A 144,179-nucleotide genomic window follows, 5' to 3' on the forward strand; every position below is an offset into this window, starting at 1 on the left:
CTTAAAACTTCTTTTTCATGCCCCTGTGTATGGAGCCAAGATTGTCATACTTCTGAGAAATGGGAATATTCTGAGAAATGCTATCTTGGACTTGGTATATACATAAGTCCGATCTTTTGGCCATTTAGTCTTCATATTTCAGGACATGTGTTAGTGGGTTCTGACACTTGAAATGATTACTGATTTGGTGACACAGCAACTAAAAATGTACATAATATTTCTGTGCACTAACACATGGCAATTCATTTACAAGCCAAGAGCCTACTTAAGTCGCTGTAAGTGTAGAAAGTCATAGTTGTATAAATTCCACACTTCTATGCAAAGAGACATGATAGGTCACTCACAAACCAAGCATCTATCTGAAGCCATTACTTCAATATAGGTAACACATTAAAGGTTCTGATGTATCTCTCAGGGTAATTCTAAGACATGAGATTTGAACCTTACAAAAGCAAAAAAAAAAAAAAAATGACATAATCGCTAGCAGCGTGGTTAACTGAATGAAATGAAAAACAAGAAACACATGATACAATGTAAAGCTGTAGTGCTATACCAATGGTCTATTTTTGGGTGTAGGGGCAATAAGCTGTGGGAGCCTGATTTCAGTCAAATGCTTCTCATGGAACAAGTCATTCACACTGAAGTGTGATCTCCCTGCACATCACTACTTCAAGCCTCTAGACTCTGGTTTCTGGTATTTTTGTATTATATGTAAGGAAGACCAGCTTTCTCAATGCTTGCATAGGGGTAAAACATATGCCACTGGCCAACACTTGCTTCCTTCATTTTTAATATTGGCTATAATGGAAGTGGACAAAAGAATTATTGCTGCAATATCTGCATATTTTAAAACCAGCAAACTCAGGTTCGACACAGAAGATAATCCAGGAATCTGAGATTCTGAGAAAGAGAAAGAATAAGCCTTTCCAGTGGTACATTGAGGATACAATCCAAATATATTATTAATAAACGAGTGGAAGTGTACACTGAAGAACATTTGATCTTAACAGGGCTGCCTGTAGCTGACAAAGTCCTCATTTGACATTGACAATACTTTAAATCTGATCTTCATAAATAAGCATATATAGCAGAAGTGAGTGTTTCTGAAAAAGAGCTAATTTCTCTTGTCTGGAGAGTGAAGAGGTGGATGGTGGAAGTATTGTAAGAATTAAGGATTAACAAGTCATATACTAGCATATAATTAAAGAAGCACAGTTTAATTTATCTATATATAAATATATGCACACAGCACAGGCACACGTGTGCGTCTGTATGCATATATACATACCATCCTGCTCTTGTCTACCATATTGTACTAAGAGACAAAATCTGCATTTATTGCTGCATTTGCTTAGAGAGTGCAACTCACAGGCCTTTTAACTCCATTCCCATTTAGCATGGCAAAACACCTAAAAATCTCCTGCTTTACATCTTATTCAAATGGAAGAACTAACTTACAAGAATTTTTTGTTCCAAAGATATAGAAAACTTTGTACATTATACCAATACTCAAAAGAGGTAGAAACACTGAACTTTTAAGCTATAAGCATATCACAATACCCCCGTCACTCTCTAAAGCAGTAGAAAGATTTATCCATCATCAAACCCTAAACTTTCTGCTACAGGAACAGTTACTCTACCCATCACAACAAGCCTTCCATTCCTAGCACAACACTGAAACCATTTTAATACATTTTTCCAGAGACAGTGAATCAAAGCAGAAATGTTGACAAACTCTTCCCTTCCATTTGTTGGACCTCTCATAGGCATTTCATACTGGATAGCACCCTCGTCCCAAGAATTTCTTACAAGTGCTAAGCAGCATTGTCATTTAATGGTTTTCTAGGTACCTTAACAGCTGTACACAGTCTACCTAATGGCAAGAATCCTAATCTACTCAACTGCCAGTACAAACAGGTGTGCTACAGGGGTTCAATACTTGGGCCCCTCTTATTTAATATATTCATAAATGTCATGCACAAAGCAGCCAAACATGTAACAATTCTGCAATATGCTGAAAACATTTGTTTGCTCAGCCCAGTACTACCCCATCTCCAAGCAGTCACCCAGTCCTCTTTCAGCTTTATTGAGATCTGGCTAGAACAATCTCAACTAATTTTACATTCCACAGAAAAAATAAAATAATCACATTTACTTCCACCAAATATCACTGCACTAATATTGTCTCATCTAACAACACCAAAATAGAACAAGTCAGCAAGTCATGCATACCAATTTACTGGTAACATCACATCTGATAAAGTTCAATTTGATCAACACATCAATGGTGTCCAAAAAAAACACTGCAAATTAGGGATACTTTACAAAACCAGGCCACACCTCACTGACCACAGCAGGAAGGTCACTGCACCATCATTCATACTTCCAAGACTGCAGGATGCATGCATGCATCTACAGTTTTTACTTCAAGCTACAGTAATGAACATGCTTGCACAATGCTATAATAAAATAAATGAATTTACACACAGTCTTGCAAAACAAACCCATTACTGTAGTCCCATATAAAAGGTGAACTGGCTGGAACTACCGCACCATATATCATATCCACAACACATAAAATACTACACCATCCCTCAAACAGCCCAACTATCAGCAATGCAAAAAAAATAGTACAGACCTGAGGAGAACCTTCGATCAAATGGTAAGTATCCAAGAGAATCCCAAAAATGCAGTAGCTGACATGCAGACTTCTTTATCAGTAAGCATAGCTAAATTATGGGACATCATGTTCTTCACTGTCAGACAAATTACCGACCTCCTTGTTTTAAAGACCAATCTCAAACTACATCTAAATCATACTAGAATATGTAAATGTTCTGAATTTCCAAGATAAAAATGCCTAGCTAGTCAAGATTTCCTCTTCTTACTTATTAAACTTTTTCTTAACAACTGGCTTTTTATGGCTTACCAAAGTGAATTTATTGCAGTGCTCCCATGAGAAAACTATATTTTATTGATTTCTTATCAGCTTTACCTATCAGAATGGCTATAGACACGTCACATTACTTTAACACCCACATTTTGATACAATGTACTACAGAGTAATGCTGTTACATTCATATTCATAATTCCCTACTTCAGTGATATTCTGTAAAGTACACCAATACCACCTTTTAGAAATCACTGCAGTTTATAACATTGTGTGATATTTTCTATTTATTCCATTTTAATGAATTCCATTATGTTTTTTACATCTTTCTTTAAAGCTAGTTTAGACTTTCTAATATTATACAACTATTATTTCTTGGAACATTTCTAACTGGTCCTCCATTGAAAATGGGCAATGTACCCCCTTGGGCTTCCCTGGCAAACAAAAGCAAATAAACGACTAAATAAAAAACATAAATAAGCACGTTTTTCAAATAAGTATTTTATTTTCACTTCAATCAGATATCTTAGTACTGATTACCTAGGAAAAGCAACATTTTAAAATTCTATTAACAATGGAAGATCCTTAGTCATGTTTGCAGGACCAAAGACAGTGTTCTTTAGGCTCAAACTGAAAATAATACATCTACAGTTATGAAAGAAGGGATGCAAACATTTGGCATCAATGGACAGATTTTTGGATAGTCGAGTTCAACTCAGCCAGACTGAATTCCAGACTCTCTGCTTTCCATATAAAATCACTGCTGGTGAGGTTTCTAAGAACGCATCATAAATGATTCCTTTTGATTTTTTCCTTTGTGTTTACAATGCCATTAAGTTAGTTTATATAAGCTCATGATGGGAGCAGGAGGGTTTGCCGTCCTGCTAAACTAAATTTTTTGTGTTTTTTCATTGAGACAAGTGTAGTGACAAATGTTTTTATCTGGTTTTAACCTTGCCCAGGTGTAACTCAATAAGTCATAGCATAATCATGATGGAAAGTTTAAAACTTAAACCCATAGGGTGGAACTACACGTCCATAGACTCTCTAATCAAAAGAAACAATTGCTGGCCATCAGCAGAAATGTCCACTTAATCACTATAAAAGGGATTTGACTCGGTCTACCCTCTTCTCTGTCCCTTCCATTTTCCCTTTACAATTTCCCCCGAGATCAGTTTGTCACTTTCCAAAATGATGCATACTACTTCCATGAGTTTTGAAAGTATTCCTGGATGTCTGCTGAGAAGTGTAAATTACCAACTAGCAAAATCCCTCCGTCACCTCTTGACTTGAGTGTATTCATGGTTCTGTTACCAATTGTAGAGAATGATAGTCATGGTTCCCCTGCATAAAGATCATACCTCTACTGACCCTGAGAATTACAAATTTGTTAGTCTCTCTAGTACTATTTGCGAGGTTATGGGCATGGTGCCCCTGCATAAAGATCATACCTCTACTGATCCTGAGAATTACAAATTTGTTAGTCTCTCTAGTACTATTTGCGAGGTTATGGACATGGTGCCCCTGCATAATGATCATACCTCTACTGACCCTGAGAATTACAAAGTTGTTAGTCTCTCTAGTACTATTTATAAGGTTATGGAATGTATTGTAGCTCAACTAATAAACAATCATATAACTGACCTTACATCCTTGGATACACACCAGTACAGTTTTGTAAAATACAGGATATGGCTGTTTAACCGAATTGACTTTTTTGAAAGGGTCATTGAGGCCATGGCTAAGGGGTATGCAGTCCACACTGCTTTTCTGGGTCTTGCCAAGGCCTTTAAACTACCCTCCATGCTAGAATTATTGACGTTCTCTCCAATCTCAACATTAACCCATACATATTTCACTGGATGTGTAAATGGCTGTCTGACAGAACCCACACCATTAAGATCACAGGATATTAGCTCTACACAGGTATTCCATAGATCTCTGTTTTGGTCCCAGTACTCTTTTGTACATATTTCTCTGACATAAAAGCTGATATCAAGGGATGATGGCTAACCAGCTTTACTTATGACTGCAAACTTGGGGTGGATATCAAATCCCAATCTGATGCTCAAATTCTGCAACAAGGGCTGGAACAAACAAAGTTTTGGTGTATTAATCATGGATTACAATCAACACCAATAAATGCAGCTTAGTTTTGTTTCATAAATCTACCTCTTTAATATAGATAACACTTCACTTATATTTGACACGGCCATCAGGGTGTTGGACACTATGTTGATAACACACCTTCAACTGGTCACTATGTCTCTGTGATGGCTATCACACATGACTTATACTTCCTGGTATCTTCTCAGGCTCCAAAGGAGTTGTAGTTCCATTTTATTCATCTCATCACACATGACTTATACTTCCTGGTATCTTCTCAGGCTCCAAGGGAGTTGTAGTTCCATTTTATTCATCACATCACACATGACTTATACTTCCTGGTATCTTCTCAGGCTCCAAGGGAGTTGTAGTTCCATTTTATTCATCTCTTATTATTCCCATCATTAAATATAATGCACCTTGATAAGTACCTAATCTTGTTTGAGAGACTTTAATGTTCCCTCACCAAAAAGATCTCAGATCTTCAGACTCCTGAAGGATATCTCTGCTTGCCTTTTCATGCCACATATGGCCCAGCACTCTTTGAACTCCTTTTAACTAAATAGAGCCAGTGGTAAAGCAAACACCCAGTTTAGAGACTTAAACCTACAGTTCCACATCAACATCACCAAATGGCATGACAGATACCTCACCAAATGTAACCCTGATTTCTGGAATAGCCTGCTCTGTATAATCAAACAGAGCACTTCCCCCACAACCTTTCAAACCATTCTGGGTGGCTAAATGGATGATGGCAAATTTTCAATGAAGATATTTGGAGAAGGTCTGTTCTCATTGCGGATTTGTCAAAAAAGTCTACTTAATGGAAGATATTGTTAGTCTCCAAGCAGTATGAGGTGATGTATCCAGGCTTCTCAATCGTACTCTTGCCCATAAGCTTAGTGAGAACCTATAACCAGATAGGCGATCCTTACTATTAGTGCATCATTGTTGATTTCCTTAACTTCCTGACTGCTCCTTTCTGCAGTTATCTTTGTCTTCTCTCTCTTACTTAACACTTTTGTTACTCATTAATAAAACATTTTGAATAGCAGTCTGTAATGATGTACTTTGGGGACTGTTTATGGTTTATTTTGCACTGCTTTGTTGTATCTATAAGAATTAATTTTGGGCAGCATTAATATAGCACACAATGATACGATTTTTTCTGTGTACATTTATACATGCAAGTGAATGAGCAATTGCACATGGCATAGGGAATAGTTTATGTGAATAAGTTTAAATCATGGAGATTTCAGCATTCTTTCAAAAGACTAGAAGATGGGGACACTATTCCTGTTGCACAACTATTGATTTAGGAAGAAGTCTGATATGTAAATGTCTGTTAGTCTGACTAAATCTTGTGGATAATTGTGGACCTGAAGTCCTTTTTATTGGAAACATTGCTAGCCTTCTTGAATGCTGATTCTTTTGTAGATGGATAACTGCATCAACAGCAAAGGTTCTGTTTGACCAGCTTGATCCATTAGGTCTCCATTAGGTCACTAATGAGGTAAGCAAATGGAACGTCTTGGACATATTGCAACTGAGCTTGATAATTTATCTCACAGAAGGTTGGTAGAGAAGTTGATGGCATGAAGACATGGACAGGAAACGGACTAAGAACAAGCACAGGGTGACAGCTAGGAAGGTGAGAACTATCGAGAGATAAAGCAGTCAGCCAGTAAACTATCACAGGCTTCACTAAGGGGAGTGGTCTTCTTAGATATTATGCTTGGCGTAGAGAGGAGGATCAGTCTTGACACTATAATTGAGACAATAGCCAGAGGTTGGAAGGTCCATCTCCATTGGAACTAATGTGCTATACAAGGTGTAAAATAGGAGGTAATTGAAGTTTAATATAAAAAACAAACAAACATTATACATTCCACAAAAAAGAATCCAAGGAAATGAGCACAATGGCAGAGGATGATGCTAGGGAGGGGCACACGCAGAAAAAAAAGATCTAGGGTACAGTCATTCCTAGGATCAATTGTACCACCAACTGTGAAAGAAAAGTCAGGAAATAAAAATAATGCCATAAAGATAGCTGAGAGAGTGGGCTGAAGGCATGATGACCACTTCTGGAGGACTGGTGTTAGTTCTGGTAGTTATACATGGAAAAAAACAAACCAGTCTAGTCTAAGAAAAAAAAGTTATCTTAAAGGCAAAGGAGCTGGAGACCATGGGTATGATGAAAGGCTCAATATGTTTAGTTTAGGCATTCTACAAGCTGGACAGGCTGGACGATAAGACACTAATGCACTGCACTGTCTATGTACAGTGGGGCGAGATTGGGGTTGAAAGGAAAGGACAGGGGATGATCAGAAAGAAGTTGGGTGACAATTTAAGGCATGTTTAAGTAAATACTGTTTCAGAGTTAAGTGGTTTGACCCTAGAAATTATTGCTAGATATCCTGAGAAAAGGTGTACTTAAGGTACATGATATCAACATTGCTTCAGAAAAGGGTGAGCTATCATCATTCAGAACTTAACTAAAAATTCTTCCTTGTATATCTTTTTTGTGATTTCATCAGTAAAGGTAACATATTTGGGCACATCTACTATTTGCATTTAGTGGAAAATTTAGAATTTTACATTCCGCCATCTTAAATATGGAATGGAGAGTGACAGGTACCTCTGAAGTGTGAAAATTAAGAGTTAACATTTAGAGAAAGGGATTACAATAGTAAAGCTCCCTATATGAAGAGCTGTTTGGGGGGGGGGGGGCAGCCATGACAGACAAATGAATAATGAGAACTTGTATGTATAAGTATGCTTGAATAGTTGGTCTTTTTAACCCAGTTGCTGTAATTCAGTTTTATTAACTGAATTCCACTAAGGATTTCTAGAACTTTCTAAGTGCCCTTCATGCACACTGGGTTGTTTTCATTGGCACTTTATGAATTCTTGTGTGTCAGTCATGGGACACTGTAGTCACCCAGAGTGACAATGTCAGTAAGTAATTGATACCATTCTGTTTTATCTTGAGCTGCGTTATCAGACTTTCAGGTAAGTAATTGATACCATTCTGTTTTATCTTGAGCTGCGTTATCAGACTTTCGGGTAAGTAATCGATACCATTGTGTTTTATCTTCAGCTGTGTTATCAGACTTTTGGGGTTTCCTCCTTCTTCTTCATTGTTGGTCTTGGGGGGCATTCCAGTGTGATAATTTCTTCTTCATTTTCAGCAATCCATTATTTTCTATGTTTCTGGTGATACTCATATTATAATGTTTACAGATTTTCCATTGTATTAGTCTTACCAAATTGTTATGGCTTCTAAATGAACATTTATTTGAGTGTTTTGGTTGTCTGCTTGCATGTAATTTGTTACCTACTTTCCATCTGTCAAAGAGTTGTTATTTACAACCCAATAGTCCTATGTTTAGGAGGGGGTCTGTTTTCTTCCCATTCAAATTAAATAACATGTTTATCATATAATGATTGTGAAGGAATATTTACATCAAAATTCTACTCAGATTTAAAATCAGAATGCAGTTTTCCCTTCATAATGAGAGACAAAGAAAGAGAGAGAGAGAGAGAGAGAGACATATATATATATATATATATATATATATATATATATATATATATATATAGAGAGAGAGAGAGAGGACAAATTTCTTATATTCAGTTCATGCTAACAGTCTTGGAAAATGTAAGGGATTTATACAATATTTAGTGGGTTGTAGTGGAAAGAATTTCAGCTATCTCTTATGAAACAGTAGAAGCAAACCTTGCAAGACAATATATTTATGGTTTCTAATTTCTGTACATATGGAAGGAAAAATGCAAAAATCAGTGAACAATTTAATGCATTTGTTCTGTTGGAGGGCATTTTATGGGTCCTAGATAAAAAAAAAACTCTGTTTATAATACAAAGGTATCAGCTGATATAGTAAGGAATGACCATTTCAGGCTGATATGTATGTTTGATTGACAGAGGGATGCAAGACAGGCAAAGATGACTGACATTTTAATTTAATGGACAGTTTAGGGAAGAACATTTTAATAGTGTTAATACAAATAGGATGCCACAAAATATAGACATATCTGTATCTGTCTCTCTCTTTAGCTAGCTAGCTAATCTGTTTTCTGTCTTTATGTATGACTGTCATTCTTTCTTTATGTCTGTCAGTTTATTGGTTTATGTGTCTATCTTTCAGTCGGCTGTGTAACTATTGTTATTCTCTATGATTTGTCTCTCGATCTACCTTTTTCTGTCTTTCTGACTATATAGTTATCTCTCTGTCAGTTGATATAAGAGCTTTTTTGTTTTGCTTAGAAAGCTCTTTTTAATGTATATGAATTTCACAACAGAAGCTTCGTGTGTCTTGACACGACTTCCTCAGGTTATAAACCTGCATTCTTCATCTGACCTGTACTCACCAAAACTCCAGATAAACTCCATATTAAAGGTTATTTCCATACCTGTAGTTTGCTTGTAAACACATTTGCAACACATATTGCTGTCATCACTAGCCTGTGTCACCAGCATGGTTCAATTCATAGTTTCTAGAAAAAATACATCAAATATTTTTGCGCTACCATTTCCCATAAAGTTTAAGCACATGTTTGAAACTATTCAGTATGAACAAAAGCAGAAGGAAACTACTTATGTCTGGCAACCAAAGGTCTTGTAAAATGATTTCCTTTATACATAAAAGTATTTTTTTAGATGACAATGCTTCCTGGCATGTTAGTCCTTGGACTGGACTTGTTACATACGCAAATGTTTGCTTAATCCACAAAAAATTAATGGAAATATTGCTACTTCAGTAACACATTTTTTTTGATCAGATTGAATGCTTACGTTTCATATTCCTTCAGTAATGATTCTTATCAGCAACGTGACCAGATGTACATTGCATTAGTTTACAATTTTTTTTTTATATTTTTGATTGTCCAAATAAAATTCAAATGGTTATTTCCATGAATATCATTCCCAGTTATCCAAACATCTTAACAGAAAAACCTGAGTCTTTGTCAAATATTTACAATCTTCCTCATACTAAGTGTAATCCATGCAGTAAAGAAGGGATGGGATCACAGCAGTGAGGATTTTCCCACCAGGGCAATTACTCTAAAATGCAAAGCAGATGGTGTAGCTCCAGAGAAATTTCAGTTTAAGATTTTTTTATTCTTTTGTCGCCAGGGTCTTTTCAGGGGAGATCTAAGGTGGTTGTTATACTACTAGGGGAAATTTGGCCAAAGCATTGGGTAACTTCCCTCACTCTCTTTGGTAGGTGGTGTGGGATCTTTTACATTCACCTGAGCTACCAACAACTTAAGCACCTAGGAACTCAGTTTAACATCTCATCCAAAGTCAGGAGTGGAACACCTCCTTTATGCTACACTGCGGTGCCCACAAGCAGTCTTCCTGATGGAGGAACAGAAACCACAGCTTTCTGACCATAGGTGAGTGCATCACCTGTTGTACCACTAACACTGACAAAGACCCACAGATCCAAAATGATTCTGTTTGGCGGATCTGTATGCAGCTCTAGGTTGCTGCTGGAATCTACTTTTTTAAATTTCTACAACACTTTTTGGGTTTCTAGTACCATGATGGGAATTGACCCCATTCCCAAGTCAAAGTATGATTCAAGTTCATGAAATTAGTATTGTTTCAATCTTTTATGTTAGCTAGAAGTGCTCTTTGCAGCACCTGCAGTGTGCCCAGAACTGACTCCATGTATCAGTAACATTTAGAACTGTAAATTCTTTTTTATGAGACCCATTGTTCATCCTACTACTGTTGGAACTGTCTGGGTATACTTCTTTTCCATTGCCATCATTTCTGCCTGCAAATCCTGTTACTTTATGACTTTGTGTCTCTCTGAACATAATACACTGTAATCACTGGGTGTAGCAATTTCAATGATCAATGCTACTTTTGCCTTCTTTTTCTGGATTACTGTATCTGTTTTTTTTTCACATTTAGTTTTTGAACTGTTGCTAATGGGTAATCCCATCTATAATGGGTAATCCCATGTGCTATAAACGTCATCGTTTTCTATAATGGTTTGTGGGTCATGCTTCCAGTGCCTCTCAGCCACTTCAGTGTTGTAATGTTTGCACAATCTCCAGTGCAACAGTCTTGTCACATTATTATGCCTTTCAGTGTCCACCTGTACACCTGTGTGTCATTTATGATGAGGATATACAGCAGGACATCGTCTAGTTCACAAAAACTTTCTGGAACTTTGCAGTAAAAATTATACCTGTAATATGAATTATTCATTCAGTAGCCTGTAATGCACCAGCTCGTGTGAACTTTTTCTAGGCACATCTCTGGAATACTTAATGTCAACAGATGTGGCATTATCACAGAGCTGTAAGAAGCATGTGACAGGGAAGATGGCAGCCACAAATGTCAACTTGTAGGGGATGCCAATGAGAATATGCTACCCTAAGATAGAAAAGCACAGACAGTTAACAAGTTGCCATTAACTGAACATGATCATTATTAGTTAATAACAGCTTGCAAATTGTCAAACTGTCCCATTCTTTCAAAGATGACAATGAGTTATTAGGTTGCAACATAATAAACATATTATTATAAACTTTCCAACCTGATATGCTTAATGACAGCACAGAAAGTTTTTTTAAAAAAATCTGCTTTTTTATGTAATAACTAAATAGCTTGTTGTGGTCTTTACCAAAGCAGAACAGCTGGCAAGCTGCCATTAAGTCATCATGACTGGTTGTAGACAGCATGGGGCACCAAGTGGGTGTGTTGCCCAGGGCACCAAACTGCCATGCTACATATGTGATTCAGCAAAGAACTCTGTTCCTGTCTGTCATTGTTCTGACCGCAAAGACACCTTTTCACCTATTCCTGCATACCATTTTAATGACATTTGTATAGCCTTATAGTAAAAATAAAAAAATAAATAAAACTCTTTCATTCTTTTCTACTCTGTTCCACTTTCAAAGTAAATGTTACTTCTACTATATCCAGTGTAGCTTTTAGTTAATTGTCAGTGAAACTGGTACAGGTGTTGATACATATAGGAATTAAAAGCAATGAATAATACTTGCTGTTCATTTATTCAGATTAAAGTTACATTATATTTCAGTCAGCGAGTACAACCAAGTTGCTATGTGGTCAAGAAATGGATTGAAAGAATTCACATTGAGAACAGGTTTAAAAGGAGAATTTCTTCAGTCCCTAATGTATTACTAATTAAAAAAATGTGTCAGAACAAGCTATTCTAATCACAGCTCTCAACAATATTTTCTAAGAATTAAACACAAAGCCACAAATAATCAGGGGCAAAGGATCCATATCAGGGACCCTTTCTAAATATTTGCAATACTGAATTAGAAATAAGATGGCTTGAATTGGCATGCATTTTTCTTGAAGCAAAGTAAGTGTGCAGCTACAGTAATGCCAATTCTTTGTTAAATAAAATCTTTGTTTCATCATAAAATATTAACAATAAACTGTTATATTGGTCAAGATATACACAATGTCATCCTTTTAGAAATGTGGATGCAACATCTGGAGCCAATATTAGCTGAAAGCTATGTGCGTGACACATCACTTTGTGGCAAACTTCATTTGTGGTTGCAGTTTTTGTGGTGGTATGAAGTAAGTTAAAGCTTTTAAACCTGTATGCCAATTTGCATTGCAGTACTGAGGTGACTGCTATCCATGTGGCAACATGAGCTTCATTGATATCAGCTATAACAAGCGCTTATTTGTGCCCGAACTTTGGAACATAATCAGCACCCTTCATGCAATACAAAAAATGAAATTTCCTTGAAACTATATTTTAACTAAATTACTTTTGCTTAATTTTCTGCATTGAGCTGCTTGTTTTCTTTGTTCTATGAATTAATCTTTCTCAGTGTAACTTTTGTGGTAGTAGCAGCTTTGAAGGATAGAAGCGTAGTATCTGCATACAGAAAAGAAATGGGAAGAGAGGTGTGAAGGGGGGAGCAACCATGTGAGTATTAGTGAAAAACTGAAACTCTTTGACGTTAAGTTGCTCAAAGTAAAGAAGCTCCAGTTGAAGCTTAACTATTTTGATAAATGCCTGAAAGATAACATAGTGCCAAAAGGCTTGAGATACTGGCAGTTCCCAACAGGCTTGATTCCTGGGTCATTGTTTTACAAGGAACTAATTGACTTATTTAACAACCAGGGGCTGGATTTACTTAGGCGTATGTCTAAGCATTACCAGTTGCAGATAAGTTCTTTGGCAGGAGAAGTTATGGAATTAGAAATGGATATCAAGTCGGATGCGGTATTCGTCCGTTACCGATTTGATTATGACCGTATCTTTACTAGCATAGCACAACAGCTGGAGAGGCTTAAGTCCACAAAGATTAAGAAACTCCAAAGGGACCTAAAAACCTATGCCGAAGGGAAAGCTTTTCCTGAACCTCCATCTTCCCAGGTCTCTCCAGAAATGTATAATAAATATAACCAGAGGTCAAGTACGAATAAAACCACTAACTTTGATGGACAAGACCAGCAGGAGTCTGAAACTAATGCACTTGGTGGTCAATATGGCACCCGTAGTGCTAATTTTATTAACACAAACTGGTGTGGGGAATGTGCAAGATGTAATTGATGACAGAAGTGAGAATAATTTTTACAATAATCAACCACAACAGTTTCAAAAAAACTTCCAGGGGGGAGGGGAGAAAATGGAACTCGAACTCAATGCAGTCCAGGAGGGTGTACAACACACGTAGCAACAAGAGATCTTAGGTTCAGAAGTGGACAACCCAGCAGTCCAGGAGGGTGTACAACACACGCAGCAACAAGAGATCTTAGGGTCAGAAGTGGACAACCCAGCAGTGACAGAAGCAGTTCATCAATGTAGGACAATTGTTGATAAAAAAGGTGATTTTAAAGTGTTTAATTACACTGAGTATCCCATTGACAAACAGTTAGTGGAACTTTTTGCAAAAGGAGTGACATTTGTACCTATGAACAAAAGTAACTTATCTGAGTTATTGATTGATTTTAGATTGTTTACTAGAAAATTTAATTTAACAGTCCTGTTGGGTAACTCTGCTTACAACAATCAAGAACTAAGAGTTGCAAGCACTTTTAACCCCCCTGTTAATCCCTTAGTAGGTATGTTCGAACTGTTGTGTGAACTTGAACTTAGAAAGTTGGTTTGTTACAGTAGGAAAAGTGTTTGTAACCCTAATATTTCACCTGAAGAAATGCAGTTGTTTTCCAATTTTAGGAGCCTTCCTATTCGCATTATGCAACCAGATAAAGGGGGTGGGCTGGTTGTCATGGACATACTACATTATAATAACAAAATGAATCAGTTATTAGAGAAGAACACCTATGTAGAGGTCAGTTTAAATGAAATGAATATAGCTTATAACAGGATTAGAATGTTTATTAATGATTTATTTATAGACGGTTTAACTGACATTAACCTTAACCACTACTTGTCCATGCCAGCACCTAGGATTCCCTTACTTTTTGGGGTTCCCAAGATCCACAAGGGGACCTCCGATCCACCAATGCACCCACTAGTGGACGCCAGGCAATCCATCACCTACCCATGTGCTAAAGTAGTGGATTCCATCCTCAAGAAATTTGTCAGTAAGGAGCCACATATTTGTCGGTACTCATGGTCCTTTCTGGAGGAAATCAATTCTTTGATGTATAAAAAGGAAAACAATTCTTTAACTGTGGATGTATGCAACCTCTAGTTATCCATTCCCCAGGATATAGGTACAGAATGGGTATTGGAATTAATTAGGTCTAGAGGAGCCACAGAAAATGAGTTGTGTCTCACTAAGGACCTACTGGGGATCATCTTGAAAAACAATTATATCCTGTTTAATGACAAATTTTACTTGCAAAGGGTAGGAGTGGCAATGGGGTCCCCTTGTGGAGCTAGTTTTGTGAATTTGGTTATGGCCTTTTAGGAAACAAATTATTTATTTACCAGTCAATGGATGAAAAACATTGTTTTTTATACCAGATTCCTGGATGATATTTTTATGATTATTGATGGTGATACGACCTTAGCTACCAATATTGTTGATTTCTTCAACAGTTTGGTTGAATTTTTAAGGTTCACCAAGGATTATCAGGAACTTTTGGTCCATTATTTGGTTGTTGAACTTTCAAAAAACATCCAGGAATCTAAATATACTGCAAAGATCTATAGCAAGAGTACTTATTCAAACTCTTTCTTGCATTTCTCCAGTGCACACTCATTACAACAGAAAAAAATCTGTTGTTAAAAGACAATTGGGTAGAGCAGCCCGGATGGTTTCTGGTGAAGCTGATTTCCAACAGGAATGTTTAAATCTTAGGAATATGTTCCTTAATAGAGGTTACCCTTCTAAATTGTTGGTAGGCATTATTGACGAAGTCCAGTTAAAAAGGTTCCAAGGTGTATATAAGCCTATTCTGAACAATTGTTCTATAAATGAACCACATAGTATAGGCACCTTGGTGCTTCCCCCTATAAATGTGGTTGATGAACAAGGGGAAGGGAGGAACCCTCAGCACAGGACTTTTTCAATTTCCTTTATTTTTACATTCAGTTCGGAGGCCGTGGAGATTAGGTCAATAGTTAAAAAATACTGGCATCTCTTCTCAGTGGATAAGGAGATTTTTGCTAAATTGGGGGGGATCTCCGATTATTACATATAGGAAGGGACAGAACTTAAAGAAGTTGATGGAAACTACCATGAAACCATCCAATAGGCATGTGGGAATGTATAGGTGTGATGCATGTAGATATTGCAATTACATTGAAACAGGTAACAAATTTCGAGTAAGAAACTACAATTATTACACTAAGGGTAGGTTTAACTGTAATTCTAGATCAGTGGTGTACCTTGCACAGTGCAATGCCTGCCCAGCTTTCTACATTGGTAAGACCAACCGTTGACTGAGTGACAGGATTTATGAGCATATTTATGCTATTAGTAAACAAAAAATGGATAATGCTCTAGCTAGGCACTGTAAGGATAGCCACGGTCATGGTTTTAAGTTTAGAGTTATAGCACAGGTAACTACACATGAGAATGTGAGGTACTTAGACAGTAACATAGTTAAGTTACATCTTGAAGAACATGAGTTGAAATGGCAGTTGCTACTCAACTCTTGTGCCCCCCCCCAGGTATCAATGAAATTTATTCTTTAGCAAGTATATTAAAATTGAAAAGTTTACTAAGGTAATTTTCTATGTAATTCTGTTGGATAGTTGGTTATTTATTGATAAAGTATTATTATGAAATAACGAAGTTATGAATTAATTTTACATATTATGTTTTTTATAAATTATGCTTTTATAATTATGGTATAATAATCAAGTTTGGGTTGGGTGTCAGTATTATTCATCATTATACATATATACATATTTATTTTTTGTAAATGTAATAATTTTCTATCAACTGTGTGACAATGTTTTAAAATTATTGAAGTTTTTAGGTTTATTTTGGTTTGGTTAGTAACAAATAATGTATTCGTAAAGTGCAACTTTAAATGAGTGTTGTGACTCACTTGTGGGTAATTAATCAATTAACTTTTTATGTTATAGAGTGGATTTTAGCTGGGCTGACTGTTCTTGTTTTATATCTGAAGAAGTGTGGATATTCCCCAAACGAAAAGTGCTTAATTTTACTTGCCTTGTCATTAAAGTGAATAAGAACGTATTTTTATTTTATTCTTTACCGAGCTGAGTGGAGTTCTGGTGCCTGTTCATAGTGTTTTTCTCTTAGTTTGTTGTTCGTTTGCCTGTTTTTATCTGACACAAAGGGATGCCTGTTGATCAACAGTAAAACCGGTAATTACCAAGGAATTCGGTATGGTTGAGGGGTATGCAGTAAACTCATGCCAGACAGAGATACACAAGGACACTTAGTCTCCTTTTAAGCAACAGCCAGAAGAGCTTAAAAAGTATAATTTAAGCATGCCAGGTCATTGACCCCGTCCTGCTGGGTTATGTCAAACAAAGAATAAAGAGCAAAGCTTTTCTACTCAAAGACTGAATTGCTTTTGTAGAATTGGTTTCTGTAAAGAAATAATACATGAATGGCCTAAGATTCTTATCTAAGTAATTGATACTTTCCAAGGCCTTACAACTGCAGTACTTTGGTTTTGCTCATAATATTCCATTTTCAGCTAATTTGATAATAGTGTCATAGATTCATAGGTTTTTATAGGCCAGGGCGGTGCAGTGGTGCAGCGGTTAGCCTTGTCATCTTACAGCAACAGGTTCTTTGGTTCGATTCTCCACTGGGGTGCCTTCTCTGTGCAGTCTGCGTGTCCCCTCCCTGAGTTTGCGTGGGTTCCCTCCAGGTGATCTGGTTTCCTCCCACATTGCAAAGAAATGCATCAGGAGTGTTTGCCCCCGGGCCTCCACTGAAAATGGGCTTTGTCCCAGTCAGACTTTCCCAATAAGCAAATGTTAAATAAACAAATAATTACCAAGCTTACAACCTAAAGAGACTATCAAGAAGCTAAGCCACATCAGGCAGTACTGATGGGAAACTAGCAGTCCCCCCCATTAATTAGAATTCTTCATATATTCCTGGTGAAAATTTGTAATCACCCATCCAACCATTCAGGTTGATTTTAAGGGGTGCTAAGGAAGGACTCTGTTTGATAGGTAAGAGCAGCCTATTCCAGAAACAGGGAATACTTTGGGCATATCTGCCACACCATCTGGCCTTGTTGATGTGATAGTGTAGATTTTGATCTTTAGAACAAGTGCTTGTTTACCACTTGCTTTATTTAGGTGAACACATTTAAAGAGTGCTGGATAATTCATAACATGGAAAGCTAAGCAGAGATCACCCTTCAGAGGTCTGTATGACACTGTTTTGAGTGACAAGAGTCTATCAGAGTATTTAAGGGTACTAAGACCTGAAATCTTTTTGATGAGGAAGCATTAAGGTTTCTCAATAAAGATAACATGCTTAATTATTTTATTATAAGATTTGATAACCAGGTAGGTGCCTTATCCTGGGACCCTGTTCATGCAAGAACTGTGAATGGAGGCATAAAGGTGTGATATTAACAGAGAAAGTTATATTTGTAGAAATGTTTAAAGAATGTAAACATATAGGCAGAATGCCATGAAATTTAGAAACAGAAGCAAGAAGATAAAACATTATAAGCCCTTTCATATGGGATCATTTAAATATATTTGCTATAGTGTAAAATATTATGTTTGATCAATATTTAAAATTTAGCAGAGTGTAAAGAAATTTGGTAGATCAGACAGGTGTTAGAGTGAGATGAAAGGCATGCTAATCATCACAACGGAAACAGATTAAAGTCAAAAGTCATAATATACCTGCAGGAAAGTGATGACATGACCGTGGGGACCAGTTTGACTTTGAAAAGTATACTAGGAGAGTAATGAGACATAAATTATTAATGATTGATTATTACTAAATATTATTGAAGCAATGCAGAGAAAGGGCAGTATGTAAGAACAGAATGGAGAGATGGAAGGAAGGTGTGTATGTGTGTGTGGGGGTGTAGAAGCATTTCCACTGTGCAGTTCTGAAGAGAGTCACTGATGGCTGATTCCTTATATCTGATGAAAAAATGTTGCATATACCAGGTGCAAGCTTGTATTTTTTTGTTATTTGGGGGGGGGGCTAAGTTGATGTAACATAGTGGACGGAGCAGTGGTGCAGCAGTAGTACTGTCACCTCACAGTAAGAGGTTCTCTGGTTCGATTCTTGGCTGGGGTGCCTTCTGTGTGGAGTCTGCATGTCTTCCCTGCATTCGTGTGGGTTTCCTCCCACATTAGAAAGGCATGCGTTTGGAGCATTTCTTCCCTAGCCTCCACTGAAAATTGGCTTTGTTCCAAGTCGGACTTTCCCGGTTAACAAATGTTAAATAAATAAATAGTGATCTTGGAGATCTGTATACTTAATCGATAATGATGTATGGAAAGAAAACAGTTCTGCTGAGCGAGGGGGTACAGAATTCAAGGAAAATAAGGGGGCTGTTTCTAAAGACAAGACAGAGCTGTGAAGTTAAGAAAATGGCTGTCATAACTATCAGCATCATATCTCTTAAATTTTGTCATCCAATATAAAGAATCAGCCAACACCGTCTCTCTTAAAAAATGCCCCACTTACTTAACTAATAGAATCATGACAATGGAAGAAATCTAGACAAGGTAAAAAATAATAGGGTGGGGTCCAAGGCCTAAATCAAGGACAGATTTTAAACATTGAACTTACAAACTTAGAAAGTTTCTAGAATAACAGGTTTTACATTAGCATACATTTCCCAAATGGTATGAAATCTGAAATTCAAATATCTGCCATTATGCATTCACTTCAGTCCTCAATGGTTTACCCCCCCCCCAAAAAAAAAAAAGAAATTCCATGAGAAACAGATGAAAATATGAAGCAAAATTCTGGACATTCTGCAAAAAATATTGATGGCTGAGAGGCACAATGGGCATCGCTGGGCTTTTAAAACTAGTAGATTTTAATAAGAGCATTTTTAAAGACAATAGTATTTTTGTGAATTAGAGTACTACAAGGAAAATGGCAAATTCAAGTCTGGAAATGATCATAGTTTTAAGTATGGGTTTCCTATAATTAGCTTAGGGATACTGGGAGTCTGTATGCCTCTCTTAAATGAATACAGTGATACAGAGGTTTCAACATAGAAAATGAGTGTTAATTAAGGACTGTAATAATGGATGCGTATTTTAGTATGTGCAGCGGTCATTAGGGTATCATAGCTGTTTAGTGATACTAAGTGAAACAAAATGAAAGAGCGCCAGAAAGAAACACTGGTGCCCATAGTCTCATAGTGTTAGTCATGGACAAATTCACTATAACCTTATGGTTCATGAACCATGTATAGACCTCGTGGAACCCTTCCAGAATAATGGCTCAGAGGTCATGAGCACCAAAGGAGGATTTCAGGAAAATGTATTGTTGAGAGATGCTGTAATGGAGAGGTTTAAAAGAGAATCTTGAGGAACTGCAGCAGGAAAAAGTAGTGCAAGAATGGAGCATGTGCAGAACAATTTGATAAATAGCTGGAGGACCAAATATGGAAGCTATCAACAAATCAAAGGGAAGAGACTTTCTGAAAGTGAAGGGAATGGTCTATGTAGGAAAAAGCTTTTCTGAAGCAACTGAAAATGACAGTAGTTAAAAGGACAGTTTTTATATATATATATATATATATATATATATATATATATATATTTTTTTTTTTTAAATAGTATACAGGTAGTATATAGTAGCCATCAACTGTTGCACTGACCACAGAGGTTCCTCACCAGGAAAATCCAGGGCCCCAAACATCTACCCTACACAGACAGGCTAAAGGCCCTGTCCCTCTACTCAGTCTCATACAGACTCCTCAGAGATGACCTCTGTCTGGCATACAATGCAATCTCATACCCCACCTTGATAGGACTGCTGCATATCCGCAAGTCAAGCTCCACTCAAGTAACCCGCACAAGCAACCTCAACCTGGTCTGTGACATCAATAGGACTTGTTGACAGGACAGATTTGTGTCCCAGAGACCCCCTTTCTGTGGAACAGACTCCCTCTCCATGTCAAGCAGAGTGCCTTATTAACCCTTTTTAAGCACAGCCTGGATAACTGGATAGGAAATAGAAAATACACCCCTGGGATTCCATCTGTGTCCCTGCTGGACAGGGGATCGGGTGGTGAGTTGTTGGAACATGGGATAATTTTTAGCTAGGCTTGTAAGGGCCTCAGGGCCAATAGCCTAGTAACTTCCTATGATCCTAAATGGGCCAGAAGCCATACTGAGTGCACACAAGGGCAGCTGATGCAAATTTTTCTGACTCCACTTGAGAAAGGCATGGTAGAGTATTTTAAGGTACAAGCAAATCCCAGACAGCTGCAGATCATTGCAGCCTAGGCCAAAGATGCTGTGTTGTAGTAGTCCATCACTGGGTGACATTTTGGAGAGTAATCTTAGATACTGATATCAAGCCAAGTACCGTTACACCAGTGTGTTTATTTCTTATGTGGCTGTGGATTATGTTGCCAATTGCCCCAAAGTGGCTGTTTGTTCTCATTTGTGGCACAGAAGTTGGCTAATACTGCACTGATAACATTCACATTAGCCGATTATCTCTAAAATACCTGGTGAAGAAGGGTGTCAAAGGCATCACATCATGCTTGGTATTAATTCTGGGAGTAAAGTAAAGGTGATGCATGGCTCAGTAAGACAATATTCTCCCATTGTTTAATTTTGCCTTTATGACCATGGTCAGAATATTTGATTACCACTCTTGGATGGACAAGCACACATACTGATTAGTTCACTGGACATTCTGAAACACTATCATGGGCTTAGTTTATGGAGAATATGATGAGAAGTAAATGTCCCGAAGGGAAAGAGTAGTTAGTTGTGCATTTATATGTGATTAGAAATAAATAACATGGAGCTTTGAATTGGCGGTGTATGTAACCATGATCAGAAAGTAGATAACATGCAGCTTTGAATGGGTGGTGTATGTAACCATACGCACCTACACAGCATTCAGATTCATAGGAGAGCACTAAGCTGACTTTGCTGCTCATTTTAAGCCTAGCCAGTTTCCCTTCAAAGGTGAGAACCATACCCTGTACCCTGTGTCTGTGAGATAAACACCTTAACTGTTAACACCAACTCCTATGTCCAACCTCAGTTTGCCATATGCCTTTATTAGGGAATACTTTGACTTGTCCTGTTACTGTTTAACAGGTGTTTCACCATTTTTTACAGGCGTACAAGAAACGGACTTCTACAGTTTAGCAGTGAAAAATGATCGGAAGCCTATCTGAAATTGGGTCTGGCACCAACAGCCTTGAGACTTTACATGGAGTCTGTAGCAGAATATCAACAACTCACAATTTATGTATAAATGATGCTCTGTTCAGTTTATGAATTCTAATTTTTTTTGTAGAAATCCTTGTTACTTGTAATAAACAGAAATGGAATTTGATAAATAAAATGTTAAAGTTTGGAAGAAGTACAGTTTTTCTCCTCACATGTAACATTTTTCAAATTATGTATAAACAAAAATTGAGAGGGAACAGGAGACCTGCAAAAAAATATGATGGATTGTTTGAATCATCAATCTGATGCAGCATTTACTTGGGAAAAGCAAACAAACAAAGAAATAAAAGCACGCAGTGCACTTTTAAATGCAGGATTTAAAAGAAGGGGAGATATAAAAAAAAACCAGCTACTTCACGTTTACCTAGGTCCATTTTTCATGTTTCCAATACTGTATCTAATGCTTATGCAGCTTCAAATGTTAATAAGGAACTTGAATTGTTAGATATATCACAGAAAGATACACAATTTGCCTGACAGCATTTATTACTGATACCAGCAGCAACATACTCACCTGTTGCTCAAAAACAATGACTACAGCGGCTCCATCTACTTAAAAAACAAAACAAACAACAGCCACATAGAATCAAAACAAATTCAATTAAGCTGTGAAATAATTCATTCACTCTAGTGCCTTGGCAGCAAAGCCTTCAAGGAGTATAACTGAACATTCACATAACACTAAATAAATACATACAGCAATTAATTACTAAACCAATCAAAAACATCAGTTAATTAAATACTTCCAATTAAGTTCAGTATTTAACCCCATAGGACTCAATGTATTATATTTTAAAATAAATATGGCTTCTTTATATAAAACTTTGTCTTTAACAGAAACAAATTCACCCATAGAAACATTAACTTTTTCTAAAATATTTCCCTTAAGAAGTTTAAAGTTACCCAAATGGTAATCTCTGAAGTGTATTACTAGAGGATTATCACATTTATTATTTTTTATGTCTCTAATGTGCTCCTGAAGCCTCACTTAAAACATTCTTTGGCTTTCAGCTATATAAAATTTCTCACAGGAGCAATTAAAGACATAAATAATCCCCTCAACATTACATGAAAAAACTGTTTAATACTAAACTTAACATTATTAATTCTAAAAAAAAAAACTCTGTGGCTGTTTTTTCTTCGTTGGTTGGTGGTTTGCTCCATTTACTCTGATGTATTCTGTATTTTCATGAGGTTTATGGATATGGACTGGCTATGTAATAGTGCTAGCAATGTTCTTATGTATATGGAAACCAGGCAATGACATCTTAATGGCTTCTTTGGAAAAGTAGTCTGACATAACCAAATTCTTACATGGACTATCTAAGCAGTAATGGTTTTGAAATGTAGATTTATGGCCACATATTATCTATTTACAATTTACTTTTTGCTTGTCATGGCTATGAAATTGATCTGGCAAAGCACTCCTTTACTGTAAACCCTTTTACTGGAATTTATTGGTAGCCAGCACTTGCCAATCCAGACATGTGCTACATAATATCTGTTATCTGTAGTTTTTACAAATACATGGGATTTGTAACTACCCTCATGTTTTTGAGAGGGAGGTATTGGATTTAACCAAATTCTTTAGAGCCGTCAAATATCACTCTGTCGTCATACCAAGAAAAAAAAAAACAACGGGGGCTAGAGTCTCCAAAGCAGGAATTTACTGGAATATCGTCACAGACATACAAATAATATTGGGCAAGAATGAGGCTGACAGCCACGTATGTTACCAATAACACTGGCTAAATTTTATGTCAGTTTAGTGCCTAAACATTGCAAGCTGACATTTAAAAAATGCAAGACTCTGGGTCCACAACTGTCTGTGTATAACACTTGTAAAATCAGAAATTTACAACTCTTTTTTGGGACTAAACCACATGGCTACACACACACACACACACACACACACACACACACATATATATATATATATATATATATATATTGGTGTGGTTTGAGTTGATAAAGTCACTATATTTGCACGATTAAAGTTTTTTTTCTTCTGCAAACACTTCAAATCAGACTTGATTAGTGAGCTAATAAAAAACATTACTGAAACGGCAATGTTTTTAGCCATTCCACCTGCACAACATTGTGTGTGACATGAACTTCATGACATTTGAAGCAACACAGCAGTATGCATCACTGATTTACAGTGCAGCAGAGTGTTTACTAATGACTTACTGGGGACCATCTCATTGAAAATCTGTATCCTGGGATGGTCATACAAATAACCTGCAACACTAAGTCCAACAGTATTGAGCCAATGTATTTGCCCCCCTGCAGAGCATCTGGGAGAACTCATTCCTCTGTTCTCACCTTTAGGGAGGTTTGATATTTGAGGTTTTACTACACTGTGAGAATCATTGTTTCAGGTTTGTCAGTGCGATTGTCTCAGGGGATTGCTTCTTGGTGAGAAGGTTCCAAATAATTCAATGGTAAGCAATAAAGGAAAACACAGTCCTTTGTTTAAACACACATTAATGAATGATCTAAAGATAGGTAACGTGTGATTCCTTGAACATCATTTGCCTGACGCACAAAATACCAAAGAACCAAATGCTGATTATTGTTTGCTGTAGAAATCGCTGTTAGTGAAATTTCTAAGTGTGTACTGGTGGTGATACCCTTTTTTGGGACAGTTCTTCAGTCTTCCGGTTGATATATATATATATATATATATATATATATATATATATATATATATATATATTTTTTTGGGTAGATGTCTGGGGCTTACTCCCTACATCAGGTAGTGAAGGGGGGTTTGCTCCCAACAAAATACACTTAACTTTTTTGCATTTATTCTTTTGGGGGGCTTGGTTTCATCAATTTGGATCATCGAGTTTTTACATATGCTGATCCGTAGTAGAACCAATAGTAACACATCATAATGTAATATTTGCCTTCATTACTATTGGTAGTGTGTGAATGGTAGTCCAAATAAATATGAATAGGCTAGCATTTGAAATAAAAAAATAAGAATTGTGGATTTTGAATTTAGGGGTACTATACTGATATGGTTTAAATGAAGTCTTGCTAACACTGATATCTTTTGGGATATCAGATTTGAAAGAGAATCATTTTGAGGTAATATGAACATTGTTGCTTTTATCAACTTCAATTTTGTAATCAGGAGTGTGTTATCATACCTGAAAATGTATTTGTATTATACACACACACACACACACACACACACACACACACACACATATATATATATATATATATATATATATATACATTTAAAAAATGTGTAAAAATCTGTTAACCATCTTACTGTGTTATTTAATTTAATCCTGATTTATGCTCGGGATTAACGCTAACCTGTGGAACTTGTTTAACTTGCTTACTTATGTAATCTCTGTAAATAGTATGTTTGTAATATGTAATGCTGGTATTATGTAATGCTGTATCTTCCTACCCTTGGAGCTTTTCTCCCCGGGCCTCCGCTGTAAATGGACATGCATCCAGTCGGACTATCTTAGTCAACAAATGTAAAATAAAAAAAAAAAAAAAAAAGTATATATATGTATATATATATATATATATATATATATATATATATATAATGTGTGTGTGTGTGTGTGTGTGTGCATGTGTGTGTGTTTGTGCGTATTGATTTAATTAGTTTTTCAAGTAGGCAGTTCTTCCTTTGTTTGTTTCCACTGGATCTTTGTTGTTGTGTGTTTCTATGAATATATAAATGAACTGTTTTCTATGTTTTTATTATGCACTGATGAAGTTGTGTTAAGCAAAAATCAGACTCAGTTTCATTGTTGAACTTTCATTCTGGAATAAAGAAGTTTGGAATGAAATGTGGGTGCTGGAACTCTTTTTTTTCTTTGTTTATATCTACACATTTCATTGTGTTTTAGTTATTTACAAGTTGTTCACTGGATTAGTTCCACTAGGCTAATGGCCTCTTTTCAGAGAAACCTAAAGTGATTGTTATACTGACAAGGGAAAATTGAGCAGGAAAATTGCACAATTCCCCTACTCTTCTTGATAAATGTCTTGGGATCTTATACATCCACCTTAGTTACCAGCAAATCAGGGAAATGGGACCTCAGTTTAACATTTTATCCAAATGATGGCACAATCAGGAAGGAGTACATCACTCCCTTTACGCTGGGCTGTAGTGTCAGTAGTGAAAAATGAATTAATCTACCTGGAGTAGGACTAGAACCCACAGTTCTGTATCTCAAAGGTCAGTATGCATTTTGCTAAGCCAGACTGAGTGCAATGAATACCATTTAGGTGGTCAGCAAATAGATTCACTGAATTGAAAAAAAAACAGCCAGTCCATCTGATTAAAAATCAGCTGCTCTCACATTACTGCCCTTTTAATGTGCGACAACACAGAACAGCAGTGAGTGGGGAATTTTTATTTTCCCCTCTGTAGTGTGATTTATAATTAACAAGAATGTGAGAGGTGTGTAGGGATCTTGCCTCCTTTAGAATTGTCTTTTTTATTTATGATTATTTGTGTTTCAAGGAGCTTTTCTATTTGTTTTAAGTTTTGTTTTTTTAAATATAAGACCAAATGCCATATACTCAGATTTGTATGTGGGTGCATGAACATGTACAATACATATATATGTATGTACACAGTATGCACATAAATAAATAAGTACAAATAGAACAGTGGCAGCTATCATGTCTGCTAGAGCATTAGAGATTAAATGTTTGTCACCCAGAACTGTGGAACTTTCCTGACATATCTTGGAAGCCTGTAAATCAGAATTAGTAAGACCATCATTATTAAAGATGAATAGTGCAATCATTATATAGATAACTTAATCAGTTTTATTTTTTATGCAATTTTCTATCTGATAAGTAAAATGGGAACCTAAGGGATTCTACCTTATTTTTCCATAGTTCAGCTATGGAGGAGGCCTTCTTTGCTTTTTGCCATACCTAAATTGTAGTCAGTATTGCATAACCTTAGTAACACGTTGTAGATAAAACAAAGAAACGTTACCTCCTGAATTGTAGTTGCATCTATGATTAATTAGGTTACAATCAGAATTGGAAATCTTGATTAGTCTTAACATCATGAAGTCTATGACTGTTCAAATAAATCTTGAGGATATTTCTTTCTCATAGTTCACAGCTGATTTGATGATTGCATTTCTACAGTTGGTAGGCCGTTTTAATTTCTGTTTATCTTCCTCATGCTCTCACATACTTATCTGCCTCACTGTGGAACAAAGCAGGTACATTCACAAATCACCACCTTACAAATGGCATTGAAAACTGTATTCAGTTGATGGTATCTTCCAGTACAAATGCTTTAATTGCATTTGCACATCAGTATTTGGTCCAGTCCCTTCAAAACAAGTGTGTCGAGATAAAGATTATTGTATTTATTTGGGAAAATCATATTTTTTATAACAGAGCAGCATATTAGTTTGACTGGTGCTACCACAATCTTTCTGAATCTATGTAGGTCACTTAACAAGACAAAACTCCAAATCACCCCTCAGACAGAGGTTCTTATAATTAGTGGGTTGACCTAGTTAACAGAAGAGTAAAATCATTTTAAAAGTATTCCTTTTATTATTTACTTCTTGAAAGTGGACATTTGTGGAAGAAAGTAGATGAAAAATGTGCATTTGTATTTGACCTACTAAGGTTTCTTCACAGATCTTTATAGGGTGATGGTTCCTGCTTTGAAGGAGGACTTTTAAACTTACAATATGTTACTGAGAAACATATTTAGCTAGTCCATAACTTAATGTTATTATCGGTCTAAAGCAAACCTGATCATTCTGTCTGTGCCCGGAGAAATCATTCAAATTATTCGGTATAATCTAGCACTAACTGCTACTTTTAATCTTAAAATAACTTTTCAGATCAGTGTTTTTTTTTAATCTCACATCCTTATAATGTGTTTGCAGATTAACTTATTTTAGTACTGTTTTCCAACTATTACTGTGTCTGCCTTGTGTGTATATGCATGGAAGGAGTCAATGGATGGAATACCTTGGCTTTGTAGTATTTTGGAGGTTTGAGTGACCAGCATTACAAAGTCCTCTTGACTGCTTTCATCTTATAAGTAATATCTGCAATCAATACATAAAATTTGCTTTACTTTATGGATCTGAGTTTGGTAATTTTTGACCTAGCAGAATGACTTCACCTAATTCTCAGTTTTAACTGCATAGTGAATACTTCAGGTTTTGTCTAAATTAGCCCCATAACTGATCAAGACTGGACCACTGAATATTGTCTCAGTTAAACATGGAGTTGAGACAAATAGACAATAATTGTTAATTTCTGTTTCCCTTTTTTCTAAAAACTGTATATGAAGTTTTTGTATATAATTTGAGTAACACTAAACCGTCTGATGCCAGTAGTGTGAAATGCTGTACTTTACCTACAACAACAGCGTGACCTGTGTGTATGGGGAGTTACTAGTGATAAACAGTGTGAGCTGTGTGCATGGGGAGTTACTAGTGACTAACAGTGTGACCTGTGTGTATGGGGAGTTACTAGTGATAAACAGTGTGAGCTGTGTGCATGGGGAGTTACTAGTGACTAACAGTGTGACCTGTGTGTATGGGGAGTTACTAGTGACTAACAGTGTGACCTGTGTGTATGGGGAGTTACTAGTGACTAACAGTGTGACCTGTGTGTATGGGGAGTTACTAGTGATAAACAGTGTGACCTGTGTGTATGGGGAGTTACTAGTGACTAACAGCGTGACCTGTGTGTATGGGGAGTTACTAGTGATAAACAGTGTGAGCTGTGTGTATGGGGAGTTACTAGTGACTAACAGTGTGACCTGTGTGTATGGGGAGTTACTAGTGACTAACAGTGTGACCTGTGTGTATGGGGAGTTACTAGTGACTAACAGTGTGACTTGTGTGTATGGGGAGTTACTAGTGATAAACAGTGTGAGCTGTGTGCATGGGGAGTTACTAGTGACTAACAGTGTGACCTGTGTGTATGGGGAGTTACTAGTGACTAACAGTGTGACCTGTGTGTATGGGGAGTTACTAGTGACTAACAGTGTGACCTGTGTGTATGGGGAGTTACTAGTGACTAACAGTGTGATCTGCATGTATAAGGAATTACTAGTGACTAACAGTATGACTTGTGTGCATGGGGAGTTACTAGTGACTAACAGTGTGACTTGTGTGTATGGGGAGTTACTAGTGACTAACAGTGTGACTTGTGTGTATGGGGAGTTACTAGTGACTAACAGTGTGACCTGTGTGTATGGGGAGTTACTAGTGACTAACAGTGTGACCTGTGTGTATGGGGAGTTACTAGTGACTAACAGTGTGACCTGTGTGTATGGGGAGTTACTAGTGACTAACAGCGTGACCTGTGTGTATGGGGAGTTACTAGTGACTAACAGTGTGATCTGCATGTATAAGGAATTACTAGTGACTAACAGTGTGACTTGTGTGCATGGGGAGTTACTAGTGACTAACAGTGTGACTTGTGTGTATGGGGAGTTACTAGTGACTAACAGTGTGACTTGTGTGTATGGGGAGTTACTAGTGACTAACAGTGTGACCTGTGTGCATGGGGGGTTACTAGTGACTAACAGTGTGACCTGTGTGTATGGGGAGTTACTAGTGACTAACAGTGTGACCTGTGTGTCTGGGGAGTTACTAGTGATAAACAGTGTGACCTGTGTGTATGGGGAGTTACTAGTGACTGACAGTGTGACCTGTGTGTATGGGGAGTTACTAGTGACTAACAGTGTGACCTGTGTGTATGGGGAGTTACTAGTGACTAACAGTGTGATCTGCATGTATAAGGAATTACTAGTGACTAACAGTGTGACCTGTGTGTATGGGGAGTTACTAGTGACTGACAGTGTGACCTGTGTGTCTGGGGAGTTACTAGTGACTAACAATGTGACTTGTGTGTATGGGGAGTTACTAGTGACTAACAGTGTGACCTGTGTGTATGGGGAGTTACTAGTGACTAACAGTGTGACCTGTGTGTATGGGGAGTTACTAGTGACTAACAGTGTGATCTGCATGTATAAGGAATTACTAGTGACAATCAGCGTGACCTGTGTGTCTGGGGAGTAACCAGTGATAAACAGTGTGACCTGTGTGCATGGGGAGTTACTAGTGACTAACAGTGTGACCTGTGTGTATGGGGAGTTACTAGTGACTAACAGTGTGACCTGTGTGTATGGGGAGTTACTAGTGACTAACAGTGTGATCTGCATGTATAAGGAATTACTAGTGGCTAACAGTGTGACTTGTGTGCATGAGGAGTTACTAGTAACTAACAGTGTGACCTGTGTGTATGGGGAGTTACTAGTGACTAACAGTGTGACTTGTGTGTATGGGGAGTTACTAGTGACTAACAATGTGACTTGTGTGTATGGGGAGTTACTAGTGACTAACAGTGTGACCTGTGTGTATGGGGAGTTACTAGTGACTAACAGTGTGACCTGTGTGTATGGGGAGTTACTAGTGACTAACAGTGTGAGCTGTGTGTATAAGGAATTACTAGTGACTAACAGTGTGACTTGTGTGTATGGGGAGTTACTAGTGACTAACAGTGTGACCTGTGTGTATGGGGAGTTACTAGTGACTAACAGTGTGACTTGTGTGTATGGGGAGTTACTAGTGACTAACAATGTGACTTGTGTGTATGGGGAGTTACTAGTGACTAACAGTGTGACCTGTGTGTATGGGGAGTTACTAGTGACTAACAGTGTGATCTGCATGTATAAGGAATTACTAGTGACTAACAGTGTGACTTGTGTGTATGGGGAGTTACTAGTGACTAACAGTGTGACCTGTGTGCATGGGGGGTTACTAGTGACTAGCAATGTGACCTTTGTGAATGGGGAGTTATTAGCAACTAGCAATGTAACCTGTGTGTATGGGGAGTTACTAGTGACTAACAGTGTGACCTGTGTGTATGGAGAGTTACTAGTAACTGACAGTGTGACCTGTGTGTATAGGGAGTTACTAGCGACTAACAGTGTGATCTGTGTGTATGAGGAATTACTAGATACTGACAAACAGCGTGACCTGTGTGTCTGGGGAGTTACTAGTGATAAACAGTGTGACCTGTGTGTATGGGGAGTTACTAGTGACTGACAGTGTGACCTGTGTGTATGGGGAGTTACTAGTGACTAACAGTGTGACCTGTGTGTATGGGGAGTTACTAGTGACTGACAGTGTGACCTGTGTGTATGGGGAGTTACTAGTGACTGACAGTGTGACCTGTGTGTATGGGGAGTTACTAGTGACTAACAGTGTGATATGTGTGTATGGGGAATTACTAGTGACTGACTAACAGTGTGACCTGTGTCTATGAGGAATTACTAGTGACTAGCAGTGTGACCTGTGTGTATTGGGAGTTACTAATGACTAACAGTGTGACCTGTGTGTATGAGGAATTACTAGCGACTAACAGTGTGGCCTGTGTGTATGGGGAGTTACTAGTGACTAACAGTGTGACCTGTGTGCATGGGGAGTTACTATTGACTAGCAATGTGACCTGTGTGTATGGGGAATTGCTAGTGACTAGCAGTGTGGCCGGTGTGTATGGGGAATTGCTAGTGACTAGCAGTGTGGCCTGTATGTATGGAGAATTACTAGTCACTAACACTGTGACCTGTGTGTATGGGAAATTACTAGTGAATAGCAGTGTGACCTGTGTGTATGGGGAATTACTAGTGACTAACAGTGTGACCTGTGTGTATGAGGAATTCTTAGTGACTAACAGTGTGACCTGTGTATGAGGAATTACTAGTGACTAACAGTGTGACCTGTGTGTATTAGCAATTACTAGTCACTAACAGTGTGGCCTGTGTGCATGTGGATTTACTAGTAACTAGCAGTGTGACCTGCGTGTATTGGGAGTTACTATTGGCTGACAGTGTGACCTGTGTGTATGGAAAGTTACTAGTGATTAACAGTGTGGCCTGTGAGTATGGGGAATTACTAGTGACTAACAGTGTGATCTGCATATATGGGCAATTACTAGTGACTAACAGTGTGACTTGTGTGCATGGGGAGTTACTAGTAACTAACAGTGTGACCTGTGTGTATGGGGAGTTACTAGAGACTAACAGTGTGACCTGTGTGTCTGGGGAGTTACTAGTGACTAGTAGTGTGATCTGTCTGTATGGGAACTTACTAGTGACTAATAGTGTGACCTGTGTGTATGGGGAACTACTAGTGACTTGCAGTGTGGCCTGTGTGTATGGGGAATTACTAGTCACTAACATTGCAACCTATGTGTATGGGAATTATTAGTTTCTAGCAGTGTGACCTCTGTGTATCGGGAGTTACTAGTGACTAACATATTGAACTGTGTGCATGGAGATATACTAGTGGCTAACAGTGTGACTTGTGTATATGGGGAATTACTAGTGACTATCAGTGTAACCTGTGCGCATGGGGAATTACTAGTGACTGACAGTGTGACCTGTGTGTATGGGGAATCACAAGTGACTACCTGTGTTACCTGTGTGCATGGGGCATAACTAGTGACTGACAGTGTGACCTGTGTTTATGGGGAATTACTAGTGACTAACAGTATGACCTTTGTATATGAGGTATTACTAGTGACTAACAGTGTGACCTTTGGTATGGGGAATTACTAGTCACTAACAGTGTGGCCTGTGTGCATGGGGAGTTACTAGTGACTAACAGTGTGACCTGCTTGTATGAGGAATTAATAGTGACTAGCAGTGGGACTTGTGTGTATGGGGAGTTCCTAGTGACTAACATTGTGACCTATGTATATGGGGAATTACTAGAAACTATCTGAGTGAACTGTGTGCATGGGGAGTAACTAGTGACTGACAGTGTGACCTGTGTGTATGGGGAGTTACTAGTGACTAACAGTGTGACCTGTGTGTATGGGGAGTTACTAATGACTAACAGTGTGACCTGTGTGCATAGGGAGTTACTAGTGACCAATAGTGTGACCTGTCTGTATGGGGAGTTACTAGTGACTAATAGTGTGACCTGTGTGTATGGGGAATTACTAGTGACTAACAGTGTGATCTGCATATATGGGCGATTTCTAGTGACCAACAGTGTGACCTGTGTGTATGGGGAATCAAAAGTGACTATATGTGTTACCTGTGTGTATGAGGAATTCTTAGTGACTAACAGTGTGACCTGTGTGCATGTCGATTTACTAGTGACTAGCAGTGTTACCTGCTTGTATTGGGAGTTACTATTGGCTGACAGTGTGACCTGTGTGTATGGAAAGTTACTAGTGATTAACAGTGTGGCCTGTGAGTATGGGGAATTACTACTGACTAACAGTGTGATCTGCATATATGGGCAATTACTAGTGACTAACAGTGTGACCTGTGTGCATGGGGAGTTACTAGTAACTAACAGTGTGACCTGTGTGTATGGGGAGTTACTAGAGACTAACAGTGTGACCTGTGTGTCTGGGGAGTTACTAGTGACTAGTAGTGTGAACTGTCTGTATGAGAACTTACTAGTGACTAATAGTGTGACCTGTGTGTATGGGGAACTACTAGTCACTAACATTGCAACCTATGTGTATGGGAATTATTAGTTTCTAGAAGTGTGACCTTTGTGTATTGGGAGTTACTAGTGACTAACAGGTTGAACTGTGTGCATGGAGATATACTAGTGGCTAACAGTGTGACTTGTGTATATGGGGAATTACTAGCGACTATCAGTGTAACCTGTGTGCAGAGGGAATTACTAGTGACTGACAGTGTGACCTGTATGTATGGGGGATCACAAGTGACTATCTGTGTTACCTGTGTGCATGGGGTGTAACTAGTGATCTGACATTGTGACCTGTGTGTATGGGGAATTACTAGTGACTAACAGTATGACCTTTGTGTATGAGGAATTACTAGTGACTAACAGTGTGACCTTTGGTATGGGGAATTACTAGTCACTAACAGTGTGGCCCGTGTGCATGGGGAGTTACTAGTGACTAACAGTGTGACCTGCTTGTATGAGGAATTACTAGTGACTAGCAGTGGGACTTGTGTGTATGGGGAGTTACTAGTGACTAACATTGTGACCTATGTATATGGGGAATTACTAGAAACTATCTGAGTGAACTGTGTGCATGTAGAGTAACTAGTGACTGACAGTGTGACCTGTGTGTATGGGGAGTTACTAGTGACTAACAGTGTGACCTGTGTGTATGGGGAGTTACTAATGACTAACAGTGTGACCTGTGTGCATAGGGAGTTACTAGTGACCAATAGTGTGACCTGTCTGTATGGGGACTTACTAGTGACTAATAGTGTGACCTGTGTGTATGGGGAATTACTAGAGACTAACAGTGCGATCTGCGTATATGGGCAATTTCTAGTGACTAACAGTGTGACCTGTGTGTATGGGGAATCACAAGTGACTATATGTGTTACCTGTGTACATGGGGAGTAACTAGTGACTGACAGTGTGACCTGTGTGTATGGAGAATTACTAGTGACTAACAGTATGACCTTTGTGTATGAGGAATTACTTGTGACTAACAGTGTGACCTTTGATATGGGGAATTACTAGTCACTAACAGTGTGGCCCGTGTGCATGGGGAGTTCCTAGTGACAAACAGTGTGACCTGTGTGAATGGGGAATTACTAGGCACTTACAGTGTGCCTGTGTGCATGGGGAATTACTAGTGACTAACAGTGTGACCTATGCATATGAGGAATTACTAGCGACTATCAGTTTGACCTGTGTATATGGGGAGTTAATAGCGACTGACAGTGTGAGTTGCATGTATGGGCAGTTACTAGTGACTGACAGTGTGACCTGTGTGTATGTGGAGTTACTAGTGACTAACATTGTGACCTATGTGTATGGGGAATTACTAGCAACTATCTGAGTGAACTGTGTGCATGGGCAGTAACTAGTGACTGACAGTGTGACCTGTGTGTGTGGGGAGTTACTAGTGAGTAACAGTGTGACCTGTGTGTATGGGGAGTTACTAATGACTAACAGTGTGACCTGTGTGCATAGGGAGTTACTAGTGACCAATAGTGTGACCTGTCTGTATGGGAACTTACTAGTGACTAATAGTGTGACCTGTGTGTTTGGGGAATTACTAGTGACTAGCAGTGTGGCCTGTGTGCATGGGGAATTACTGGTCACTAACATTATGACCTGTGTGTATGGGGAGTCACTAGTGACTAACAGTGTGACATGCTTGTATGAGGAATTACTAGTGACTAGCAGTGTGACTTGTGTGTATGGGGAGTTACTAGTGACTAACATTGTGACCTATGTGTATGGGGAATTACTAGCAACTATCTGAGTGAACTGTGTGCATGGGGAGTAACTAGTGACTGACAGTGTGACCTGTGTGTGTGGGGAGTTACTAGTGAGTAACAGTGTGACCTGTGTGCATAGGGAGTTACTAGTGACCAATAGGGTGACCTGTCTGTATGGGAACTTACTAGTGACTAATAGTGTGACCTGTGTGTTTGGGGAATTACTAGTGACTAGCAGTGTGGCCTGTGTGCATGGGAATTACTGGTCACTAACATTATGACCTGTGTGTATGGGGAATTACTAGTGACTAGCAGTGTGACCTGTGCATATGGGGAGTTACAATTAATTAAAAGTGTGACCTGTGTATATGGGGAATTACTAGTGACTATCCATGTGACCTGTGTACACGGGCAGTTACGAGTGACTGACAGTGTGACCTATGTGTATGGGGAATCCCTAGTGACTATCACTGTGACCTGTGTGCATGGGGAGTTACTAGTGACTGACAGTGTGGAAAGTAATCCAAGCAAGGCAGGCAGTCTGTTTCCAGTCGAAAATCCTTTATTAATTTATTAATTTATTTATTATTATCCTTAATAAAGGATTTTCGACTGGAAACAGACTGCCTGCCTTACTTGGATTACTTTCAAATATTTAGTAATGCTGTACAATTATATATTTTCTATTATTATTTTTTGTTTTGTTTTGACTTAAGACGAGTTTAAGTTCGCTACTTCTACTACTATTGTCTGATTTGATTAATATACAGTGATTAACTAGAAATATATGGACTGAAAATCTTCCACACAGGGAATTACTAGTGACTAACAATGTGAACTGTGTGTTTGGGGACTTACTCGTGACTAACAGTGTGACCTGTATGTATGGGAACTTACTACTGACTAACATTGTGACCTGTGTGTATGGGGAATTACTAGTTACTGTGTGCCCTGTGTGCATGGGGAGTTACTAGTGACTAAAAGTGTAACCTGTGTGTATGGGGAGTTACTAGTGACTAACAGTGTGACCTATGTGCAATGGGAATTACTAGCGACCAACAGTCTGACCTGTGTGTATGAGGAATTACTAGGCACTTACAGTGTGCCTGTGTGCATGGGGAATTACTAGTGACTAACAGTGTGACCTGTGCATATGAGGAATTACTAGCGACTATCAGTTTGACCTGTGTATATGGGGAGTTACTAGCGATTGACAGTGTGACTTGCATGTATGGGCAGTTACTAGTGACTGACAGTGTGGCCTGTGTGTATGGGGAGTTACTAGTGACTAACAGTGCGACATGCTTGTATGAGGAATTACTAGTGACTAGCAGTGTGACTTGTGTGTATGGGGAGTTACTAGTGACTAACATTGTGACCTATGTGTATGGGGAATTACTAGCAACTATCTGAGTGAACTGTGTGCATGGGGAGTAACTAGTGACTGACAGTGTGACCTGTGTGTGTGGGGAGTTACTAGTGAGTAACAGTGTGACCTGTGTGTATGGGGAGTTACTAATGACTAACAGTGTGACCTGTGTGCATAGGGAGTTACTAGTGACCAATAGTGTGACCTGTCTGTATGGGAACTTACTAGTGACTAATAGTGTGACCTGTGTGTATGGGGAATTACTAGGGACTAGCAGTGTGGCCTGTGTGCATGGGAATTACTGGTCACTAACATTATGACCTGTGTGTATGGGGAATTACTAGTGACTAGCAGTGTGACCTGTGCATATGGGGAGTTACAATTAATTAAAAGTGTGACCTGTGTATATGGGGAATTACTAGTGACTATCCATGTGACCTGTGTACACGGGCAGTTACGAGTGACTGACAGTGTGACCTATGTGTATGGGGAATCCCTAGCGACTATCACTGTGACCTGTGTGCATGGGGAGTTACTAGTGACTGACAGTGTGGAAAGTAATCCAAGTAAGGCAGGCAGTCTGTTTCCAGTCGAAAATCCTTTATTAATTTATTAATTTATTTATTATTATCCTTAATAAAGGATTTTCGACTGGAAACAGACTGCCTGCCTTACTTGGATTACTTTCAAATATTTAGTAATGCTGTACAATTATATATTTTCTATTATTATTTTTTGTTTTGTTTTGACTTAAGACGAGTTTAAGTTCGCTACTTCTACTACTATTGTCTGATTTGATTAATATACAGTGATTAACTAGAAATATATGGACTGAAAATCTTCCACACAGGGAATTACTAGTGACTAACAATGTGAACTGTGTGTTTGGGGACTTACTCGTGACTAACAGTGTGACCTGTATGTATGGGAACTTACTACTGACTAACATTGTGACCTGTGTGTATGGGGAATTACTAGTTACTGTGTACCCTGTGTGCATGGGGAGTTACTAGTGACTAAAAGTGTAACCTGTGTGTATGGGGAGTTACTAGTCACTAACAGTGTGACCTATGTGCATTGGGAATTACTAGTGACAAACAGTGTGACCTGTGTGTATGGGGAATTACTAGGCACTTACAGTGTGCCTGTGTGCATGGGGAATTACTAGTGACTAACAGTGTGACCTGTGCATATGAGGAATTACTAGCGACTATCAGTTTGACCTGTGTATATGGGGAATTACTAGAGACTGACAGTGTGACCTGCGTGTATGGGCAGTTACTAATGAGTGACAGTGTGACCTGTGTGTATGGGGAGTTACTAGTGACTAACAGTGCGACCTGTGTGTATGGTGAGTTACTTGTGACTAACAGTGTGGCCTGTGTGTATGGGGAGTTACTAGTCACTAAGACCGTGACTTGTGTGCATGGGGAATTACTAGTCACTAACATTGTGACCTGTGTGTATGGGGAGTTACTAGTGATTGACATTGTGTCCTGTGTGTTTGGAAAATTACTAGTTACTAAAAGAGTGACCTGTGTGTATGGGGACTTACTAATGACTAAAAGCGTGACTTGTGTGTATGGAGAATTACTAGTGACTAGCAGTGTGGCCTGTGTGTATGGGGAATTATTAGTCACTAACACTGTGACCTGTGTGTATGGGGAATTACTAGTGACTAACAGTGTGATCTGTGTATATGGGCAATTACTAGTGATTAACAGTGTGACCTGTGTGTATGGGGAATCATAAGTGACTATATGTGTTACCTGTGTACATGGGGAGTAACTAGTGACTGACAGTGTGACCTGTGTGTATGGGGAATTACTATTGACTAACAGTATGACCTTTGTGTATGAGGAATTACTAGTGACTAACAGTGTGACCTTTGGTGTGGGGAATTACTAGTCACTAACAGTGTGGCCTGTGTGCATTGGGAATTACTAGCGACCAACAGTGTGACCTGTCTGTATGAAGAATTATTAGTGACTAACAGTGTGACCTGTGTGTATGAGGAATTACTAGTGGCAAACAGTGTGACCTGTGTGTATGAGGAATTACTAGTGACTATCAGTTTGACCTGTGTATATAGGGAGTTACTAGCGACTGACAGTGTGAGTTGCATGTATGGGCAGTTACTAGTGACTAACAGTGTGACCTGTGTGTATGAGGAATTACTAGTGGCAAACAGTGTGACCTGTGTGTATGGGGAATTACTAGGCACTTACAGTGTGCCTGTGTGCATGGGGAATTACTAGTGACTAACAGTGTGACCTGTGCATATGAGGAATTACTAGCGACTATCAGTTTGACCTGTGTATATGGGGAGTTACTAGCGACTGACAGTGTGAGTTGCATGTATGGGCAGTTACTAGTGACTGACAGTGTGACCTGTGTGTGTGGGGAGTTACTAGTGAGTAACAGTGTGACCTGTGTGTATGGGGAGTTACTAATGACTAACAGTGTGACCTGTGTGCATAGGGAGTTACTAGTGACCAATAGGGTGACCTGTCTGTATGGGAACTTACTAGTGACTAATAGTGTGACCTGTGTGTTTGGGGAATTACTAGTGACTAGCAGTGTGGCCTGTGTGCATGGGAATTACTGGTCACTAACATTATGACCTGTGTGTATGGGGAATTACTAGTGACTAGCAGTGTAACCTGTGCATATGGGGAGTTACTAGTGACTAACAGTGTGACCTGTCTGTATGGGGAGTTACTAGTGAGTAAAAGTGTGACCTGTGTATATGGGGAATTACTAGTGACTATCCATGTGACCTGTGTACACGGGCAGTTACGAGTGACTGACAGTGTGACCTATGTGTATGGGGAATCCCTAGTGACTATTACTGTGACCTGTGTGCATGGGGAGTTACTAGTGACTAAAAGTGTAACCTGTGTGTATGGGGAGTTACTAGTGACTAACAGGGTGACCTGTGTGCATGGGAAATTACTAATGACAAACAGTGCTACCTGTGTATATGAGGAATTACTAGTGAATAACAATGTGACCTGTGTGTATGAGGAATTACTAGTGACAAACAGTGTGGCCTGTGTGCATGGGGAGTTACTAGTGACTAACAGTGTGACCTGTGTGTATGTGGAATTACTAGTGACTAACAGTGTGACCTGTGTGCATGATGATTTACTGGTGACTAACAGTGTGACCTGTGTGTATGCGGAATTACTAGTGACTATCAGTGAGACCTGTGTGCATGGAGAGTTACTAGTGACTGACAGTGTGACATGTGTGTATGGGGAGTTACTAGTGACTGACAGGGTGATCTGTGTGTATGGCGTGTTACTAGTGACTAACAGTGTGACATGTGTGTATGGGGAGTTACTAGTGACTAACAGTGTGACCTGTGTGCATGGGGAGTTATTAGTGACTGACAGTGTGACCTGTGTGTATGGGGAATTACTAGTGACTAACAGTGTGACATGTGTGTATGGGGAGTTACTAGTGACTAACAGTGTGACCTGTGTGCATGAGGAGTTACTAGTGTCTAACAGTGTGACCTGTGTGAATGGGGAGTTTCTAGTGACTAGCAATTTGACCTATGTGTATGGGGAATTAATAATGACTAGCAGTGTGACTTGTGTGCATGGGGAATTACTAGTATGGGGAGTTACTAGTCACCTGTATGTATGGGGAATTACTAGTGACTAACAGTGTTACCAGTGTTAATGGGGAGTTACTAGTGACTAAATGTGTGACCTGTGTGTATGAAGAATTACTAGTTTCTAGCAGTGTGGCTTGTGTGTATGGGGAATTACTAGTCACTAACATTGTGACCTGTGTGAATGGGGAATTACTAGTGACTGACAGTGCGACCTGTGTGTATGGGGAATTACTTATGACTGACAGTGTGACCTGTGTGTATGGGGAATTACTAGTCACTAACAGTGTGTCCTGTGTGCATGGGATTTACTAGTGACTAACAGTGTGACCTGTGTATATGAGGAATTACTAGTGACTATCAGTGTGACCGGTTTGCATGGGAAGTTACTAGTGACTGACAGTGTGACCTGTGTGCATGGGGAATAACTAGTAACTAACAGTGTGACCTCTGTATATGGGGAATTACCAGCAACTGACAGTGTGACCTGCATCTATGGGGAGTTACTAGTGGCTGACAGTGTGACCTGTGTGTATCGGGAGATACTAGTGACTTATAATGTGGCCTGCATGTATGAGGAGTTACTAGTGACTAACAGTGTGACCTGTGTGTATGGTGACTTACTAGTCCCTAACATTGCGACCTGTGTGTATGAGGAATTACTCATGACTAGCAGTCTGAACTGTGTGTATGGGGAGTTACTAGTGACTAACAGTCTGACCTGTGTGTATGGGGAGTTACTAGTGACTAATAGTGTGGCCTGCGTATATGGCAAGTTACTAGTGGCTGACAGTATGACCTGTGCATATGGGGAATTACTAGCGACTATCAGTGTGACCTGTGTGCATGGGAAGTTACTAGTGACTGACAGTGTGACCTGTGTGTATGGGGAATTATTAGTGACTAACAGTGTTACCTGTGTGTCTAGGCACTTACTAGTGACTAATAGTGTCACCTGTGTATATGGGGAATTACTAGTGACTAGCTGTGTGGCCTGTGTGTATGGGGATTTACTAGTCACTAACATTAAGGTCTGTGTGTATGGGGAGTTACTAGTGACTAGCAGTGTGACCTTTGTGTATTGGGAGTTACTAGTTACTAACAGTGTGACTTGTATGTATGGGGAGTTACTAGTGACTAACAGTGTGACCTGTGTGCATGGGGAGTTACTAGTGACTAGCAATGTGACCTGTGTGAATGACCTGTGTGTATGGGGAGTTACTAGTGACTAACAGTGTGATCTGTGTGCATGGGGAGTTAGTATTGACTAGCAATGTGACCTGTGTGTATGGGGAATTGCTAGTGACTAACAATGTGACCTGTGTGTATGGGGAGTTACTAGTGACTAATGGTCTAATCTGTGTATATGGAGAATTACTAGCAACTAACAGAGTGACCTGTGTGCATGGGGAATTACTAGTGACTAACAGTGTGACCAGTGTGTATGGGAACTTACTAGTGACTAGCAGTGTGGCCTTTGTGTATGGGGAATTACAACACTGTGACCTGTTTGTATGGGGAATTACTTTTGACTAGCAGTGTGACCTGTGTGTATGGTGAATTACTAGTGACTAACAGTCTGACCTGTGTGTATGATGAATTACTAGTGACTAACAGTTTGACCTGTGTGTATGGGGAGTTACTAGTGATTAACAGTGTGACCTGTGTGTATGGGGACTTACTAGCAACTAACAGTGTGATCTGTGTGCATGGGGAGTTACTAGTGGCTAATAGTGTGATCTGTGTGTATGCAGACTTACTAGTGACTAAATGTGTGACCTGTGTGTGTGAGGAATTACTAGCAACTAACAGTGTGACCTGTGTGTATGGGGACTTTCTAGTGACTAACAGTGTGACCTTTGTGCATGGGGAATTACGAGTGACTAACAGTGTGACCCGTGTGTATGAGGAATTACTAGTGACTAACAGTGTGACCTGTGTGTATGAAGAATTACTAGTCACTACCAGTGTGGCCTTTGTGCATGGGGGGTTACTAGTGACTAACAGTGTGAGCTGTCTGCATGGGGAATTACTAGCGAATAACAGTGTGACCTGTGTATATGAGGAATTCCTAGTGACTTACAGTGTGACCTGTGTAATTGAGGAATTACTAGTGACTAGCTGTGTGACCTGTGTGCATGGTGAATTACTAGTCACTAACTGTGTGGCCTGTGTGCATGGGGAGTTACTAATGACTAACAGTGTGACCTTTGTGCATGTGGATTTACTGGTGACTAACAGTGTGACCTGTGGATATGAGGAATTACTAGCAACTAATAGTGTGTGTATGGGGAATTGCTAGTGACTAACAATGTGACCTGTGTGTATGGGGAGTTACTAGTGACTAATGGTCTAATCTGTGTATATGGAGAATTACTAGCAACTAACAGTGTGACCTGTGTGTATGGGGACTTAGTAGTGACTAACAGCGTGACCTGCGTGTATAAGAAATTACTTGTCACTAACTTTGTGACCTGTGTGTATGGGGAGTTACTAGTGACTAGCAATGTGACCTGTGTGTATGGGGAGTTACTAGTGAGTATCAGTGTTGCCTGTGTGCATGGGGTGTTACTAGTGACTGACAGTGTGACCTGTGCATATGAGGAATTACTAGAGACTGACAGTTTGACCTGTGTGTATGGGGTGTTACTAATGACTGACAGTGTGACGTGTGTATGGGGAGTTACTAGTGATTAACAGTGTGACCTGGGTTTATGGACAATTACTAGTGACTAACAGTGTGACCTGTGTGCATGGGGAGTTATTAGTGACTGACAGTGTGACCTGTGTGTATGGACAATTACGAGTGACTAACGGTATGACCTGTGTGCATGGGGAATTACTAGTGACTAGCAGTGTGACCAGTATGCATGAGGAGTTACTAGTGACTAGCAATGTGACCAGGGTGTATGGGGAGTGACTAGTGACTAGCATTGTACCTTTGTGTATGGAGAATTAATAGTGACTAGCAGTGTCACTTGTGTGCATGGGGAATTACTAGTATGGGGAGTTACTAGTCACTAACATTGTGACCTGTGTGTATGGAGAATTACTAGTGACTAGCAGTGTGGCCTGAATGTCTGGGGATTTACTAGTGACTAACAGTGTGACCTGTGTGTATGGGGAGTTACTAGTCACTAACATTGTGACCTGTGTGTATGGGGAATTACTAGTGACTAACAGTGTGGCCTGTATGTATGGGGAATTATTAGTGACTAACAGTGTTACCTGTGTTTATGGGGAGTTACTAGTGAGTAAATTTGTGACCTGCTTGTATGGGAAATTACTAGTTTCTAGCAATGTGACCTGTGTGTTTGGGGAATTGCTAGTCACTAACATTGTGACTTATGTGAATGGGGAATTACTAGTGACTGACAGTGTGACCTGTGTGTATGGGGAATTACTTGTGACTGATAGTGTGACCTGTATGGGGAATTACTAGTGACAGTGTGACCTCTGTGCATGGGGAATTACTAGTGACAATATGACCTGTGTGTATGGGGAATTACTAGTCACTAACAGTGTGGCCTGTGTGCATTGGGAGTTGCTAGTGAATAACAGTGTGACCTGTATGTATGAGGAATTACTAGTGACTAACAGTGTGTCCTGTGTGCATGGGGATTTACTAGTGACTAACCATGTGACCTGTGCATAGGAGGAATTACTAGTGACTATCAGTGTGACCGGTTTGCATGGGGAGTTACTAGTGACTGACAGTGTGACCTGTGTGTATGGGTAATCACTAGTAACTAACAGTGTGACCTCTGTATATGGGAAATTACCAGGGACTGATCAGTCTGATCTGCGTCTATGGGGAGTTACTAGTGGCTGACAGTGTGACCGGTGTGTATGGGGAGTTACTAGTGACTAATAATGTGGCCTGCTTGTATGGGGAGTTACTAGTGACTAACAGTGTGACCTGTGTGTATGGTGAATTACTAGTCCCTAACATTGCAACCTGTGTGTATGAGGAATTACTAGTGACTAGCAGTCCGACCTGTGTGTATGGGGAGTTACTAGTGACTAACAGTGTGAGCTGTGTGTATGAGGAGTTACTAGTGACTAATAGTGTGGCTTGCATGTATGGCAAGTTACTAGAGACCGACAGTGTGACCTGTGGGTATGGAGAGTTACTAGTGACTAACAGTATGACCTGTGTGTATGGGGAATTATTAGTGACTAACAGTGTGACCGGTGTGTCTAGGGACTTACTAGTGACTAATAGTGTGACCTGTGTGCATGGGGAGTTACTAGTAACTAACAGTGTGACCTGTGTGTATGGGGACGGACTAGAGACTAACAGTATGACCTGTGTGCATGGGGACCTACTAGTGACTAATAGTGTGACCTGTGTGTATGGGGGATTACTAGTAACTAGCAGTGTGGCCTGTTTGCTTGTGGAGGTACTAGTGACTGACAGTGTGACCTGTGTGAATGGGGTATCACTAGCAACTATCTGTATTACCTGTGTGCATGGGGAGTAACTAGTGACTGACAGTCTGAACTGTGTGTATGGGGAATTACTAGTGACTAACTGTGTGACCTGTTTGTATGAGGAATTTCTAGTGAATAGCAGTGTAGCATGTGTCCATGGTGAGTTACTAGTGACTAACAGTGTGACCTGTTTGTATGAGGAATTTCTAGTGACTAACAGTGTGACCTAACAGTGTGACCTTTGTGTATGGAGAGTTACTAGTGACTACCAGTGTGATGTGTTTGTATGAGGAATTACTAGTGACTGACAGTGTGACCTGTTTGTATGGGGAGTTACTAGTGACTAGCAGTGTGACCTGTGTGTATGGGGAGTTACTAGTGACTAGCAGTGTTGCCTGTGTGCATAGGGAGTTACTAGTGACTGACAGTGTGACCTGTACATATGCGGAATTACTAGAGACTGACAGTTTGACCTATGTGTATGGGGAGTTACTAGTGACTGACAGTGTGACATGTGTGTATGGGGAGTTACTAGTGACTAACAGTGTGACCTGTGTGTATGGGGAATTACTAGTGACTAACAGTGTTGCCTGTGTGCATAGGGAGTTAATAGTGACTGACAGTGTGACCTGTGCATATGCGGAATTACTAGAGACTGACGGCTTGACCTATGTGTATGGGGAGTTACTAGTGACTGACAGTGTGACATGTGTGTATGGGGAGTTACTAGTGACTAACAGAGTTGCCTGTGTGTATGGGGAGTTACTAGTGACTTACAGTGTGACCTGGGTGTATGGGGAATTACTAGTGACTAACAGTGTGACCTGTGTGCATGGGGAGTTATTAGTGACTGAAAGTGTGACCTGTGTGTATGGGGGATTACGAGTGACTAACAGTATGACCTTTGTGCATGGGGAATTACTAATGACTATCAGTGTGACCAGTATGCATGAGGAGTTACTAGTGACTAGCAATGTGACCGGTGTGTATGGGGAGTTACTAGTAACTAGCATTGTGACCTTTGTGTATGGGGAATTAATAGTGACTAGCAGTGTGACTTTTGTGCATGAGGAATTTCTAGTATGGGGAGTTACTAGTCACTAACATTGTGACCTGTGTGTATGGAGAATTACTAGTAACTAGCAGTGTGGCCTGAATGTATGGGGAATTACTAGTGACTAACAGTGTGACCTGTGTGTATGGGGAGGTACTAGTCACTAACATTGTGACCTGTGTGTGTATGGGGAATTACTAGTGACTAGTAGTGTGGCCTGTATGTATGGGGAATTATTAGTGATTAACAGCATTACCTGTGTGTATAGGGAGTTACTAGTGACTAAATTTTTGACCTGTATGTATGGGCAATTACTAGTTTCTAGCAGTGTGACCTGTGTGTATGGGGAATTACTAGTCACTAACATTGTGACCTGTGTGAATGGGGAATTACTAGTGACTGACAGTGTGACCTATGTGTATGGGGAATTACTTGTGACTGACAGTGTGACCTGTGTGTATGGGGAATTACTAGTGACAGTGTGACCTGTGTGCATGGGGAATTACTAGTGACAGTGTGACCTGTGTGTATGGGGAATTACTAGTCACTAACAGTGTGGCCTGTGTGCAGTGGGAGTTACTAGTGACTAACAGTGTGACCTGTGTGTATGAGGAATTACTAGTGACTAACCGTGTACCCTGTGTGAATGGGGATTTACTAGTGACTGACAGTGTGACCTGTGCATATGAGGAATTACTAGTGACTATCAGTGTGACCGGTTTGCATGGGGAGTTACTAGTGAATGACAGTGTGACCTGAACAGTGTAACCTCTGTATATGGGGAATTACCAGGGAATGACAGTCTGACCTGCATCTATGGGGAGTTACTAGTGGCTGACTGTGTGACCTGTGTGTATGGGGAGTTACTAGTGACTAATAATGTGGCCTGTGTGTATGGGGAGTTACTAGTGACTAACAGTGTGACCTGTGTGTATGGTGAATTACTAGTACCTAACATTGTGACCTGTGTGTATGAGGAATTACTAGTGACTAGCACTCTGACCTGTGTGTATGGGGAGTTACTAGTGACTAACAGTGTGACCTGTGTGCATGGGGAGTTACTAGTGACTAATTGTGTGGCCTGCATGTATGGCAAGTTACTAGTGACTGACAGTATGACATGTGGGTATGGAGAGTTACTAGTGACTAACAGTGTGACCTGTGTATATGGGGAATTACTAGTGACTATCAGTGTGACCTGTGTGCATGGTGAGTTACTAGTGACTGACAGTATGACCTGTGTGTATGAGGAATTACTAGTGACTAGCACTCTGACCTGTGCGTATGGGGAATTATTAGTAACTAACAGTGTGACCTGTGTGTAAGGGGAGTTACTAGTGACTAATTGTGTGGCCTGCATGTATGGCAAGTTACTAGTGACTGACAGTGTGACATGTGGGTATGGAGAGTTACTAGTGACTAATAGTGTGACCTGTGTGTATGGGGAATTACTAGTGACTAGCTGTGTGGCCTGTGTGTATGGGGATTTACTAGTCACTAACACTGAGATCTGTGTATATGGGGAATTACTAGTTACTAGCAGTGTGACCTGTGTGCATGGGGAGTTACTATTGACTTGCAATGTGACCTGTGTGTATGTGGAATTAATAGCAACTAATAGTGTGGCCTGTGTGTATGGGGAGTTACTATTGACTAACAGTGTGACCTGTGTCTATGGGGAGTTACTAGTGACTAACAGTGTGACCTGTGTGACCAACAATGTGACCTGTGTGTATGGGGAGTTACTAGTGACTAATTGTGTAATCTGTGTATATGGAGAATAACTAGCAACTAACAGTGTGACCTGTGTGTATGGGGATTTACTAGTGACTAATAGTGTGACCTGTGTGTATGGGGAATTACTAGTGACTAGTAGTGTCGCCTGTGTGTATGGGGAATTAACACTGTGACCTGTATGTATCGGGAATTACTATTGACTAGCAGTGTGTCCTGTATGTATGGTGAATTGCTAGTGACTAACAGTGTGACCTGTGTGTATGGTGAATTACTAGTGACTAACAGTGTGACCTGTGTGTATGGGGAGTTACTAGTGATTAACAGTGTGACCTGTGTGTATGGGGAATTACTAGTGACTAACAGTGTGACCTGTGTGTATGGGGAATTACTAGTGACAGAGTGACCTGTGTGCATGGGGAGTTACTAGTGACTAGCAATGTGACCTGTGTGTATGGGGAATTGCAAGTGACTAACAGTGTGATCTGTGTGTATGGGGAGTTACTAGTGACTAATTGTGTGACCTGTGTGTATGGGGAATTAATAGTGACTGACAGTGTGACCTGTGCGTATGGGGAATTATTAGTGACTGACAGTGTGACATGTGGGTATGGAGAGTCACTAGTGACTAATAGTGTGACCTGTGTGTATGGGGAATTACTAGTGACTAGCTGTGTGGCCTGTGTGTATGGGGATTTACTAGTCACTAACATTGAGATCTGTGTGTATGGGGAATTACTAGTTACTAGCAGTGTGACCTGTGTGCATGGGGAGTTACTAATGACTTGCAATATGACCTGTGTGTATGCTGAATTAATAGCGACTAATAGTGTGGCCTGTGTGTATGGGGAGTTACTAGTGACTAACAGTATGACCTGTGTGCATGGAGAGGTACTATTGACTAGCAATGTGACCTGTGTGTATGGGGAATTGCTAGTGACCAACAATGTGACCTGTGTGTATGGAGAATTACTAGTGACTAATTGTGTAATCTGTGTATATGGAGAATAACTAGCCACTAACAGTGTGCCCTGTGTGCATGGGGAATTAATAGTGATTAACAGTGTGACCTGTGTGTATGGGGTCTTACTAGTGACTATAAGTGTGACCTGTGTGTATGGGGATTTACTAGTGACTAATAGTGTGACCTGTGTGTATGGGGAATTACTAGTGACTAACAGTGTGACCTGTGTGTATGGGGAATTACTAGTGACAGAGTGAATTGCGTGCATGGGGAGTTACTAGTGACTAGCAATGTGACCTGTGTGTATGGGGAATTACAAGTGACTAACAGTGTGATCTGTGTGTATGGGGAGTTACTAGTGACTAATTGTGTGACCTGTGTGTATGGGGAATTACTAGCAACTAACAGTGTGACCTGTGTGCATGGGGAATTACAAGTGACTAACAGTGTGATCTATGTGCATGGGGAGTTACTAGTGACTAATAGTGTGACCTGTGTGTATGGGGACTTACTAGTGACTAAAAGTATGACCTGTGTGTGTGAGGAATTACTAGTGAATAACAGTGTGGCCTGTGTGTATGGGGACTTACTAGTGACTAACAGTGTGACCTGTGTGCATGGGGAATTACGAGTGACTAACAGTGTGACCTGTGTGTATGAGGAATTACTAGTGACTAACAGTGTGACCTGTGTGTATGAGGAGTTACTAGTCACTAGCAGTGTGGCCTTTGTGCATGGGGAGTTACTAGTGACTAACAGTGTGAGCTGTGTGCATGGGGAATTACTAGCGACTAACAGTGTGACCTGTGTGTTTGAGGAATTCCTAGTGACTTACAGTGTGACCTGTATATTTGAGGAATTACTAGTGACTAGCAGTTTGACCTGTGTGTATGGAGAATTACTAGTCACTAACTGTGTGGCCTGTGTGTATGAGAAATTACTGGAGACTAACAGTGTGACCTTTATGCATGTGGATTTACTAGTGACTAACAGTGTGAGCTGTGGATATGAGGAATTACTAGCAACTAATAGTGTGACCTGTGTATATGGGGAATTACTAGTGACTGACAGTATGACTTGCATGTATGGGGAGTTACTAGTGGCTGACAGTTTGACCTGTGTGCATGGGGAGTTACTAGTGACTAACAGTGTGGCTTGTGAGTATGGGGAATTACTAGTGGCTAACAGTGTGACTTGCCTATATGGGCAATTACTAGTGACTAACAGTGTGACCTGTGTGTATGGGGAGTTACTAGTAGCTAACAGTGTGACCTGTGTGTATGGGGAGGTACTAGAGACTAACAGTGTGACCTGTGTGCATGGGGAGCTACTAGTGACTAATAGTGTGACCTGTTTCTATGGTGAGTTACTAGTGACTAGCAGTGTGTCCTGTGTGCTTGGGGAGTTACTAGTGACTGACAGTGTGACCTGCGTGTATGGGGAATCACTAGTGACTATCTGTGTTACCTGTGTACATGGGGAGTAACTAGTGACTGGCAGTGTGACCTGTGTGTATGGGGAATCACTAGTGACTATCTGTGTTACCTGTGTGCATGGGGAGTAACTAGTGACTGACAGTGTGACCTGTTTGTATGAGGAGTTTCTAGTGACTAGCAGTGTGACTTGTGTGTATGGGGAGTTACTAGTGACTAGCATTTGACCTTTGTTCATGGGGAATTAATAGCAACTATCTGAGTGAACTGTGTGCATGGAGAGTAACTAGTGACTGACGGTGTGTCGTGTGTGTATGGGGAATTACAAGTGACTAACAGTGTGACCTTTGTGTATGAGGAATAACTAGTGACTAACAGTGTGACCTGTGTGTATGGGTACTTAGTAGTGACTAACAGTGTGACCTGTGTGCATAAGGAATTACTAGTCACTAACATTGTGACCTGTGTGTATGGGGAATTACTAGTGACTAGCAGTGTGACCTGTTTGTATGAGGAATTACTAGTGACTAAAATTGTGACTTGTGTATATGGGGAATTACCAGCGACTGACACTGTGACCTGCATGTATGGGGAGTTACTAGTGGCTGACACTGTGACCTGTGTGTATAGGGAGTTACTAGTGACTAACAGTGTGGTCTGTGTCTATGGGGAGTTACTAGTGACTAAAGGTGTGACCTATGTGTATGGGGACTTACTAGTGACTAATAGTGTAACCTGTCTGTATGGGGAATTACTAGTAACTAGCAGTGTGGCCTGTGTGCATGGGGAATTACTGGTCACTAATATTGAGACCTGTGTGTATGGGGAATTACTAGTGACTAGCAGTGTGACCTGTGTGTATGGGGAGTTACTAGTGACTAAAAGCGTGACCTGTCTATATGGGGAATTACTAGCAACTATCCATGTGACCTGTTTGCATGGGGAGTTACTAGTGACTGACAGTGTGGCCTGTGTGTATGGGGACTTACTAGTGACTAATAGTGTAACCTTTGTGTATGGGGAATTATTACTGACTAGCTTTGTGGCTTGTGTGTATGGAGAATTACTAGTCACTAACATTGTGACCTGTGTTTATGGCACATTACTAGTGACTAGCAGTGTAACCTGTGTGTATGGGGAATTATTAGTTACTGTGTGACCTGTGTACATGGGGAGTTACTAGTGACTAGCAGTGTGACCTGTGTGTATGGTGAATTACTAGTGACTAACAGTGTGACCTGTGTGTATGGTGAATTACTAGTGACTAACAGTGTGACCTGTGTGTATGGGGAGTTACTAGTGATTAACAGTGTGACCTGTGTGTATGGGGAATTACTAGTCACTAACATTGTGACCTTTGTGTATGGGGAATTACTACTGACTAGTAGTGTGACCTGTGTATATGGGGAATTGCTAGTGACTAACAGTGTGACCTGTGTGCATGGGGAATTACTAGTGACTAACAATGTGATCTGTGTGTATGAGGAGTTACTAGTGACTAACAGTCTGACCTGTGTGTATGGGGAATTACTAGTGACAGTGTGACCTGTGTGCATTGGGATTTCCTAGTGACTAAAAGTAGGACCTTTGTATATGGGTAGTTACTAGTGACTACAGCATGATGTTTCTGTATGGGGACTTACTAATGACTGATAGTGTGAACTGTGTATTTTGGGAATTACTAGTGACTAACAGTATGACCTACATGTACGGAGAGTTACTAGTGACTAACAGTGTGACCTGTGTATATGGGGAATTACTAGCCACTAACAGTTTGACCTGCATGCATGGGGTATTACTAGTGACTAACAGTGTGACCTGTGTCATGGGAACTTACTAGTGACTAACAGTGTGACTTGTCTGTATGGGGAATTACTAGTGACTAACAGTGTGACCTGTGTGCATGGGGAGTTACTAGTGACTAACATTGTGACCTGTGTGCATGATACCAGTGTGACCTGCATGCATGGAGAATTACTAGCGACTAACAGTGTGACCTGTGTGCATGGGGAGTTACTACTGACTGACAGTGTGACTTGTGTGTATGGGGAATCATAGTGACTAACAGTGTGACCTGTGCATATGGGGAATTACTAGCGACTGACAGTTTGACCTGCATGTCTGTGGAGTTACTAGTAACTGATAGTGTGACTTGTGTGTATGGGGAGTTACTAATGACTAACAGTGTGGCTTGTGTCTATGGGGAATTACTAGTGACTAACAGTGTGACCTGTGTGCATGGGGAGTTACTAGTGACTAACATTGTGACCTATAGCAGTATGACTTTTGTGCATGGAGAATTACTAGCGACTAACAGTGTGACCTGTGTGTATAGGGAGTTACTAGTAACTAACAGTGTGACATGTGTGCATGGGGAGTTATTAGTGACTAACAATGTGACCTGTCTGTATGGGGAATTAATAGCGACTAACAGCGTTACCTGTGCATATGGGGAGTTACTAGTGACTAACAGTGTGACCTGTGTGTATTGGGAGTTACTACTGACTAACAGTGTGACCTGTGTGCATGGGGAGTTACTGTTGACTAGCAATGTGACCTGTGTGTATGGAGAGTTACTAGTGACTAACAGTGTGACATGTGTGCATGGGGAGTTACTAGTGACTAGCAATGTGACCTGTGTGTATGGGGAATTAATAGCGACTAACAGTGTGGCCTGTGTGTATGGGGAGTTACTAGTGACTAACAGTGTGACCTGTGTGTATGGGGAGTTACTAGTGACTAACAGTGAGACCTGTGTGCATGGGGAGTTACTGTTGACTAGCAATGTGACCTGTGTTTATGGGGAATTGCTAGTGACTAACAATGTGACCTATGTGTATGGGGAGGTACTAGTGACTAATGGTGTAACCTGTGTATATGGAGAATTACTACCAACTAACAGTGTGACCTGTGTGCATGGGGAATTACTAGCGACTAGCAATGTGGCCTGTGTATATGGGGAATTACTAGTCACTAACACTGTGACCTGTGTGTATGGGGAATTACTAGTGACTAGCAGTGTGACCTATGTGTATGGAGAATTACTAGTGACAGTGTGACCTGTGTGCATTGGGAGTTTCTAGTGATTAACAGTGTGACCTGTGTGTATGGGGAATCACTAGCGACTATCTGTGTTACCTGTGTGCATGGGGAGTAACTAGTGGCTGGCAGTGTGACCTTTGTGTATGGGGAATCACTAGTAAATATCTGTGTTACCTGTGTGCATGGGGAGTAACTAGTGACTAATAGTGTGACCTGTTTGTATGAGGAATTTCTAGTGACTAGCAGTGTGACTTGTGTGTATGGGGAGTTACTAGTGACTAGCATTTGACCTTTGTTCATGGGGAATTACTAGCAACTATCTGAGTGAACTGTGTGCATGGAGAGTAATTAGTGACTGACAGTGTGATGTGTATAAGGGGAATTGCAAGTGACTAACAATGTGACCTTTGTGTATGAAGAATAACTAGTCACTAACATTGTGACCTGTGTGTATGGGGAATTACTAGTGACTAGCAGTGTGACCTATTTGTATGAGGAATTACTAGTGACTAAAATTGTGACTTGTGTATATGGGGAATTACCAGCGACTGACAGTGTGACCTGCATGTATGGGGAGTTACTAGTGGCTGACAGTGTGACCTGTGTGTATAGGGACTTACTAGTGACTAACAGTGTGGTCTGTGACTATGGGGAGTTACTAGTGACTAAAGGTGTGACCTGTGTATATGGGCAATTACTAGTGACTAACAGTGTGACCTGTGTGCATGGGGAGTTACTAGTGACTAACAGTGTAACCTGTGTGCATGGGGAGTTACTAGTGACTAATAGTGTGACCTATGTGTATGGGGACTTACTAGTGACTAATAGTGTAACCTGTCTGTATGGGGAATTACTAGTAACTAGCAGTGTGGCTGGTGTGCATGGGAAATTACTGGTCACTAATATTGCGACCTGTGTATATGGGGAATTACTAGTAACTAGCAGTGTGACCTGTGTGTATGGGGAGTTACTAGTGACTAAAAGCATGACCTGTCTATATGGGGAATTATTAGCAACTATCCATGTGACCTGTTTGCATGGGGAGTTACTAGTGACTGACAGTGTGACCTGTGTGTATGGGGATTTACTAGTTATTAACAGTGTAACCATTGTGTATGGGGACTTACTAGTAACTAATAGTGTAACCTTTGTGTATGGGGAATTATTACTGACTAGCTGTGTGGCTTGTGTGTATGGAGAATTACTAGTCACTAACATTGTGACCTGTGTTTATGGTGAATTAGTAGTGACTAGCAGTGTTACCTGTGTGTATGGAGAATTACTTGGGAATAACAGTGCAACGTGTGTGTATGGGGAATTACTAGTGGCTAACAATGTGACCTGTGTGTATGGGGAGTTACTAGTGACTAACAGTGTGACCTCTATGTATGGAAACTTACTAGTGACTAACATTGTGACCTGTGTGTATGGGGAATTATTAGTTACTCTGTGACCTGTGTGCATGGGGAGTTACTAGTTACTAAAAGTGTGACCTGTGTGTATGGGGAGTTACTAGGGCCTAACAGTGTGACCTGTGTGCATTGGGAATTACTAGTGACTAACAGTTTGACCTGTGTGTATGAGGAATTACTAGTGACTAACAGTGTGACCTGTGTGTATGAGGAATTACTAGTGACTACCAGTGTGACCTGTGTGCATGGGGAATTACTAGGCACTTACAGTGTGACATTGTCTATGGGGAATTACTAGTGACTAGCAGTGTGACGTGTGTGTATGGGAAATTACTAGTGGCTAACAATGTGACCTGTGTGTATGGGGCGTTACTAGTGACTAACAGTGTGACCTGTATGCATGGAAACTTACTAGTGACTAACATTGTGACCTGTGTGTATGGGGAATTATTAGTTACTGTATGACCTGTGTGCATGGGGAGTTACTAATTACTAAAAGTGTGACCTGTGTGTATGGGGAGTTACTAGGGCCTAACAGTGTGACCTGTGTGCATTGGGAATTACTAGTGACTAACAGTGTGACCTGTGTGTATGAGAAATTACTAGTGACTAACAGTGTGACCTGTGTGCATGGGGAATTACTAGGCACTTACAGTGTGCCTTTGTGTATGGGAATTACTAGTGACTAGCAGTGTGAACTGTGTGTATGAGGAATTATTAGCGACTATCAGTGTGACCTGTGTGCACAGGGAGTTACTAGTGAGTAACAGTGGGACCTATGTCTATGGGGAGTTACTAGTGCCTAACTGTGTGGCCTGTGTGCATTGGGAGTTACTAGTCACTAACATTGTGACCTGTGTGTATGGGGAATTACTAGTCACTAACATTGTGACCTGTGTGTATGGGGAGTTACTTTTGAATGACATTGTGACCTGTGTGTTTGAAAAATTACTAGTGACTAATAGTGTGACCTGTGTGCATGGGTACATACTAGTGACTAAAAGTGTGACCTGTGTGTATGGAGAATTACTAGTGAGTAGCAATGCGACCTGTGTGTATGGGGAATTACTAGTCACTAACATTGTGACCTTTGTGTATGGGGAATTACTAGTGACTAGTAGTGTAACCTGTGTATATGGGGAATTACTAGTGACTAACAGTGTGACCTGTGTGCATGGGGAATTACTAGTGACTACCAATGTGATCTGTGTGTATGGGGAGTTACTAGTGACTAACAGTGTGACCTGTGTGTATGGGGAATTACTAGTGACAGTTTGACCTGTGTGCATTGGGATTTCCTAGTGACTAAAAGTGTGACCTTTGTATATGGGGAGTTACTAGTGACTAAAGTGTGATGTTTCTGTATGGGGACTTACTAATGACTGATAGTGTGAACTGTGTATATTGGGAATTACTAGTGACTAACAGTATGTCCTACGTGTATGGAGAGTTACTTGTGACTAACAGTGTGACCTGTGTATATGGGGAATTACTAGCCACTAACAGTTTGACCTGCATGCATGGGGTATTACTAGTGACTAACAGTGTGACCTGTGTCATGGGAACTTACTAGTGACTAACAGTGTGACTTGTCTGTATGGGGAATTACTAGTGACTAACAGGGTGACCTGTGTGTATGAGGAATTACTAATGACTAACACTGTGACCTGTGTGTATGGGGAATTTCTAGTCACTAACAGTGTGGCCTGTGTGCATGGGGAGTTACTAGTGACTCACAGTGTGAACTATGTGCATGGGGAATTACTAGCGACTAACAGTTTGACCTGTGTGTATGAGGAATTACTAGTGACTAACAGTGTGACCTGTGTGCATGAAGAATTACTAGTGATTAACAGTGTGACCTGTGTGTATGGTGAATTACTAGGCACTAACAGTGTGGCCTGTGTGCATGGGGAGTTACTATTGACTAACAGTGTGACCTGTGTGTATGAGGAATTACTAGCGACTAAGAGTGTGACCTATGTGCATGATGATTTACTAGTGACTACCAGTGTGACCTGTGTATATGAGGAATTACTAGCGACTATCCATGTGACCTGTGTACATGGGGAGTTACTAGTGACTGACAGTGTGACGTGTGTGTATGGGGAATCATAGTGACTAACAGTGTGACCTGTGCATATGGGGAAGTACTAGCGACTGACAGTTTGACCTGCATGTCTGTGGAGTTACTAGTAACTAACAGTGTGACCTGTGTGCATGGGGAGTTATTAGTGACTAACAATGTGACCTGTCTGTATGGGGAATTAATAGTGACTAACGGCGTTACCTGTGTATATGGGGAGTTACTAGTGACTAACAGTGTGGCCTGTGTGTATTGGGAGTTATTAGTGATTAACAGTGTGACCTGTGTGTATGGGGAGTTACTAGTGACTAACAGTGTGACCTGTGTGCATGGGGAGTTACTAGTGACTAGCAATGTGACCTGTGTGTATGGGAATTAATAGCGACTAACAGTGTGGCCTGTGTATGGGGAGTTACTAGTGACTAACAGTGTGACCTGTGTGTATGGGGAGTTACTAGTGACTAACAGTGTGACCTGTGTGCATGGGGTGTTACTGCTGACTAGCAATGTGACCTGTGTGTATGGGGAATTGCTAGTGACTAACAATGTGACCTGTGTGTATGGGGAGGTACTAGTGGCTAATGGTGTAACCTGTGTATATGGAGAATTACTACCAACTGTGTGCATTGGGAGTTACTAGTGATTAACAGTGTGACCTGTGTGTATTTGGTATTACTATTGACTAACAGTGTGACCTGTGTCTATAGGGAATTACTAGTGACTAACAGTGCTGCCTGTGTGTATGGGAGTTACTAGTGACCAACAGTGTGACCTGTGTACATGGGGAGTTACTAGTAACTAGTAATGTGACCTGTGTATATGGGGAATCACTAGTGACTAACAGTGTGGCCTGTGTGTATGGGGAGTTACTTGTGATTAACAGTGCACATGTGTATATGGGGAATTAGTAGTCACTAACAGTGTAGCCTTTGTGCATGGGGAGTTACTAGTGACTGACAGCTTGACTTATATGTATGGGGCATTACTAGTGACAGTGTGACCTGTGTGCATGGGGAATTACTAGTGACAGTGTGACCTGTGTGTATAGGTAATTACAAGTGACTAACAGTGTGACCTGTGTGGATGGGGATTTAATAGTGAATAACAGTGTGACCTGCGTATATGGGGGATTACTAGTGACCAACAGTCTGACCTCTGTGTATGGGGTTCCCTATTATATAATCAAAGACGCATTCTTTCAAATGCATCTTGATCAAACTTGAAAGTGCAAAATAACAAAACGGCATATAAGCAAATTCTTTCCCTGGGAAAGACATCGCTTGGCCGTCTTTGTTATTTTGTTGTTTTCATCACTGTAGTCCGATCTCGGAGTTGGTATATTTAAGTAGGGGTATTTAGGGGCAAAGCCCCCCAAGTCGGGGGGTGTGGGGGATGAAGCCCCCCAACTTTATGTAATGTTTTAAAGTTTTTTTTTCTTTTTTGGAACGATTTTTTTCCCTGGGAAAAAAATCGCTGTTCTAAGTGTTCGGGATTGTACGCTTTCACTTACATGGGGTTGATAAATCATTGTTTGATTTTTAAGCATTTGCTGATTTAATATAGACCCATGTATGGGGAGTTACTAGTGACTAATTGTGTGACCTGTGTGTATGGGGAATTACTAGTGACTAACAGTGTGATGTGCGTATATGGGCAATTACTAGTGACTAACAGTATGACCTGTGTGTATGGGGAATCACAAGTGACTATATGTGTTACCTGTGTGCATGGGGAGTAACTAATGACTAACAGTGTGACTTGTGTGGATGGGGAGTTACTAGTCACTAACATTGTGACCTGTGTATATAGGGAATTACTAGTGACAGTGTGACTTGTGTGCATGGGGAGTTACTAGTGACTAACAGTGTGACCTGTGTGTATGGGGAGTTACTGGTGACTAGCAATGTGACCTGTGTGTATGGGGAGTTACTAGTGACGAGCAATGTGACCTGTGTGTATGGGGAGTTTCTAGTGTCTAACAGTGTGACCTGTGTGTATGGGGAGTTACTAGTGACTAACAGTGTGATCTCTGTGTATCGGGAGTTAGTAGTGACCAACAGTGTGACCTGTGTGTATGGGGAGTTACTAGTGACTAACAGTGTGACCTGTGTGTATGGGGAATTATTAGTGACTAGCAGTGTGACCTGTGTGTATGGGGAATTATTAGTGACTAGCAATGTGGCCTGTGTGTATGGGGAATTACTAGTCAAAACAGTGTAAGAAACTTCTCTGTGTGGAAAATTTTCAGTCCATATATTTCTAGTTAATCACTGTATATTAATCAGATCAGACATAGTAGTAGAACTAGTGAACTTAAACTCGTCTTAAGTCAAAACAAAAAAAAAATAATCAAAAATATATAATTGTACAGCATTACTAAGTATTCGAAAGTAATCCAAATAAGGCAGGCAGTCTGTTTCCGGTTGAAAATCCTTGGATTTTCGACTTGAACAGACTGCCTGCCTTGCTTGTATTACTTTTGAATACTTAGTAATGCTGTACAATTATATATTTTCTATTATTTATTTATTTTTTTTTTGTTTTGACTTAAGACGAATTTAAGTTCGCTACTTCTACTACTATTGTCTGATCTGATTAATATACAGTGATTAACTAGAAATATATGGACTGAAAATCTTCCACACAGTGAAGTTTCTTACACTGTTTTGTTTTTGGACCCACTACACTTTAGTTGGTTGTTTTGAGACCGGGGATACCACGGCGATTACGTGAGAATTACTAGTCACTAACATTGTAACCTGTGTGCATGGGGGATTTCTAGTGACTGACAGTTTGACTTGTGTGCATGGGGATTTACCTGTATATATGGGGAATTACTAGTGACTGACAGTGTGACCTGCGTGGATGGGGAGTTACTAGTCACTAACATTGTGACCTGTGTATATGGTGAATTACTAGTGACAGTGCAACCTGTGTGCATGGGGAGTTACTAGTGACTAACAGTGTGATCTGTGTGTATGGGGAGTTACTGGTGACTAGCAATGTGACCTGTGTGTATGGGGACTTATTAGTGACTGTGGCTTGTTAATGTCCATTAGCTATATCTGGACATCAGTGAGGTACCTGTACTTGAAAAGACAAATAGGTCAGCAGTTGGCAGACTCACTCATTTCTAACTCACTTGTCTTCATGTAAACAATTTCTAAGTAAAGCAAAGATTTGCAAAAAAGAAATCAGCTCACATACAAAGGTTAAGAAAACTGCTTTCAACATCAAGTACAATTCTGAAGCATTTTATTAACTTGTTGTATTTAAAAAAATAAAACGAATATTATGTTGCATATCTGCGATTTACATTTTACCCTGCTTCACTTATTTTCTGTTAGTTTAGCTGTCAAGTATGAGTGTTTTATTACTGAATCAGGAAAGTGTCATTCTGAATAACCTTTGGTCACTGAAGCCATTCAACACCGATTACATTTGATTACGCAAATCTGACCACATAATATGGGTCGACATTCACAATGTAGCCATCATGCCCTCGCAGAAACAATGGGGAAATCTGGAATAATAGTAAACATAGATAGTTAAATGGCTTACCTTTTTTTTTGCAATAAAATCTTTTCCTGAAAAGCAGAGGTGATGAAACATCTCTCGGTCATGATTATTCAGGGCAGGTAATAATACAGTAACTAACACATTTTATGCAGATACAACACTGCTAAATGATGACTGATCCACCAAAACTGACATCGTGTGTAGTACATACCTTTATTACAATAGTGACATTTGGGGAACAGCTGCGCCTACATTTTACTTTCATCACTTTTACATTGCTTAACTCTCTAAACCCTGGTAGAAGAAAATATACATAAAAACAGATTTCGGTGTAATTTGTGATGTACAGAAGATTTAGAGCAGCAAACAACTGTCTGATGAAGTTCTGCACATATATGGGTTCAAGTTTCACTGGAAAAATACTAAAATATAATTTATTTCTGAATAATGTATCTTTCACAAAATAGCAAGAGAAACAGCCATATCTTATAAATTCCTGCACATGTAGAGCTAAACTAGCTGACTTTACAGTATAGGAGACAGGAAATTATTTTTTAGACAATGACATCTCAAATTAAATATATGATTCATATGTGACGTTAACTTATTTATTTCAATATTTGAACATATATGTTACACTGTTTAAATTTATGAATTCTAAAGATTGCAAGTCCTAATTACACCTTCTAGAGATATAGAAGATACGAACTTGAATGGGCTTCAGGACAACTTTATACCATTTCAGCTGGACAGTAAAAAGGATGAGAAGAACTAATACATTCAGAGAATAATCATTCCTTGTATAACACTGCATATATAAGACAAAATTGAGACAAAATATGTTTGTAAAACTAGTAACTAATGCTATCAGGGAATATAACAGAACAGGAGCAGGTATATCATGCTAAGTAAGACAATAGGATCATAGGCAATTACTAGGCTAATAGCCCTAGGGCCTTTACAAGCCTAGCCAAGTTCTAACCTTATTTCCACAATCAGCACTTATTACCCCTGTCCAACAGAGACACAGGTGGAACCCCCGAGGTGAATTTATGGTTACCCATCCAATCATCCAGAATGCATTTGAAGAGGCCTGATGAGGTGCTCTGTTTGACATGAAGTGGGAGTCTGTTCCAAAGGTGTGGTAACCTCTGCAAGACAAATCTGTCCTTCCAGCAGGTTCTATTAATGTCACATGCCAGGTTAAGGTCTTTAGAGTGAGTAACCTATGTAACATTTGACTTATGGATATGCAGAATTTCCAGTAAAGCAGGGTCAGAAATTGATTTATATGCAAGACAGGGACTGCCTCTGAGTAGTCTGTATGAAACAGAATAAAGTGACATGATTTCAGATGATCCGCATAGGACAGATGCTGAAGACCTTGAATTTTCCTTGTGAGGAACCTCTGTGGTCTCTCCAATTGCTGCAGGTGCTTGGAAAGGTACATACCAAAAGGGGGATTGTACTCAATTATTTGCCTGATGAGGGAAGAAGAGTACAGGGAGGTTATAACTTCTTTTTTTCTCGAAGCAATGCCCTTACTTATGAGATGAGCAATATAGAATGCCCTTCTTACCACTGTGGAGACATGGTGGTCAAAGGTAGGGTTGTTGTTAACCTGTGTGCCCAGGTCTCTCACCACTGAGTGTGTACTTAAGGTGTTGCTATTGATGTGGTAGTTAGCAGGAACATCGCTCTTACTGAAAGGGATGATAATACATTTTTTACATTGAGTTTAAGGGTCTATATTAGAACACCGAACTATCAAAATTTCGAGTGTTCTAATATTGACCCATTTTCAGCGAACGCTGAAAATATCGAAGAAACAGAAAATTGAATTTTTTCCTTGGGAAAGAATTCAGTTGTCCATTTCTGTTGCTTTGGTATTTTCAGCGCTGTGGTGGAAAGTTACAAGTCAGGTTCAGGTAAGTGTGCGATTGTGTGGACATGAGGGTTAGGGCGGGTTAGGTGAGTTAGGGTTAGGGCACGGGTCAGGTAAGTGTGCGATTGTATGGATGTGAGGGTTAGGGTGGGGTAGGTTAATTAGGGTTAGGGCACGGGTGAGGTGACTGTGCGATAGTGACGGACTTTAGGGTTAGGGTTTGGGTTAAGGTAAGTGGATAGTTAGTGGTGTATGTATAGTTTAGTGTAGGGTTAGGTGTAAGAGTTTAGGTGTATGTGTGTGGATTGCTGTTTGTTTGGTGTGCTTGTGTTGTGTGTATGCGTTTTGGAACAGCAAATTTTTTCCCTAGGAAAAAATTTGCTGTTCTGTATGTTCGATGTTTTAAATTTTCGATTAATAGGGTTTGATATTAGAACACTCGAAATGTTGAAAGTTCGGTGTTTTAATATAAACCCGAGTTTAAGGCCATGACTTTGGCACCAATCATTTGTTTGTGTAAGACTCTCTTGTATGATGTTGACATCATTTGGAGAGTCTATGATCACTCCCAGTTTGCAGTCATCAGTAAACTTTGTCAGCCACAGACCTTTAGTTTTTGCTTGTACTTCGGAGAAATAGATTCCAAACAGTAGAGGTCCCAGGACTGATCCCTGTGGAACACCATAGATTCCAAACAGTAGAGGTCCCAGGACTGATCCCTGTAGAATACCACCGGTTACAGGTCTGCTGTTGGAGGGAGATTCCTCTATTCTGACTATATGAGTTCTATCAGTGAGCCAGTTAGTGACCCATCTAACGATATAAGGGTTGATACCTAGTTTTTTTTAATTTCTCAAAGTCTTTTGGGTTTCTAATACCATGAAGGGAATGGATCCCATTCCTAAGTCAAAGTACAATTATAGTTCAAGAAATTAGTATTATTTCAATGTTTGAGCTTAGCCAAAAGTTCTCTTTGCAGCACCCACAATGTGCCCAGTAATGACTCCTTCTGCAATTCGTATGGGGTTACATGTATTGGTAACATATCTAAATACGATTGTAAATACTTTTTTATAAGCTCTGTTGCTCCTACTACTATTGGAACTGTCTGTGTATCTTTCTTCCACATTGCTCTCATTTCTGCCTGAAAATTCTGATATTTTATGACTTTGTGTCCCTCTGTACACAAGACACTGTGGTCACTGGGCGTAGCAATTTCAATGATAAATGCTACTTTTGTCTTCTTTTCATGGTCCACTATATCTGGTTTTCTCACATCTATCTTTTGAACTGTTAGTAATGGATGATGCCATGAGATGTAGACCATCATTTTCTATGATGCCTTGTGGCTCATGTTTCCAGTGTTTTTCAGCTGCTTCAGTATTATAATGTTTGCACAATCCCCAGTGCAACAGTCTTGCCATATTATTAGGACTTTCAGTATACAGTCCTTCAGCTATTAGTATGTCACAACCAGCAACAAGGTGTGCGACTGTTTTCAATTCTGTTGTACAAAACCTACATTTGTCTGTTTCTCCCACATGTTCAATGGACTTTGTAAACCAACATGTACGTAGCCCACTATCTTGGGCCGCCAGTATTAACCTTTCATCTTTTGGTTTGAATTTACCTCTACTTAACCATTTCTGCATTTGATCCTGATCAACATGAGGTTCTTCTGGGAGTTTTCTATACCTGCAACTATATTTATGCATTTTCCACATTTCTTGCCTTCTCATATGATCCTTCACCTTATATTCTTTCTGTTGTTTTTTTGGCACATTCAGTTGCTGTCTGATTTTTATCTACTGGTTTGATTTTCATTTCTACTTGACACCGATATGCTTCTGCTAGACTAAGAAGGGTATCATTTATGATTTATTCTCTTCATGTTTCAAAACTTCCACTATGTTTGAGTCTTGTGAGGTCAGCAGATATGAATGCAAATCTATACATAGGTTCATAGATTAGTACTAAGCTAACTGCCCTTGTGAGCCATTTTAAGCCTAGCCAATTATCCCTTGTGAGAATCAAACCCTGCTCCTTGTGTTTGTAAGGCAAACACCTTAAGCATTAGGCCACCCTCCCAACTCTTTGCAATCACTTTCAAAGAGGCCCATATCCTTCAGAACGGGGAATGTATAATCTTGGTATGCACTGATTTTTATAAATCATTTGGTGAGCATGAAGCATCCTTCTTGTTTTCCTATCTAATCTATCCAACACATTTTAGGGCAAGTCAATCACTCCAAAACTATAAGTTAGAACAGGAAGAGCAAATTGATTTATAGCCTGAAGTTAGATGTCAAAGCTGTTCTCAGGATTAATTTAAGTCTTCTAAAATATTCCTTACTAAATTTTATTTGCATTTGTTCATGTTTTATTGTTTATCCTGCATCGATTCCCAAATATTTATACACGCTCTCTTGCTGAATTTCTTTTATATCACATTCTTGTCCCAAACTGATGTTTTCCTGGTGCTGCACTTTTCCTGCTTTAAAGGTTTCTTTTGCACATTTGTCAAGACCAAATGACATTCTTATAACTTCTGAAAAAGTTTTGACTACTTACAGTTGTGCTTTCAGTTTCTCATCTGATGAGCTATACAGTTTTAAATCATCAACAAAGAGAAGATGAGATGTCTTTACACTTTGTCCTTTCTGGGAGCCTAATTTTAGCCATGACCTAATCTGTTAAGCAGACAGTTTAATGGATTAAGGGCAAGGCAAAAGAGGAACTGTGACAGAGAGGCATCCTGGAATATCCTCCTTTTGGGTTTTTATCCCTGGAATAATAATTTGTCCTTTATCATGGCTTAACTGCAAAGTGGTTTTCCACTGTTTCATGGTAACTGTGATGTAGTTTATCAGTGTAGGGCATATCTTATACATTTGTAAGCACTCTTTTATCCATAAATGTGGGATACTGTCAAATGATTTTTTGTAGTCATTCCATGCCATATTTAGATTCGTCCACTTTTTACAGTTTTCCACTATGACTTTATTTAACAATAAATGATTCTTTGTTCCATATGACTTTCTTTTATTGCCCTTTTGTTCTATTTCCACAATTAGTTTTTTCTTCTAAATGACTATAAACTAAGTACCTAACTGAGTGAGTTTGTCAATGATGCCTGAGTGGGGGATAGTGTCAAATGCCTTGGCTAAGTCTAGGTAGGCTGTATGCACAGATTTCCCCTCATGTAGGGCCTTGGTGACTGTCTTGAAGAAGTCCACCAGGTTTAACCGGCATGATCGCCTTTTGACAAATCCAGACTGAGTAGGGTTAAGTGTTTGGAGATTACTTATATCTTTGGTGATAAGGTCGATGACTCCATGGCCTTGCAGATAAGGCTAGTCCATGGCCTTACAGATAAGGCTAGTCATGCTAATAGGTCTATAGTTCCCAAGGTCAGTGGAAGCACCACCCTTGTGCAAGGGAATAATGGTGGCTGTTTTCTATTCAGCTGGGATGAAGCCGGTGCTTAAACTATGATTGAAAAAAATACCCAATGGTGATGCTAGTTCTTGTTGGAGCCCATGTAGAACACAGCCTGGGATGTTATCAAGTCCCACAGATGCTGTGTGTTTGGCCTTAGAAAGGGCATTTACTACTTGCTCTTTAGATATACAAGGTAGAGGACAGGTGGTAGGGATTTCATGGGGTACGTGGGGTGGGGATAGGGCAGTGAAGTTTTCACAGAACCTGTTGGCCACCAGGTTAGCTATGTCCACAGGCTCAGTATATGTGGTATCATTAACTACCAGTTCGGCACAAATCTGGGCCTTTCTTTTTAGGTTACATATGTAACTAAAGAATGCCTTATAGTTGTCCTTTGTTGAGGAAACTAATTTGGATTTGTAGTTTGCTTTGGAGGACTTCACAAGAAGTCTTATTCGCTTGTTTAAGCTGAAGAGAGAGTGTTTCCAGTTTAGTGCTCGCTCCCTCTTACTCTTGACAGCAATTTCTTCCTCTTATTGCAAAGCCTGTTAATGGCAGTTGTCAGCCAGGCGGGTATGCTCTTCCTTCAGGAGTTTGTTTTGGCCCTATCAGGTATGGCCGAGTCAATACAGTTATACAGGTGTTTGTATAAAGCATTGGTGTAGAACTTGGCATAGTTGCCAGTTCCATCTGAGCGGGTGGTACAGTGAAACTATTTATACCATCCTGCAAGAGGTTATAATCTTTGGAGAAATTTTTTAGTTTACTTGCTGCTGGGGTCAGGTATGATAGTTACTTCAAATGAGACTGATTTTTGGTCAGATCTCACCAGGGATGGCTTCTCAGTGGGGGTGCTACAGTGGTCCCCATACTGGTAAGTACCAGATCCTGGATGTTGGCACCCCTTGTGGGGGTGTCAACCAGCTGGTTCAGGCTTTGGAGTTAAAGAAGTCAAGAAACCTCTCGGCAACTGAGCTTGAGCATGAGTAATTTACCCAGTCATTGGATGGATAGTTAAAATTGCCTAAAACCATGATGTTCAGATGTATCTTGATAGACTCAAGTAGATCCAAATCGGCAGAGTGGGTGTCCTGATTCATGGAGGGGGTCCTGTAGCTGGCAATGACTTGAATAGGTGTCCTACCAACAGTTAATTACACCCGAAGTATCTCAAGGATACTAGAGGTGTATTTATCTTTAATGAATATTGATATACCACCTCCTTTAGTTTTCACACCTTCAGTACATGGTCTGAATGTGTGGAAGGAGGTATAATCTGGTATGGCTGGTGTGCTCTCCACAGCCTGGAACCAGGTCTCTGTGACTGCTCAAAAGTCTGCATCTTCCAAGGTGAGGACTGCTTCCAATGAGTGCAGTTTTATGTTAAGACTCCTAACGTTTAGCAGCATAACCTTGAGGATGTTTTTCAATGGAGTTTTTAAGTTGGGAATTTTGTCCTTGAGACACTGCCTAAAAAGGCACTATGGGGGTGCCAAGAGCTTTAGCCAGTAGCCGAAATCTCAGGGATGACAGATGAAGACCATCTCTGGCAAAGCATCAAGGTCTGTCAATCATGTCATCCCAGGCTGACAGATACTGGATCCCTGTGAAGGTAAAACGCTGCTTAAGGCTAGGGACATACCTGCCTGAGACAGTCCGAGAGCTCAGTCAGGTCTCTCTTCATATAGTTCAGAGAGGTACAGCTCAAGTTGTTCACATCAACATGGACTATGACAAAGTCATAACAGTACCTGTTGTTGAGAGACTTGAGTGCATGTATGATATGACGTATCCAAGCACCTGACAGACAGATGACTGTGACATTTTCCTTATCCAGTCTGGTGAGAGGGACTTTTGTGTGTCAGATGATGAAATCACCTATGACTTATATGTTTGGTTTTGTGTTTTGCCTTAAGGGCTTCACAGGTGAGACACTGGTGTATGAGCTATCATGTATATTGTGTTCTGCAGGGGAAGTATTATGTGTAGCATGCTTGTGTTTCTGTTTGGGAGGTCTTTGGTGTTTAGGTATTATTCTGGTGAGAACCTCCGCATATGTAGGTATGTGTGATGTGAGTTTGGGTGGAGTAAGAGATGAGGTGTGCACGCTGACAACCCACTCATTGTAATATGTACTGTCTGGTATATGAGAGAACATAGATTCAAGGTTCTTAATATAGTTGCATCTTTCACATGTTGAGTTTTTGTGGACCTGGATAGAGGGTTGTTGGTGAGCATGAGGCAGTTGTTACACTGCCTCAAGAAGCCCATGTTGACCAAGATGGCTGGAGATACTCTGGGAAATTGTCCAGCCATAGTGTTAGGTAAATTTATATTTTTAGGAAAAGATGTTGCACTTAGGAATGGCTAGTGGGTGAGAGGTGCGTTGGTACCTCTGCAGCTAGGCTTAGTGTTCCACCTGACAGTAGAGCAGGACCACCAAAAACCACTGGAGGACCACAAGCAAAGTGCTAAGGGAAAATTTAATGAGCAAAATGTTTGTGTCTATATGGTACCACCACTATGCAGCAGTGCACAATGGTGTGCTACATGCAAACAAGTGCAAACATGGGGCTTAAATAAAACAAGAAATAACTCTTTTTACTCAAACTAGCTAGTAAGAACACTCTGTCTCTGAGCACTAGTCCAATTACCCTCAATTAGATGAGACCCAGACAACACTCTCCTCCTGCAAGGGTGCAGAAGGGCCTTCACCAACAAGGATGGGTTGAATTTGATGCTCAGAAGTTACAAAACAGACCCATAAACAGCAAACCTGGAACTGGTTATGCTACAGCTGAACTAGTTCAGTATACAGTAAAATGTGGCAAGAAAGAGATCAGACAGTTTAAATAGACAGTAGAATACAAACACAAATTAAAAGTGCACTGTAAGAGCAAAAGCAAGCACTTATAGGTAGATGGAAGCAACGGATGCCTCAGATCTTTCAGTATCTCAGTGAAGGGCTGGTTTTAATGCTCAAGTGATACCAAACAGTCTAGATTCAGCAAGCCTGAATATGGCCTATGCTATAAAATGCAGATGTACTAGACATTCAAACTGTATAAAATCAGTCACAACATCAAAAAAACAGTTTAGATAAAGGAGCAATTCACCAGCAATTCCCAGCTTAGAAGATTGTAGGCCACACTGTCCCACCACAAGAGTCTAGACCACAAACCCTCACAATGTAAAACAACTAGTTTTGGAGCCTAAGTGCTTAAGTCAGAACTAAGACACTTCAGAATAGCAGACACAATAGACCTTCATCCAGCAATTTCCAGCTTAGAAGGGTGTAGGCTATTTTCTCCTGGAACAAGAGTTTAGACCACAAGTCTTCCTAATGAAAAATAACTGGTTTGGAACCCAAGTGATTAAACCAGAATAAAGACATTTATAATAACAGGCACAATAGGCCTTCACCAGCAATTCCCAGCTTAGAAGGGTGTAGGCCACACTTTCCTGCCACAAGAGTCCATAACTCAACTCCCCCAACATAAAATAACTAACCTGGAGCCAAAGTGCTTAAACCAGAATTAAGACAATTTCATAATAACAGATACAATGAGCCTTCAACCAGCATTTCCCAATTTATGAGTGAGTAAGCTATCATCTCTTGCCATAAGAGTTAAGACCAGAAAACTTCCTAATGTAAAAAAACTGGTTTGGAACCCAAGTGTTTAAACTAGAACATGGACACTTAGAACAACAATCACAATGCATTTGGGTTTGAAGGCCAAGTGCTTAGATCAGAACTAAAATACTTCAGAATAACAGACACAATGAGCCTTCAAAAATACAATTTCCAGCTTAGAAGGGTGTAGCCTATCCTCTCCTGCCACAAGAGTTTAGACCACAAATCTTCCTAATGTAAAATAACTAGTTTGGAACCCAAGTGCTTAAACTGGAACAAACGTATAATAAGCCTTCATCCAAAAATACCCAGCTCAGAAGGTCAGAGGCTACCCTCTCCTCACACAAGAATGCAGATCACAAACCTTCTTAATGTAAAACAACCAGCCTGAAGCCTAAGTCCTTAAACCAAAACTAACAGACTTAGAATAACAAATGTGTTGTTGTCCTACCTCTCCTTCATTATTGCCAGGTTGGGTTTGGATCCAATCCTCGGATCTGACCTGGCCTTAATATGCAAGCTTGAAGTCTTCTACTAGCTCGTAGCTAAAGCCTATCCCAGCATGCATTAGGTAAACTCCCCAGATCTCATTTGCCACTAAACAAGATTGGGTGCTTGCTCTATTGGCTCTGGCTAAATATACTCTTTATTAAAATCACTATTTTTGGAAATTGCCTATTCTCCTCTATTGTTGATCTAGATAGCTAGTTATTGTGCTAGTCAGTTATTTCCACTTTGTTGTGGCTGGTTTTCTGCTGTTGGCTGTCATCTTCTACCTAGGCCTTATTGTCCCTATCCCGGCCTCCACCTTAAGACTTTTAATAGCTTGTTTAATTTAGAGGGCTCTTCTTCCTCTTGTTTTTCTCTTTCAGGATCCTTGTTAAGGTCAGTTCATTTAAGTTAGAGAACTGCCTTATCCTTTACCCATTTACGTTGGAGGGCTATCTCTTTTCCTTTCAGTTTCCTGGGCATAGCCTATTTAAGTCAGAGGGCTGTGCTCTCCTTTCATCCTCTATATTTGTTTTTCATAGTTAAGTTTACTGTTAAATTGTTGTTAAAAAAGAACAACAAAAACACTTCTCTAGCTAATTTCCTTTGTTACTATCCCTTTTTTTTTCAGGATGTCTTTTAAAGATTTGAAACCATTAGGTTTCAAAATATGTGAAAAATGTGGACAGAAAATGTCCCTAACATATTGACACACAATTTGTGTCTATTGCCTAGGAGCTGTCCATCTCCAGGAGTCTTGCTCCATTTGTCATTCTTTTAATCACAGGGCACTCCTGGAGTGGAAAAACAAATTGATACTGAGAGGTCTCTAAAAAATTCCCTTTCTCAGAAGCAATACAAGAACGTCTGGGTTTATCAAAGACTGACTAATTTCCATCTTCTAAATCTGACAAGTCTGGGAAAATCTCTTCTTGTTCTAGTGCTCTATCAGAGCCTTCAAAAAAGGCTGCCAAAATTTCGACACCGGATTCTAAGTCTGTCGGATATGAAAAATATACAGCTCCTGCACCATCAGTCTTGGTGTCGGTAGAGTTTGAGTTGCAAAGTTGGTCCCCTGTCTTGGAGTCATTCTCCTGTACTCTAAGATCACCAATACTTCAACCTTCTAAGTCTCCAGCCCCTTCCACTCGGTCTTCCAGGAGCCTATCTGACAATGATGTGGATCAAGTGGTACAGAGTCTATTAAGGACACTGTCGCTGGCCAAGTTGTTATTGGATTCAACCCTGAGGGCTTCAGATCCAAGCACATCCTCCCCTTCTGCTCCAATTCCTCCTCCGATCTGACCTCGGACTTTAGAGTCAAAATGTCCTGAACTGATATTAGTGGAACCATCGGACCTGAGATCTTCAGATCGAACCATTGCTTTGACATCCTCGGCTCCATCGGAGCTGGGGGAGTTTAGGAGCCAAGGCTCTCCAGTTTGATCTGGGGAGGTGAGTTAGATCAGACAGTTGTCAGATCTGACCTTGCCTCTTAGGGTGTCAGCTCAGGTGAGCTCGGTTGCTACCTCAGGCTCGGGGCCTTTGTCCTTGATCCCAGGGTTCCCTCAACTTCTTTAGATCTAGGGATATCCTCTGATCAGGGCTGGGGGAGCTTTTGAGGTGATGAGGAGAGTACGGTCTCCACAGGCAGTTCCACTGTCATCTCCAGATGTTCTTTCCCCAAAGCAATGAAGTCTGCCTCTATATCCTTGCAGCCACAGGAATGTGGAGATCCTAGGCCTTAGGTTGCCCCACAGGATACCCTCCACTCTTTTGAAACCTCTCCAGAGTACCCCTCTGAGGAGGTCCTTTGGAAGGGGTTATGTAAGAAGAAGAATTTAGACTCCTCAGAGGAGTCCATCACTTCTGATATGGACCTTGATGAAGCTGAAGGGTCCCTACAGTTGCCTCCTGATGATGTCTCCTTTGGAGACATCTTAGAAATACTTATGCAGAGAGGTGGCTGGAAGTCCACCAACCCTTCAGCAGAGGAGTCCATGTACCTGAAGGCCTTTGGGTCTCACACTTCCTTCACTTGAGTGTCTCCACCTTTTGACAAACTTTTGGATCTAGTTTCTTGTAAGGTGTGGGAGTCTCCAGATTCAGTGGAACCTGTTCCTTGGAGGCCAAATAAGTTCATCACATCCCCCAGAGACAAAAACTTTTTAACTAAGGGAGTCCCAGTAAATGCTATGGCGGTGGGACAGCCACAAAAAAGAAACTCTCAGAGACATCTTTTGCTGTTCATCCAAAGAGAAAGGAGTCTCATACAATGGACAGATATGGAAAGCACATTTTTTCTTCAGCGACTTTTTCTCTCAGATTGCTGAATTACCTGACCCATTTTACTAGATTACAGCGAGATCTCCTGAAGGAATTAGGAGATACTCTCCAAGCTCCAGTAGCTGAAGGGGTTTTGGATAAAGTTTCCTCTCAGCTCTCTACCTTAAATTCAATTGTTAACTCCACTATGAGACTGATTTCTTATGCAGAGGATGGAGCGAGTAGAGCAGCAGGTTCAAGAATTTCCCTAAGGAGACATTCTTGGATGCGCTTGTATGACTTCACGGTGCCCTTTAAATCATCCTTTGTGAATGCCCCATTTGATGGCTTGTCTTTGTTTGGGCCAAAAGTCAAGGACACACTAACCAGGTGTTTGCAGGAAGGAAAGACTATGTATGCCATAGGAGTCTGTTTTTACCTACCTACCAGATCATATCCCAAAGGTCTAAAAATAAGTGGAAAAATCTGGTTTCAAAAATCTCAGTGGGCTTTCCAGGGCACATGTGGTGAATCTTCCCCTAGGGGCAGAGAGGGAAGTAGTAATGGAAGACGCCAACCATGTGGCAGAGGGGGGTCAGCAGAATCAGGGTGACAGAGAATCTTTCTTTGGTAAGCCCTTCCAGCACTCCTGAAAGGAGGCCCATCTGTCCATCTCTGGAGGCAATCAGGGGCCGCTTATCTCTGTACCCAGAAGCCTGACTACAAATAGCAAAAGACAAGTGGCTACAAATCATCATATCCAGAGGTTACTCCATACCCTTTTACTTCCCCATCCCAAACATAAAAAGGATCCCAGACATTCCACCCAGTCAAAGGGAACAGGCAATGTTAGAAATTCAAAAATTGCTAATCAAAAGAGTCATCCTAACAGTCATCACAGACCAAATAGGATCTGGAACTTACTCAATATTCTTTTTAGTTCCAAAGAAAACGGGACTGGAGACCAATTCTGGATCTCAGCAATCTAAACAAATCAGTAAGAAAGTCCAAGTTCCAGATGGTAACACTGCAGTCAATACTCCTTTTTCTGGGACAAGAAGATTGGATGTGCTCAACAGACCTCCAGGATGCATACTACCACATAAGAATAGACAGGCGATCCAGAAGAAACCTGTGCTTTCAGGTGGGAGCCAGTCACTACCAGTTTTGAGCTCTTCCCTTTGCCCTCACTACAGACCCCCAGAGTGTTCACCAAATGTATGGCAGTAGTAGCGGCTCACTTGAGGTGCATAGGATTCTGGTTGTTTCCATAATTGGATGACTGGCTCCTAACTGCCACCACCAAGCATCTACTAATAAAAACAAGAGACAGCACATTGAAGCTCTGGTCTCACCTAGGAATTACAATAAACTATGAGAAATCTATCTTGCTGCCTCCTCAGCATGTCATATTTATAGGAGAAGAATTGGATACAACAAATTTGATGGCCAAACTTCCTCCAGAAAGAGTTCACGTTCTACAACGTCAGGTTCTAAATCTTATTACAAAGAAAAAAACACAAGCAAGGATAGTCCTGAAAGTTTTGGGGACCGTGGCAGCAGCAATAACCTTGATCCTCTTAGCGTGTCTACACGAGAACTCTCCAGTGGCTACTGTCCCCTCAGTGGTTGATACAGGAATTGCCAATGTCCTACAAAATAATGATAACAGAATCTTACAAAAAAAAAAAAACCTTCGTTGGTGGCTTTACTCCACTCATATGATGCTAGGTTGACCATTTGTACTTCCCCCAACCATTGGCCACAGTGACCATGGACACCTCTCAGATAGGGTGGGGGGGGGGCATTATCTGGGAAAGACAGTCCAAGGCACCTGGCAGGATCATGAGGCCTATTTGGACATCAATGTCCTAGAGATGATAGCGGTGCTTCTGGTGTTGCAAGCATTCCAGGCCTCTCTTCTGCTGGGAGCTATTGCAATACAGACAGACAGCATGTCAGTTGTATGGTACATAAACAAGGAGGAATCAGACCTTACCCCCTTTGTCGGGAGGCCCTGAGAGTATGGCAGTGGGAGACCTCCTCCCAATGCTTTCTGATAGCAATGCACATCCCAGGGAAATCCAGCGTGATAGCAGACAGACTCAGTAGAGCGATTCTGATGCCTCATGAGTGGTCTCTAAAACAGTAGGCAGTGGTAGAGATTTTTGGCAAATGGGGCCAGCCTTGCTGTGACCTTTTTGCGACATCCATGAATGCAACAGTTACTTTGCCCTTACCACCCCAGGGGAGTCACCAAGGGATGCACTTGTCCACAATTGGCCCTCAGGTCTCCTCTATGCTTTTCCTCCCGTTCCATTAATACCCAAAGGTTTTCAGAAGACCAATTGCTTGGGAAGGGACTTGCTACTTATTACCCCACACTGGCCTCGTCAAATGTGGTTCACCTTCCTGGGGCCTTATCTTTGGGAGGAGCCTTGGATTCTGGACCCACTTCCAGACCTTTTGACTCATGCATCAGGAATGCTCCAGCCTTCCCATCAGACTCTCAATTTGACAGCTTGGCTGCTCCAGTTCCAACCATAGTCAGGTTTCCTAACCTCTCTTCATCAGTTAAACACATCTTAATTTCTTCTAATAAGGCTTCAACAAGAAGGATATATAAAAGCAAATGGGAAAGATTTTCATTATGAGCTTCTTGTAACCACATTGATCCCTTTACTGCCCCCAGTCAATTCCATTCTAGAATTCCTAGCAAAATTATTCAATGAGGGTACAGCTGCAGTTACGATTAGAGTTCAACTTGCAGCGATATCTAGTTTTCATATAGGTGAGTCTGGCCTCACCATTATGTCTCATAGGCTATGCAAAGCATTTTTTAAAGGTACTTTATTACTATGGCCACCTATCAGAGACCCCCCCCCCAGCACCATGGGACTTAAATTTCATCCTATCACATTTCATTTTCCCTCCTTTTGAGCCAGCATCATCTTGTGAACTCAAGTTTTTGACATGGAAAACTATTCTCTTGATAGCAATTACCTCTGCTAGGAGAGTATCAGAGCTGCAAGCCTTGTCAATAAAGCCCCTCTACTTGCTTTTCCACAGAGACAGGGTATCCTTATGAATGAACCCTTCCTTTTTGCCAAAAGTATGTTCAGAATCAAATTTGAACCAATCTGTAGAGCTACCAGTCTTCTACCCAAATTACGGGAATAAGGCAGAATACATGTTACATCAACTGGATGTGCATAGACAGTTACATTTCTATTTACACAGGATTAAAGACGTCAGAAAATCTGACCATCTTTTTATATCCTTTCAAAAAAAGGTACTTCAGTCTGTAAGGTCACACTTTCAAAATGGCTTTCAGATTGCATAACCTTCATCTATAAGTCTCAGAACATAGAGTTAAAGCCCACTCTACAAGAATCATTGCAACCTCTTCTCGTTTTCTGGCCAAACTACTAATTGATACCATTTGCGCTGCGGCAACATGGGCAAGACCACATACCTTTATCACTCATTACAAAGTCGATTTGACCTCCAGGAACAGGGCCTCTTTTGGTTCCATGATTCTGAAGTATATTCTCCCTTGAGCCACTGAGGAAAGATAGTGCTAGGGACGCTGTTCCAACCTAGTAAGAATGAAGGCGAGATAGGAAAACATCACATAAAGAAGCTATGTACTCACCATAATGTTCCATGTGTATTGTTCATCGTTGCCTTCATTCTTACATCCCACCCTCCTTTCCCCGGCGGCCATGTTTACTCCCAGAAGATCGAGTTGGTGCAATTGGATATCATTGTTCTCTGAATTTCTTTATTGCACTCTGGAGTTATTAAACTGTGTTTAATTCTCTTACTGTTTTTATACCTGCAGACAAGATCTGGGGAGTTTACCTAGTGCATGCTGGGATAGGGTTTAGCTACGAGCTAGTGGAAGACCTCAAGCTTGCATATAAAGGCCGAGTTGGATCCAACCCAACCTGGTAACAATGAAGGTGATGATGGACAACACACATGGAACGTTATGGTGAGTACATAACTTCTTTTTAAAATTTAATCAGGCTGCTAACAAGCAGTAATAATGCAGCAGGATAAATGAAAATGAGCACTTTTAAGAACAAGGAGCAAAAGCAAAATAAAGTATTAAAGTAGGAAGAAACACAAATACAGTAAAAGGAGCTGAATAAAGTCTTTTTTTTTTTTGTTACTACAGAAGATAAGTCAAGGTTAGAAGACTAAGGGTATGAGTCTTCCCAAATGATCTCATTGTACTCAGTAGAACAAGTTGCTGCTATAGGATTGAGAGAAGAGTCCAAAATCAAATTTATCACAGAAGCGAGCAACTCAAAAGCCATCAAGTTTTACGAATACAACAGCAGTTGGGTGGGTGACATTTCAGTTCACATTTTTTGCATCATATCTCATTTCCTCACAGATATAACATTTTCTTTTGTCACAGTTACTTATCAAATATCATTCTTTTCCAGAAAAAAATGTCTTGGGTTGTCCCCAGTATTTTACAACACCTTATTCTCCTCCACATTTATCGTGCTTGGTATATGTATATTTATTTTAACACAATATTACAATCCTAGCCACCAGTCCATAAACCCCTTTTGTTATAAACTCATGCAATGTCCAGTCCTTCTTTACATAAAGCTTTGAAATGTCCTTTCAAAATCTCTCTTTTTTCCTCTGTTCAAAATTGTACATGAAACATATTTTTTGTTTCCCTGTTAAATGCTTTTATCACATAAAGATTCCAAGGGTAACAGTCTTTCATTTTTTTTCATATTCTCCAGGAAAATTTTCCATTGAAAAAATATTCTCAGATATAATGTCACAAAATGTCTCTTTTTTTAATAAGAATAAATACTCTTACTTTATATGTTTTCACACCCAAAGGAGCTTTAAATTGTCCCAGACATCATACCTGCCCCTTTCTTTACCTTCTTTACTTACAATCCTTACCACGCACTTCTATTTTTTACCTTCTTTACTTACAATCCTTACCACGTACTTCTGTTTTTTACCTTCTTTACTTACAATCCTTGCCACACACTTCTATTTTTTACCTTCTTTACTTACAATCCTTACCACGCACTTATGTTTTTTACCTTCTTTACTTACAATCCTTACCACGCACTTCTGTTTTTTACCTTCTTTACTTACAATCCTTACCACGCACTTATGTTTTTTACCTTCTTTACTTACAATCCATACCACGCACTTCTATTTTTTACCTTCTTTACTTACAATCCTTACCACGCACTTCTATTTTTTACCTTCTTTACTTACAATCCTTACCACGCACTTCTGTTTTTTACCTTCTTTACTTACAATCCTTACCACGCACTTCTGTTTTTTACCTTCTTTACTTACAATCCTTACCACGCACTTCTGTTTTTTACCTTCTTTACTTACAATCCTTACCACGCACTTCTGTTTTTTACCTTCTTTACTTACAATCCTTACCACGCACTTCTATTTTTTACCTTCTTTACTTACAATCCTTATCACACACTTCTGTTTTTTACTTTCTTTTTCTTTCTTTTCTGCTATTCCACTTTTGCCTTCTGTTAGTTTCTCTGCATATGTTTTCTTTTGCATTTCACCACTGTTCTTCAGGATTATCTCTGCATCCTCCTTTTGTATTTTACCTATAATGTCCCCCCAGGAAACATCTCCTTTATTTTCTGGCTCACTTTGCACCACTATTTCTTTAAACAATCATCTCCCAACTCTCCCAACTGGAGGAGTCTAATTATATATACTCATCTCCATCAAACAGGTTTCTTTGAAACCTTTCCTCAGAATGCTGCACACAGTCTCCGGTCTTGATGTTTGCTTTTTCCTTCATTTATTTCACCACTCTATCATCTCCTTCTCTCTTCATCTGCCTTCCTGTTTTTCCAGGCTGCCTCTGTGCCTGGAATGGAAACAGGAATTGCTCCTCCAAAATGAATGCCACTCCCAACAAAGACAAGTAGGGGCAGTTTCCAATGCTCTGTCCACCTTGGGTTTCCCCTGAAAACAGGCTGCTATCCTAGTGGGGCTAACCCAGTTAACACAGAATAAATAAAATAAAATAAAAAATAAAAATGACTTTTATGCTACTGTTTACCTTTCCTGTAAACACTGACAATGGAAATTGTGACCAGAAAACCCCTTTGACACATGCATGTAGCACTAATGACGGCACCTTACACATGTTCAAAGATGTCATTCATAATCCTGTATGATGGCACCTTACACATGTTCAGAGATGTCATTCATAATCCTGTAAAATATTAGAAACTGACATGTCTTACCAGTAAAGTAATGGTTTTAGACAGCAGTTCTCACTACATTACATCACCTGCTGTGTTTTCCTCTACTTTATGGGTCTTCCTTGTCTTTCTAATTCCTTTAGTTAGTTTGTACTTTTCCTGTCCTGTCAATGGTGAGCCTGGTGCAGCCCAATTAAAAATGGTGGACTGACATTAATTGGTGCAAGTTAGGTCTGATGTAGGACCTTCTTATGCAAATAAGTTGACAGGTTCATAGGTGCATGCTAGGCTAGCTGCCTTTTGGGCCATTTTAAGCCTCACCATTTTCCCTTTTGGTGCTCAAATTAACCTATCGCATTGAGTTGGAGGCTGGTCTTACCCATTCCATGGATAATAATTATATACTGCCCCTAATGAGAATAACTGGATTCATACCATAGATAACTTGATGGGACCCAACTTCTTCTGTCCATTAGTAGTACAGGGGGCAGTCCTGGAGTAAATTTTATGTTCCTCATCCATAGATCCAAGTTACACTTGAATATGGACAGGGATGAACTTTGTTTTATGTAGATGGGCAGTCTGAGCCACAGCAGAGGTATCCTCTTCCACATATACCTGTCCTTTCAAACCATTCTGTTGATGTTTCAGAAGAGGTTTAGATCCCCAGATCAAGCATACCTCTCAGATGTCCAGATTTGTGAAAATGTCCAAATTTATGCCTCATATTTTGGTCAGTTCCTCATAAAATATGTGTTTTTTCTTGTAAATTATTGTAGATTGAAGTTCCTGCATAATGGCAAAAATTTAAGTTTCAGACTTCTCTGGAGTAGATAATTTGTCTTAAAGAAATTTCTATAGTTACCTTGGGTGTAAGGAATCTCCGGTTTCAATTTTATTTAGAAGGACACTGCTTTATAGTCATACTTCAAAAATGATTAGGATATGCAAGGGACAATGCAAGATGCTCTCATATTAGTAAGGGCAAGATCCAAGATGTTATTCCCTCTAGAGGGTACTCTAACTAGCTGTTTCAGGGCATTTGTATTGACAAAGTCCAGGAATCTCTGCGCTTGTGCACTAGTTGTGGTGTTGGTTTCCCAGCCTATAGTTGGATAGTTTAGATCACTTAAGGAAATCATATTGGGTTTGATACTGAGTGATTCTAATTCCTATAGATAGGCATTTTGCCTTTCTTGTGTTAAGGAAGGAGTTGTATAGCTAGCTAATATATGGAATGGGACCTTTTGATGACTATTTCGACATAAAGAAGCTATAATGCATATTGCATCTTTATTAGCCTTGATGTGAATCTCTTCTGGATGTAGATTGAGACACCGCCACCTTTTTTACCCTCCTTTGCAGTAGCTGGCCTAAATGTGTGGAAGGTGTTGTAGCCCTGTACATTCAGAGTGCCCTCCAGTATTTTAAACCATGTCTCACTCACTACACAGATGTCAATGTCCTCTAGGATGAGAAGAGCTTCTCGGGGGTGGAGTTTCTTGTTTAGGCTCCTAACATTGATCAGTAACACCTTCATATTATTTTTTGCTTGTTTTGGTTTGTTGGTAGTTTTATCAAGGTGGCATTGCCTAAAAAAAGGCACTATGGGGGTGGACAATGTCTTTGTCATCATCCAAATCCTAGAGGGGACATATACAGGTTCAGATGCTTTGAGCTCTATGACACACTGAGACTCAGTTCCTTTTTCATTCAAGAACTTAGTAAGCTATCACTTAGTGAGGGGATGACTCAAAGAACAGTTGACTTCTATCAAAAGTATTTCAAATGGATGCAGTTTAAGTTATGTTGTGCTATATTGTTGGGTTAAAAAATAAGTTAAAAGACAATTGCTTCGTTCAGTTTATCAGTAATTTTCTCACAATATATTTTTAGGATGCATGGATAATTAAAGAGAATTTTGTATCCTTAAAAGATTAAAACAGTTCTGAAGTTATTGCTAGAAGAGAAAAGGAATGTGATAGATCAAGGGATGGTATTATAATTTATATAAAAATTGTCTGAAATATTGCATTCAAATTGATGCAAAGATAATAACTGCATTCCTTTTGACATATGCATAAACACACACACATACACACACACACACACACACACACACACACACATATATATATATATATATATATATATATATATATATATATATGTGTGTATATATATATATATATATATATATATATATATATATATATATTTATAAGGGTCTACCTGACATTGCTGTCACTCCAGAATGCCGACAACCATATGGCCAACACCATATGATCGACATTTGGAATGTCAACAATGCGGAACAGGCATCTCACTATAGTGTGGAATGGAAAGATTTCCATTCCTGCACTGTAGTGCGATCTCGGAGCTGGTATATTAAAGTTATGAGGGTTGTGGGGGGGTGGAGCCCCACACGGCAGGGGTGTAGGGGGCGGAGCCCTCCTGCTAGCAGGTGAAAGGGAATTTTATGTTCCTTTTTCATGGTTTTCTTTCGATGTTGAGATTTTGGTTGTCGGTGATGTGTTGTCGGCCATGTGGTTGTCGGTGTTGTGAGCTTTCGATCTTGTCAGGTAGATCCATTTATATACATAACTCCACTGAGAGAAATGGGATCATCAAATCAGAACTTAATGGAAACATGCATGTAGTTTAACCAGTCTTGAACTTAGGAGTTTGTCTAGCAGTTAGCAGAGAGCACTGAAGCTTTAAAATGCTAATAAATTGCATCCTGTAGTAAAGGGTTCAGCTGCTTGAATCCCTTCATCTGCATTTGCCTACTGCATGACTCTAAGAAAGTCACTCAGCCAGGCGGTACCACTAGGCTGACACAGAAGTGGGACATCATATCTAGTGAGCTTCCCTGATTAACAAATGTATAAAATAATTTGTTTTGGTCCCACTGGACCTCATTTATACTGGTCATGCTCCTAGTGTCTCTTACCTACGCTGGGTCTACCAACATTCTCATAACCCCCAGGACTTACTCCAGTGTTGTTTGGGCCAACTGTGGATTTTAAGGGCATACTGGGGGCTTGTCCATCTAAGCTTACATCTGCTGGGAGAGGTTATTTTATATGCCTTATCCACTTTCCCTTTTCCCACTTGCCACACTCATTGGTTGCATTGGAGGGCAATTCCCTTTTTTGAACCATGCCTCCCTTTAGGGAAGGTCACCAGTGAGCACCCTCCTTACAGGAAGGGCATCTTCATGCCTCCAAGTAGGTCATTCAATTTCAAAAGCAGCTACTTGAACCCAAGTTGGCTGCAGTTAGGACTTTATTCCCCTATGCCACCGAAGCATTGAATAAATGTATAAAAAAGTATCATAAACTTGTCATTTTACTGGATCTTAATGCATAAACTAGTGACTATAGTAGCTTCAAAATATAATAAGAGACTTAAAAGTAAACAGTCACATGATCAAACAACAAATAAACTGTGTGTTATTACTAAAGATTACAGAAAGAAACTATTTAATAATTTTGATGGGTGCAAGTGAAATCATGCTTGTATTTGCATACAATTAAAAGAGTATCAGCTCTGTGGCAGTGTATTTTATGATGGGTCTTGAACTGGAAGACAGGTGCAATTTAAAAGCTGAAGTGAGATTGGAAAGTGAACACCTCCCATAATAAGTAGAACAAGACAGGAAGGGTAAAGGAGATAAAATTAATAACATTTTGTTTGATTATTAATCTGTAGCATCGAAAGAAATTGTAAAGCAAGTAATGAAAAGTTAGGAAAGGAGAAAGAAACTTATACAAATGAAACAAGAAAATTTAAACAAGAAAAAACTGGCTGCAGAAAGTGAAAAAAGAAACAGGAAACTTATTTCCAAATCAAATGTCAAAATTTATTAGAAGCGATCCAGTCTGCAGATGGCAGGACTTTCTGGTGCTTAGATCTGGTTGTCTCGTTTTTGTTCTCCTCAATACAAAAAGGACTATAAAAAGAAAGAATGTTGGAGATTGGCATATAAAACATGCAAAATGGTTGTCATATTGGAAACAAATTTGAAGCTAAAGGCAATGATGAAGAAAATGAAACTGAAATACAATTAATCCCAGAAGAATTGTGCACCATTTTACATCAGGTAAAAATGAAATGAATAATACTGATAATAAAAAAAATGCCAGCTGCACACTACAGACCTAATAAGCTATACAAGGAGGCAGATGAGGATTGGGCAGTGATATAAAGTGTAAATATTTATTTTGGGTTCCTATTAAATGATCGAAGATGCATTCTTTCGAATGCGCCTTAATCGAACTTGAAAGCATGAAAATGCAAAATAGCGAAACAGCATATAAGTGAATTCTTTCCCTGGGAAAGAAAATCGCTTTGCTGCTTTCATTACTTTGCCATTTTCGTGACTGTAGTGTGATCTCAGAGTTAGTATATTTAAGTAGGGGGCTGTGGGGGGCACAGCCCCCCACTTTATGTAATGTTTTAATTTTTTTTTTTTTGTGGAACAGCGATTTTTTTTTCCCCTTGGAAAATAAATCGCTGTCCTAAGCATTCGAGATTGTAAGCTTTCACTTACATGGGTTCGATAAATCATCGTTGACTTTTTTAAGCATTCGATGATTTAACATAGACCTTTTATTTTTGCCATTCAGAATTAGAAATGTTCTGATTCATTGAAAAAGGGCTTAGTAATACCAAATTTATAAAACAATTGGGCAAAGTCTGACTCCAAGATTTATATACCTGCTGCATTACTCGATTCTACTTTAAAGATCTTCTCTTCACTATGATTTAAAAACAAGACATAAGACATGAAAAGGAAAGCCAATCAGTTCATCGGTATGCTTAATTAGAAGTAAGGTCTTCTTCAGGTACATGTTATATCCCACAACATCTAATGACAGAGTATATGAAACTAAGAAATCAAAACATTATTTGTTCTATTTTTTTAGAAATAAAGAATGCTTGTGATTATATAGACAGGTTATTAGAGATTATGATAAAATGTGATATCAAATGGAGATGATTGCTTTAATCAAAGCTTGGTATAGTAACAACCAAGTAAAGGTTAGTGTAACTTCAATACATGAATATACAAAATGTTTTTTTTTTTTTTGCATGCTTCAAGGATATATTTTGGATTTTTTCTTATTTATTATCTACATGAATTAAGAAAGCAAGAGAATAAATACCACAGACTGAGGGGAAAGTAACCCACTAACAGGATATAACAATAATATATTAGTTCTTACTTTAACAGCCTATGCTAAAAATACCATCCCAAATTTTGGAAAACAAAATGAGAAGGAATATTAATTTAAAATTAATATAGACATTGGCTCTAGATTATGGTCATTGCTGATGTGACACCCAACCTCGTGCAAAAAATAGGAAAAAGGGGTGGCAGACTGATCGATGGAGAGACAAACTGTTGTCATTTAATGTCAACAAAAAAAAGTCAGTGTGGTCATTAATAATTAGAAAATAAAACAAGTCTGACATACATATGTGGCTTTTTTTGTTTACATATACAAATTCTGGGACTAATTATTTAAGCTATTTAAAGCAAGACTTAAAAAATAAGTTTATAGACTGTAGTCTGATAAAAATCTGTTGTGCTTAGGTTATAAGGCCACTATTAATTACTGCAAAATAAAAAAAATGTCCAATTAGTGATTGGAAAATTGGGCTGTAAGAAATAACATTAAATTATTCAATAAAGTTTATGGGCTCTGTATAGCATTGATTGGATCTTCCAGGTACCTTCTTTGAATTGTGCTTGAGAGAAAAAATAGGAATACAGAAAGAATCTGTGTTAATCATTATCGGATTATTTACCACCTCTTTTAAGACTTTTACAGCTAGATAAATGAAATATAACACAAATATAGATGGAAAAATAATGGGAAAATATAATTTAATATCGACAACTCAAAAATGATAGGAAGACTATTAAAAGACGTGTTAGGTTTCATCGAAACTTGTTTATGGAAAGTTCTTTATACATGACACCTATTAGGTATTAAAATGATGATTACGAATTATGTGAAGAATGAAGACAGAGAAAAAATAACAAGAAAGTTTTATGTCTTGCAAGAAACTTGATAGACTAGATTAATACAAATTTTCAGAACTTAATACAAAATAGGAACGTTTTGTCTAGATATATGAGATACAAATTTGAAATATGCAAGCATAATTTCATGGAGTGACGACATGTGAACTGTGAAACTTTGCTTCCTTATGTTGGTGAGGGGGGGGGGGAAGATTTGTGTCATATCTTATTTAACTGTGAAAAAACATGGCAAGCAGGAAAGCTCTGTTCGATAGAGTCGTTAACCCTGAACAGTGTAATTACATTTGACACGGTAAGGATGAAGTACACATGATCTTGTTTTGCACTTGAGGTTATTTGATAATTAAAGAATTAGCCTTGACTGCATGCAAAATACAAAGGGTAAGGAATCAGCAAAAGAGGCATTAATACACTGACACTGACAAAAGTAAACATAAACAACTGCTTCTTTAGTAGCAGTGCAGGACATGGTGGTTTTAAATGTGCAGATGGTTGTTATAGTGTATTTTTTCATAGTTATAAAATATTGTTCTAAAGTATGTTTAATTTTTTTCTGTAGAGTGTTACTAACAACTGAAATATTGATACAATAAAACTGAACTGTCTTGCAGTGTCTTATCTTGCTAATACAACATGTTATGGAAAAATATATATACATTTGTAGTAGTCGAACATAACAGTCAGAAGAAGGAAATATTGAGTTTCAAGCATGTAAGGCAATATCACCAGCTGCAGAGCATTTGAAGGAAATTTGGGGACGATGTAAGAATTAAACGGTTAAGAAAGACAAATATAAAAATAAATTGCCACCCAGAAAATTTCCAAAAGTAGAGTGATGTTCTGTTTTAAAAGGAAATCATCTAAAATTGCAAAATGCAGTAGAATCATGTGACAACCTCCACAAAATGACATAAGTGATGGACAGATAGGGGTAATGAGAGTTGGTGTGACAGAGCATGTGCAGTGCTGTGGAGTTTGCCTCCAGGGGTAATGAGAGTTGGTGTGACAGAGCATGTGCAGTGCTGTGGAGATTGGTTTTAGTGGTAATGAGAGTTGGTGTGACAGAGCATGTGCAGTGCTGTGGAGTTTGGTTCTAGGGGTAAAGAGAGTTGATGTGACAGAGCATGTGCAGTGCTATAGGGTTTGGTTCTAGGGATAATGAGAGTTGGTGTGACAGAGCATGTGCAGTGCTGTAGGGTTTGGTTCTAGGGATAATGAGAGTTGGTGTGACAGAGCATGTGCAGTGCTGTAGAGTTTGGTTCTAGGGGTAATAAGAGTTGGTGTGACAGTGCATGTGCAGTGCTGTGGAGTTTGGTTCTAGTGGTAATGAGAGTTGGTGTGACAGAGCATGTGCAGTGCTGTGGAGTCTGGTTCTAGTGGTAATGAGAGTTGGTGTAACAGAGCATGTGCAGTGCTGTGGAGTTTGGTTCTAGTGGTAATGAGAGTTGGTGTGACAGAGCATGTGCAGTGCTGTGGAGTTTCATTCTAGGGGTAATGAGAGTTGGTGTGACAGAGCATGTGCAATGCTGTGGAGTTTCATTCTAGGGGTAATGAAAGTTGGTGTGGCTTGTGAGTAGTGTCTCAGGTTGTATGAGGAGGCTTTTTTCATGAAATCTAGATGCAACAGGAGTAAATGTATGGAGTTGGAGTAGTTTGTAGAGTTAGATCTTTGTTTTATGGATAGCTGTGTGGCTTTCTATAGTGTGGTACAGTGATGCTCGCAGAGAAGTGAGTTTGTAATGAATCAGCAGATGCTGCTAGAGATAGTCGGGAGTGTGATAATGTTTTTCTTTGAGGCAGAAGCAAAAATTTGGAGTCCATATTCAAAATGAGAAATGATAACTCCTTTGCTAATGCTGCTCTGGCTGGTTGGGATAAAAAAGGGAAGGGAGACGGTCAAGAAGATGAGGGAGTTCATTTTGGCCCTCACTTTGTCTGTGTGGAAATGAAAGTTTAGACACTATTCATGCTATAGTCCTAGATATTCGAAGGTAGAGGTTGTCTCTCTGGAATGGTTGTGTATGTCAAAGATAGTTAAAAAGTCAGGTGCTTGATGAATTTTCTGTGGAGTTCCACAAGCACAGTTTTGGTCTTGATGGGTTGAAACATAGTTTATAGTTTAAAAGCCATTGTTGGAGCTCATGTAAGTCTGAATGGAGTTGGCATTGAATGTTGGTATGACAGTGACCTGATCAGCATACAGGATAAGTGGGAGTTGCGGGAGGTCACAAGGAGGTTTGTTAATGAATATGGAGAAGGGGGGGGGGCTGGATCATTGTGATTTACCTTTGGTAGTAGGTGGCTTTAACCAGAAAAGTCAGAAAGTATCTTTACAACTGAGAAGAATATAATTATACAATGAAACAAATATCAGAGAAATTGGAGAAAGGATACATTGTTGCCATAGTATGCCTGTCTAGTTACTGAATGATCTAAGAACAAAATGATTTTCTCAGGTATGTGAAAAAATATTTTGAGCTCTCTCTGCTTACTGCTTGCTGCTTCTTGCTGTGGGATGGATCTGAAGTGTTCTTAAGACACTCAGTCTTGCTGGCTGGATTCTGCTAAAATTCAAAGTCTAGTTATATTTGCATTCACAGTCTGTTGCATACAGAAACTTGCAGAATATACACTGATGAGAGAATATACTTTGCAGCATCAACTTTAGAGAGCAGTAACAAATAACTTTTTATAATAAACCAAACGGAAACACGTTGCAGGCTTAAAGTACTGTTCCAACTTTACTTCTCATATAGTACAGATGATGTGAGAGATATAACATTTACCTTAGGACTTGTGTCCCTACCATACCTCTAACATAGCTGGATTTATACAGCTCTTTATATACACTTTTAGTCATGCATAAACATATTTTTGAGGAAACACATTGTTCTGTATTCTATTTTGGAGAATTGCTTATCCTGTAGAAACAATACTAAGCTTCCTTGTTTAACAATGTCTTGTAAGAGACCAGCTTTTCTGACAGTGTGAATATCCTGTAACAGTGTCCTGATGTCCATGTAGAAAAACATATTTTTGAGAAAACACATTGTCAGAGATCAGCTTTTCTGACAGTGTGAACATCCTGTATTTTATTTGGATCTTTGTATAAAAACATCTGTTCTTGTGCCATATCCTGTATTCCACGCAGAAAACATATTTTTGAGAAAACACATTGTCACAGTGTCATAAACATATCCTGTTGTTTTAGGAAACATATTGTGTCCATTTTTTATATGCAGAATAACATGTCAGTGTTCTTTAAAAGCAGATTTTGCATTTTTGCTCTTGCATACATCCTGTCTAAGTCTGTAAGGGAAAAATGTCCATTCTTTAAAAGCAGATTTTGTATTTTTGCTCTTGCATACATCCTGTTTTGAGTCTGTAAGGGAAAAATGTCCATTCAGCAGATTCCTTTTCCAAGCCATGGTCATTTAGTATGACTGCTGATCACATATTACTAAACTTTGTTTCTGCATTTAAGCAAGCCTTTTCTTTCAGCATATTTACAACATAATTAATTTCAGACTAATATTCATAAAATCTAACAATTCCCTCTGTTTTTAAACATACTCAAAACATTTTATATAGAAAACACAAGAAACAAACCTTTAGTTTGATACAACAAATCAAAATGCAATTTTACATAGTTAATACAATGATATTAAAGTATTACTACCAAAACTGAATGTATTTAACAACTTTTTTCTTTTGCAGACCATTCTGTGAAAATATTTTATCAGTTATGAGCTGTGTCTGCTTTAGAATTTCATTTATGACTTAGAACTGTTTCATTAACTCTTTGCAACTGTTGAATTAACTATAAGACAAGAACCATGTGCTGCTGCAAGCATTTATACACTGCTGAAAATATACAGTTTCAATGTCATTTTAACTATAACATTGTGATCATGTCTTCGAACTGCCCATTAACATCTTGGTAAAATGCTGAACTGGGCTTAGATAATAAATATTTGAAAGCAATTATTTTACTGGGGTAAAACCAGTGATATTACAACTTGACAAATTAGTTTTGAACTTATTACAATGTATCCTGATCAGTATGTATTTACACAGACTGTTTGCTATTTATGCATTTCAATCTAGTAGGTATCCTGGACCCAATTTTTTTCTTTAAATATGTTTTTTCACACATATTTATTACTAGACATTAATCTCATTTGTACTGAATTCTTCTGCATTTGTACATACAATGACTATAAAGTACATTTAGTCTAATTTTACAAATTTAATAACATTAATATTGAGCAAAATCTTGGAAAATGTTTATGTCTCTTTAGAAATATCTAGTGGAATTGATACCATATCCATATGTCCTGTTATTTTAAACTACATACTCAGCAATCAAAATATTCATGCTTTTTATACCAACATTGTTTTGTCAAAAACATATTGAAATAGTGACCATTCTTGCTATTAGAAACATTTATGCATTTTGCATATCTTTATTCTGTCTTGTATAGCTTTATCAATTTTAAATCATCTCTTGTTTTTTAAACTATCTCTTGTATAGCTTTACAGTTTAACAGGTTGTAAATACAATTTAATACTAAACAATACAATAATAACCATTATGATAGCTATTAACAACTTGTAAAATATCTTATCCTGTCATATTTAATCCAGTTTACCAGTATTTATAATACACTAATACCTGTTTTTCCCTCTCCCTAAAAGAGTATTGTCAAGAAGGAATGAGATATTTTTTTCCTGTAGCTTTATTTTAGACCCTTATTATTTATTTTTTCTATAGCTTTATTTCAGACCCTTGTTGTTTATTTTTCTGTAGCTTTATTTCAGACCCTTGTTGTTTATTTTTTCTATAGCTTTATTTCAGACCCTTGTTGTTTATTTTTTCTGTAGCTTTATTTCAGACCCTTGTGCAGTACTGCTTATACAGTCAGTGTAAAACTGAGAAAGTGCCCCTCCCCCTGTAGTACTTCAGCACTGTTTTCCTGCCCTATGCTGTAAGAATAGAATGTATGTCAGCCTAACACTATGGTTATACATTTATTTTATTAAATTATGAACTTTTGTCTGATTTGATATTTTTTTATAAAGCTTTTGCTGTTTACTACCACTAGTAGGCATTTACACCCTCCTGCACAATTGATTTGAACTGTATATATACTATAGCCCATTTGCTGGCTGTACTTGATGCAACTGAGGTTTTTTCTTCTCTTTTAACATTTACTTGCAAACAGATTATCAGTGACATCTATGCACAATTGTGACATTTTATGACAATTACTAAATAGTGTTGCTTGTAAACATTTTAACAAGTATTTTTTAATAACAATGATGCTTTAGAAAAACTCAAGCTACTTATCTGGCAATCAGTCTTGTTGTTTATCTTATCTTTCCAGCATTTCCTGTAACTATTCATCTAGTCTAGGAAGGTCTGAGCTCACATTTTATATTCTATAAACTATAATTAATTCTTTTGGCATTTTTCCTTTAATGTGATTGTGATTTACTATGCATTTATACTACATAAATAGACATTATTTTACAATTACCTTACATGGATTTCAGTATTTTTTATTTTATTATTTATTTAATTATTTAACTGTCTTGCCATTAATTTTACAAAAACTGTTTGAATAATACCATCTGTGATTTTCTTTTTAAAATTCAGAACTTTAACTGTTTGGTGTTACTATATAATTATAAACAAATTGTAAAAAACAAAATAGATATTAGTTTAACCAACACATTTATATTTATATTATTTATATTTGCTAATGTCTGCCTTTTGCTTTTGTGTATTGTAAACAAATGTACTCTAGATGAAAAGAACATACATGCATGTCTGTCTTGTATCTGTATATCTTTATACAAACATGTCAGTCTTGTGACTTTAAATCTTTATTCTTATTAACTATTTTTATTTAATTTTATACACTAGAACAGTTTTGTTTACCTTTTGACTGTGCTAAGAATGGCATTCATATGCTTTACTTTACTGTAGTACTGATAGATGTCTTGCTTTAACTGAATGAAAGTAAAACATTTAAGAATGATTTGTCCAGACATCAGATCCTACCATCCTACCATGTATGTTTAACCATTTTCAAAACATAAATATATTATAAAATATATATTTTTTGCACAGATTAACTGTGTATGTAGGAAGTTCCCAGTCTTTGTCAGTTCGGCTAATCTATTTCCTTTATCCTGCAACTGCTGTTGAATTTCCTGGAATGTTGTATGGTCTTTCTGACATTCTTTAGTAAGCTGTTCTGCTGAATTTGAAACTCCTATGCCCTTTTGAAAAGATGTGTGTATAACTTGTCTAAGCTTCCTGAACTCATTGTGTCTGTCTTTTAGAAGTTTACTACATTCCTTTGTAACAAAATGTACTAGGGGTTCTATCAGTAACTGATTTGACTCACATGTGGTGACAGGACATAACTGTTCAATATCAGAATGTAATGGAAACACTTTACTCTTAGTTAATTCTTCAGATCTGTCTTTACAGTCTATTTTTTTAGCAATATGATGCAATATTATTTTATGGCATAATACACAAAATGCAGTTTTTGTTGAAGCACACAATAAACATTTGTCATATTCCAGATGGTTTTCTTTGAGATACCAGCCAAATATTGTAATACATTTGCATAATGCTTTACTATCAACCTGCCCTAATAAGGTTTTACATTTACTAATGTGCTGTGTATACCAACATAGCAATTTTTTACATTTGCTTAAATTATGCATGAAAATATCCATACTGTCTAATCTAATATCCAAGACTGTTTAATATCCAAACTGTCGAATAGCAACCATACTAAAAAATGTGACGTAGAAAAAAGTCTTACCAGTGAGCAAGAAAACAGGTGATCAGGCTGTTGTTGCAGATGGCTGGAAATTTTTCAAAGTCACTTGAGAAGCTGGGAAAGCACAACAGGCAGTGAACTATTGGGCTAGTGGATATCCCCCTTTTCTTAGCGAAGTTATGGCACTGCGAATTTCTTGAACTAGTCTCACTCCGGATTGTAGACGTCTAAAAACTTTACTACTGCAAGCTGCATAAACTGGAATACTTCTGTTTAGGATTTACACATACGTACAAATGTTAGTTACTGCAATTTGACTGAAGTGACCCTCTGCAGGGCTTACCATCACTCCTCCTGTGTTTGAATGCAGATTGTAGGTTCAAATGCAGGCTAGCTTGCCATTGAAAAATTATATGGAGCTAGTCACTCAGCTGCCTCGCCATTGAAAAAATATTTTGAGCTCTCTGCTTACTGCTTGCTGCTTCTTGCTGTGGGATGGATCTGAAGTGTTCTTAAGACACTCAGTCTTGCTGGCTGGATTCTGCTAAAATTCAAAGTCTAGTTATATTTGCATTCACAGTCTGTTGCATACAGAAACTTGCAGAATATACACTGATGAGAGAATATACTTTGCAGCATCAACTTTAGAGAGCAGTAACAAATAACTTTTTATAATAAACCAAACGGAAACACGTTGTAGGCTTAAAGTACTGTTCCAACTTTACTTCTCATATAGTACAGATGATGTGAGAGATATAACATTTACCTTAGGACTTGTGTCCCTACCATACCTCTAACATAGCTGGATTTATACAGCTCTTTATATACACTTTTAGTCATGCATAAACATATTTTTGAGGAAACACATTGTTCTGTATTCTATTTTGGAGAATTGCTTATCCTGTAGAAACAATACTAAGCTTCCTTGTTTAACAATGTCTTGTAAGAGACCAGCTTTTCTGACAGTGTGAATATCCTGTAACAGTGTCCTGATGTCCATGTAGAAAAACATATTTTTGAGAAAACACATTGTCAGAGATCAGCTTTTCTGACAGTGTGAACATCCTGTATTTTATTTGGATCTTTGTATAAAAACATCTGTTCTTGTGCCATATCCTGTATTCCATGCAGAAAAACATATTTTTGAGAAAACACATTGTCACAGTGTCATAAACATATCCTGTTGTTTTAGGAAACATATTGTGTCCATTTTTTATATGCAGAATAACATGTCAGTGTTCTTTAAAAGCAGATTTTGCATTTTTGCTCTTGCATACATCCTGTCTAAGTCTGTAAGGGAAAAATGTCCATTCTTTAAAAGCAGATTTTGTATTTTTGCTCTTGCATACATCCTGTTTTGAGTCTGTAAGGGAAAAATGTCCATTCAGCAGATTCCTTTTCCAAGCCATGGTCATTTAGTATGACTGCTGATCACATATTACTAAACTTTGTTTCTGGGTGTTTTGGGAACACTACTCAAGCCCAAACACCCTAGCCCAAAAGTTCCTGGAATTCATAAACTCAAATGCCATGGAACAACTAGTCACCATCCCCACAAGAGGAGATAACATACTTGATCTCATCATCACGAACATGGGAGCACAATGTTCAACACCAGAAGTATACCCCTCACTGGTGAGATCAGACCACAAACTAATCTCGCTGGAGGTCCTCATCCCACCCCCACCTGAAATAAAAAAGACCACAGTAAAAAACTTCTCGAAGCCGACTTCACACTTCTTAAGACTTGTGTGGTCTCCTTTATGGCCCCCGAGCATGGAAAACAGTACTCAAGCCACTGAATCACTCACAAATGCCTTCTACCAGCACCTGCAGGACTGCATGGATAAGGCAATCCCAAGCAAAACAAAGACTCTCTGTACCAAAGGCAAGCGTCCACTCTGGTGGACCCCAGCCATAAACAAACTCTACAACAAAAGGAGAAAGCTACTACAAGATAGAGCAAAATCCTTAAAAGGTAAGACACCCTTGATCACTATAAGTAAAAAACTAAGAGCTCTCATAAAATCATCCAAAGCAAATTTTGAGAGAAAAATAGCTAAAGACTCAAAAGACAATCATAAGGCATTCTTTAGCTATGTTAGAAACCTGGGAGGAAACTCCCAGATATGCTCAGAACTAGTCAAAAATGATGTGAAGATTACTGATCCTACAGACATTGCCAACATACTGGCTGACAGGTTCAGTGCAAACATCTCCCCCTCCCAAAAGGAGAGATATCTATACCAAACGATTGCAGCCCCCCAAACATTTCCAACGCCCAAGTTAAAACTGCTCTCCCCAAAGCAAAAAACACAGCATCCATGGGACCTGACGGTGTCCCCGGCTGTGTGCTCCACGAACTCAATGAGGAATTAAACCCACAACTAGGACAGCTATTTAATCAAAGTCTTACCTCTGGATATGTACCCAGGGAGTGGCGCACTGCAACTGTGGTCCCACTTCACAAAGGCGGTGCTTCCACCGACCCTGGAAATTACCGGCCTATTAGCTTGACAAGCCTTATCTGCAAAGCTATGGAGAGGATCATAATGGACCTCATAAATAAAGACATAGGGAATTTGCAGACCTTGGATCCAACCCAGTTTGGCTTTGTCAAAGGCAGATCATGCCTTTTAAACTTGGTTGACTTTTGAAACAGTCACCAAAGCCATTGATGAGGGAAAGGCAGTCCATACAGCCTACCTGGATCTGGCGAAGGCCTTCGATACAATACCTCACTCGGGTATCATTGAAAAACTCAGCAGCTTAAATGTTAACACATACATCACAAGATGGGTTGCAAACTGGCTGAGTGACAGAACCCACAGGGTCAGAGTTGCTGGCGCCATGTCAGACTCAAAGCCTGTCACAAGTGGGGTCCCACAGGGCTCAGTCCTGGGCCCACTCTTGTTTGGCATCTACTTTTCTGAAGTACAAGCAAACACAGGAGGGTTATGGCTGACAAAGTTTGCAGATGACTGCAAACTGGGAGCCATAGTAGAAAACACATCTGACACAGATATCCTTCAGAAGGGTCTCACAGAAACGGATAACTGGTGCCAGAGCCATGGCCTAAAGTTAAATGCCAAAAAATGCATAGTCATACCCTTCGGAAAAACAAGGTTACCCCTAGCTACCAAATAGGTGGCAATCCACTGAGCACAGAAGAAGTTATCAGGGACTTGGGGACCCAGGTTGATTGTAGTCTGTCATTCGACACCCATGTAGCTAAAGTAGTTAGGAAGACCTTCTACATTGCCCACCTTATCATGAAGGATTCTCATCTAGATCAAGGGAGGTCATGGTCTCCCTTTACTCATCACTCATCAGACCAATGATTGAGTACAATGCCCAATTCGAATGTATCTGACCCGACACTTGCAGCAGCTGGAGAGACCACAAAAGTTCCTCACCAAAAGGATAAAGGGTCTCAAAATCTGTCCTATGCTGCCCGACTGAAAGAACTCCAGCTCTATTCAGTCGCACCGCTTGCTCAGAGGTGACCTTTGCCTAACATACAAGGCCATGTCAAACCCAGATTTGATGAATATGCTTCACCTCAAAAATCTAGATCCACCAGAGCCACAAGGGCGGGAGACTTAAACCTCGACACGGCTATTAATAGGACGTGCTGGAGGGATAGATTCATCACCCAAAGACTCCCTATGCTGTGGAACAAAATCCCGGTATATGTGAGGCAGAGCACCTCGCTGGCCTTGTTCAAGAGAAATCTTGACCAATGGATGGGAGATCGCAAATATACCCCAGGGATTACCTCAGTGTCACTGCTCGACAGAGGCACAGCAAAATAATGGGTATAGTTCCCCATACTTAAGGGGTGGCGTAAGCCACAAAACGATGGGCTAGGCTTGTAAATGCCCTCGGGCAGATAGCTTAGTATGAACCTATGAACCTATTTAAGCAAGCCTTTTCTTTCAGCATATTTACAACATAATTAATTTCAGACTAATATTCATAAAATCTAACAGTATGCATACATACAAATATTTCAAGCACAGGCATTAATACCTTTCTAGCCTGCCAATATACCAGAACAGTTTTTCCCATAATGTGTCCAGGCTGTTCTTAAAAATATCTAAACTAGTACTTGCTTTAATGTAATTTGGTAGTCTATTCCATGTATCAGCTACTCTCACAGAGAACCAATTAGTACACTTCTCATTCCTATACCATCTTTTTTAATTTCTCCAAGTCTTTTGGGTTTCTAATACCATGACAGGAATGGACCCCATTCATAAGTCAAAGTATAATTAAACTTCATGAAATTAGTATTGTTTCAATCTTTGATGTTATTCAGAAGTGCTCTTTGCACCACCCAAAATGTGCCCAGTAATGACTTCTTATGCAATTTGTATGGAGTTACATGTATCAATTGCATGTCTAAGTATGACTGTACATTCTTTTTTTGTAAGACCCATTGCTCCTACTACTACTGGAACTGTCTGTGTATCTTTATTCCACATTGCCCTAATTTCTGCCTGCAAATCCTGGTATTTTATTACTTTGTGTCCCTCTCTGTACTTAAGACACTGTAGTCACTGGGTGCAGCAATTTCAGCAATCAATGTTACTTTTGTCTTCTTTTCATGGACCACTATATCTGGTTTTCTCACATCTATCTTTTGAACTGTTAGTAATGGGTGATGCCATGAGATGTAGACCATCATTTTCTATGATGCTTTGTGGCTCATGTTTCCAGTGTTTTTCAGCTACTTCAATACCATAATGTTTGTACAATCCCCAGTGCAACAGTCTTGCCACATTATTATGCCTTTCAGTATACAGTCCTTCAGCCATTAGTATGTCACAACCAGCAACAAGGTGTGTGACTGTTTCCAGTTTGGTTTTACAAAACCTACATTTGTCTGTTTCTCCCACATGTTCAATGGACTTTGTAAACCAGCATGTACATAGCCCACTGTCTTGGGCTGCTAATATTAACCTTTCATCTTCTGGTTTAAATTCACCTCTCTTTAACCATTCCTGTGTTCAGTCCTGATCAACATGAGGTTGTAACAAGAGTTTTCTGTGATTTAAAAAGCTTGTTTCAGCTACATATTGTACTTATTTTACTGCCTGCACTTTAACAAAGTCATTTTTGTGTTTACATTATCTGTTTAACTGTTGTAGGCTACACACTCAAGTGTGATAGCCATTTCTGTGCATTTAAAGTGTTTTTTTTGATTGTATCTGCTTTATTTTCTAAAAAAAAAAATAAATAAATAAATAAATAAAAAAACATATACTTGTTTTCCCACCGTTCTAAGCTAGTTTAGTCCAGTTTTCAGGTTAGTGCTGAATTCAGGGCTGTGTTACAAGTTTCTGTGTTTGCCCATACATTACTTGGATAGAAGGAAGTTTCTCTGTTCACTGTGAGAGAGGGAGCTTTGAACCACCTATCTGTCCCTGGAGGAGTGGTTTCAGCCCAGAAATTAGTAGTTTATTGGCCATTTGGGCTAATTTCTATCTCTTTCATTTCCCTGTTATAAAACCCGCATTTGCAAGGTTTTTGTGCTAGTATACAGCTCAGCAAGCTCCTGCCTGGTGCCCTGCAGAGTTCTACAGCAGCAGAGAGGCAAAAGAGAGACTTTGGAGTGATTAAGTATCATTTTTCTGCATTTTCTTGCTGCCTTTAGCTAATTCCACCTAAAATGCCAATTTTCTAGAGTTTCTGTGATTTAAAAAGCTTGTTTCAGCTACATATTGCACTTATTTTACTGCCTGCACTTTAACAAAGTCGTTTTTGTGTTTAAATTACCTGTTTAACTGTTGTAGGCTACACACTCAAGTGTGATAGCCATTTCTGTGCATTTAAAGTGTTTTTCTGATTGTATCTGCTTTATTTTCTGAAAAAAAACAAAAACAAAAAAAAAAAAGAAAAGCATATGCTTGTTTTCCTTTCTAAGCTAGTATAGTCCAGTTTTCAGGTTAGTGCTGAATTCAGGGCTGTGTTACAAGTTTCTGTGTTTGCCCATACGTTACTTGGATAGAAGGAAGTTTCACTGTGAGAGAGGGAGCTTTGAGCAGCCTATCTGTCCCTGGAGGAGTGGTTTCAGCCCAGAAATTAGTAGTTTATTGGCCATTTGGTCTAATTTCTATCTCTTTCATTTCCCTGCTCTAAAACCCGCGTTTGTGTGGTTTTGCGTGCCGGGCAGCACCGGTTAGCCAGGGTATAACTATTCCCGGCTCCACAAAGTCTACTCTTCAATTTTTCCCTTGTCACTAGACAAACTTTCAACTTAAGCACTCAAACCATTTACTTTTCATACCGGCACTTACTCAAAACTCATAGCAAGCACTTATAAACCTTAGCACTAGATAGCTGTAGAGAAGGACAAGGCTCTCTATTCGACCTTACCAGCCAATCAGTAAAACAGTTCACTGTACCTATCCTGGCATGTCCAAAGGGCAGTTTCAGGTGTACTCTCTGGTCCAACTGGTGAATCTGGGCATTTTGAGGCAATGTTACAATTGCCTCATGTACGCAGACAACCCTCTCCTCCTTCCACCAAACACTAATACATGCGAGAGATGCAATTATACAGCCAAACTGGAGGCTAAGCTCTCTCAACCCAAGACTGGACCACCAGGCAGTCAAGAGGAGAATGGAATTACTTGCATCACACCACCAGTCTCACATAGACCTATGAAACCAGCACTGGCAAAAAACACACACAAATACACAAAAACATATTCAGAGACTCTAAATAAAAATCTGCAGAAGCAACAGAGACGTCCAAAGCAGACATCCAAGCAACCTCTACACCCCAACACAAACCATGAAAAACATACTTCACAAAACCAGTGTGCCACACAATCACAGCCCTTAAGGCAAAATAACATACCCAACACACTAATAATAGGTGACTCTCTAGTCAGACACACTGACATCCCACTCACTAGGCTGAACAAGGAGAAGGTTACTGTTAGCTGCCTGTCAGGTGCCAGGATCCGCCACATAACACAAGCACTCAGGTCACTCCAGAACAAGTACAAATATGACTCTGTCATTGTCCATGTTGGTGTGAATGACCTGAGCCATACCTCCCTGGACTACATGAAAAGAGACATGGAGGAGCTCTCTGATCACATAGCCCAGACCGGTATGACCCTGACCCTGAGTAACATCCTGCCCTCACCAAGAATGATACCATGGTATAGAGAAAAACATTATCAATTTCAACAATTGGCTAAGCTTCTGGTGTCATTCAAAGGGGAACCAGTGTCTGTCAGCCTGGGATGACATGCTCGATAAGCCACGCTGCTTCACTAGAGATGGCTTGCACCTGTCACCCTTAGGCTTTCAAATACTGGCCAAGGCTCTTGCCAACCCCATAGTGCCTTTTTTAGGCAAGGCTCAAAAGACAAACCCACTGCCGTAAATAGTACAAGTAACAAAAAAATGAGGGTAATGTTACTCAATGCCAGAAGTCTAAACCTCAAAATGCACGCACTCGAGGCTCTCCTCAGTATTCAGAAAATTGATATATGTGCAGTAACAGAAACCTGGTTTAAAGGTTGCAGAGAGCACCCCAGAACTACCAGGCTACAACTCATACCATACATTTCGGCCACAAAACCTGGACCAAAATACAGAAGGTGGGGGAGTATCCATATTCATCAAGGATACCCACACCTCCAGGTTAATGGCACAGCACGATGATTCAGAGATCATCCACGTGCAACTAACAATGGGCAAAACTGCTATTCAAATTATAGCTTGCTACAGATCACCCACCATGTCCCAGGACCCCCAGTCTGCATTCCTGGAAACACTGGGAAACATAAAGGTCCTACCAAACACCCTGATATTGGGTGATTTCAATTACCCAAACATTAACTGGGAGAACTACTCAAGTACAAACTCCCTTGCCCAACATTTCCTAGAATTTATAAACTCAAATGCCCTGGATCAACTGGTCAACACCCCCACCAGAGGTGGCAACATATTGGACCTGGTCATCACCAACATGGGCGACCGGTGTTCCACACCAGAGGTCAACCCCTCTCTGGTTAGATCTGACCATAAACTAATCACTCTGGATATCCACATTCTGCCACCACCCCCGGTCAAAGAAACCACTGTGGAAAACTTTTCAAAAGCAAATTTCACATTACTTAAGACCGAGGTGGGAAGTTTCAAAGCCCCCATGCTAAAGGATAATGCTGTCCAAGCTGCAAAATCCTTTACTAATGCACTCTGCGGGCACCTACAAGAATGCATGGATCGTGCTATTCCAAATAAAACCAAGACTCACTCCTCCAAGAAAAGGAAACCAGTCTGGTGGACCCCTGCCATAAACAAGCTATACAATAGAAGGAGGAAACTAGTACAGAAAAGAATAAAATCCTAAGAAGGGAAGACATCCCTGATCAGTAACAGCAAGAAACTATGTTCCCTCATAAAATCATCCAAGGCTAGCTTCGATAAAAAAATTGCCATGGACGCCGAAGATAACCACAAGGCATTCTTTAGGTATGTCAAGAATCTAAGTGGCAATTCTCAGATCTATTCAGTGTTAGTGCAGAATGGCACAAAATACAATGAACCGACCGATATAGCCAACATCCTGGCAGACAGGTTCAGTGCAAACTTCACCCCTCTCTCACCCCCAAAAGGGCCCATAACTATACCAGAAGAATGTAGTGCCCCTGAAATCACAGACACTCAGGTTAAAACAGCCCTCTCCAAAGCCAAAAACACAGCATAAATGGGACTGGATGGTGTCCCTGGCTGCATCCTAGACAAGCTCAAAGATGAACTAACCCCTCACCTAAACACACTGTTTAAACTCAGCCTCTCCACAGGCTACATACCCACAGAGTGATGCACAGCAACGGTTATTCCACTCCACAAAGGTGGAGCCACAATGGACCCCGGAACTATTGCCTATAAGCCTGACTAGCTTGGTCTGCAAAGCTATGGAGCACATCATCATGGATCTCATTAATAGAGACATTGGAAACCTCCAAACACTGGACCCTACCCAGTTTGGCTTTGTTAAGGGCAGATCATGCCTCCTAAACCTGGTGGACTTCTTTGAGACAGCTACCAAGGCTATAGACAAGGGAAAGGTGGTCCACACAGCCTACCTAGACCTTGCAAAGACCTTCGATGCCATTCCCCACTCAGGTATTATAGACAAGCTCACCAGCCTGAACATAAACCCCTACGTCACGAGATGGGTTGCCAACTGGCTTATGGACAGTACCCACATGGTAAGAGTTGCAGGAGCTAGGTCTGACTCTAAACTGGTTACAAGTGGCATTCCCAGGGCTCAGTCCTAGGACCCCTCCTGTTCGGCATATACTTCTCAGAGGTACAGACAAGCACAGGATGACTATGGCTGACCAAGTTCGCAGACGACTGCAAACTAGGGGCTATAACTGACTCTCTGGCTGACACAGACATCCTCCAAAAGGGTCTCACTGAGACAGATACCTGGCATCAAAACCATGGCCTCAAGCTAAATGCCAAAAAGTGCATAGTTATCCTCTTTGGAAAAAACAAAGTACCCACAAACTACCACATATGTGGTAGCCTCCTAAATATGGAAGACGTAATAAGGGATCTGGAGACCCAAGTAGATAGTAACCTCTCCTTTGACAATCACATTGCCAACATGATTAGAAAATCCTTCTATGTGGCCCACCTAATCACAAAAGGGTTTGCATCCAGATCGAAAGAGGTCATTGGGCCCCTCTATGCATCACTCCATCAGACCCATCATAGAGTACAATGCCTCATTTGGGATGTACCTTAAAAGACACCTGCAACAACTGGAAAGATCACAGAAGTACCTCACCAAGAGGATCACTGGCCTCAAGCAGATGCCCTATGCAGCTCGACTGAAGAAACTCCAGATGTACTCGGTTGCATACCGCCTACTCAGAGGTGATCTCTTCCTGACATACAAGGCCATGTCCAATCCAGAATTGATGGACATGCTCCACCTAAAGAAAACCATATCCCCTCAAGCCACATGCTCCAGGGATCAACCTCACCACAACAATAAATAGGAGTTACTTGAGGGATAGATTCCTGTCCCAGAAACTTCCCATGCTCTGGAACAAGATTCCAATCTACATTAGGCAGAGCTCCTCGCTAACCCTCTTCAAGAGAAACCTTGATGAGTGGATGGGAAACAGAAAGTTTACCCCAGGGATCACTTCAGTGGCTCTGCTGGACAGAGGCACAGGGAACTAATCTAAGGGGGCGGCGAAAGCCAACACATTCCAGCTAGGCTTATAAATGCCTTTGGGCAGATAGCCTAGTACCTACCTATGAACCTATGAACCTATTTTCCACATTTCTTACTTTCCCATCTGATCCCTTAGCTTATATTCTTTCTGTTGTTTTTTTGGCACATTCAGTTGCTGCCTGATTTTTACCTACTTCTGGTTTGATTTCCATTCCTGCTTGTTGCTGATAGCTAAACTAAGCAGAGAAGCCATCTTAGATTTATTCTCCTCATGTTCAAAACTTTCACTACATTTGGGTCTTGTGAGGTCAGCAGATATGTGTGGAGTCCAACGATTGCAGATCTATACATGTAATCTATTTTGAGGAGGCTCATCTCTCCTTCTGAATGGGGAATATATCATCTTGATATGCAGCGATTTTTATAAATTGTTTAATGAGCATGAAGCATCCTTCTTGTTTTCCTGTCCAACCTATCCAATGCCTTTTGGGGCCAGTCAATCACTCCAAAACTGTAAGTTAGGACAGGAAGAACAAATTTGTTTATAGCTTGGACTTTGTTCCTAGATGTCAACGCTGTTTTCAGTATTTATTTTAGTCATTTAAAATATTCCTTACTAAGTTTTATTCCCATTTGTTCATTTTTTATTGTTGATCCTTCATCAAATTCCCAATATTTATATACTCCCTCTTGCTCAAGTTCTTTTATATCACATTCATGTCCTAAACTGATGTTTTCTTGGTACTGCAGCTTTTCTGCTTTAAAGGTTGCTTTTACACATTTTTCAAGACCAAATGACATTCCTATATCATCTGAAAAAAGTTTTGACCACTTGCAGTTGTGCTTTCAGTTCATCTGATGAACTATACAGTTTTAAATTATCCACAAAAAGAAGATGAGAAATCTTTACACTTTTTTTTTTTCTTGGAGTCAAATTGTAGCCATGACCTACTCTGTTAAGTACACAACTTAACAGATTAAGAGCAAGACAAAATAGCAGTGGAGATAGACAGTCACCCTGGAATATTCCCCTTTGAATTTGTACACCTGGAATAATAATTCATCCTTTATTATGGCTTAACTACAAAGTGGTTTGCCACTGTTTCATGGTTGCTGTAATGCAATCGATCAGTGTAGAGTGCATCTTATACATTTTTAAGCATTCTTTTATCCATGAATGTGGGGTACTGTTAAATGCTTTTTTGTAGTCTACCCATGCCATACTTATATTATTCCCCTTTTTGCAGTTCTCCATTATGAGTTTATTAAACAGCAAATTATCCTTTGTTCCATATGACTTTCTTTTGTTACCCTTTTGTTCTATTGCCATGATTGAGTTTTCTTCTAAATGACTATAAACTCTATTGGTATCAGTTCCAGTGTATAGTTTATACATCGTTGGAAGGCAAGTTATTGTTGTATAGTTTTTAGGATAGCTTGTAGGTTTGCTCTTAAATAGGAGTATTGTTTTTCTTATTGTTAACCAGACTGGTGTCTGATCAGGGTATGCATATAAATAGTTCTTACTCATGGCTAAATCTTCGTGTAAAGATGTTAATGTTTTTAGCCAGAAGTTAGGTACTGCATCTGGGCCTGGAGTTTCCTCCAGTTAGGAGCTTTTCTTAACTTTGTTTCAATCTCTCTGGCCGTTACTTCATCCCATTTCATATCTTGCACATTGGAACTTCTTATTATTTCTTTTACTTCTTTTATCCATTTAGCATATTTGTTATGTTCCACAGGATCTTTGTAGATATTTCTCCAAAACGCATCTATTTCTTCTTTTTTGGGGGGGTATTTCAATTCCTTTTGCCTTGTTTCCTGATTTTCTATAAAACTTATTTGGGTCATCAGTAAATTGCTTAGTGTGCACTTTTCCTTTATATTTATCTGCATATCTTCAAAGTTGTTATTGCCTGTGTTGATATTTTTAGTTTATTATTTGCAATAGTGCACAATAGATCCTGGTCTGTTCTGATACTGTGCATTGCTTTCATCACATCTACCTTTCTGAGTATTTTTGTTGATCTGTTCCCTCTTCTGTACTCTTCTAACAGTGACACTTCTTGTCTTAATCACTTTATAGTTTTCTCTGTTTGATACTTCCACAATGACATTTGATTTCTCCACTTCCTTTCCCTTGCTACACTGGGTTTTTGTGGTAAGACTTTATCCATTATTAATTTAGCTGCACAATAATATATCCTATTTACTTCTTTTATATCACATAAATCTCTATGGACAATCATAATTACTGTGTTTATTGGTTTTATCAGAATTCTAAGTTTTTGGCTGTTATTGACTTTCTGTAGTCTATTTGTTTTGTTTATTTTAATATGTTTGTCCACTTCTATTAAATGAAGCAACTCTTCTCTTCTCTTGGATCATTTTCTTCTAAACTGAGGGCACATTCTTTGTTCTTTATTTCCTGCGGGCATTCTATAGAAAGTTCTAGAGCATCTTCCTGAGCCATATTCTCTTCAGTTTCATCTAGTGTCATCCATTCCTCTTTCATATGGGACCTCACTGTCTTATCACTCCACAACATTGACTACATCAGAGTTGCCACAATCTATGGCTCGTTCCCTTGCTGTGCAACTCCAACTGAACTATTGTGCTGGTTTCCTGTGGAAGGCTTCAAAGTATCTTCATATGGCAACTGATCAGATGTTTCCTATTCCACGTGTTTCTCCTTAATTTGGGAATCCATTGCTCTATCCTACTGTGATGTTGTCTGAGTTAGATTTTCTACACTAAACTTTTCACTTCACAGGTAATCCATAACCTCACTTTCTATTTTTAACTTCTCCATTACTAATCCTCTTTTCTACTTTTCTGCTTTGTTTTCTTATTTTTTTGCATTTTAAAATGTTCTGCATCCAGATACCTTTGCCTGTATTTCTCTTCAAATATCTTTGGTGATGTGCTTTTGTATTGATTAGTTTTGCTTTCTCCTTTGCATAAATATTGCACCATATTACATCTCTTTTTCTTTCCCATGTTCATATTTCTTCTACAGATGTCTCCTGATCTTCCTGTTTCTCCTTACTTTTAGGACTCATTGTTTCATCGTACTGTGATGTAACCTGCGTTAGACTTTCTGCACTCAATCCTTCACTTTGCAAGTATTCCATAACTTCATCTTTTATTTTTTTAATTTCTACTTTACTAATCTTCCATTCTACACTCCCTCTTTGTGATCGTATTTTTTTTATTGTGAATTGTTCCATATCTGGATGCCTTTGTCTGTATTTCTCTTTGAATATCTTTGGGGTTGCCCTTTTGTGTTGATTAATTTAGCTTTCTCCTTTGCATAAATATTGCACCGTATCAGGTCTTTCTTTCCCACATCAATATTTCTTTTTATACCTTTCAAAAGTCTCTAGATTTTGTTCTTTATACTGTCACACTTCCTCAGTTGCTTCTTTTTCCAAATGGCTCAAGGTTTCTTGATCTATATAAAGTTTTTCATAAATCTGTTGTACTAATGAGCACAAATTTTTATTTGAAGCTTCTGACAGTTTTTCTTTTGGAAATATTTTTCTTTCCTCTAATGTCTCTCTTAATCTTTCTGTATATCTTCTGTCTAGAAATTCTGGGCTTCTTGCATAATAGTAACGATACATAATTTCTTTCTTATCCTCAAAAGTCCACTCTATCACCTTTATGGCTCTTTTTTGGCCTATCCATTTTTGTGATTTTTGTAGACTGCAACTTCCTTCTATAACAGGGGGGCATCCTCCCCTGGGCCTGGCCTAATTCCATTGTAGGAATGTTTCCATGTCTTGAGGATTCTACACCGTCATTTTTTCTAGTCATGGCACCAGTGCGCCTACCAGGATTGGGCACTTTTTTATCTAGGGTCTTTTGCACCCAGCTATATTTTTTATTTTTATCCTACTTCTTTTGATGGTATATGCTGTATAAAATACAGTCTATATATCAGTGTGGTCTTGGTGAGATTTTGTGAAAAACAGGATCCGCCTCGTGAAGTTGCTCACCAAGACTTGAGAATGAATTTGATTCCAGCAATACTACTTTCCTTTGCTTGCTGACTTATCATGTCTCCATTTGGACCCGTGCTGCCAAAACCTGGGAATTCTACATAGATTGTCTTATGATTCTCTACTACTTTTTGATAACCCCAAAATTCCCAGAGGTAGTTGTCTCCTAATGTTCTATATAGCCGAATAAGGTCTCCTCTTAAATATCTATATGCGACACTGTACAAGTTCAGATATTTTGGTCTTTCATAATACCTTAAATTTTCACATCCATGGATGCTCTTGGTATTTTTCTGCTGTACTCATTCCATTTTACACATGCTTGTTTTCTTATAAGGTTTCTATATTGTTATTCCAAACACGTAATCAGTTTATCCAATTTCAGGTCAGCGGCATACAGACTGTAAGACACCTCAGATGGAAATGGAAGCAGTGAGCTTTGGAACAGCCTATCTGTCACTGGAGGAGTGGTTTCAATCCAGAAACTGTAGTTTTATTGGCTGTTTTGGGTTATTTCTATCCCTTTCATCTTTCTGCTTAAATAGGTTCATAGGTTCATAGATTAGTACTAAGCTAACTGCCCTTGTGAGCCATTCTAAGCCTAGCCAATTGTCCCTTGTGAGACTCAAACCCTGCACCTTGTGTTTGTAAGTCAAACACCTTAACCATTAGGCCACCCTCCCAACCAAAGACCCGTGTTTGTGCAGTTCTTGCACTTGTATTACCTCAGCTAGAGCCTGCCTGGGTGTCCTGCAGAGTTTTACAGCAGCAGAGAGAAAAAAGAAGACTTTGAGTGGATTAAGTACCTCTGTTTTGCATTTTATTGCTTGATATTGCTAGCTGCATTGTTCTGACTACTTTTTTATTAACTTTTCTACTTATCTGAAGTTTTTTTGGCAAATACTGTTTGCACTTAAAAGTATTTGTTTTTTAAGTGTTTTTTTCATCTGTTTAACTGTAAAAGGCTACACACTCAAGTGTGATAGCCTATTTTCTGTGTTAAAAGTGTTTATTTGCTGTTTTTGACTTAACGTTTGAAAAAAAAAGACAAATAAATCCTATCCCTATACTTGTTTCCCACCTTTCTAGATCTAGTAAAGTCTGGTTTTCAGAGTTTGCTGATTTCTGGGCTATTTGTAAGTTCCTGTGTTGCCCAGACCTTTCTAAGATAGATGAAAGCTTCTCTGTTCATCAGTAAGAACGGTGAGCTTAGGAACAGACTATCTGTTGCCGGAGGAGCAGTTTTAACCCAGAAACTGTAGTTTTATTGGCCGTTTTGGGCTATTTTTATCCCTTTCATCTTTATGCCGAAAAACTTGTGTTTGAGCAGTTTTGCGCATCGCTCAGTGCTGCTTAGCTAGGATTAAACTATTCCAGGCACCATAAAGTCTCCTCTTCAGTTTTTCCCTTGGAACTAGCCAGATTCTTAGTTCTAGCACTTGAATTTGCTTCCTCATGCTCAGCACTAGATCAGAACTTGTTGCAAGCACTATATAAGTTATAAACTTCTACAGTAATCAACCTTCCTCATCACCTAGAGGAAATAGTTTTTGTACTTATCTTCTTCATTACCTACAGGAAACAGTTTTTGTACTTATCTTCCTCATTACCTAGAGGAAACAGTTTTTGTACTTATCTTCCTCATTACCTAGTGGATAACAGTTTTTGTACTTATCTTCCTCATTACCTACAGGAAACAGTTTTTTTGTACTTATCTTCCTCATTACCTAGATTAAAACAGTTTTTGTACTTATCTTCCTCATTACCCAGATTAAAACAGTTTTTGTACTTATCTTCCTTATTACCTACAGGAAACAGTTTTTGTACTTATCTTCCTCATTACCTAGAGGAAACAGTTTTTGTACTTATCTTCCTCATTACCTAGAGGAAACAGTTTTTGTACTTATCTTCCTCATTACCTAGAGGAAACAGTTTTTGTACTTATCTTCCATATTATTTACAGGAAACAGTTTTTGTACTTATCTCCCTTATTACCGAGAGGAAAACAGTTTTTGTACTTATCTTCCTTATTACCTAGAGGAAACAGTTTTTGTACTTATCTTCCTCATTACCTAGAGGAAACAATTTTTGTACTTATCTTCCTCATTACCTAGAGGAAACAGTTTTTGTACTTATCGTCCAAATTACCTAGAGGAAACAGTTTTTTGTACTTATCTTCCTCATTGCCTAGTGGATAACAGTTTTTGTACTTATCTTCCTCATTACCTAGATTAAAACAGTTTTTGTACTTATCTTCCTTATTACCTACAGGAAACAGTTTTTGTACTTATCTTCCTCATTACCTAGAGGAAACAGTTTTTGTACTTATCTTCCTCATTACCTAGAGGAAACAGTTTTTGTACTTATGTTCCTTATTACCTAGATTAAAACAGTTTTTGTACTTATCTTCCTCATTACCTAGAGGAAACAGTTTTTGTACTTATCTTCCTCATTACCTCGTGGATAACAGTTTTTGTATTTATCTTCCTCATTACCTAGATTAAAACAATTTTTGTACATATCTTCCTCATTACCGAGAGGAAACAGTTTTTGTACTTATCTTCCTCATTACCTAGAGGAAACAGTTTTTGTACTTATCTTCCTCATTACCTAGATTAAAACAGTTTTTGTACTTATCTTCCTCATTACCTAGATTAAAACAGTTTTTGTACTTATCTTCCTTATTACCTACAGGAAACAGTTTTTGTAATTATCTTCCTCATTACCTAGAGGAAACAGTTTTTGTACTTATCTTCCTCATTACCTAGAGGAAACAGTTTTTGTACTTATGTTCCATATTACCTAGATTAAAACAGTTTTTGTACTTATCTTCCTCATTACCTAGATTAAAACAGTTTTGTACTTATCTTCCTTATTACCTAGAGGAAACAGTTTTTGTACTTATGTTCCTTATTACCTAGATTAAAACAGTTTTTGTACTTATCTTCCTCATTACCTAGATTAAAACAGTTTTTGTACTTATCTTCCTTATTACCTACAGGAAACAGTTTTTGTACTTATCTTCCTCATTACCTAGAGGAAACAGTTTTTGTACTTATCTTCCTCATTACCTTGAGGAAAGAGTTTTTGTACTTATCTTCCTCATTACCTAGAGGAAACAGTTTTTGTACTTATCTTCCTCATTACCTAGAGGAAACAGTTTTTGTACTTATTTTCCTCATAACCTAGATTAAAACAGTTTTTGTACTTATCTTCCTCATTACCTAGTGGAAACAGTTTTTGTACTTATCTTCCTCATTACCTAGAGGAAACAGTTTTTGTACTTATATTCCTTATTACCTACAGGAAACAGTTTTTGTACTTATCTTCCTCATTACCTAGAGGAAACAGTTTTTGTACTTATCTTCCTCATTACCTAGAGGAAACAGTTTTTGTACTTATCTTCCTCATTACCTAGAGGAAACAGTTTTTGTACTTATCTTCCGTATTACGTACAGGAAACAGTTTTTGTACTTATCTCCCTTATTACATAGAGGAAAACAGTTTTGTACTTATCTTCTTCATTACCTAGAGGAAACAGTTTTTGTACTTATCTTCCTCATTGCCTAGTGGATAACAGTTTTTGTACTTATCTTCCTCATTACCTAGAGGAAACAGTTTTTGTACTTATCTTCCTCATTACCTAGAGGAAACAGTTTTTGTACTTATCTCCCTTATTACCTAGAGGAAACAGTTTTTGTACTTATCTTCCTCATTACCTAGTGGACAACAGTTTTTGTATTTATCTTCCTCATTACCTAGATTAAAACAATTTTTGTACTTATCTTCCTCATTACCTAGAGGAAACAGTTTTTGTACTTATCATCCTAATTACCTAGAGGAAACAGTTTTTGTACTTATCTTCCTCATTGCCTAGTGGATAACAGTTTTTGTACTTATCTTCCTCATTACCTAGATTAAAACAGTTTTTGTACTTATCTTCCTTATTACCTACAGGAAACAGTTTTTGTACTTATCTTCCTCATTACCTAGAGGAAACAGTTTTTGTACTTATCTTCCTCATTACCTTGAGGAAAGAGTTTTTGTACTTATCTTCCTCATTACCTAGAGGAAACAGTTTTTGTACTTATCTTCCTCATTACCTAGAGGAAACAGTTTTTGCACTTATCTTCCTCATTACCTAGTGGATAACAGTTTTTGTACTTATCTTCCTCATTACCTAGATTAAAACAGTTTTTGTACTTATCTTCCTCATTACCTAGATTTAAACAGTTTTTGTACTTATCTTCCTCATTACCTAGATTAAAACAGTTTTTGTACTTATCTTCCTCATTACCTAGAGGAAACAGTTTTTGTACTTATCTTCCTCATTACCTAGTGGATAACAGTTTTTGTATTTATCTTCCTCATTACCTAGATTAAAACAGTTTTTGTACTTATCTTCCTCATTACCGAGAGGAAACAGTTTTTGTACTTATCTTCCTCATTACCTAGATTAAAACAGTTTTTGTACTTATCTTCCTCATTACCTAGATTAAAACAGTTTTTGTACTTATCTTCCTTATTACCTACAGGAAACAGTTTTTGTACTTATCTTCCTCATTACCTAGAGGAAACAGTTTTTGTACTTATCTTCCTCATTACCTAGAGGAAACAGTTTTTGTACTTATGTTCCTTATTACTTAGATTAAAACAGTTTTTGTACTTATCGTCCTCATTACCTAGATTAAAACAGTTTTTGTACTTATCTTCCTTATTACCTAGAGGAAACAGTTTTTGTACTTATGTTCCTTATTACCTAGATTAAAACAGTTTCTGTACTTATCTTCCTCATTACCTAGATTAAAACAGTTTTTGTACTTATCTTCCTTATTACCTACGGGAAACAGTTTTTGTACTTATCTTCCTCATTACCTAGAGGAAACCGTTTTTGTACTTATCTTCCTCATTACCTAGAGGAAACAGTTTTTGTACTTATGTTCCTTATTACCTAGATTAAATCAGTTTTTGTACTTATCTTCCTCATTACCTAGATTAAAACAGTTTTTGTACTTATCTTCCTTATTACCTACAGTAAACAGTTTTTGTACTTATCTTCCTCATTACATTGAGGAAACAGTTTTGTACTTATCTTCCTTATTACCTAGAGGAAACAGTTTCTGTACTTATCTTCCTCATTACATTGAGGAAACAGTTTTGTACTTATCTTCCTCATTACCTAGTGGATAACAGTTTTTGTATTTATCTTCCTCATTACCTAGAGGAAACAGTTTTTGTACTTATCTTCCTTATTACCTACAGTAAACAGGTTTTGCACTTATCTTCCTCATTACCTAGATTAAAACAGTTGTTGCACTTATCTTCCTCAGTACTAGATTAAAACAGCTTTTGTACTTATTTTCCTCATTACCTAGATTAAAACAGTTTTTGTACTTATCTTCCTCATTACCCAGAGGAAACAGTTTTTGTACTTATCTTCCTCACTACCTAGAGGAAACAGTTTTTGTACTTATCTTCCTCATTACCTAGAGGAAACAATTTTTTTGTACTTATCTTCCTCATTACCTAGATTAAAACAATTTTTGTACTTATCTTCCTCATTAACCAGATTAAAACAGTTTTTGTACTTATCTTCCTTATTACCTACAGGAAACAGTTTTTGTACTTATCTTCCTCATTACCTAGAGGAAACAGTTTTTGTACTTATCTTCCTCATTACCTAGAGGAAACAGTTTTTGTACTTATCTTCCTCATTACCTAGAGGAAACAGTTTTTGTACTTATCTTCCATATTACCTACAGGAAACAGTTTTTGTACTTATCTCCCTTATTACCGAGAGGAAAACAGTTTTTGTACTTATCTTCCTTATTACCTAGAGGAAACAGTTTTTGTACTTATCTTCCTCATTACCTAGAGGAAACAATTTTTGTACTTATCTTCCTCATTACCTAGAGGAAACAGTTTTTGTACTTATCGTCCAAATTACCTAGAGGAAACAGTTTTTGTACTTATCTTCCTCATTGCCTAGTGGATAACAGTTTTTGTACTTATCTTCCTCATTACCTAGATTAAAACAGTTTTTGTACTTATCTTCCTTATTACCTACAGGAAACAGTTTTTGTACTTATCTTCCTCATTACCTAGAGGAAACAGTTTTTGTACTTATCTTCCTCATTACCTAGAGGAAACAGTTTTTGTACTTATGTTCCTTATTACCTAGATTAAAACAGTTTTTGTACTTATCTTCCTCATTACCTAGAGGAAACAGTTTTTGTACTTATCTTCCTCATTACCTAGTGGATAACAGTTTTTGTATTTATCTTCCTCATTACCTAGATTAAAACAATTTTTGTACTTATCTTCCTCATTACCGAGAGGAAACAGTTTTTGTACTTATCTTCCTCATTACCGAGAGGAAACAGTTTTTGTACTTATCTTCCTCATTACCTAGATTAAAACAGTTTTTGTACTTATCTTCCTCATTACCTAGATTAAAACAGTTTTTGTACTTATCTTCCTTATTACCTACAGGAAACAGTTTTTGTACTTATCTTCCTCATTACCTAGAGGAAACAGTTTTTGTACTTATCTTCCTCATTACCTAGAGGAAACAGTTTTTGTACTTATGTTCCATATTACCTAGATTAAAACAGTTTTTGTACTTATCTTCCTCATTACCTAGATTAAAACAGTTTTTGTACTTATCTTCCTTATTACCTAGAGGAAACAGTTTTTGTACTTATGTTCCTTATTACCTAGATTAAAACAGTTTTTGTACTTATCTTCCTCATTACCTAGATTAAAACAGTTTTTGTACTTATCTTTCTTATTACCTACAGGAAACAGTTTTTGTACTTATCTTCCTCATTACCTAGAGGAAACAGTTTTTGTACTTATCTTCCTCATTACCTTGAGGAAAGAGTTTTTGTACTTATCTTCCTCATTACCTAGAGGAAACAGTTTTTGTACTTATCTTCCTCATTACCTAGAGGAAACAGTTTTTGTACTTATTTTCCTCATAACCTAGATTAAAACAGTTTTTGTACTTATCTTCCTCATTACCTAGTGGAAACAGTTTTTGTACTTATCTTCCTCATTACCTAGAGGAAACAGTTTTTGTACTTATATTCCTTATTACCTACAGGAAACAGTTTTTGTACTTATCTTCCTCATTACCTAGAGGAAACAGTTTTTGTACTTATCTTCCTCATTACCTAGAGGAAACAGTTTTTGTACTTATCTTCCTCATTACCTAGAGGAAACAGTTTTTGTACTTATCTTCCGTATTACGTACAGGAAACAGTTTTTGTACTTATCTCCCTTATTACCGAGAGGAAAACAATTTTTGTATTTATCTTCCTCATTACCTAGAGGAAACAGTTTTTGTACTTATCTTCCTCATTGCCTAGTGGATAACAGTTTTTGTACTTATCTTCCTCATTACCTAGAGGAAACAGTTTTTGTACTTATCTTCCTCATTACCTAGAGGAAACAGTTTTTGTACTTATCTCCCTTATTACCTAGAGGAAACAGTTTTTGTACTTATCTTCCTCATTACCTAGTGGATAACAGTTTTTGTATTTATCTTCCTCATTACCTAGATTAAAACCATTTTTGTACTTATCTTCCTCATTACCTAGAGGAAACAGTTTTTGTACTTATCATCCTAATTACCTAGAGGAAACAGTTTTTGTACTTATCTTCCTCATTGCCTAGTGGATAATAGTTTTTGTACTTATCTTCCTCATTACCTAGATTAAAACAGTTTTTGTACTTATCTTCCTTATTACCTACAGGAAACAGTTTTTGTACTTATCTTCCTCATTACCTAGAGGAAACAGTTTTTGTACTTATCTTCCTCATTACCTTGAGGAAAGAGTTTTTGTACTTATCTTCCTCATTACCTAGAGGAAGCAGTTTTTGTACTTATCTTCCTCATTACCTAGAGGAAACAGTTTTTGCACTTATCTTCCTCATTACCTAGTGGATAACAGTTTTTGCACTTATCTTCCTCATTACCTAGATTAAAACAGTTTTTGTACTTATCTTCCTCATTACCTAGATTTAAACAGTTTTTGTACTTATCTTCCTCATTACCTAGATTAAAACAGTTTTTGTACTTATTTTCCTCATTACATTGAGGAAACAGTTTTGTACTTATCTTCCTCATTACCTAGTGGATAACAGTTTTTGTATTTATCTTCCTCATTACCTAGATTAAAACAGTTTTTGTACTTATCTTCCTCATTACCGAGAGGAAACAGTTTTTATACTTATCTTCCTCATTACCTAGATTAAAACAGTTTTTGTACTTATCTTCCTCATTACCTAGATTAAAACAGTTTTTGTACTTATCTTCCTTATTACCTACAGGAAACAGTTTTTGTACTTATCTTCCTCATTACCTAGAGGAAACAGTTTTTGTACTTATCTTCCTCATTACCTAGAGGAAACAGTTTTTGTACTTATGTTCCTTATTACCTAGATTAAAACAGTTTTTGTACTTATCGTCCTCATTACCTAGATTAAAACAGTTTTTGTACTTATCTTCCTTATTACCTAGAGGAAACAGTTTTTGTACTTATGTTCCTTATTACCTAGATTAAAACAGTTTCTGTACTTATCTTCCTCATTACCTAGATTAAAACAGTTGTTGTACTTATCTTCCTCATTACCTAGAGGAAACAGTTTTTGTACTTATCTTCCTCATTACCTAGAGGAAACAGTTTTTGTACTTATCTTCCTCATTACCTAGAGGAAACAGTTTTTGTACTTATGTTCCTTATTACCTAGATTAAAACAGTTTTTGTACTTATCTTCCTCATTACCTAGATTAAAACAGTTTTTGTACTTATCTTCCTTATTACCTACAGGAAACAGTTTTTGTACTTATCTTCCTCATTACCTAGAGGAAACAGTTTTTGTACTTATCTTCCTCATTACCTAGAGGAAACAGTTTTTGTACTTATCTTCATCATTACCTAGAGGAAACAGTTTTTGTACTTATCTTCCTCATTACCTAGTGGATAACAGTTTTTGTATTTATCTTCCTTGTTACCTAGAGGAAACAGTTTTTGTACTTATCTTCCTCATTACCTAGAGGAAACAGTTTTTGTACTTATCTTCCTCATTACCTAGATTAAAACAGTTTTTGTACTTATCTTCCTCATTACCTAGATTAAAACAGTTTTTGTACTTATTTTCCTCATTACCTAGATTAAAACAGTTTTTGTACTTATCTTCCTCATTACCCAGAGGAAACAGTTTTTGTACTTATCTTCCTCACTACCTAGAGGAAACAGTTTTTGTACTTATCTTCCTTATTACCTACAGGAAACAGTTTTTGTACTTATCTTCCTTATTACCTACAGGAAACAGTTTTTGTACTTATCTCCCTTATTACCTAGAGGAAACAATTTTTGTACTTATCTTCCTCATTGCCTAGTGGATAACAGTTTTTGTACTTATCTTCCTCATTACCTACAGGAAACAGTTTTTGTACTTATCTTCCTCATTACCTAGAGGAAACAGTTTTTGTACTTATGTTCCTTATTACCTAGATTAAAACAGTTTTTGTACTTATCTTCCTCATTACCTAGATTAAAGCAGTTTTTGTACTTATGTTCCTTATTACCTAGATTAAAACAGTTTCTGTACTTATCTTCGTCATTACCTAGAGGAAACAGTTTTTGTACTTATCTTCCTCATTACCTAGTGGATAACAGTTTTTGTACTTATTTTCCTCATTACCTAGATTAAAACAGTTTTTGTACTTAACCTTCCTCATTACCTAGAGGAAACAGTTTTTGTACTTATCTTCCTCATTACAGAGAGGAAACAGTTTTTGTACTTATCTTCCTCTTTACCTAGATTAAAACAGTTTTTGTACTTATCTTCCTCATACCTAGAGGAAACAGTTTTTGTACTTATCTTCCTCATTACCTAGATTAAAACAGCTTTTGTACTTATTTTCCTCATTACCTAGATTAAAACAGTTTTTGTACTTATCTTCCTCATTACCTAGAGGAAACAGATTTTGTACTTATCTTCCTCATTACCTAGATTAAAACAGTTTTTGTACTTATCTTCCTCATTACCTAGAGGAAACAGTTTTTGTACTTATCTTCCTCATTACCTAGAGGAAAACAGTTTTTGTACTTATTTTCCTCATTACCTAGATTAAAACAGTTTTTGTACTTAACCTTCCTCATTACCTAGAAGAAACAGTTTTTGTACTTATCTTCCTCATTACCTAGAGGAAACAGTTTTTGTACTTATCTTCCTCATTACCTAGAGGAAACAGTTTTTGTACTTATCTTCCTCATTGCCTTGATTAAAACAGTTTTTGTACTTATCTTCCTCATTTGCTTAGAGGAAAACAGCTCTTCTACTTACTTTCCTCACTTGTCTAGAGGTAAGTAGTGTTTATTCAAGCATGTCCAAGGGACAGCTCCCCGTGTTTTCTCCTGTCTACCTGATGAATCTGGGCATCTTGGGGCAATGTAGCAATTGCCTCTTGTATACCAACAGCCCTCTCCTCCTACTACCCAACAATACAACCTGTGATAGATGCATTTATCTATCCAAACTGGAGGCAAAGCTCTCTCAACCCAAGACTGAACTTGTTAGTCAGGAGGAGAAGGCAAACACCCACTCCACACCACACACACCACATAGTCCCAGTACATCTACACCACCAAGACCCACACATAGATACAAAAAATAATTCTCGGAGGCTCTCAATAAGAATCTACCCAAACAACAGAGACCTCCAAAGCAGAAATGCAAGCAACCTTCAGCCTTCACCACAACCAAAAAGACACATAACACACAGACTCAGTGTGCCACTCAACTACTGCCCATAAGGCAAAACTACGTACCAAGCACATTGGTCATAGGTGACTCTATAGTCAGGCACACTGATGTTCCTCTCGCCAGAATAGACAAGGAGAAAGTTACTGTTAGCTGCCTGTCAGGTGCCAGGATCCGCCACATAACCCATGCACTCAGGTCACTCCACAAGTACAAATATGACTGAGTCATTGTCCATGCTAGTGTGAATGACCTGAGACATACCTCCCTGGATTTCATGAAAAAAGACATGGAGGAGCTCTCTGATCTTGTAATCCAGGCAGGTATGACCCTAGCCCTGAGTAGCATCCTACCTTCACCCAGAATGATACCGCAATGCAAGGACAAAATGATTGACTTCAACAACTGGCTAAACTTCTTGTGTCATTCAAAGGGGATCCAGTATTTGTCTGCCTGGGATGACGACATGGTTGACAGGCCATGATGCTTTTCCAGAGATGGCCTGCACCTGTTGCCCCTGGGGTTCCGGATACTGGCTAAGGCTCTTGCCACCCTTATAGTGCCTTTTTTAGGCAAAGCTCAAAAAACAAGACCACTATTGTAACTGATACAGGCAAGCAAACACTGAGGGTAATGCTCCTCAATGCTAGAAGTCTAAACCTCAAAATGCATTCACTCGAGGCACTCCTTAAATTGGAGAACATTTATATCTGTGCAGTGACTGAAACTTGGTTCAAGGCTCCAGAGAGCACCCCTGCATTACTAGGATATAACTCATACCATACCTTTTAGCCATCAAACTAGGATCAGATCACCAAGGGCGGAGGTGTGCCTATATTCATTAAGGATATCCACACCTCCAGGTTAATTGCGCAACATAATTAATTCAAAATTATACAAGTGTAACTAACTCTGAGCAAAACTGCAATCCATATTGTACCTTGCTACAGATCCCCCACCATGCCCTGGGATTCCCACTCTTTTCTTGACATAATAGAGAATATCAGGGTCCAACCAAGCACCCTATTATTGGGAGATCTCAACTACCCCACCATTAACTGGGAAAACTGCTCTTGTACTAACTCCTTTCCTCAGTGCTTCCTAGAATTCATAAACTCCAATACCCTGGATCAACTTGTCCACACCCCTACCAGGGGCAATAATATCCTAGACCTAGTACTTAACAACATGAGTGACAGGTGCTCCACACCTGAAGTCAGCTCCTCGTCGGTCAGATCCCACCATAAACTAATCACCCTAGATATCCACATCCCGCCCCCACCTCCCACTAAGGAAACCACTGTAAAAAACTTCTCCAAAGCCAACTTCATGCTACTTAAGGCAGAAGTGGCCAATTTAATAACACCCACGCAGATGGACAATAGTTACCACTGACAAATCTTATACAAACGCACTCTATAAACACCTACATGGGTGCATGGATCATGCCATCCCTAATAGAACCAAGACACAGTCTTCAAAAAAATGAAACCAATCTGGTGGTTCTCTGCTATTAACAAACTCTACAACAGAAGGAAGAAACTGTTACAAAAGAGAATAAAATCCCACGAGTGGAGGAGCTCCCTGGTCAGCCTCAGCAAGAAGCTGAGATCTCTTAAAATCCTCTAAAGCAAACTATGAAAATAAGATTGCCACTGACTCTAAGGACAACCACAAAGCATTCTACAGCTATGTCAAGAATCTCAATGGCAACACCCAGATCTGCTCTGAGCTACAGCACAATGGCACAAAATTCATGGAACCAACTGATATTGCCAACATCCTGGCTGATAGGTTCAGTGCCAACTTTACCCCCCCCTTCTAACATCCTAAAGGGCCCATATCCATACCGCAAGAATGCAGTGTCCCTACAATCACAACTGAACAGGTGAAAACTGTGCTATTGAAAGCCAAGAACACAGCATCCATGGGACTGGACAATATCCCTGGCTGCATTCTACATGAGCTTCGAACAAGCTAACCCCCCCACCTAAGCACCATGTTCAATCATAGCCTCTCAACAGCCTTTGTACTCACTGAATGGCACATGGCAACAGTTGTACCACTCCACAAAGGGGGAGCCACCATGGAACCCGGGAACTATCGCCCTATTAGCCAAACGAGCCTGGTCTGCAAGACAATGGAGCATATTATCATTGAACTCATAAACAAGGATATTGGTAACCTCCAAACACTGGACCCCACCCAGTTCAGATTTGTGAAGGGCAGATCATGTCTCCTGAACCTGGTCGACTTCTTTGAAACAGTCACCAAAGCTGTGGATGAAGTTAAGGCAGTCCACACAGCCTATCTCAACCTTGCCAAGGCTTTTGACACCATTCCCCATTCTGGTATCATAAATAAACTCACCAAACTGGGTATAAATCTGTATGTAACAAGATGGGTCACCAACTGGCCCACAGACAGAACCCACACTGTAAAAATTGCGGACTTCAAATCTGACTCCAAATCTGTCACAATGGAGTACCACAGGGTTCAGTCTTGGGTCCCCTCCTGTTTGGAATCTACTTCTCTGAAGTACAGGCCAACACAGAGGGCCTCTGGCTGACAAAGTTCACAGATGACTGCAAATTGGGTGCCATAGTCGAGTCCCCAAAAGATGTGGACATCCTGCAAAAGGGCCTCACCAAGACTGATACCTGGTGTCAGAGCCATGGCCTCAAGCTGAACACCAAAAAATGCATTGTCATCCCCTTTGGTAAAAACCCTGTACCCACGAACTACCACATAGGTGGCAGCCCACTTAACACCGAAGGTGTGATAAGAGACCTTGGGACTCTAGTGGACAATAGCCTCTCCTTTGATAATCACATCGCCACAGTAGTCAGAAAATCCTTTTACGCAGCACACCTCATCATGAAAGGGTTCTCATCCAGGAAAAAAGAAGTCATTGTCCCCCTCTACTCGGCTCTCATCAGACCCATTATAGAATACAGTGCTTCATTTGGAATGTACCTTAAAAGCCATCTGCAGCAGCTAGAAAGGCCACAAGAATACCTCATGAAGAGGATTATGGCACTCAAACAGTTCAGTTCAGGTTAGGTGCTATCTATTAGGCCTAAGGCCCTTAAGGCATTTGCCATGGTGCTTACACCACCCACCACCATGAGAATACTATGCACTTTTAGGGGTTTTAGTTTTTTTTACTATGCCTCTGTCTAGTAGTGACACAGTGACACAGAGTAAACCCTCTCGATCTCCCCCATTCATCGAGATTTCTCTTCTTGAATAGTGTCAGTGAGGGGCTCTGCCTAACATGGGACTCTGTTCTGTTCCAGAGTGTAGGGAGCCTCTGGGTTATGAATCTGTCCCTCCAGCACGTCCTATTTATTTCTGTGTTGATGTTTAAGTCATAGTTACCCTACGTTGACCGTCTCAAAGAACACAGGCTTTACTCCATAGCATATCGCCTATTCCGAGGTGATCTCTGCCTAACATACAAACTATGTCAAACCCTGAGCTGCTGGACATGCTACACCTAAAGAAATCCCAATGCCTCAGAGCCACATGCTCTAGAGACCTAAGCCTTGTCACCACAATTAATAGAACATGCTGGAGAGACAGATTCCTGTCCCAGAGACTTCACATACTCTGGAACAAACTACCTATCTATGTCAAGCAGAGTTCGCCACTAGCATTCTTCAAGAAAAATCTTGATGAGTGGATGGGCTATAGGAAATTCACCCTGGGCATCGCATCGGTGGCCCTGCTAGACAGGGGCGCAGGTAAATAACATTCATGGGTGGTGAAAGCCAGGGAACCTTGTTGGCTAGGCTTACATAGGCCCTAGGGCCAAAAGCCTAGTACCTATCTATGAACCTATGACAGATATGAAAGGTACAATCTAAACATGTATGGGCCTAGCACAGAGCCTTGGGGAACATCCTGGCTGTAACCAAGAATTTCACCTGTCCAATTGCCATATGACACTTGCTATTTAAAATTTGTAAGCCATGCAGCTATCCATCTTATCAAGAGAACATGAACACCAAGTTCTTCTGATTTATTGATCAGTGTGTTGTGTACAACCCTATCAAATCTTGAAGTTAAATCTTTAAAATTACATCACAGCACAATTTTTAATTTATAGCTGTTATTATATTGTTAAAGAACATCATGTTACAGATGGTAATAGGTCTATTTTCAACATATGCATGCTGATATATGGTTTCAAGTTCCAACCTTTCCAATTCTGACAATAACTTTTTTAGTATTACCTTCTCCATTATTTTTTCACAATATGAAAGTAGACTTAAGGGTCTATATGATTCTGGGTTTGACTTGAAATTTGTTCTGACATGAAGCAGTATTCCAAAAAAAAAACATTTACAGATAAGCAAGGCACTGTACTTAGAGTTGTACTACTTGGTTACAATGTAACTCAGGGACACGCATAGCTAGCAGGCCTCTGAATCCCACTAACGCCCTCCTGTGAATGTCTTTGAACAATGTAACTCAGGGACATGCATAGCTAGCAGGCCTCTGAATCCCACTAATGCCCTCCTGTGAATGTCTTTGAACAATGTAACTCAGGGACATGCATAGCTAGCAGGCCTCTGAATCCCACTAACGCCCTCCTGTGAATGTCTTTGAACAATGTAACTCAGGGACATGCATAGCTAGCAGGCCTCTGAATCCCACTAATGCCCTTCTGTGAATGTCTTTGAACAATGTAACTCAGGGACATGCATAGCTATCAGGCCTCTGAATCCCACTAACTCCCTCCTGTGAATGTCTTTGAACAATGTAACTCAGGGACATGAATAGCTAGCAGGCCTCTGAATCCCACTAACGCCCTCCTGTGAATGTCTTTGAACAATGTAACTCAGGTACATGCATAGCTAGCAGGCCTCTGAATCCCACTAACGCCCTCCTGTGAATGTCTTTGAACAATGTAACTCAGGGACATGCATAGCTATCAGGCCTCTGAATCCCACTAACGCCCTCCTGTGAATGCCTTTGAACAATGTAACTCATGGACATGCATAGTTAACAGGCCTCTGAATCCCACTAACACCCTCCTGTGAATGTCTTTGAACAATGTAACTCAGGGACATGCATAGCTAGCAGGCCTCTGAATCCCACTAACGCCCTCCTGTGAATGTCTTTGAACAATGTAACTCAGGGACATGCATAGCTAGCAGGCCTCTGAATCCCACTAACGCCCTCCTGTGAATGTCTTTGAACAATGTAACTCAGGGACATGCATAGCTAGCAGGCCTCTGAATCCCACTAACGCCCTCCTGTGAATGTCTTTGAACAATGTAACTCAGGGACATGCATAGCTATCAGGCCTCTGAATCTCACTAACGCCCTCCTGTGAATGTCTTTGAACAATGTAACTCAGGGACATGCATAGCTAGCAGGCCTCTGAATCCCACTAATGCCCTCCTGTGAATGTCTTTGAACAATGTAACTCAGGGACATGAATAGCTAGCAGGCCTCTGAATCCCACTAACGCCCTCCTGTGAATGTCTTTGAACAATGTAACTCAGGGACATGAATAGCTAGCAGGCCTCTGAATCCCACTAACGCCCTCCTGTGAATGTCTTTGAACAATGTAACTCAGGGACATGCATAGCTAGCAGGCCTCTGAATCCCACTAACGCCCTCCTGTGAATGCCTTTGAACAATGTAACTCATGGACATGCATAGTTAACAGGCCTCTGAATCCCACTAATGCCCTCCTGTGAATGTCTTTGAACAATGTAACTCAGGGACATGCATAGCTAGCAGGCCTCTGAATCCCACTAACGCCCTCCTGTGAATGTCTTTGAACAATGTAACTCAGGGACATGCATAGCTATCAGGCCTCTGAATCCCACTAACGCCCTCCTGTGAATGTCTTTGAACAATGTAACTCAGGGACATGCATAGCTAGCAGGCCTCTGAATCCCACTAACGCCCTCCTGTGAATGTCTTTGAACAATGTAACTCAGGGACATGTATAGCTATCAGGCCTCTGAATCCCACTAACGCCCTCCTGTGAATGTCTTTGAAGAATGTAACTCAGGGACATGCATAGCTAGCAGGCCTCTGAATCCCACTAATGCCCTCCTGTGAATGTCTTTGAACAATGTAACTCAGGGACACGCATAGCTAGCAGGCCTCTGAATCCCACTAACGCCCTCCTGTGAATGTCTTTGATTTGCTTACCGTGCTGCTTTAATAGCTGTAGGTAGGCGCATATTCTACTAAGTAGAATGGAGCTGCACAGGGTCAAGGTGTACAGCTAGACTTTGCTTAGCTACTGAAACTGCTTTCATTTCAATTTTGTAATCATCTGCACACTGTGAGTGAACCACAGACATCAGTTTTTGAGGATGAAGGCTGGTGAGCAGCATAGCGCTGCTTATTAAAATGTTATTTGTCTTATGGATGCGTTCTTTTGTTGCATATTTCATGTCTTATCTATTACTATTTGTGTGTGAACTGCTTTATATATTTAATAAACTGGTCACAATGGCAATTTTAATGTGTTTCATAGATTCATAGATTCATAGATTATTGTGATATGTTTTATGTCTATGAGGTGTATATGGGCAAATATCTTAAAAATCAACACAGAACTTCAGTAGAAACCATATGCTATGCATCTAATTTATAAAGCCTATGAAAGTAAAGTAAAATCATATTTAATGCAAAACTTAAAAGTAAAAGCACGATTATATTATCACTCTAAAATAAATGAGATGCAGTAATTCAAATGACTAAAACAGAGACGCGACAGGTAAATTGAACATATAGGCTTTGTAGTGCTAGAGGAAGGAACTTGATTGTGCAACCTGTATCATAGCTACTTGTCAATAAACTTTATTTCTTAATCTTGCAGTACAAGATATTTCAAATATCACATTTCAGTCCCAGACATGTACAATGTTATATGTAAGCGATTAAATCATTTTACTGAACTTGCAGTTTCAAGCCGTTTCAAGTCAGTCTCAAGAAACAGCTTTACAGTTTTCAGCAGAGAAATATAAAAGTTGCTTTCTTATTTTTTATATTAGGAATCTTCTTTTTCTTTTGGCTGTTCCTGTTAATCACCTGTTTCCATTTCTTCCTGTCCTCTGCATCTTGTTCTGTCACACCAGCCACATACATGTTCTCTCTCCACATTCAAAAACCTTATCTTAGGCCTTCCTTTTTCCTTTTACCTGGTAGCTTCATCCTTATCATCTTTCTCCCAATATACCCATCATCCCTCCTCAGCACATGTCCAAACCAACGTAATCTTGCCTCTTTGACTTTGTCTCCAAACCCAAACTGATAAATTCTGTGGTAACAAGAAGGAGGCGACAGTATTTCAAACTCAAAATTTATTAGAACAAGTTTAGCGCTTTTCTTCCGTACATCACATAGAACTTCCTCAGAACTTAATCTGTTATTAATGAGCATGGAGAATTACATTCAACAAGAAGCCAAACCCAAATGGAATTGCAACAAACAAAACAATTATCGGCAGCAATGAAATTAGCTAGAAGAACAGATGAAAGCTATGGCCAACAAGAACTGCAAATAGTAAGCAATACTTTTAAAGACGTTAATTTGTTTAATTATTCAAATAAAACAGTTACTGAAGCTCATGCTAATATGTTAGCTAAAAGACTTTCCTTTGTCCCAGCAAGAAGGATGAACTTAGTAGAGACAATTTTAGATCTGAAATTGTTTTTAAGGAAATTAAATCTAGCCTTATGGCTACCTGAAAACAGTAACAGCAACAGCATGCTGAAGTTAAGCCACTCTAGTTGTTTGAATCCCCCCTTGAATGTTCAGATGCTAATGTTTGAAAAAATGTGTGAACATGATATAAGATGTATTTTGTCAAAACCAAGTAAAAATAAAAGCTTTAATTTATCTAAAACTGAAAAGTTAATGTTAAATGACATGTGTAATGATTCTTCTATTAGAGTCATAAAGCCAGATAAGGGGCGGGGGGGGGTTGGCTGTAATGAACAACATTCAATACATAAGTATTGAAACGAGCTGACTGATTGTTTTTTGTTTGGCTTTCCTTTTCCTTTGCTCTACCCGCTCCGTTCGCCCTGTTGGCTCACTCTGCTCCCCTACCCTACCCCCAATTCCCACCCACCCCAGTGGTCCTACACTTATAGGTGTATAACCCAACCCACTACTACATTCACCAATAATAAAGTGAAATTAATTAGCTCCACCCTATTAACTCTCTATCTTCAGACCACTCTATTACCTGCTTCTTTGAACACACCTTCACTTACTATGTATAACTCAAGCATTTCTAAATATAACATCCTACTCTCCTCCTTCCTACTCCTAAACACTCTTCTCATTTCCTACTCCCTCACCGTCATTGAAAATAGAAATTTAATTGTATCCCATCTAACACTAAAACAAACTACTACCCACTTTGAATACACCCCACAATCACACAGCAACATAAATTCATTATCTTCATACCTCAGACCTCAATACCACAGAACAACACATATTAAGTTTCTCCAAATTGTGAAACCTTTTTCAATATCTTCCAAACTTTCCAAACACAGACATAGTCATCAACAGCTATTATTCATTTATGGCGACATTCATCCTAATCCAGGCCCAAACCCCTACCACCCTACTATCCCATCAATAAACCAAGCTACTTATTCAAGTCCCACCACCAGTCCCAATTCTCTACAGATAGCCCACCTTACTATTCACAGCCTGAGTAATAAAATAACCCAACTGCATGCCCTCATTGACTTATATTCCTTTGATATCCTTTGCCTAACTGAAACCTGGCTAAAGACAAACACCAAGGATAATGACATATTACCACCAGGATATAACATCATTAGACTTGACCATCATATCAAAAAGGGTGGAGGTGTAGCTGTACTTTACAAAACTGAACTACTGGTTACCCTACTAGATACCAAACCACCCTCACTAAGTAATAGTGAAATCTTAATCACCAAACTACAAATTAATACAAATAAATCCATTTATATCATTTGCTGTTACATCCCACCAGGTAACAATATTAATACCCTTGAAAACCTTCTGAGCTGGCTCTCAACCTCCTTCCCTCAGGAAACTATACTGCTAGGAGACTTTAATATTGATTGGAATTGTTGTATTTCCCAAATACCCACTTCACACATAAACCTCTATGGCTTTAATGAAACTATTACCGTCCCTACAAGAATAAACAAAACGAGCTCCAAACAGAGCACCCTGGACTGGATTCTAGTGAATAGCAACCCCATGACTTATATCACAGGAACACTACCTGATAATATTAGTGACCATCAAATCACTTTCATCAACAGACTAAAAAGCCCTATCTCCAATAATATACAACTCAGAACTACCAGGAACAAAACTAATCTCAAGCAAGCCAACTTCCAACTAGAACTCAAAGCTTGCAATTGGTCTCCCCTAAAATACTTACCTCTTGATGAGGCTGTTTTATACTTTAACAACAAATTCCTCCAAATTCTCAACCACTATGCCCCCACAAGATTAATAAAAACCAAATCAAAGCCTTCTCCTTGGCTATCTAAAGAAACCAAACAAAAATGCTACTTAGAAATAGGACTTGGGACAAATGGCAATCTAACAAAAACCCAGCTGACCACCAGATCTTTAAACAACTTAGAAATGAAACAAAGAAACTAATATTCCAAGATAAAAAAAATTACTACTGGAAATTCCACCACACACAACGTCAAAACCCTCAGAAATTCTGGGCCGGTATCAACAAACTACTACACCCAGGCAATTCCAAAACACCTACTCCTTCTAACCTCACTCAGACTACACCCATTCAAATTGCTGACGTTTTCAACTCATTTTTCTCAGACACTGTTACTACCCTAGCATCAACCTTATCTCCTCAGTCCACTCAAGTACCTCACTCCCTAAACAATAATCCCCCCTCTTTCAAACTGCAACCTGTCTCGACAAATCTCATCTATACCTTACTTACAAAATTTAAACCTTGTACCCCCTCAGCTGACCTCATCCCAGCTGAGTACCTACAAATAGCAGCCAAAGCACTTGCCTTTCCTGTCTCCATTTTAATTAATCGAACCATAACTGAAGGCACTATCCCAACCCTCTGGAAGGTCTCTCATATCATTCCACTACATAAGGGTGGTAACTCAAACGAGCTCTCGAACTTCTGTCCCATAGCTTTACTTTCTCCACTAGCTAAAATCATGGAAAGATGTGTTCATAGGCAATTACTTGACCATCTCCTCCAAAATAATCTCCTAGCAGATTGCCAACATGGTTTTAGACCTCATCACAGCACCACCACTGCTCTCTTGTCATTCACTGACCATATTAATAAAAATCGGAATAACAACTTGCTGACCTCAGCTCTATTCTTAGACCTCTCTAAGGCCTTTGATATGGTCAACCATCCTCTCTTACTAAACATCCTTAAATCTTTCAGTTTAGACTCTCAGGCTATCCAGTGGTTTAATTCCTACTTAGATAATAGACAACAAGCAGTGCTATGGGAAAATCACTTATCATCTCTTCTTCCTATCAAAATAGGAGTACCACAAGGCTCAATACTGAGACCTCTCCTCTTTTCTATTTTTATTAACAACCTAAATAAGTCCCTTCCACAATCCATCTGTATTCAATATGCCGACGACTCAACACTGATATGTTCAGCTTCCTCCCCAGTTGAGCTTCAGGCTACTACACAAAAAGTCTCTCAGCAGCCGAAAACTGGTTCCACCAATATTGCATCTTACTGAATCCCAAAAAGACTAAATTATTACTTTTCACACCTTCACAAAAGTCATCTTCTTTTATCTTAAATATAACTTCTAACAACGGCACTATAATATCCCCTGACCCTACTACCAAACTTCTTGGTGTCACAATAGACCACAATCTCAACTTTGATTCCCATATTAACTTAACCATCAAGTCAGTCAATAGAAAACTTGGATCTCTCTATAGGCTTAAACCCTACCTTACAACCTTAGCCAGAAGTACTATAGCACAAACACACCTGCTCTCTACCCTTCTTTATGCCTCACCGATTTATACAAACTTATCTAAATCTAATTTCAATAAACTAGCAACAGCATATAACAATATAGCCAGATTTGCAACAGGAGCCCCTTTTTGTACCCATCATTGCTCTAATCTTAAACAACTAGGCTGGCTAGAACTACAAAATCAAATTCTACTACAGTAACTAACCATCACCCACAAAATCTTCTATCAGCCTTCTAATACTACTATACTTAGCTCTCTTATTACTCCTTATAAAAACATCTCTTCCTTACGCTGTGTCACCAAGCTTCTAGCAGACTCCTATAAATCCAACAACAAAGCTGGGTACAGTCTGTTCTCCAACTGTATTGCACCTGTCTGGAACAAGCTTCCAAGTGAACATACTGCAATTACCTCTTTACCTACTTTCAAGAAGCATCTAAGAACTTTGCTTAATTCCCTGTGGCTCTGCCCTTGTACTAACCCTGACTAAACTTTTTTTCTCGGCTACCTTTTCCTAGACTCTCTAATCTTTACTAGCTTTCTACAGTACTTTTGTTTTTCTATTCTCTAATTATCAATTTCACTGAGAAAAAAAGGCACCTATTTAAATTTCTTTATTTTGCTTATGAATTAATTATATACTACTGTCCATTTGTAAATTTTTCCTTTTGTATAACAAGTGTTGTATCTACTGTCTTTTTGTGGAGCTTTTCTCCCCGGGCCTCTACTGAAAATGGACATGTATCCAGCTAGACTAGCCAGGTCAACAAGTGTAAAATAATAAAATAAGTAAAATGAAAAGTATATTGAGTGATGAAGCTTACACTGAAAGTTCTTTAAGTGAAATTCATAGGGCATAAAGCCTTATAGGTAGCTGCCTTTATGGCATGTTGATTCAAGGACAATTGGCCAAACGTGAGCATGAATATATGTATAATGATAAACCAGTAGTGGGAGGGTATTTGGTATCCCAAAATTACATAAAAATGTAGATGATCCTCCTTTTAGCCCTATTGTAGATGTCACCAGGTCCAACACTTATTATATAGTGAGATGTGTGGACTACTTGGTCAAGAGTAGTGTTAATAGAATAAGTGAAATTTGTAAAGATTCCTGGCACTTTTTAGGCTTAATAAATGAAGTAGTTTGATGAAAATGTAATTTTTGTCACTGTTGATGTAAATAATTTGTATTCAGTAATACCACATATGCTGGGGTTGCAATGGTTTGAAGAGCAGTTAAAAACGATAGCAGAAATGGACAGATAAAATATGTGTGGCAATAAGGCTCTGTATCATAACAGAAATAATGTCTGAATCACATAAAATGTATAAAATAAAGAAAACAACCACAGTTTTTCAGTATGAGCTACTTTTTCGCATTAATTAAAGCTATTCAAACTATCCAAAGTGTATGAAGTGTGCACAAGTTTGTGCAGTATTAAAGTGCAACTATTTTGCAAAATACAACCATTTCAAAGCATATTTTGCAAAGTACAGTATTTCAAAGAGTGTATTGTGCATTTGAATGTTATTACAAGTACTGGCTGTGCATGGACGTTCGTATATAATTACAAAGGCCATATTTTCAGTGTGTTTGGGCATACTTTGTTGGCATGGCTAAAGGATTTCAAAAACCAGGTCCTCTTGTCTTTGATAATAAAATTATAGAGAACTGGAGAATGAACAAGAGTATGACATTTTCATACAGGATGCATTTTCTGATAAAGATGACCATGCAAAGGCATTTATTCTGCTTAATTTAGCTGGTTCAGAAGCCATAGAAAGAGAGCATTCATTTGTGTATGCACCTGCTGTGTTTGCAGGAGAGGGGGAGACTGTCATATGGTGGCACTGGCTCAGACAAGGGAAGACTCTGAGTGCTTAAAATGTAAATTTCAAGAAATGTATAACTCCCAAATGAATATTACAAAGGAAAGGCACTTATTTTACACAACAGATCAAAAGCCTGGTGAAACGTTTGCAGCATATATAACTTTCTTGAGAAATAAGGCTAAAATGTGCAGATTTGGTGATTTAAGGGATGAGTTAATTAAAGGCAAACTAGTGTGTGGTATTAAAGATGATGCTGTGAGAATGATTTTGCTTCGTGACAATGATTTAACTATAAATAAGGCCATTGAGATTTGTTAGATATATGAGCTCACAGAAAAGCACACAAATGTGAAATCATGCTTCCATGTTGACAGTATGCAGGACGTGGTTAAAAGAAACAGGCCCAAGCACATGGCAGCAACTGTGAGTCCAGCAACAGTCACTGGGAAACCCTGTAGCTTTCTAGCAAATTCCAGAGTGCACACAGTCTCAGTGAAGCACAAGGGTGAGTCAGCAAGCTCAAAGCATGTACCTCTACCCAGTTTCATAGTGAACTGTCATAATTCTAGTGCAAATCATGAGCCCAAAAGAGAAAAGTCCTTAGCTTTTAGACAGCAATGCCACAGATGTAAAAAGTCAAATAATTTCCAAAGATTATATAAATCAAATAAGGCTTATTATTTTATTAAAAGGGAACATCCGAAGAGACAAGTTGATCAATTAGAAAGCTGTGACTGTACTTTTTATGTTGATGGTGTGTCTGTGCTTAATGAAACAGTCAATGCAGTAGATTTATGGGCTAAGAATGAAGTATTTTGTACTGTTTGGATAAATGGAAAACGCACAGAGCTCAAAGTTCACACAGGTTCAAAGTGTAATGTTATATCAGCAGAAACATTTGCGAGAGTATGTGCTGATGAGAAGGTCAATTTGGCCAAGTGTACAAAGCTTGTTGGTTATGGTGGTGAAGAAATTCAAATTGAAGGTTCAGTAGTGCTTTCATGTTACTCTGCTGGGAGCAGCTATGAATTGCAATGTTACGTAGTCAAAAGGCACGTGCAGTCATTATTAGGCCTCAGAGACAGTTTGAAAATGGGACTGATTTCATTTAATAAGGAAGTCCACCATGTAATTTTGAAAGATCACTATTCTAATTTCACTCAGTCTATTTTTACTACCTATGCTGATCTTTTTGAAGGCAAACTAGGCAAACTCACAATTGTGTTCTCCATGAATTTAGACCCTGAAGTCAGCCCAGTTGTGAGGCCAGCCTGGAAAGGTCCAGTAGTTATGCAGTACAGAGTCAAAACTGAGCTAGATAAAATGGTGCAGCAAAGTGTAATTTGTCCAGTTGAGGAACCAACTGAATGGGTATCTTCCATGGTCGTTGCACATAAGAAAAAGCTTAGTTGATCTCAGAATATGGATTGACCCATGAGATTTAAACAAAGCACTGAAAAGACCTCATCATCCAATGCATACAATTGAAGAAGTCACTGCTCTTATATCAAATGCCACTGCTTTTTCTGTTTTTGATGCAAAGTGTTCATTTTGACAAATTTTGTTTGACCGAAAGTCTTCATTGCTAACCACTTTCAGTACTCCTTTTGGCAGGTACAGATTTTTGAGAATGCCATTTGGGATAAATTCTGCCAGTGAAGTCTTCTAGTGTACCACATAACACATTTTATAGGGTATCCATGCGCTATTATAGTAGATGATATTCTTGTAGGAGGTAATGGTGAAGCCAAGCATGACAGAAACCTCAAGAAATTTCTGGAAAGAGCAGGTGAAGTGAATGTTAAACTGAATTCTCAGAAGTGCAAGTTCAGGCTACGAGAATTTACTTATGTTGGTCATTTATTTACCAGTTCAAGGTTATGACCAGATCCTTCCAAGCAAACAGCAAATCTTGAGAAGCCAGCTCCAGACAAAATGTTCAAGCCCTACAACATTTTCTTGGCACGGTTAACTATCTAGGCAAATTAATTCCTGATTTAAGCCAACTTTCAGCACCACTTAGAGTGTTGACACGTGAAGATGTATCTTGGTCATGGTCAGAGCAACACCAGAGAGCAATTGATGTCCTGAAACAGAGAATTGCCAGTCTACCAACTCTCAGATACTATGATGCTCACAGTAACTCTTTCATGTGATGCTTCTAAATGTGGTCTAGGTGCAGTCATTCTTTAAGAGGGTAGACCAGTAGCCTATGCATCCAGATCTCTAACCCAAACTGAGATGCAGTATGCCCAGATAGAGAAAGAACTCTTGACAATTGTGTTTGCATGTTCGTAGTTCCACGATTATATTTATGGCCGACCTATTCAAATTGAAACCGATCACCAACCTCTAGTCACTATTTTGAGAAAGCCTATGCATACAGCTCCTGCCAGATTGCAATGTGTGATACTGAAATTTATTTATTTATTTATTTTATTTTAAATTTATTGACCGGCATAGTCTGACTGGATACATGTCCATTTTCAGCGGAGGCCCGGGGAGAAAAGCTCCAGATTACAGATATAACACATTATGACAGGCAAACAGCTACAAAAACACCTTCAGAGACAAAACATATTTACAGAGTATGTACAGAGTAAGTTCAGTGAAGCCCTCAAAGGGAGCACAACAAGATTCACAGTGTTTCATATTAGACAAAGCTAACTAGGTAACCGCATACGGTTATTAGAAAAAATGCATGCGGTACTAATTTAAACTAGAAGGTAGCTATTCAGTTAATCAGGGTTGGTGCAGGGACAAAGCCAGTGCATTTTAAAATATTGTTTGAGGCCTTTTTTAAAGAGATTTAGTGAGGGTTCAAGAGTAAGGTTAGCTGGAAAGAGCAGATGAATTAAATCTTAAACTGAATCGTCAGAAATGCAAGTTCAGGCTACAAGAAGTTACTTATGTTGATCATTTATTTACCAGTACAGGCTTATCACCATATCCTTCCAAGCAAAGAGCAATTCTTGAGATGCCAGCAACAGACAATGTTCAAGCACTACAACATTTTCTTGGCATGGTTAAGCTGGGAGTGAGTTCCAAACTGCAGAAGTAGAATTTCAATCTTGTCTACACAAAAGGCAAACTTCTTTATCTGCTGATATTTTATCCAGATCACCCAGACATACCTCTGAACAGCATGAAAATGAGAAACTTGGTTTTGAAGTCATGGAAGTGAGACATTTTCCATCCACCCATCTCGATGAGCTTAAGTCATACAGACTTAGATCCAATACTTCAGAAGCTCAACCACTTTATCAGTTGAGGATGGATGTCAAAGCGATCTTGTTTACCTCATGACCTGCAACCTTATTTTTCTTACAGATATGAGATTTTGTTTGAGAACGTATCATCAAGAATGGTCTAAAACTGATTGTTCTGAAATCTTTACAATAGGAGTATATTACCATTTTACATCGCGGCCACCCAGGAACTGATTCTGCCAAAAGAAAGACGAGAGGACTAGTATTTTGGCCTTCTATTTCAAAGGATATTAACAGAGTACTTTCATCTTGCTCTGTATGTAATAGTACTAAGCCACACCAACAGAAGGAGCCACTTCAGCTAAACCAGATTCCTGAACTACCTTGGTCAACAGTAGCTACAGACATTTTCAAATGAAATGGTCAACATTACTTGGCATTAGCTGACTCTTATTCACATTGGTTCAAGACTGACCTACTTCCTAATCTAGCATCCAGTACTGTCATTACTAAGTTGAAACATCATTTTGCGGTCCATGGCAGTCCACACAAAGTAATGTCTGACAATGGTACACAGTTTACAAGCCAGCAGTTCAAGAGTTTTGCTGATAAGTGAGACTTCATTCAAGTCACAAGTAGCCCTGAGTACCCGCAGTCAAATGGTTTGGCAGAATGTGCAGTTCAAAGTGAGAAATAATTACCAGAGAAGTCAAAGTGAGATAATAGTGATGTTTTCTTGAATCTCTTGAATCTCAGAAATATTCCTCGTGATAAAAATCTTAATTCATCTGCACAGAGACTTCTGTTGAGACAAATCAGAACCACACTACCAATTAACAATAATCTATTGGTTCCATGTGTTATGAACAACAGATCAGTGAAAGCCCATCTGTTAAAGAAGCGCTTATTCCAGAAGTCCTGTTATGATAAGAACAGCAAACCGCTCGATCCATTATGAGAAGGGGAGATAGTGAGGATGCAGACATCCAAAGGTTTTGATTGGATTGGTGTCATGAAAAGTGTATGCCCAGAGTGAAGATCGTACATTGTGGAATCACAACAAGTAGAATTTAGGTGGAACGGGAAACATTTAGTACCGCTGTCTGAGCCTGCATTGTAACATCTTGCCTGTGAAAAAGACTTTAAATCTCAGAGGATATATATGTACTAAAATACAGGTCCTCATTATTAGATAAAATAGAACTGATGTTTATTTTGCTGTTTAATACTCTAACGATATGAACACTGAACTTCCTTGGAAAGTGTTCCTATAGTCTAACCGAATAATTAGAGAAAATCTTTTAAGTATATATTGGTCCTTTTTCCATGTTTTATTTAACCGTTGAAGAGTTTGTTAACTCAAGGCACCAGTTCTAATAAAGCATTTTTACAACTTTGGTGTTTGTTATTCATATTTTAAATTATTGCTTATATTAGTTGTGGGGATTTGCTCTTTAACATTAGATTTCATTTACTGGGATTAAGTGTTTGGTTTTCAATAATCTACAGCGGAAGATTTAGAGACACCTCTGCTGCGTAAAACCTGTTGGATCTAGACTTACATTTATTTCAAGGTTAAAGTTCTGTAAGTATTGTACATTGCACATATTGATCTAAAAATGTATCTGTTTCTGTCCCCCTACTGTATGCATTTGTACCTGAAATGTCTCATTTATTTCAAGGGTAAAGTTCTGTAAGTATTGTACATTGTATATATTGATGTATACTTTTATCTGTTGCTGTCCATACTACTGTATGTATTTGTACCTGAAATGTGTCAGATTTTGATTACTAATTGCTTCAAGTTTCAGCTACATGACTTCTGAATATCCATGAGTTTTTTTTTTCTCTTTTTAAGTCTTTATGGGTGCATTCAGGCCAATAAAGTTAAATACTGCTAGCTATAGACATGCATATTTTGGTCTTTTTTGACCTAATCAGTAGGCATAAATTGATAGCCTAGCTATACTTTAGAAATGCAGAGCTGAAAACAAGCCTCATGTCCATAAACATTAGATTCCTGTAAAATATCCCAAACAACATCCAAACCAAAGGGTAAAAGTATCACAAGACAAAGTACACAGTAAAAACTGCAAGAAATACCCAGGCAAGCTATAGTCTTTACTGCATAATGCCTTAAAACTTAGACATGTAGCTGATACTCTGGTATGCCCTTACTGGGTAATTTATACATAGCCTATGGGCATCCAATACAGGATGTTTAAGGTATTATACACCGAAGACTCTAGCTTAGCTGGGTCTTTCTTTCCTTTTTTTGTTTCCAAGTATGGTAATTAGCAGGAGTATAGGGTGCATTCCCACATAGGGGTGCAGGGGGGGCTTGCCTTTCACAAAATCACTTGCTTTTTATTTTACATTCTCTGGAATTAATACTCAAAGCATGCTCAATAGTCTGCCGACAGTTCGTTCTCGCTGTTGATGCATCAAAATCTCAGTCATCGATATTTTGTTGGACGAATATATAGAATATAATATAATATAATATAATATAACATATTATAATATAATACAATATAATGTATACTTGGATATCTATAACATATACTTCTATGCATCTACTTCTAATCTTCAAAAATACACTTCTTCGAAGATTAGAATGTAGAGACCCAGTTTCACGAAAGTGCAGTTTTGTGAAACTCAGTTAACTGACTCACGTCTAACTGAATCACGCTACAGTGGGAATAAGGAAATATGTCCTTTTCTCCACTGTAGTGCGATCTTGGAGTTAGTATGTCTAATTACCAGAAGTGTGGATGGCAAACCAGAATACATTTTTGTAGGGGGCAAGCCCCGTATGCCACCATGCCCCTGGTACTTATATATACTAACTTCGAGATTGCAAATTACAGAAAAGTCTTCTGTGATAAACTGGAAATAGTAACCAGCATTTCTTTGCCTTTTGGAAAGTATGGAGATAATATCTCAGAGACAGATAGAAGATGATATATTAATTTATGAAAACACATAATATAAAGATATTTTGGGATATAATGAAGCTGTATTCATGATCAGCTTTGTGTATAATTATATATTATTAGTTTATATTTATAGTTTGTTTAATGGTTTATTTATTTATTTGCTTTTGTTTACTAGGAAAGTCCAGCTGAGAACTGAAATTCCCATTTTCAATAGAGGCCCAGGGAGAAAAGCTCCAAAACAAAGAGAGAAACACACTTTTGACAGTTAAAATAAAAATGGTCAGCAAACATTATTTACAAAGCACTTCAATGCAAACTGTCAACAAACCCTATTTAAAAAGCATATCAGATTAAGAAAATACATTTTTCAAGATATTGTGAGCAGAATAAAAAAATACTATAGTAATACCCCTGTATAGTATGAATAACAGACAGAGTTAGGACTGTATACTTCAAACTGTGGGTGTGGTACAGTTGAATAGTTTATTAGTTGCCAGGTGATATTTTAGTACAGATTTGATTTGTTGCTGATTATTTAAAAGCCTGATGTGGTTTGGAAGTTTGTTCCATGCCTTGGATATGGCAACAGAGAATAGCGAGTCACTTGTAATAATTATTACATTTATTACCAAAAGTCAGTTTAAGTTTTGAGGATCTTAGGGTTTTATCTGATACATGCCATTGGATGAGATTTTACAGAGAGGATGTTTTAAGTGGATGGTGAAATATTTTGTGTGCTGTGAGTAGCTGGGAGCAGGTGATATGTTGAGGAAGTTCATGCCAGTTGAGGGTACTCAGTGCCTTGCAGTGATGGGAGCTGTTTGGGAGGATGCAGGTACATTTTTTCATTATGAGCACTTAACAGGTGCTGTGTTCTGTAAAGAGGACCTAGTTTGCAGTGTGTCTTTGACTCCAATGACAAGGTGCAGATCAAATTTTAATGTATCAATCATCATCAGCCCCTCTTTTTCCCATTTTCTACATGGGGTGGGGGTATTATGTGAACTGTTGCCATCTCTCCTGATTCAATGCCACACTCCTACCTTCTTCGATACGCATGCCTGACTGTTGCAGATCTCCTCTTACACAATGCAGCCACTTCTTTGCTCAATGTCTTTATTTTTTCTTACCTGCTTCCTGTCTGTCCCAAATCTTCTGCATCAGAATATATATATATGTATATATATATATATATATATATATATATATATATATATATATATATATATAGGTTCATACTAGGCTAACTGCCCTCATGGGCCATTTTAAGCCTAGCCAACTACCCCATATGAGAATCAAACCCTGCACCTTGTGTTTGAAAGGTAAACACCTTAACCATTATGCCAACCTCCCACCCTATGCCTTCTGCTTTTTTGCAAATGTGACACAACCACCTTAATCTGTTCTCTATGACCTTTTCTGTAATTGGAGCTACTTTGGCTTCTTCTCTTATGTCCTAATTTCTTCGTCTGTCACACAGTGTGCATCCTACCACCCTTCTCAGGCATTTCATTTTCATCACCTCTAGCGTTCTCATCTGCTCTGCCTTTATTGCCCAGGTTTCTGTACTATACATTAGTACTGGTTGCACCACTGTCTTGTACACCTTATTTTTCAGTTTCTTTGGCATTCATCTGTCATTCACTACACCTGAGACTATATGCCAGTTGGCTGCAACCCTCTGATTTTAGCTTTGACCACTTTATTCAGACTTCCTTCCTCCTCAACCAGCCTCCTGGATACTTGTAGTTATTAACCTGTTCCACTATCTTCTCTTCTATCTCAGTTCTCAGCTTCTTCTGATTGCCATCATTTGCTGCCATTACCACTGTCTTAGTTTCATCCCATGTGCCTTCAGTTTTGAATTCCATTCCCCTATCCTTCACTGAAGTTCTTGCTCAGCGTCTGCCTGTAATGCCACATTGTCTGCATACAGCAACTTTGTTGATCTGTCCTCTGACTTGTTTGTTAATGTAGTCCATCACCAGTATGAACAGCAGTGGGCTCAATGCTGAACCCTGGTGCACACCCACTACCACGAGGAACCTCTCTCTGAGAATGAACAGTGTTCATACTTGAGTCATTGGGTCCTTGTACAAAGCCTGCACTAATTCTACCAATGTTTCCTGGATTTAGAACCACAGCAGGACTGCCCAAATCACCTTTTTTGGGACCTCGTTATATGCTTTCTCCAAGCTTAGGAATGCCTATATGGACTCTTTCCTTATCTCTACCTTCTTCTCAACTATCTGTGTCACTGCATCCTGATCTGAATCTGAACTGCTCATCTTCCAGCTTACTTTCTACTACTCTGTGTATCCAAATGACAACTCCTAGTAACTTTATGCTGGTGATGTTTTTGATTTTTTTTTTGTTGTTGTTTGAGGAGATAATATTAAGGCCAGTGTTGTTTTGATTTATGTTTTTAGGAAGGAATAGAACTGATTTTGTTTTGTTGGGGTTTAAGAGCAAATGAGATTTATTTAGTCATGTTTTTCTATAGAGGTGAAAGCTTCCTGTATGACGATGGGAAGATCTGGGGCTGAGCAAACTAAACTTGAGTCATCAGCATATTGTATTATGGTGGTGAGTTTTGATTTCTTGTGCATGTCATTAATAAAGATATTGAAAAAGTACTGGCTGAAGCATGGAGCTTTCGGGGACTCCTGCAGTGACTGCAAGGAATATGGAGTGGGAGTTAATACATTTTACAGACTCATTGCGATTGTTTAGGTAGCTGATGAACAAGCTAGTTGAGGGAGCTGTGAGGTTTATAAGATGTAGTCTGGGAAAAAAAAGTTTATGTGAGATGTTTCAGAAGGCTTTCGACCAGTCCAGGAAAAGGGAGGAACCAAAATTACTCAAAATTGAACTTTGATTAACGGTATCTAGGAAATGTAGCAGGCAGTTTCAGTGCTGTGGGGTGTTAAAAGCCATGCTGGGTAGGAAAAAGGAATTGGTTGACTAGGAGAAAAGCTACAAGTGACTGATGTTGCTAATGTACACATTTTTCAAGTACTTTAGACAGAGAAGGAAGGTTTGCTATAGGGTGATAGTTTGACAGTTCGGGGGATGTACCAACATTATGTAATGGGAATATGAAGGAAGCTTTCCATAGGGTGAGGTGTAGTTCTGTATACTGGATCTATCATTTAGAATAGATACAAGGTAGCAAATGGTTTCAATGACTGTACTGAAAAATATGGATGCCAAGCTGTTAGTAACTAGTATTGTGGGATTCAGTTTTTTAATGTATTTTTACGGTATGTGTCTGGATGTTTATTTGGTTGAGTTGGGGTGTAGAGGGTGTAGAGCTATGGTCTTGGGGGGACTTGTTGGGTTGGGTATGGGTTACTACTGCTCTGGTTAAGATATGAAATGTGTGTTGAATTTGTCTGTAATGTCCCTGCTGGTTTCAGATGGGAAAGGATTTGGGGTGGGTTTTCTACTTGGTTTTAGGAGATTGTTTACATTCTTCCAAAATCTTTTGTTTTGTTTTTTTGTATGTGTGGTCTAATTTGTGATGAAATAGTTATTTTTTATTATAATGAACTTGTACATTTGTGTGGTTTATCAGGCACTGATATCTATCTAGGTAGGAGTGTGTCCTAGTTTTGTGCCATTGTTTCCAGGCTTTGTTTATTGCTCATGAGCTGTTTAGCTTGATGGGTTGGCCATGAGGCACAATTTATTTTCGCTCTTTTATGTCTCATTGGGGCTTGTTGATTTAGTAAGGTTTTAAGAAGTCGTTACTGAAATAACAGACAGCTTCATCTAGAAACAAATATGTGAGGGGTTCCCAGTCACATTGTTTGAGTGTGTCATTAAATATAGGATTTATCAAATCTGGTTACGTTTCTCACAGAGTTAAAGTACAGCGGTTTGGAGGAAGTTGTGATTCTCTCTTGATGTAGATTGGAAGAAGTTAAATGAGAGAGTCTGGGAAGTGTTGCCTAGTTTAATTTTTTCAGGGCTGGTTCAGAGTATGCAGTCTAGTATGAATGATTCTTGGATACCTTGTCACACTGGATTGGCTGTTTAATTAGCTGAATGAAATGCTAAAGGTTAATATTAAGGGGAGTAGAGTTAGGTTTGTTAGAGGTCTTATCTTTGCTAAGGTCACTGAACAGGATGGTTTCATGGCTGAAAGCAGATGATAAGTAGCCAAGGGTTTTCAGTAGTCTTGTCGTTGTTGGGGGAGGGGTGTAGATGGCTGCAATGATTATGGATTTCTGATTGTTTAGTGGGAGATTGGCTATTAGTATATCTTCATTGCTGCATTGTGGAATAGTTGGGAGGTGGGTATGGATTTGTAATGTAGTTTGAAACATGATGAATCCATGCCTGCAGGACTAATATCTTATTACAGATGCTTTGGGCATTGAGATAATATATTTTTATGCTGGAGGAAGAAACTGGAGTTGGTTGTGCTTTAGAGGCTTGAGGAGGGTGGTATTTATGCAGGGGTTTAGGTAGGTTGGGTGTTGGGTTTGTTTAGGTGGGGCTTGTGTTGGGCCATGGTTGGAGTATACAGATGTTGGAGCTTTTGAGGGTATGAAGAAGTAGTTTTGGTACTTTTTGCACCAGAGTGGGGGGTTTTGTATTTGGTGTAGGTTAGCAATGTGGAATCAGTATATTAGAGGGTCAGCTCAGGTTGGATGGTTTGGAGACAAAATCAGAGAGGCGAGATTGCGTTGGTTTGGACATGTGCTGAGGAGGGATGATGGGTATACTGGGAAAAGGATGCTAAGGATGAAGCTGACAGGTAACAGGAAAAGAGGAAGGCCTAAGATATGGTTTATGGACATGCTGAGAGAGGACATGCAGGTGGTTGGTGTGACTGAGCAATATGCGGAGGATAGGAAGAAATGGAAACAGATGATCCACTGTGGCGACCCCTAATGGGAACAGCCAAAAGAGATGAAGAAGCAATGTATATTTTTTGAGTAGGATTTTGCCTATGTTGAAGAGGGATGGCCAGATTAGGGAGGTGTATCTGTATACGGAGGTAAGTAGTTTTTTGTGGAGGATTTGGTTTGAGTATTGGTAGAGCTTTGTTCTTAAGTAGTTAATTGGTTTATGATAGTTAAAGTTCCTGTTTGGAAAAGTAAATGTATATGCATAATGGGAGGTGTATAGAACATTATAGAAAGGAAATAGGGAAAGAAAAGTACAAAAAATATCAGGATTCACCTATTGGGTATGAGGGGTGATACTTGAATGATTTATAATTAAATGGTGATTTATTAGGTTTTAATTGGTTGGTTATATCAGCTGGTATGGGTAGTGAAGCATTAGCATCAGGATTCACCTACTGGGCAGGATGGTTGATAATAGAAGGATTTGTAATTAAATGGTGATTTATTAGGTTTTAATTGGTTGGTTATATCAGCTGGTGTAGGTAATGAAGCATTAGTATCAGGATTTACCTACTGGGCAGGATGGTTGATAATAGAAGGGTTTGTAATTAAATGGTGATTTATTAGGTTTTAATTGGTTGGTTATATCAGCTGGTGTGGGTAATGAAGCATTAGATGATATGTTTTGGCCAACAGTTTATGATATGTGGGTGGGGGTGAGTCAGGTGATATGCTTTGGTGAATAAATTTAATGATATGGGGGTGGGTCCCTGAGAAATGCGTCAGGTCCTGAATTGTTGTAATCAGTAGCATAATAAAATCTAATGTTAGACATTTTTTGTGGGTTGTTTTTATCAGACATTACAGGATTACTGCTTGCTATCTTTCTACCGAGCTGCTCAGTTTAGGGACAAAGATGTTGAAATGCCGTATATATCTCAAGGATGACGAGGTGAAATAGTTGTAGGGAATAGCTGCTCAACTGAAGACAGAGGAATGTATTACAAGATACAACAGAAATAGTGCATTTAATCTATTGTTTAGTAGTAAGGAAAGACCATCTGGGGGTGGGAGACATTAGCTCTACTGGCTTTCCTAACAACAGTTGGACATAAGCCAGTATTTTGTTGCTCTATTAATGTCTTGTTTTGGCTTAAACTTTTCTGAGAGGTGGAATAGTCAGGTTGGGCTAATCTTGTCTGAGAGGCAGTTGGGAAGAATATTCAGACTCCTAGCAGTAGTGGGAGATGACTAGCTCACCTGTATTGAATAACTGTATTCCTTGGGGGGGGGGGGGGGGGCTTCAGATGAGTGGTCTTTGAGGTTGGATAGTGAACATTATGGATTTTAGCAGGTGATACCATTGTGATGGGTGGTGTATAGCGTGTGAATATGTGGCAATGGTCCTGATATGTAGCTGTGTCTTTAAGCAGGTTTTTGATATCATTAAAAAGTTGGAGGAAAGCATGGAATAAAATGTGTGGATCAGGGAGTGGCTGAGGAATTAGGGGTGGGACAAGAATGAAGCAGACCACACCTCCCACTAATGTGGGAGATAATCAGTCTGGGCCTCCTGAAACTCAATGCCTGAGGCAGAGTTTTGCTGTGGCTGCTAAAAGACAGAAACTAAAGTGGGGGTACACCACTGTAAACTAGTGATAAGGTAAACCTTGCAGAATGGTGAGCAGTACAACTTCACTGATGTACCCCTGGGAGCTCAAGGATGCTTAAAAATGAAAGAAGCCCAAACAGAGGGAGATTACATCAGTAAAAACACAGGTAAACAATGTATGTCCTCTGTACATGCAGTCTTGGCTATAGCAATGTTCGTAATACTCAAGCGTGTATAGAAAACGGTTTGTATTTGCCAGCAGAAAGTCTTGATAGAAGACCATATTTTCACCAAAATCCACCTGGTTCAACACAGGTAATATCTAGGTTCTCTGCTATGTCTCCAAAGGAAGTCTTGGTGTGTGCGCACACGTGTGTGTGTTTTTGTTTGGGTCTGCACAGTCACCCTTTCTACATTCAAGTGTGTGTGTGTGTGTGTGTGTGTGTGTGTGTGTGTGTGTGTTTGTTTGGGCCTGAACAGTTAACTTTTCTACATTCAAATGTTGTGTGTGTGTGTGTGTGTGTGTGTGTGTGTGTGTGTGTGTGTGTGTGTGTGTGTGTGTGTGTGTGTGTGTGCGTGCGTGTATTTAATATAAGGCACACTGTTCTTACCTGAATTCATGACTTCATTGCCCTTCAGGAAAACAAGTCCAAAGACAGAGTAAAGAACTGCACAACCTCACATTAATGTAATGCTAAGAATAGTGTCTGAGAAATATTTGTACCCTGACAGATTTGCAGTCTCACTGACTTCAATTGACGGGTTCATAGGTTCACAGGTAAATAATTGCACCTACTTTTGACACCTCAAAACAGAAAGTAGCAAATAAAGATTGATAAACTTCTCCCTATGATCACATTTTATGGAAATAAGGATTATTAAACATTTTGTGACTAGCTGGAATGAAAAAACGAAATCAATCACACTTTATGTTTACTATTTGTAAATGTGTGACTATTTTGTTGTTTTAACCAAGTAAGTCAGGTAAAACTAGAATTTTCCTTTGGGGAGTTATTTGACTTTGTCAGAATCATATGGCAAGTAAAAAAGGCTGAAATGATTCAAATTTATGGTGCCAGTTTTGGAAGATTCTGGAATCTTGACCATTATGCTCTTTGACCCTCTCTGATAGAGAAAGCTTTGCTGTACCATGTGGTTTCTATTTCTTATGACTATAGTTTACTGCCTGCTTGTTCTATGACCCCTTACCTTTACTGTTCAGCCCTCTACAACCTTATTTACATGTACAGTGGTCTGCTGTGTTGTTCCAACCACCACCCCCACCATTTGCCATTTACTGTCTCTTGCCCTCTACTAGAAACATTTTTTAGTTCTGTACTCTGTCTTTGGCTTGTTTTCCTAAAGTGCAATGAAGTCATGAATTCAGGTGGGCAACTGTGTGTTTTATATTAAATAAACAAACACACACACACACAGAGACACAAACACACACACACACACACACACACAAAAACATTTGCAAACACACACAGACACATACACACAACTACAAACACACAGAGACACAAACACACACACACACAAACACACACACACATGCACGCATGCACACACACACACACACACACACACACGCACACTTGAATGTAAAAAAGTAAAAGTGCAGACCCAAACACACACACACACACACACACACACACACACACACACACACACACACACACACATATGTGTATGTGTTTGTGTGTGTGTATGTTTGTGAGTATACGTGCGTGCGTGTGTGTGTCTATGTATGTCTGTCTTTGTGTGTGTGTGTGTGTGTGTGCGTTTGTGAGTGTATGTGTGTGTGTGTGCATGCGTGTCTGTGTGTGTGCGTGTGTGTGTGTGTGTGTGGGCATGTATGTATGTGTTTGTGTGTGTGTGTGTGTCTGTATGTGTCTGTGTTTGTGTGCATATGTGTGAGTGTGTGTGTGTGCATTTGTGAGTGTATGTGTATGTGTGCGTGTGCGTGTGTGCGTGTGTGCGTGTGTGCGTGTGTGGGTGTGTGTGTGTGTGTGTGTGTGTGTGTGCATGTGGGTGTGTGTGTGTCGGTGTGTGTGTGTGACTGTGTGTGTGTCTGTGTGTGTATTTAATTTAAAGCACACTGTTGCTCACCTGTATTCATGACTTCATTGCACCTCAGGAAACGAGTCCAAAGACAGAGTACAGAACTAGAAAAATTGTTTTCGTGGAGGACAAGAGACAGTAAAATTCAAATGGAGGAGGTGGTGGTGGTTGGAACAACACAGCAGACCACAATAAATGTAAATAAGGTTGTAAAGGGCTGAACAGTAAAGGTAAGGGGTCATAGAACAAGAGGGCATTAAACTATAGTCATAAGAAATATTAACCACATGCAACAACAAAGCTTTCTCTATCAGAGAGGGTCAAAGAGCATAATGGTCACGATTCCAGAATCTTCCAAAACTGGCACCATAAATTTGAATCATGTCAGCCTTTTTTACTTGCCATATGATTCTGACAAAGTCAAATAACTCCCCAAAGGAAAATTCTTAATTTTAGCTGACTTACTTGGTTAAAACAGCAAAATAGACACATATTTACAAATAGTATACATAAAGTGTGATTGATTTCTTTTTTTCATTCCAGCTAGTCACAAAATGTTTATTAATCATTATCTCCAAGAAATGTGATCATAGAGAGAAGTTTATCAATCTTTATTTCTACTTTCTGTTTTGAGGTGTCAAAAGTAGGTGCAATCAGAGCTACAGACTGAAGTCAAATGAAGGTAATGATACTATAAGTGTTGTTAATGCTGGTTGAATGCTGGTCATGCACAAAGTTTAAAATTGGTAGCAACGTTTTACTACCATTTTATTTTCCTTTTTATTTGACCGTTTTGGTTTATTTGTGCTATTATGTGGGCTGAGCCACTCAGGGCAATTTTCATTCAAGATTACTGTTACATTACAAGATAAAGAAATGGCATTAGATGTTCATGCATGTTATTGAATATATCCCCATTTTGTACCCATAGTGAATTGTGTTATATGATGAATTATATGATGAGCAGACAACATTCAATATAGTGCAACATGCAAAATTCTGATCCTGTATCTGGATCTGTGCAGTTTTTCTGTGGGTCAGTGTTCTGTTTTGTTTCTTGAATTTTCAACAGATTTTAAGTCACTCTTAGTGGATTAATAGGAA

Source organism: Protopterus annectens, chromosome 8.part1 (genome assembly GCF_019279795.1).
Source record: "Protopterus annectens isolate FY-2018-M chromosome 8.part1, PAN1.0, whole genome shotgun sequence".
NCBI classification, from domain to species: domain Eukaryota; kingdom Metazoa; phylum Chordata; order Ceratodontiformes; family Protopteridae; genus Protopterus; species Protopterus annectens.